The 115,078-nt window shown below is 37.4% G+C and overlaps 5 protein-coding genes, 1 long non-coding RNA gene and 3 other non-coding genes across 26 annotated transcripts; 5 read left to right on the forward strand and 4 right to left on the reverse strand.

Annotated features, from left to right (window-relative positions):
* Window positions 1–11,989: 11,989 nt before the first annotated feature.
* On the forward strand, window positions 11,990–12,061 carry TRNAQ-UUG. Its single transcript has one exon. It is a non-coding gene; the product is annotated as a tRNA-Gln (tRNA).
* Window positions 12,062–14,967: 2,906 nt separating this feature from the next.
* LOC110920966 (LEAF RUST 10 DISEASE-RESISTANCE LOCUS RECEPTOR-LIKE PROTEIN KINASE-like 1.5) lies at window positions 14,968–17,166 on the reverse strand. Its single transcript, XM_022165217.2, has one exon. It carries the CDS (start codon window positions 17,059–17,061, stop codon window positions 15,211–15,213), a length of 1,851 nt encoding a protein of 616 aa, XP_022020909.1. The 5' UTR covers window positions 17,062–17,166; the 3' UTR covers window positions 14,968–15,210.
* A 10,633-nt stretch (window positions 17,167–27,799) lies between these two features.
* On the forward strand, window positions 27,800–30,033 carry LOC110926227 (dnaJ homolog subfamily B member 4). Its single transcript, XM_022169981.2, has 2 exons — window positions 27,800–28,486; window positions 29,346–30,033. Exons 1-2 carry the CDS (start codon window positions 27,945–27,947, stop codon window positions 29,803–29,805), a joined length of 1,002 nt encoding a protein of 333 aa, XP_022025673.1. The 5' UTR covers window positions 27,800–27,944; the 3' UTR covers window positions 29,806–30,033.
* Window positions 30,034–32,053: 2,020 nt separating this feature from the next.
* LOC110926226 lies at window positions 32,054–36,731 on the reverse strand. The gene is made up of 4 exons (XM_022169980.2): window positions 35,827–36,731; window positions 35,577–35,740; window positions 33,595–33,669; window positions 32,054–32,581 (listed from the first exon to the last, which is right to left on the reverse strand). The coding sequence occupies exons 1-4, from the start codon at window positions 36,599–36,601 to the stop codon at window positions 32,213–32,215; spliced, it is 1,383 nt and encodes a 460-aa protein (XP_022025672.1). The 5' UTR covers window positions 36,602–36,731; the 3' UTR covers window positions 32,054–32,212.
* Window positions 36,732–46,302: 9,571 nt separating this feature from the next.
* Window positions 46,303–46,375, forward strand: TRNAA-AGC. The gene has a single exon. It is a non-coding gene; the product is annotated as a tRNA-Ala (tRNA).
* A 1,613-nt stretch (window positions 46,376–47,988) lies between these two features.
* On the forward strand, window positions 47,989–48,061 carry TRNAA-AGC. Its single transcript has one exon. It is a non-coding gene; the product is annotated as a tRNA-Ala (tRNA).
* Window positions 48,062–49,038: 977 nt separating this feature from the next.
* LOC110921544 (aldehyde oxidase GLOX) lies at window positions 49,039–50,967 on the reverse strand. Its single transcript, XM_022165882.2, has one exon. It carries the CDS (start codon window positions 50,900–50,902, stop codon window positions 49,130–49,132), a length of 1,773 nt encoding a protein of 590 aa, XP_022021574.1. The 5' UTR covers window positions 50,903–50,967; the 3' UTR covers window positions 49,039–49,129.
* An 11,335-nt stretch (window positions 50,968–62,302) lies between these two features.
* On the reverse strand, window positions 62,303–65,853 carry LOC110922592. Of its 18 annotated transcripts, XR_004885537.1 has the most exons (6): window positions 65,566–65,853; window positions 65,141–65,317; window positions 64,682–64,816; window positions 63,843–64,068; window positions 62,860–62,971; window positions 62,303–62,772 (listed from the first exon to the last, which is right to left on the reverse strand). It is a non-coding gene; the product is annotated as an uncharacterized LOC110922592 (long non-coding RNA). The 18 variants fall into 18 exon arrangements; XR_004885534.1 differs by lacking the exon at window positions 64,682–64,816 and having other exon boundaries at window positions 62,305–62,772; window positions 65,566–65,852; XR_004885528.1 differs by having other exon boundaries at window positions 62,307–62,772; window positions 62,860–62,965; window positions 64,682–65,317.
* A 1,674-nt stretch (window positions 65,854–67,527) lies between these two features.
* Window positions 67,528–75,615, forward strand: LOC110926005 (probable serine/threonine-protein kinase PIX7). The gene is made up of 6 exons (XM_022169783.2): window positions 67,528–68,604; window positions 70,490–70,824; window positions 71,604–71,739; window positions 73,730–73,866; window positions 74,165–74,288; window positions 74,992–75,615. Exons 1-6 carry the CDS (start codon window positions 68,406–68,408, stop codon window positions 75,495–75,497), a joined length of 1,437 nt encoding a protein of 478 aa, XP_022025475.1. The 5' UTR covers window positions 67,528–68,405; the 3' UTR covers window positions 75,498–75,615.
* Window positions 75,616–115,078: the final 39,463 nt, after the last annotated feature.

Raw genomic sequence — 115,078 nt, forward strand, 5'->3', positions numbered from 1 at the left:
TTCAAGAATGAGATGATGCCAACCACAGCACCTCTTGTCGCCTTGGACTTCGAGAGGTTCTTGACCAGAACGTGGAATACGAATTATCTTCTCGCTACATAAGATTTCTGCCTGGTGTTGGGATAACCAATCCATCCCAATCACGACGTCGAAACTACCCAAAACTATGGGAATGAGATCAATAGAGAAGGCTTGGCCAGCTAGGATAAGATTACAACCCTGAACTACGTGCGTGGCTTCTAGACTTTTACCGTTAGCTAACTCTACTACATGTTTGGTGGGTAAAAGTGTTGGTGCACGTTTTAGCAGTTGACACATTTTCACAGACATATAGCTTGTATCCGCACCCGAATCAAACAAAACAGTAACGTAAATATTGTCGAGGAGAAACTTACCCATGACAACGTTGGGATCGTTCACTGCGTCTCCTCTTCCCAAAACGAAAGCTCGACCTCTTGCCTCGTTGCCATTATTGTTCCCGCCGTTGTTATGCCCATTGCCCTGGTTGTTGTTGTTGTTGCGGTTCTGGTTCAACTGAGGGCAGTCGCGTTTGAAATGACCTTCAGCCCCACACTGGAAACATCCCCGGTTTCCACGCTGTGGCTGCTGCTGCTGCTGGTGGTTCTGTGGAGCTGGTTGTTGAGGCTGCTGATTCTGATTCGCAGGCCGTGGACTCCTACAGTCTTTGGCCTCGTGACCCATCTTAAGACACCTTTGACAACGACCCTTGTTACACGGGCCATTGTGATGTCTGTGGCAATTGTAACACTTAGGTTGACTTCCCTGATATCTCCTCTGCCTGTGACCACCAGAGGATTGCTGACTGGGACTCTGATAGTGGTCAGTCTTCTGCTGCTGAGCTTGTGGCTGAACAGTTGCTGAACCTTTACTAGAATCTCCATCCCATTTTCTTTTGCTTTCGCTAGTAGTAGCAGGAGTAGCTGAAGGAGCGACTGTAGCAGTAGCGTTGACACGCTTAGGCAGTTTATTCTGGTCCACTGCCTGGTCGGTGATGCGATGAGCGAGACGCTGGATTTCCTGAATGTTGTCGAGATTAGCCGACGTGACATGACTCTGGATTTCTGGCGCCAATCCCTTGAGATACATCTCAATGCGCTTGTATGGAGGGTCCACCATAGTTGGACACAGAACGGCCAGCTCATTCGACCGTTTAGTATACGCTTCGATCTCTGATCCAACCATTTTCAAATTATACAGCTCGTCTTCCAACTTGTGAATATCTTCACGTGTACAATACTCACGCTTGATGAGTTCCTTAAAATCGTTCCAGGGTGTGGCGTTAGCAGCTGCCAACCCCAGAATTTGCACCTGCGCGTTCCACCAGGTTAGCGCGATTCCTTCCAAGGTGCCAGTGGCAAATTTGACCTTGCGAGCCTCAGGGCACTCGCACATTTCGAATACTGACTCTAGCTTTTCAAACCAATGGAGGAGTCCCACTGCCCCCTCGGTGCCGCTGAAAGAATTTGGACGACAGTCCATGAAGTTCTTGAAAGTGCAGACAGGCTGCTGCGCGTGTTGACCTATTGTGTACGAATAGGACGAAGTTAAATACGAGAGTTAATGTAGGATCTAAAGATCCTAGTGTGTGCCTATACTGCAGGATATACTACCTGCTTGAGCTGCTGCAACTGCCGCAGCAACTTGAGCTTGAACGAGAGCCTCTAGCTGGGCTTGAGTCATGTTGATTCGTCCAGACATGATCTTCAATGTAACAAGTAGCTTAAGTAAGAATGGTTCGCGAATAGGGCGATGACAGAAAAGAGTAAGCACGTAGGGATTCTCATGCTATAGTATCATGTGTATCTAAACGTAATGCGAGCAAAATTTTAAGCAGTTCTAGCAAACAGGCAATAAACATAAACCTTATTACCTAGGATGTCGAGTCTTGCACGTGGAGCGAAGCGTCGTTGTGGATCGTTGAGAGCACTGTTCTGGTTATAGTCTAGTTTTAATAAAAACGTTTTCCCATATTAAAACCAAGTTCTCTATAACCAATGGCTCTGATACCAATCTGTCACACCCCCAAAATCCACCTGCGGAGTACCACCGCTTGGGAGCGTGACTGACCAGGATCAAGCCATCAATCATATCAAACATAGCATTTAATAATAAAGTAATTAATGTAGTTCATCAAGACACGATTGATGTTTCAAAACCAAACATTATTTATGTAGCGGAAGCATAGTAATGTAATCTCAAAACAGTTATAAGTTCAGACATCGTTCATGATCCAAATCCCACAACGACCTGCTCCTCCCTGTGCAAGCTCCATAAAGTACCTAAGGTCCTGCAAGGCATGCAGCAAAATAATCAACAAACTAGTTGAGCGAGTTCACAGAAAGTAAGTTCATAACATAGTGCACAAGTATAACTAGTGGGGGCTTCCCATACTAGTGTGTACTAAAGGTGGGGGCTTCCCAAACCTTGTGTTTATATTACCGGTGGGGGCTTCCCACGTTTATCCTTACTAATGAGGGCTTCTCATTAGTGGTACTTACTAGACTAACTTCCAACCATGTGTTCTTCTTTACCGAGAACAGGAATACGTACTGGGTCACGTAGGCTTTACGTGACGTGCCCTTCCCCGAGGACAGTGGTACGCGTGGGGGCTACGTAGGCTTTACGTAGCGTGTCCTTCCGACCCGGAAGACAGTAGAAGGTATTGGGTTACGTAGGCTTTACGTAACGTGTCCTCCCGACCCGGGAGACAAATGGCAAATACGGGGTTACGTAGGCTTTACGTAACGTGTCCTGACTATCCTGAGGACGATGGTCTATAGTCTAGTGAATGCGTAAGTACGAGTAACTCTTTCAATATCAACATTTCCAACCCAATTCCCAACCCGGGAATCCCATGCCTTGGCTGTGTGAACTCACCTTGGTTTGCTCGGCAGATACACAAAGAATATAGTTAAGCTAGTAATTGGTCAACCACGCCCTATCATGGTTATTATACAAGTCAGGTTCGTATAAAGCACGTAGGTTACTAACACGTATTGATCATGGCAACTTACACGTATCCAATAGCAGCCCAAAACAACAGTTAAACAAATGGCCAAGTGCCCGGCCCAAAACAGTTGGGCCTGAAATAGTAAAAGTCCAACAACAGTATGGTCCGTCTCGAGTCGCAACGAGGAGATCCCGAGTCGCAACGGGACTCGTAACGGTGATGTTCTCGAGTCGCAATCGGAGCTGGTCTCGAGTTGTTAAGGTCCGGTTACGAGTCGTAACGGGACTCGCAACCTTTGGTTTCGACTTGTCATGTGCTGGTTACGAGTCGCAACGAGACTCGCAACCTCGGTTTCGACAAATGCTGTCTGTGGTCTCGAGTCGAGACAATGGGTTTCCGACTCGCAATCTAGGTCGCAATCAAGTATGTAACAGTTTCCTTAAATCATGCATTGACTACCCGTGATTTTAGCTAACACTTTGGTCAGTTTTGGTAAACAGATCAAATTAGTTTTAATTCCAAAATCAACTACATTCAAACAGTTCATGTCATATTCAAGAACACATCTTAATATTCATTCGGATTTCCTAAATACCAACATATGCATTCAGCCGATTTTATATATATATTCGTTTGGTTTAAATCAGGCAAATCCAATTAACATAAAACACAGCCGGTTAACAACATCATACCCGATTAGACTATATCATACATTCAAGAATCATATAAACGTATCCGATTAAACAATACAAAATAGCCGATCATCATACATTCATATATCCGATTCATAAACAATAATCATGTAATAATAAAAATCCCTAGATCATGCGAATCCGGTTACTAACAAAACATATATACACGTAATCAAGAGCTTGATACTAACCGAGACGAGAGAGAGTTTTCGATGCCTTTGGTTCCGAGTCGAGGAGGTGTGTGTGTGTGTGTTTTTGGTTGCAATGTTGTAAAACTAGAACCCTAAGGTGTGTGTGTCTATAAATACGTAGAGGGGATGTGGGCCGAAACCCCACATGGGTCTCGAGTCGGATGTATTTGGGTGTGGGCCGAATGGTTTATGTAGTCAAGTAGACTTGGTAAGATCGGGTCATGTAACATATAACCAAACATTTACAATATCACACAAGGAACATATAACATGTTATTCAAATAGTATTCACACAAACGCTTAACGTTACACAAAGTCGGTCTAAAGTTCGAGTTGTCACAGATTGCATGCATTGGTGTTGGGATAACTGCCCGACTGCATGGCGAGGCCAACACACACGTGGTGACCAAAAAGGCCCCACTATTATTCTTCAGGCGGTTGCTTCACAGGACCTTTGGGTTTGGTCGGCTTACTTTGGCGTGGTCGGGTCATGCAATGATATCAATGTTTTTGAACAATCGCCGTTGTTAGAGGAGTGGATTTCTGGCAAAGCTCCAAAAGCGTCGTTTTACGCAAATGGAAACTACTACCCTCATGGATATTATTTGAGCGACGGAATTTATCGTAGGTATTCGATTTTCGTGAAGACGTTTAGTGATCCTATTGATGAAAAAAGAGCTTACTTTAAAAAGCTTCAAGAGTCTTCACGAAAAGACATTGAGAGATGCTTTGGGGTTCTTAAACAACGCTGGCAATACTTGAGAAATCCTTGTCGTGCATGGAGCAAGCAAAAAATGAGAGATGCTATGTACGCTTGTATAATCATGCACAACATGATTTTGGAAGACGAAGGAAAGGCGATATGCCAGAATTATGTGCCAGAAGCCGTTCAACAGGAGCATCCACAGGCGTCAATGGAAGAAAGAGTGAATAATGCGCGAGAGTTGCGTTACGAACCGTACCATTCCCAGTTAATGGTTGATCTGGTACACCACGCATGGTCGGTTCGGTACGTACCGCCTGAGGGAGAGGAAGAAACGGAGGACGAGGAAGACGAAGTTGGCGAGGGTGAAGAAAGCGAAGACGAAAACTAGTTTTTTTTTTCAATTTAATCGGATGTTTTTTTTATTTCTAGTATTGTTTTTTTTTATTTTCTGTTTTTTTTTTCAGTTTTTTTTTTTATTTTTTTTTTAAGTAATGTAATTTTTATTTTTAAATTAATGAAGTTTTTTTATGTTTTAAATTAAAAAAAATAATTGTGAAATGATTGAATGGGGGTTATTGGCATAATGCCCCACTACGCCACTTTTGCTATAATGCCCCCTTGCTGACTAGGACGCCACGTGTCGTATAATGCCCCATGGTGGGGGCATTATAACCCTCTACCACTACACATGGTCTAAGGTCAATGTATTTAACAGATTCATATTTCCAAAAACAAGTCAGATATCAGGTCATGATATTATTTAGGGAAATCTTGTCACTGGTTTGACATATTATTTACCCCGTCTTATCCGGTTCACGCCGGAGAGGTAATCTCAATATATCCGGACAAGCTGGAGAGTCTGCTACTCTATACCCAGTTTTGTCGGAGAAAATTTTCTATTTCCCATAAATAGTATCTTTTCAAGATTTTAAAAGTGCCTCTTTTATTAGGGCTTTGATCCAAAATCAAGGAAATTCATATTTCCGTAACATATCTTATTCTAGACCCAGTAATATCAACAAGCAAGAATAAATAGCAATTAAGTGCTATTGCCTGCTAATCGTCATTCTTATGGCATACCAATATTTATCACATTATACTTATATAAGTAATTTATCTTGAAGCTTATATTACGGCAAAATTCTTAAGTTCAAGTCTAAATATTATCCTGAGTGCTACCAGATAATATTAAGTTCCTAATTCTTCCGTTTAAACTTAGGTATTATTACAATACTTAATTGCTTAAATAAGTGGCTTAGTTTATACTAAGGCATCTTTTCTTAGGTTCAAGTCTACATGCTATCATGTATGCTACCAGTAAATAGTAATTTCCTAACTCTTTTATTTAAGCTTAAGTATTTTATTACAACACCTATTGGCTTAAATCAGCGGCTCTGATACCACCTTCTGTCACAACCCCCGACCCTACCCTGGACGGAATCGGGTGCCGTGAGCAGCCCAGTGGTACCGGTGGTTTATTTTTGAAAAACATTGCAGCGGAAATTTCATCAGGACCGTGAGTTAGGAAAAATATAAGAGTTTAAAAACACCGGATTTTATTTATCAAATAGATGGGATAAAACCCATGTTTTACAATGGTAGCTTTAATATAAATAAATTTGATTTTATAAAACAATATTTCTTAATTTGATTCAATTAATAAAATAAGCCACTTCTTGAAGCCTTTCAGTACCGTATCCATCTGATGTGCGTGAAGTGTGTTATAATTTTGATGAGTATTTAAGCCCCTTTTTACACTTTTAGCCAAGTTTTAAATTTATAAAACACGATATTCACTAACACTAAACACACATATGGGCAAGTGCACCCATCGTGGACGTAGTATAGTGTTGGTAAGATACCGAGGTCGTCCAAGGACACAAGAGCTTTTAATACCGGTTTATCCTCAACGTCTAATCAAATCAAAAAGTGAGAAAAATGTTTTAAACTAAGAAAAATAAAAACTAACTAAATGCTGAAAAATAAAAATAAAATAAAAACAGATAGACAAGATGAATCACTTGGATCCGACACGTGTATTAGTATAACCTTTGATTATTTTCGCACTTTTGCACTTGTTTAAGAGATTATCTTAGTTATTGTAGTAGGCCCCTCTTTTGAAGGCGACGTTACCCTCAACCCAGTAGTTTGAGTCAGCAAGGATACAATCCTAAAGGGTCGGATTATTGAAAGATAATGAATTAAGTTATTAATGCAAATTGTGGTAGGCCCCGCTTTTGGCGGTGACGTTACCCTCGGCTAAGTAGTCTAAGTCAGCAGGGATACAGTCCTAAATAGCCGGGTTATAGTATTAATAGTAGTTAACTTATGAGGGGGTCAAAGAGTTTGGATCCCCGCCATCCAATACCTATGGGCATTGAAGGAGATCCTACTAAATTTGACCCAGGTCCCAAGCAGGACCTCTAAACGCTGAACAAGGGCAAGACCCTTACCAAACCGTTCCCTTAACCCCCGACCAGGTAGCCAACATACCTCCATATAGACCGTGGAGATATGAATGGTGAAAATCTTTTATTTTATATAGACAGTAAAATAACGCCAAGACACCACGGACAAACGATAAGGAAAGATCACCTTCAACATAAGTAACTAGTTATTAAAGTCATTAATACAAAACCAAATAAAAAGTGCAAAAGATTAAAAATAAAAAGTATTATACTAAACACTTGTCTTCACCAAGTGATGTAAGAGACTTAGGCAAACATGGCTTTGATTGTCAAGAACTCTTACTATCAATCTTGGATCCCGAGACGACTCACACACTCTACGATGGACAATGGATGATGGTGGTGGATGATGGTATTATGGTGGTGGTGGGTGGTGGATGAAGTATGAGAGAGGTGGTGTGCCAAGGGATGAGAGAGAATGAAACCAAGCTCCTCTATTTATAGGCTGAACAGAAGCTGGACACGGCCCCGTGTCCGCTGGACACGGCCCCGTGCCCGTCTGACATTCTCTCTCTTCATTAATTGTAATTCGCAATTACAATTAATGCGCCTGCTGTACTTTCACCACGCCCCCGTGCCCGCTGGACACGGCCCCGTGGTGGGCAATGGAAGCTTCTACTGGTTTGTCTTTTCTGCTGCTTCCTGGGCACGCCCCCGTGTTCGCTGGACACGGGGCGTGTTCAGACTCTGTTTCTTCTCCTTTGCCTTGGGAGGTGCCGTTGAGGGTCCGGGCAGTCTACTTTTGTTCCTTTTCTTGTATTTATGGTAGAATTAGTTGTCTTTTTGCTTCTTTTGTGATTTTGAGCTCATTTCATCCTGAAAATACAAAAGGAAGACAAAAACACTCTTTTTCCAACATTAGTACTTAAAAAGGGTTAGTTTTATGCCTTAATTGATGTGATTTATATGTTGCATTTTACACACATCACCATCTCTTACTCCAATCTACTGTAATTACCTGAAACGCGTTTTAAAAAGGTTTTGTCAGCGGGAAATACTGAGTGAATCATTCATTTTTGTTTAAAACAATATTTAGTTATAATTTACAGTATTAAGTGTGATTACAATGTTTCAGATATCAAACCAACTACCCACGGTATTTTGTCACTCGACCCATTGGCCCTCTCATTGTCCAATGGTGTCTGTGACTATGGTCATATCACCCCTTGGCTGCTCCAATGGTGAAGATTATCAAGTAATGTATACAAAACCCCACATACCGGCTGTAACTTGGTGACTACAAAGACTTAATCCCTGTAATTATAACCTTAAAAATAATTTGGAGTTTTGTAAAACAGTTGATAAAAAGAGAATGATTCGCATTATAAGCATGCAATATTGATTTAACAAGCTTCCTGAGTTAATTCTTCTGAGAATTAGCATCGACTTTGATTGTAAGTGTATGGGGTAAAGTTTAGTCTACTGGTAAGACTGATAACCTAATTTAAGCGATAATGTACACGAAACTAGGTAATTAACTAATACAACATTTAGATAAACTCACGAGATTAATACCCTCACAACGAATGAAAAAGTGCAATACTTAAACATCCAGCGAATTCACAACGAATGACAGAGTATAGTCCGAGTTGGGCAGCACTCAAACATTCAAGTCGAAATCACGACGAATGACAAGTTATAACCCTAATGTGGGCAGCACTTAAACATCTGTTGGATAGTTTCAATCGGTCGGATATTGAATCGTAGCAGCGATCGAGTTAATACCCTGTATCGTAGCAGAATTCGTGATTGTGGGTGTTTTGTAGTAAAACGGCTATAACTCGACGTACGAATTGAATTCTAACGTCGTTCCAACGCAGAATTTCAAGTCCCACAGTCTACTATTTATAGCTGGAAAATGGTCTCCCCCGCGTGTCGCGACAGGGAGACCTGTCTCCTTCGCGTGGCGCGACGGAACACCTTTCACCATAGGGTTGCCACGTTCATGGATAGGCTAGCTGAGTCGACAGAATTGATAAATTCGAATTAGACAGCAAGATATGTGGATAATCGTCGAGTAAGGAATACCCCCTGAGTTTTAGGGGCCCTGATCCTGATTCTGATTTATGAAAATTTTAGGAGTTGTGCAGTATCACTTGGGTTTCTCACTTAGGGTTTCCTTAATAGATAATTAACATACTAAGTATAAATTTTAGTGAGAGTTGTTACAACGCATGAGGTACATACTGCGTTTTAATATGATATCGCCGCAATGCGCGAGGTACATACTGCGTTTTGATACTATACTGATACCACCACAACACGCGAGGTACATACTACGTTTTAATATTGTACTGATACCGTCGCAACGCGCGTGGTAAAATACTAAAGTTATCTTAAACTAAAGTCCCTAAACTTCAATAGAGTTACTTCAATATCTCTTTTGACAACTACACTGCGTGTAAGTAGTACCGCCGCTACGTGCGGGGTACAATACTAGTTAATATAAAATCACAAACTAATAGCAGTTTGATGGATAAAGTATACCAACTTGTGTCAAGTTTGATACATTTTCTTGCATCCACTAAGTTTTAATTATGCCAATATTTGTAAGCATCTAATCTAATCTAATCTAATCTAACTATATAATAAAAGAAACCATGTTTGTGACACTTGTCATCATATCAGGCCATGTACTCACATGATAATTATAATTTAGTTTAATATCTTCTAATTGATTATAGATAATCTCCTACGAAATATTATTTACTTTAATCTCTTCTACCTAATTATAGATAATTATTATTTATATCTATACAAATAATAATTAAAATAAAAAATATTAATGGTAGCAATTATTACTAATACATAGTAATACAAGTAACACTGCTAATAGAGATATTAATAAAAAAACAATATTTTTGTCATATGTATATTAATAGTTATAATTAAGAAAAAATACAATATTTACTTATAACAACATTTAAATATAAATACAATTCAGAAAGGATTGGCGGCGCAGCTTGTTGTCCGTCTACCTTCTGTTTTGATGTAACTTAACAAGTTTTCCCGAAAGTTAGAAAGTATTTGAAGGAAAAAAAATAAAAAATTAATCATCAAATTAAAGAAACACTAATAATATATATTCGATTATAAATATAAATATACTTTAGCCTCAAAATATTTCTCCTGAACCATTAAATTTTACGAGCTTATAAGTGATGACAATGTACCTGCCATTTACATGTGCTCAATCTTTTTAGAAATTTTAAAAGCTAAACATTAATTACTATATGTGTTTTATTATATATTTACTTTTAGTCATTTAGATTTTAAAATCTTGATCAGACTATCAAAGAATTTCATAACTAATACAATTAAACTTCCTAAAAGAATGATGATAAACGTGGATTAAGTTATTCCATTTATATCTTAAATCAAACAGATCATATGTTTATTTAAAAATAAAATTCGGATAAAGAGGAGTTTGATAAATCAAATTGGGATAGATAGGAAAATACATGGTTTTAAAGATATAATTTTTTTATTATTTAATATATAAAACTAGGATTCTGACCCGTCGCAATGCGGCGGGGATTCTTTAGTTATAACTAAGTCGATCTAGGACCCGTACGTTATGTTAAACCTGTCAAACGGGGAAAAATACACGATGTAAAAACGTTCACCCACACACGCACGTTGCGTCGTGTTAACTCGCAAAATTTAGAACGAAACGTAAAAACGTTAAACCAAAGACGCACGTTACGATGTGTTAAGTCACAAAATTCAGAACCAAGCATAAAGCGAAAATTTTGCGGAAAATGAAAACTACTATAAAGGACTAAAGTTGAAAGTAAAAAAAGTTATGAGGATAGATTGCAAAAGATAAAAAAGTTTTGGGTTAAAAGTAAAAAAAAAAAAACAAATAGTTTTGGGTTAAAAATAATTTATGAACTACCTTTGGGTGGAATGTAAAAAAAAAATCAATTTTTTTTGGAAAACCCCCAAAGCCAAGGTTACAACAACCTTATGCATAACTATTTTTTCTTTGAAAACCCCCAAAGCACACCCCGCGTTGCGGCAGGGTGTAAAACGGTGTCAAATAGTACTAATGCCACACAACCGTCATCGACCACCAACACTGACTTGACCCAGGATATGCGTGCTGCGACGAACCTGTCAACATGAAAAAATAGAGGTAAAAACGTTCAACCACACATGCACGTTGCGCCGTGTTAACTTGCAAAATTTGAAACAAAACATAAAAAAGTTGAACCACAGTCGTACGTTGCGTCGTATTAACTCGAAAAATTTAGAACTATACGTAAAACGAAAATTTGCGAAAGATGAAAACTAAAAGCGACAAAAGTTGTGAAATTATAAATTGCAAATAATGAAGGTTTTGTGTTAAAGTTAAAAAACAAATTGTGTAGGGTTAAATGTGCAAAAGGCAAAAATCTTTGGACTAAAAGTAAAAAATCAAGTTTTTTTTTTTTTTTTTGAAAAACTCATAAAGCACAATGTACAAGTTCTATTGCATGTTTTTGTTGCTTCTTTATAGTAGTTTTAATTACATTTATTCAACTCCTACAATACATATGGTTTATATATGTATAACTTTTTAATATATAAAATTACATTTATTCAACCCGTGTAATACACGAGGTTATAACATAATTTTATATAATATTATTTGTTTTGTTACATGCGGCATGACATTTCATTTTAGTTGTTTAATGTTTAATATACATGTCAGCACATATGGCATGCTCCGTGTGTCTATGACTAAATTTTTTATAATACGAAAACTTAAAAAAACGATTGTTTCTATGTGTAGAAAAAATTAAATACCTTCGATAACAAACCTTAAATAAAGTATTAATACTAATTCTTTTGTATGCAATTTGGTGATTTACCTTTATAAAGCTTATTTTTAAAGTATAAACAATTGCTATATATACCTACTTAACATCATTTTGAGAGCATATTAAAGTCTATACTACAGTTACCAGAACACAAGTGGTTCTATGGTGTAGTGGTTAGCACTCTGGACTTTGAATCCAGCGACCTGGGTTCGACTCCCGGTAGGACCTTTTTTTCTTCTTTTTTATTTGTAAGTTTCTGTATAAAGATTACAAGTTAGATACCAGATTTAAAATCTAAAAAATAGTAAACAAAAGTTAGGAACGTTATTATGACCAAGCTCATTGAACATGACCCCAAGCAGCGTATCGGTCTTAGGTTTGTTCTAACGCATGCGAAAGAGGAACATGTTGAATCAAGGGCGGTCCGTTAGGCTTATCAACTTAGGCTAAGGACTAGAGCCACAAAAAACAAGGGCCTCTATTTTTCTTTCTTATCATATATTAGACTTGTTTTTAGCACGTTCAAACACCGTTTCTAGGCCCTGGATTTAGGATTTTAGTCAGGAGTCCACACTCTCTGTGCACGCATCATTCTAGAATCCAAAAGCAGCGCTGCAACACACTAACCGTCATTACTTGCGCTGTCTTTTGAGTAACCAATGTGAAATTGATCGCGGATTGTGCGAACTTACGGCCAACGTTAGGAAAAATCACTGTTATGGTTAATCAATTTCTCAAATCTCAATCTCAATAGGGCCCTGACTTTGTTACACATCACGATCTTAGAATATATATCAAATTATAAAAATGCAACTAATGATTGTTTAAGACCTGTTATAGGCACATTTGTATATATCAACCGCTTACAATGCAAACAAATGTAACTTTTGATTAAAGTATCATGACCAACCTGTTGAAAAGCCTCGTAAGGCTAACACATTTGGTATTTTCGAACAACAATTGAGTGCAAATTCCCTCATCTGAAACTAGTTTCTTAATGTTTATACTCTCCAAATTTGGGATTCTTAAAAAAAAAAAACTAATGGACATTAGCTAAATTCACATACAAGTCCTATGTGGGATATGACACGGTGGAACACGAGGAAAATAGACGAGACTAAGGGGACGTATAGATCCCATAGTAAAGTCAGGGCCGACCCGTTAGACTTTCCACCTTAGGCACTGACCTAGGGCTTTCAACTTTTAGTAAGTTTTATATATTGTGTATTTATTAGACCCGAAAAAAACAAAACTAAACCAATTATTTTGTTAAAGGAGCATAGATAAAAATTGTTTAGGAAGAAAGCCTTCACGCCCGGGTAAAGCAGGAGGGTTTTGTTAGTAAATATGTTGAAAATGATAATTTTGAAAAAGGGTCACCACTTCGTAGTTCACTTAGGGTCTCCAAAAACATTGGAACGACTCTGCAGTAAACTCAAGAGAAGAAAAGGATGATTTAACATGCTTAGGGTATAAGGAGTGGTTAAACACTTTAAAGTGGCAAACCAAAAAACCGACCAATGAGAGCGCGCCATGTCAATTAGGCAAAAGTGTTTAAAGTTTGGTGAAAAATGTTGGCAATGGTTTAAACATTTGGTGTAGTGGTAAACTTTTTAAATAAAAAAAAGGAAAAAAATGTGATTGGTTGAGATTGGAATGGACCCCACCCCACACCCCTCTCTCTCTCCTCTTCTTCCCTTTGCCGCAGCGGTGTTCCATCACCGATTTACCCCCCATTTCATCAAACACCCACGCGGCAAACAAGTTGGCAATGGTTTGCCGTGCTCTTGCCGATCGGTGATGGCCTTTTGCCGCCCACCACTCCGCATCCCCTTATGTTTTAAGAAAATGCAGGTCTAATCAAGGTAGAATTATTGGTTGCAAATTCATCAAAAAGAGAAAGTAAGTGATGCTGTGATGGTATGTTAAGGCAACCCATGTGGGTTTAGGCTACAACCATTGGTGACCAAAACCTTGGTTGGTTGGTCAAAAAGTAAAAAATAAAATAAAAAAATCATATAAAATTCACGACCAAGTTGGTGTGGCAACTTTGGTTGATGATTTTTTTATTATTTTAAAAATGCCACATGTTGGCTATTGAGTGGTTCTTTTATAATTATGTTTTTCATTTTTGTTTTATAAACAATTAATTCTAGCTAAAACATGATTTTCTTTAATAACTTTTTAATATTTAATTATTAAAAAATCTAAAAACACAGTGTTGTTTAACTTTTTTTGTGAACATATCGATATAAATTTTATCAAAAACTGAGTTCCACATGTACTGATCTTACTGGTTCGTTAGATTTTTTTCAATAATTTTATTAACTATGTTTGATGAATGTATGTGTTTTTTAATTAAAAGATTTCTTATATTGTTGTTATTTATTTTGCTTTTAAAACAAATCGGTTTCAAATGAAAATATTAATTGTAATTATTTTTAACACATTTATGGATAATTAATAAGCATAAAAATATATATTTAATAAAAAAATGTTATAAAGGTTGGGTTGTGAATGTGAGTAGAAGGTTGAGGTAGGTTGGGTTGTGTAGGTGGAAGAGAGAGAAATTAGTTTTTTATTATAAGGTTGGGTTGGAGAAGGTTGTGGATGGAGATAGCCTTATATATGTTGGGCATTTGGGCCAAGTATTGGTCCAATAAGTTCTTATCAAGTGATACCCAAGCTAAGCTTTATGTTATATCTGTCTAGTATCCGGACCAATTATTGGTCTTTTCATAGGGTGGATAGGCATGGGCTTATATGTCTGTATATGGGTTTAGAGGTGGACATAAAAACCAACCCGACCCGACATGCATAAGGGTTGAACATGGTTAAACCCAATTTGAACCTCTCAAAACCCGGTTTCAACCCGATCAAAACTAATCTTTTCCCCTAAAAAAACTGGTTCTAACCCGACCCGGCTTAGCTAGATATGGTTCTAACTTTTGTCAACCCAACCCAACCCGGTTTCAACCCTAACCAGTTTGGGTCCAGAACCCGATTTGTGCGCCTCTATCTAGTTCAAGTATTGTTCCAAAAGCTTCATCAAGTTCTAATCTTTGTGCATCTATAGAATGATCTAAATTACTAAAACTAGAACTAGACACATTGTTAATATAAAGTCTAAATTAGAAAGGAGAAAGCAAATTTTGTCACAACTATATAAACTCCAAACACACGTGTGAACCATCATTCATACATCATACATCCAAAACTTGTACTATAAAAAAGAAGTAAACAATAAAAAAAATAGTTAGGCTCTAAGTAGTGGGCTAACGCACCCTTTCAAATGGAGGGTTTTCATTGGCGTCCTTTTAAACCCGTTACGGTTGGCGTTAAACGACTACACTCAGCCTAACTATAACAAAAATAAATTACATAACCGGCCCGCCATCCGGAACAACACTATTCGAATTCGCTGCCCTAATCATCCCCACCGCCGAACCACCACCACCACCACCGCCACGTGTACGTCCCTTAATCCTCCTCAACTCCGCCACCACTTCTTTCGCATCGGGCCGATCATCCCTATCGGCTGCCACACACCGAAACGAAAGCTCCGCCACCGCCGCGACAGCACCACCATCCACCGTAGCTAACCTCGGATCAATCACCTCCGCCAACAACCCCATCTGAATCTTCCCCACCGCCATATCCGCCAACGTCATCTCCCTCTTATCTCTATTCACATCAACCGCTTTCATCCCGGTAACCAATTCCAATAATACCACTCCAAAACTATAAATATCACTCTTTTCGGTCAACCGGAACGACCGGTAATAATCCGGATCCAAGTACCCAGGAGTCCCTTGCGGACCGGTCCACACACAACCCGGATCCAACAACCTTGATAACCCGAAATCCCCAACTTTAACACGCATATCCTTGTCCGCAAATATGTTGTTCGACGTAATGTCTCTATGAACAATCGGCGGAACGACCGAAAAATGAAGGTACTCGATCGCAACAGCGATCTGTAACGCGATATCCAGCCGCACGTGCCAGGGTAAACACGTTTTCCTGTGCACGTGCAGATGATCCGAAAGCGTTCCATTAGGCACATACTCGTACACAAGTAACAACCCTCTCGGGTCACTACAATACCCATGAAGTTTAACCAAATTCGGGTGGTTTAACGACGACAATATCAAGATCTCATTACAAAAAGACTTCATTGAGACCGAATTCGAAGTGGGATTTTGTTTGTGTAAGAATTTAATAGCGAAAACCCTGTTTTGTTGTTCAAAATGACCCACGAAAACCGACCCGAACCCGCCGTCACCGATTTTGTGAACCGGGTCGAAGTTGTTGGTTGCTTGTTGAAGCTCTTCGAAAGTGTAAACCGGTGGTAACAAGCTGGCAGACCGGTGCCTGTGGAGGTAGACAACCGCTGGATCTTGAACCGGTGATAGCTTTTTTGTTCTTGAAATATATGTAAATAAAATAATTAGTAACATACATAAGACCAATGTAGCTAAAGACATCATAGCTATACGTATGTTACGTTTTGTGTGAACCGGTTTTTGGGTTTTGAAGTTCGTTGTTTGAAGGCATAAAAACGGTTTGTTGGGGTGGGTAGAGTTGTATCCACAGGTTCCGTTTAAGGATTTGCAAGATTTGCAGGTGGTGAAGTAAGAATCTTGTTGTTGATATTCGACTTGGATTCCGAATCTTAGGAAGCTGTCGAGGAAACCTAGGATGTCTGGTTGACAGCCTTCATGGGTGAGTTGTGGAGGAGGATGAGATCCACAAGAGTTGATGAGGTGAAGGGGTGTTTTGGTAATTTTACAAAGGTATGGGCAGTGGGTGCAGTTAGGTAAGGTGGTGGTGGTGGGTGGGTTGCAAGGGGTGATGTAAGAGAGGCGAGAGCAGAATGAGTCGGTGGGTTTGAATGGTGAGTGTGAGAGGTTTATGGGTTGGGTTGGGATGGTGGTGGTGGTGGTGGTGCATTTAGTGGTGGTGGGGGTGGGGGTGGGGTGGGGGAAGAGGGAGAGGGTGGGGGTGGTGGGGTCGTAGGTGAGGAGAGAGAAGTGGTGGTTGTTGATGGTGATGGTGGCGGAGAGTGGTGGTGGGTGGCATGTGATTTGGAAGGATGGGTGGCCGGAGCCAGGGGTGGTTGAGAAAGGGTATGGTGGTGTAGTGGTGGTGAATGGTGGGCATAGGTGAGATGTTACGGTGGTTAGAAGGAAGATGAGTGGTGGAATAAGGCGGAATAGTGGTGGCATTATTTGTGGTCAGAGTGTGGAGATCTGAAGAATCTTTTGGGTTTGAAACTTGGTCAGAGTGTGGAGTTCATGTTTTACTAACCTAGGGGAGGGGGGTGGGGGGTGGGGGGGGGGGGGTGGTTCACGTGAAGAAGAGGAAAAGAATGAGGACAAAGAGCCACAAAAGGTGGGCAGTGAGGACTGTGCAAAACTGGAAAAAAGAAAAAGAGGGAGCATTCATATAGTGATCCAAAATATACACAAAATCTTTTGATTTTAACATGATCTTATTTAATAATATGAAAATGAGAGTTGTAAAAATAAATAAAAGATAGTATATTTAGTATATATTTAGTTGCATGTTTGTGTTAATTTCAGACTAGTTTGATTTGTATAGTATATAATTATGTAAAGTTAATTTCATGTTTTAAGTATTATTGAAAATGTATTGATTAGGGGTGAGCAAATTAACCACCATAACCGACATAACCGAACCACTAATAACCGATAACCAATATAACCAATGGTTATGGTTATGAAACTTTGTATAACCGCTCAATCGGTTATGGTTATGGTTATGAAGCTTTGGTTAACCGATATAACCGAAACCGAACCGAACTTGTGATGTTAACTTTACATAATGGATTTGTGTTTTACAAAACCATATAGAGGGTTTTTAGTAAGATAAAAGTATGTTAGTAACAAAATGATCTTGATGTAGATGTCATTTATTTTGATAAAGAACTAAGGTGTTATGGCCATAATTGTTTTTGTCTGAGAATTACCTTACTAAAAAGAACCCTAAATCAGTAGTTTAACCAAAAAGTTTAGTCTCCATTATCTTATAAAATAGGCTCAAGCTAAGTTCAAATCGTGCACAACCCTATTTATTTCAAACCTTGCATGGTTACTTAACCGAAATTAACCAAAACCGAACCATAACCGACTTCATAACCGATTAACCGTAACCGAAGTTTGGTTATGGTTATGGTTACAGAAACTCCATAACCGAACTAGTGGTTATGGTTATGGTTAATAGTAAAAACCGAACCAAACCGACCCATGAACACCCCTAGTATTGATAGCGTAGTTGAAAGAATCTTTAGGCGCTAGTCGGCAGTAGGGTACCAACTAGCGATTAATCGGGATTAGTCGTGATTAATCGGATTGATATTTTAATATGTGATTTTAAGTTTTATATATACATATATATACACATTTTTATATGTAATTTTTTAAGTAGACGTGTTTTAAACACTCATCTACTCATTTTTGTAAGTATACATGATTAATTGTCGGAATTTACAGGTTTTGGCTGGAATCTAATCGGAATCTCGGTGGAATAGCCTATTTCCGGCCGAGTAAAGCTGGTTTCGGCCAACTAGGACCGATTTCCGACCGACTAGAACCGGTTTTCCGGCAGACTAGGGCCAGCTAGGACCGATTAGGGCCGACTAGTGATTAGTTCACCAATTACCTAAAAATTAATCAGTGGCCGGCCGACTAGCGATTAATCGCTTACTAGTCGCCAATTAATCCCGATTTTTCCAACACTGATTGATAAATAGAAACATACTCGATTTTGACGTGTAAATCCTCTGTAAAGTATCTATTCTTTTAATCATGAGAACCGATTATCGATACACACCTTTCCTGGCTCTCCCCGTGCTCGACTCCGACCACCCTTAGTATTTTTTTTTTCAAGTATATACTTCTTGTGTGTTAACATTTGTCCTTTTTCCATTTAACTATTTAAGTTATATAAAAAAATGAGTTAGGTGCTTACTTCTGTATATTTAAAATCATTTTTTATTGTACATGATTATAAAGTTGGTATGTGATTAATTCATGTAATCTCGTGTATTTTATTGTACATAATTATAAAGGTTGGTATGTGATTATTAATTCATGTAATCTCATGTATTTATAGATAAAATATTGCCTGCTATGATCAATCCTATATAATCTATAAATACATAAAAGAAAACTTTTGTCTTGTGATTTTCTTGTATATGATTTTAAGTGTATTAATTATTTCAAGAGGCTAAGACGTAAACAGAAGTCAATTCAACTATACTTGGCTCTATTCAGAAAAGGTGCCGATTTAATTTAATAATACTTAAAGCAATTATAAATTTGATTTTCTCTATTTTTAATGCATATTGAAGTATTTTAAGTTGGTTGTAATGAGAAAATAAGTGGTCCATGTCACACTGATAATTAATTATTTTGTTTGTTTTTATATAGATTGATGCATTATTGCTTGATATGAGTGGCCCATTTACGTTGATTTTCAATTAAAAGTAATATCTTTTTAAAAACTTAATTAAGCCTTCAAAACATATCTTTTATGTTTCACTATCAATATTTTTATTACATATAAAAATAAACTATTAATAGAATTAAATATGCTATTGTATATGGAAAAAAATATATGGTTTTGAGTTAAATTAAATATTTATCGTATTTTTCTGTTTGTTTTTATTTTTGTGAGAATTCGATTAATCATGTGTTGTACATCTCATATATCTACTTTTATTCACGTATTATTATAAATGTATTGAGATACATAAACATGACTCGATTTTTATAGTTTATATTTATACTCAAAGTTTTTGTCATACTATCGATTTTTTTTCTACCATAGAACCCACTATAGATAGCCCATGGCTTTATAGCCTAGTGGCATCTTGGGGTGGGATAAAGCTTTTGGACCAATAGGTCTTGGGTTCGATTCCCACAAGGGGGGGGGGGGGGGGGGTTCTCATATTTATTGGGGTTTCTCCTGAATTGGTGTATAGGCATTATGCCTAGTGGAGATGGATATGATCGGGTGGTTCCGCTGGTGGCACGATGAGACTCCAGTGGTCCGTCAGTGATCCAAATTTGCCGTTCAAAAAAAAAAAAAAAAGAACCCACTATAGATAAACTGATGTACCCAACAATACTACGTTAACCGACGTGATCATGTAAGCCAACTTGCATTTGACAAATACCTTCAATCAAATGGATTAAAGACAATAAAACATATATGGGGTTGAGTTGAATTCAAACACATAACAAACCCCAAACCTAGCCTTGAACAGAAATTATGACTTGAAAGTTGAAATCTTCAAAAGCTTATGGGTCCTATTAACAACCAAATATCAAGAACAGTAAATAGACAAACAATATCTCCTTGGGATAATGTAACTATGTTAGGGAGGCAAATTTGCTTATATTTTCACATGCAAGTCTTGTTTATACAACTCCTGAAGGTGGCTCACCTCGTGCAACTTTGTGTTGGTGGTGCGGTGGGTGATTGGTAGGGGTGAGCAATAACCAAACCGTTAATCAAAACCGAAACGAAAACAGACGAAACGAACCGAAATTAACTGAATTAACCGAAAGTCAGTTGTCGGTTATTTTTTGTACCATCGGTTAATTGAACCGAACCGAACAATTTATATTTTCATATATCTATAGCTTTTATACCTACATTTCATGTTTTATACTTTCATTTCATTTATTATACCTCCATTGCATTTATTTATACATCTATTTCATGTATTTATACCTCCATTTCATTTATTTATTTATTTATAACTCCATTCATTTATCTATACATCTATTTCATGCATTTATACCTCCATTACATGTATTTCTAAGAAAAAATTTAGCCCTTGTTTGATTTGGTTATTAACCGAACCGAAAACCGAAAAATTAACCAAATTAACCGAACTGATTAACTGATGACTTCTGTTACAATTAATGCTAATAACTGAACCGAACCGAACCGTGCACACCCCTAGATTGGAGTGGGTTGTCGAGAGAGATGGATGGATAAAGACTAGCGTAACCTTCCTCTTTTTTATTAACTTACATAGGCAATAATCTAGTTCTATGTAGCACAAGTCAAGCGGTTCTCGTAGTTCTTACTCAAAATGGTTTCTTAGGAGCTAGGATAATATATCCTCTCTTTTCTTCTTTTTGTGCACGCAAACTAGATATCCATCGCGAAAAAGATTTTGTGAATCAATACTGACTTGAACATTGAGATAACGAAAACACAACCCAACTTGATTGACCACACAGCCTTGACAATTTATGTGAACAATTGACAGATTAAGAAGGATGATTAGAACTTTGATATTTAGTTTTTATTATAGGATGTTGACACTAATTTAACTTATATATATCTTTTAATATGAATAAGAAAGGTCAAGTCTACTATGCAATGGATTATTGTGCATTGGGCCCACATAAATAAAGGCCCGCCAAATTAAATTGAACAATGTGGGCCCAAATGTGAACTGAAATTCAAAACCTAAAAAATGATGGAACATGGAGCATGTGGTAAAAGTAAAAGCCTTTTAGCAGCCTCATTATTTGAGATTAGATGGATGATTAAAAACATTATTAAACAAAATTAAAGTTGGTATTTATCTCGTAACTATATTATTATCTTTATTAATAATGATATGATGATGATAAATATACTTAGTATTTTATAGAGTTATAAAAGATGAATAGTAGGATAACTTTTTATTTAGAATATAAAGTGACATGTTTCAACTTTAAAGTAAAACACTCAAGTTTATGAATGAATAGTATGAATAGTTGTAACATTTATGTTATCATGTGACTTCCATTAACAACTAAAAACAACTTTAAATTATAGCACGATATAAATATTGAGGAGGTTTTATTTAAACTTTTGGGATATTAGATTTAAATAGCCCTAATTTTCACCAATTAGCCGATAACACTATTAACTTTCAATTTGTACCACAACACTTTCAACCTTCTGTTTATATTCTTCTGGCACTCCCTAACTAATTGAACCCTAACTCAGTTAGTTGATGCGAGATGTCACGTCACTAAAAAATGTCACGTCAGCTGCCACATCAGCTGCCACGTCATAAAAAAATGCCATACCAGCGACCACATCAACAAAAACTAAGTGGGTTAGGTTTTAGTTAGTTAGGGAGTGTTAGAGGAAAATAAGTTGAAAGTTGAGAGTGTTATGATACAAGTCGAAAGTTAGAAGTGTTGTGATTTACGATCAAGTTTGGAGCTAGATTGCTTGTAAAGCAACGCCCAACCAACCCTTCCACTTTTTTATTTTAATATCTGTGTGTTTTTCTATCAGTTGTTCACTTAATTCCGGTTAAGTTGTAGACCATTGACATCATTGTTTAGTTGTTTTGTTACCAGTTACCGAACACCCTACATACACTTGCAAGATTTGGTGGATAGTAACTATACTCTTTTTTTTTAAGTTTCAATGTCACCTTTTGTGCGATAAAATAAAATAACCCTTTAACCCAGTAATTCTATTATTCTCTTACAACCTTTGTTCGTTAATTTTTTATAAAATCTAAATACGCGATTGTGTTTTTTTTCCTCGACGTTCCGATATAAGTTTTATTGAAAAAGAAGTTGTATTCGAAATAGAGGATTGGTGACGAACCAAGCCGATACTAACCGAATAACATTGATATCAATATCAGTATTCGCTTTTATGGTTTTCGATCAATATCAAACAAACTTTATATTTTATGATGCAGATCAGGGGCGGAGCTAGTGTATTAGAAGGGGTAGCACGGGCTACCCCTCAACCCATCTCCGTATTGTTTTCGTAGTGTATAAAAAAGAAAAAAATTCGGTTTTATACAAATGATACCCCTGGTCCTCAAAAAAAGTAAATTGGGATGCCCCTGAATTTTTTGGCTAGCTCCGCCACTTATGCAGATTTTAACATCTTTGCCGTAACACTTGAGTTTGACCCACTATCAAAAAGTCAACAGAGACGGTTAGATTAAAGTTATAATGAGCAGGGCCGTTTGCCGTTTGCTCTGTGGCCCAAATAGAAAGAATCGGGTGGAAACGACGTCGTATAAAACAGTTAGCCAGCGACGCCAAAATCAGATTCTGTATCGGGTAAGAAAGGTCCACTGATTACTCCCCTGCACGTTCTCTCACCCACCAAATTCTAACCTAACACTACTGTCACCTAAATTGCCTCACCCACACCTATCTTAAGCTTCACTTTTCTTTTCTTTGTATAATATACAATAATAAGTAAGTTGGTGACGTTCATAGTCGAAAAAAATGGGATACATGCACTAATCAGCTTTTCTCCCGGTTGCTGAGTGTCATGTATCTTATGTCTAAGGTTTGATGCAAAGCTACTATCGAGTCGGTGTCTTACTGGAAGTAGTCACTTTATTCCTATGAGGTAGAGGTAAGGCTGTCTGAATCTTACCCTTCTCAAACCCTACCTTAACTTTGTTATTGGTGGGATTTACTGATGAGGATGATGAAGATGAATAGTAACTATGCTGGTTTCTTTCGATTTATTTGGTGAACAACAAAACGATGGAGTTAAGTGTATGATCTTAGGTGTAACTAAGAGTAAGCTTTAATAGTTGTTTTTAAGTTTGTTTTCTTTTAGTAAGTTTTGATTTTGTAGTTATTAATTTTTTTTGTAACTGGATCACTCACCAGATCCTTTGAGTTACCGCACGAAATGATCGGGACGACATTATAAGACTAAAGGGTATGGAGAGGATGGGCTTGGAGGGGATGAGCCGACACGTAGGCGCCACGTAGGAGTGGCTTGGAGGGGATGGACCTAGGGGGTGGGGGATGAACCCCTTTATGCATATATATGTGTGTATGTATAGGTATATGTGAGAGGCAAGAGAAGAAAGTGGTCCGGCTACCCCGGCTGTGGGTGGCCGGTTGTGCCGAGCCGAGCCCCAGGGGGGCGGTGTGGGGGTCCGACGCCGGGCCTAGCCGGGCGTCAGCCGGCCCCCATACCTTCCGGTCTAAATATGTAGTGTAAAAGTAGTAAATAAATCATTAAATGAGATTATAAAATAAATTAAACTAGAATTGAGACCCGCCGCAATGCGGCGGGGATTCTTTAGTCATGACTAAGTCGATCTAGGACCCGCACGTTATGTTAAACCTGTTAAACGGGAAAAAATAGATGATGTAAAAATGTTCACCCACACACGCACGTTGCGTCATGTTAACTCGCAAAATTTAGAACGAAACGTAAAAAAGTTAAACCAAAGACGCACCTTGCGATGTGTTAAGTCACAAAATTTAGAACCAATCATAAAGTGAAAAATTTGCGGAAAATGAAAACTATAAAGGACCAAAGTTTGAAAGTAAAAAAAAATTGTGAGAATAGATTGCAAAAGATAAAAAATTTTGGGTTAAAAGTAAAAAAACAAATAGTTTTGGGTTAAAAGTAATTTATAAAATAATTTTGGGTGAAAAGTAAAAAAAAATCAATTTTTTTGGAAACCCCCAGAGCCAAGGTTACGACAACCATATGCATAACCATTTTTTCTTTGGAAAACCCCCAAAGCACACGCCGCGTTGCGGCGGGGCGTAAAACGGTGTCAAATAGTACTAATGTCACACAACCGTTACCGACCACCAACACTGACTCCACTTGGGATCTGCGTGTTGCGACGAACCTGTCAAACATGAAAAAATAGAGGTAAAAACGTTGAACCACACATGTACGTTGCGTCGTATTAACTTACAAAATTTGAAACAAAACATAAAATAGTTGAACCACACTTGTGCGTTGCGTCGTATTAACTCGAAAAATTAAGAACTATACGTAAACCGAAAATTTGCCAAAGATGAAAAGTATAAGTGATAAAAGTTGTGAAGTTAAATTGCAAATAATGAAAATTTTTGGGTTAAAGTAAAAAAACAAATTATGTAGGGTTAAAATTGCAATTGGTAAAAACCTTTGGGTTAAAAGTAATGAAAAGTTTTGGTTAAAGTTAAAAAAACAAATTATGTAGGGTTAAAATTACAAAAGGTAAAAACCTTTGGGTTAAAATTAAAAAATCAAGTTTTTTTTTTTTTTGAAAAACTCTTAAAGCAAAAGTTACAAGTTGTTATGCACAAAAAGTTTGGTTATTTATATATGGAATAAACAAAACATAAAAAAGTTGAACCACACTTGTGCGTTGCGTCGTATTAACTCGAAAAATTAAGAACTATACGTAAACCGAAAATTTGCCAAAGATGAAAAGTATAAGTGATAAAAGTTGTGAAGTTAAATTGCAAATAATGAAAATTTTTGGGTTAAAGTAAAAAAACAAATTGTGTAGGGTTAAAATTGCAATTGGTAAAAACCTTTGGGTTAAAAGTAATGAAAAGTTTGGGTTAAAGTTAAAAAAACAAATTATGTAGGGTTAAAATTACAAAAGGTAAAAACCTTTGGGTTAAAATTAAAAAATCAAGGTTTTTTTTTTTGAAAAACTCTTAAAGCAAAAGTTACAAGTTGTTATGCACAAAAAGTTTGGTTATTTATATATGGAATAATAGATTTGACATATATAGTACAATCCGATTAGCTAGTTTTAGTTTTTTTTTATTGGGAGGGGGGGGGGGGGGCATAACAAGTCCGCACGGTTGCAAAAAAAATAGTTTACTAATATTGTTTTACATTATTATTGTTTAATTTTCGTTTAAGTTAACTAAAATAAATAGTTAATAAAAATTCATATAATGGTCATAATCTTAATCCCCAATAAAATGGATGAGAGTCGAAAGTAATTGGTAATCACATTAATGATGCTTAAGAATTTTGGATTAGTATGATCCTTTATTAAAAAATTACCAGTTTTAAGGTACTATTCAAAATTACTTTATAATTGATAAAGAAAATGTTGATATGATTACAATGCTTATAACTAGGTTTTATCATCTTTAATTAAGGTACCATTCAAAATTACTTTATAATTGATAAAGAAAATGTTGATATGATTACAATGCTTATAACTATGTTTTATCATCTTTAAAATGTATATCAAATCATACGTAAGAGCACCCCCAATACTAAACCTTCACTAACTGTCAACTTAGCTACCACATCAGATTTTAAACTTTATTTAAAAAAACCCCACTTCTCCCACAACAATATAAAATTTGTTTTTAAGCTAAAATTTATTACAAAAACCATCTTACTAATATAGTTTTACATTAATACCGTTTAATTTTAGTTAATTTAACAGTAATAAGATCTCATATAAGCATTACTATCTTCATTCCTAAGAATATCAATGAGAGTCGAAAGTAACTGGTAATAAGATTAACGATGCTTAAGAATTTTGGAATAGCATGATCCCTGTGTAAAAAATGCCTATTTTAAGGTAATGTTCAAAATTACTTTATAATTGATAAAGAAAATGTTGATATGATTACAATGTTTAAAGCTATGATATATCAATACTTTAAAGGCAAACTAAATCATAAGTAAGAGCACCCACAATGCTAAACTCTCACAACCGTCACCTAGGTGTCATATTATATTACAGACCTTGGTAAAAACACTCACTTCGCCCAAACACTATAAAATTTGTTTTCATTAGTCATTTTTATTATTTTATAGTTTTTTTATAACTAGATTGATCACGTGATTTGTTCATCTTACTACACGAAGTAAGTTTAAGAACATCATAATCTCATAAATAATTATACAACTATTTTAAATGAAAAATATGAAACTAGTTTCTCTTTTTACATCACAATTTGAAGTATAGAATAAACAAAATATAGAGTCTAAAGTTGCAAATAAATCTTTAAATGAGGTTATAAAATGAATTAAATAAATTTGACATTTACGATCCAATCTGATTCACTGGTTTAGTTGGGCGATGCCATAAAAAATTCGGGTGGTAAGACAAAAACTATCTACTGATATTGTTTTACATTAATACTATTTCATTTTAGTTAAAGTTAACTAAAATTAATAAAAATTCATATAAACGTCATTATCTACGTTCCCAAGAAAAATCGACGAGAGTCGAAAGTAAGTGGTAATCACATTAATGATGCTTAATAATTTGAATTAGCATGATCCATGTTTTAAAAAGGCTTATTTTAAGGTACCATTCAAGATTACTTTATAACGGATAAAGAAAATGATGATATGATTAAAACGCTTAAAACTAGGTTTTATCATAACTAAAAGGTATACTAAATCACACGTAACAATCAAATGTAAACAAGTAACATGAGAATTTTCAGATGTATACCCTATCAACCGAGCTACCTCGACTATTCATTAAGTCAATAAGAAATTATGTTATAAATTTATTTAAGCTTGTTTTTCTTTTCTTAATAGTATTTTCTTGATTGATATTCATATAATAATTTACGCTCATTAACTTTTTTAAAATCTAAATACGTAGTTGTTAATCAGTCCATTAATCACTAGTCGAAAGTAAGTGTGATTAGCATTTCGACAAAAAAACCTGTATATTTCGATCAAAACCTGTAAACTAGCCAGTTTCCAATAAAACCATGTGAATTCCAATAATTAATCTTGTATTCCAATAATTAATCTTGTATACTTAAAAATATGAGTTGAAGAAGAATTAAAACATGTCTACTTAAAATATTAACCTATAAAAATGTGTATGTGTATACATAAAATTGAAAATTACATATTTTTCAAAAAAATATAAAATCCTATCCAATTAACCTTGAGCAGTCGTTAGTCTCCACATCACCAACCGGTTAACGACTAGCGAGATTTTCAATCTTGCATGAAACATAAAAATATCTATCTCATCAATAATAAAAAATAACTTTTTCACAAAAACAAAATACAAAATCATAACCCACATAAAAAATATCCCAAATGTTGGAACCGTGCACGTTACCCTAACATACCCCCCCTCACAATCAGAAAAAGGCGTTAAATATTTAACGACCGGCCGACACGCCGTGAAATCTCCGTCAAATCGTTGCCACCTATACATACAAATCCACATATCTATATCACCACCGTTCATCACACACACACTCTCTTCATCCCTTTCACAAACAACCTTCAACCACCAAAAATCAACAAAATTCCACAAAAAAATTCTACAAAATCAATGGGCGTCGATTACTACAACATCCTGAAAGTGAATCGAACTGTAACCGATGAAGATCTGAAGAAATCATACAAAAAACTCGCGATGAAATGGCATCCAGACAAGAACATCGCATCATCAACCGATGATAAAGTCGCTGAATCGAAGTTTAAACAGATCTCCGAAGCGTATTACGTTCTATCGGATCCGAAAAAGCGTCAGATCTATGATATGTACGGTGAAGAAGGTTTGAAATCTGGAGTTTATGATGAATCGATGTTGTCACCGACGGTTTCTAGTGGTACGAATAAGAGTAGATCTGGTGCGAGGTTTAGGTTTGATCCGAGAGATGCAGATGAGATATTTGCGGAGTTTTTTTACGGATCGGAAGGTAGGGTTTCGGATGGAGTTTTGAAGAGTGAGAAGAAGAAGATGAGTGAGAAGACGAAGAGTGAGAGGAAGGCGGAGACGGTGGAGAATAAGTTGAGTTGTAGTTTGGAGGAGTTGTATAGAGGATCCAAGAGGAAAATGCAGATTTCGAGGATTGTGCTTGATGATAACGGGTATGTTTGTTTCCTTTGTTGTTTTGGTTCGTGTTTTCGTACTGGTTTTCGATTTAGGGCTTGTTGATGAACAATTGAATCCGGTTTTGGCTTAATTTCATTGGAAATTCACTAATTATGCTCAATTTTGACCTAATTTTAGCATATGAGTTCATGAATTCACTAATTGGCTTTTGTTAATGAACGTTTGCTTTAACTTGAGCATGATTTTGCTAATTGACTTTTGTTGATAAACAATTGCCTCCAATTTTACCCTAATTTGATGATGATTTTGCTAATTGACTTTTGTTGATGAACAATTGATGTCAGTTTTGCCTTAATTTGAGCAGGATTTTAGTAATTCGGTTTTGTTGATGAACAATTGCCTCCAATTTTGCCCTAGTTTGGGTGTGAATTCGCTAATTGACTTTTGTTGATGAACATTGATCGTCAATTATCTCCAGTTTTGCTCTAAGTTGAACATGAATTGACTAATTGACTTTTGTTGATGAACAGTTACCTCCAATTTTGCCATAATTTGAGCTTTAATTTATTGATTGACTTTCATTGATGAACAATTTTCTCCAATTTTGCCATAATTTGAGCTTAAATTTATTAATTGACTTTCATTGATGAATAATTTTCTCCAATTTTCCCTAATTTGAGCGTAAATTTACTAATTAACTTTCACCGATGAACAATTAACTCCAGTTTCGCCCTAATTCGATCATGAATTTACCGACTGACTTTATTTTTCCTTAGGATCGTACCGCATAATCAGGATTAGAACTGAAACTGTTTTGAATTCAGTTTGATTCTTGAATCTTAATCAGTTATTTAATTCATAATTGAATTGATAACATACGATTTCCAATTGCAGAAAACCCGGGACTCTGGAAGAAATCCTAACAATACACATCAAACCAGGCTGGAAAAAAGGAACGAAAATCACATTCCCCGAGAAAGGAAACCAAGAACCCGGAGCAGCCGCAGGCGACCTAATATTCGTAATCGACGAAAAGCCACACGACACATTCAAACGGGACGGTAACGATTTAGTTTTCACAAAAAGAATCACTCTCTTAGAAGCTCTGACCGGAAAAACAATCAAGGTGACGACATTAGACGGTAGAAATCTCGTGATTCCGATCACCGACATCATCAAACCGGGCCACGAAGAAGTGATTCAAAACGAAGGGATGCCGATTTCGAAAGAACCCGGGAAGAAAGGTAACTTGAGGATCAAGATTGATATTAAGTTTCCGTCGAGATTAACGGGTGAACAGAAATTGGATCTTAAACGGGTTTTGGGTGCCGGAAGAGTTGTTGTCGAAGACTAGTTTGGTAATAAGGCGAGTTTTTCTAATCGTTAACTATGCGAGTGTGTACATACATGGGTAACTTTGTTGGTGGTGTTATTAATTATGAGATATGGAATTGTGGATAGTAGAAATACTTTTGAAATAAGTATATAACTAGTTAAGTGTTGAGTTAACTCGTATATATATATATATATTGTTTTTAATTGTGGTACACAAGGCGGTTATGTAATCATATAATTTACTCTCTCGCGTTCTCTTTTGTTGTGTTTCGTCGGCGTTATGTATAAATGCATATATTTTCTTGCAGTTTTTGCGTAAAACTGGTTTTGTATTGAACGTGACTCGTAATTTATTACTTCTGCAGATGTTTAACTAGTTTTTTATTCTGTTAATATGGGTTCAACTGGATTCATGAGGGGTCAGGGAGGGATAACGCTCGAATGTTCGACCTGATGGGTCATAGATTCGTGAGGGGTCAGGGAGGGATAATGCGCCAATGTATGACCTGATGGGTCAAAAATTCGGACCTGGCCTGATGGGTGATAGATCCAAATCATTGTATTAGCATGGAACTACTACTAAGGGCTTTGGCCTCAAAGAACAGTCTCCAGAGCTACGGCTCGGACCACTACTAAGGGCTTCATCGAACATTCAAACGGTTCTACAAATCTACAATCTACAATCTTCTTCTACATCGAAATCGTCTGCCCCCAATAACCCAGTCATCTCTGAAATCGCATCTAAAAGAAATCGCTAGCCACAACCGTCTTCTACAATCATTGTTTGGTGCTCACAATCATCATATAGATCAACTTGTATGGGCTCACATAAGATCAGATGTCTAATTTAGTTCTTATGCAATTAGTTTCTTGACTGTTCTCCAATCGGTTGTTTATGTGCAGAAGATTCTTCTGCAATCGTTCTTCTTGGCATTCGCATATTTGATTTTGTTGTTCGGGTAACAAGCGTTCTTCAATCTCAATTGTGGAGTGCACCAACGGAACGGCCACCAAATGTTTGATTAAAGTTCCAAGGAGATTTATGGAATAGAATTCATAAATTTTCGATGAAAACTGAATGTTGATGTGTGAATATTGGTTGGATTGAGGAGTGGGTGACAACAGGCATGAAGATGAATGCAGATCATGCACTTTTTCGACCCGAAACCAGTTCTGACCTGAATCCGTTTTTGACCCGACCCACCCGTTTTGCCAGGTGTAATGAGCTTAGGCTGCATAGAACTGTCTCCGGAGCTGTCTGCAAGCGAGTATACATTACAACGGAGTCATGACTCCGATGTAACATTTACTTTGACATGAAAATGGAACACGTTGGAAACGTAGGATATGGAGCGTGCTTTGACATCAACTACTACACTTGCGTTCCTGATTCCTCAAATCTTATTACATGACTCACCAAAATTAAAAGGTTATACTGTAACCGCCGAGCTAGATCACTAGTGTCAACCTTTGGCTCGAGTCATGTTGGTTTCGCAACTTTAGTTGTAAACAGAAATCCCCTCAATGTGGCAAAGCACTTGCTACAAGAACATTATTACTGGTTGCAAAGCATACTGTGCTATGCAAGCCTCCTTCGTATTCGGTCGAAATTCTAGGGGTGACAACTCTTAAGACAGTGGAAATACCTGGCTATTTGTTTTTGCAAACATCCTTTTAGTAAACATGTCATGTGCGCGTTAACCTTTCTAATCTTTTTTACAAACTGATGCGTTTGTGTTGCACCACATCTAAACATATTGATCGTTTTGTACTAAATCTAAACACATTGATCGTGTATAAACTTGAACAACGAAAATAACATACATGTTGCATCTTCCACACGTCGACATATTCATAACCTGGTTTGTACCATCTCGCAACACAAAACTCACAACAGGTCAACTCTTTCGCTCTAAACAGATAAAGGCTATACGAGTCATGTTCAAGTTTTAGTGCATCAAAATTAGAGTTTAATATGAACATATATCTTGTTTGTCAATGGGTTCATCAAGTTTAACCCGCCAACTGACATACGTCACCTTAATTTAAATAGTACTAGTAATTTATCGATGTCAATCAAAACTTAACAGCAAAATAATGAACCGTCGTCCGTCTGTTAAATGTGGTTTTGTTTAAAGTGCCAAAAGTTGCAATTTTCATCAGTCAAAGCACCAATCCAGTTCGTCGATTCAACAAACCGGCCAGCTTAAATGAAAACGGCTCAAAAAATTCGTAACCATACCAGATATGTTTGGTTACGAGAACACTAATGAAAACCAAAAACTAATTATAATCGGAAAACAGAAAACGAGTCCCACATTGATTCCATGTTTTCATGTAAAACGATAGATAAAATTTTCACCGAATACCGAACAAGATTGAGCAACCAAAATCCATATAAGCAAAACCTAAACACTCACCAATGGTTAAGATTCTGCAACTTCAACTCCAGAAGCGTGGTGGTTGTAGCCATTGCCGCCACCACCATTACCCCTGCCGCCTCTTCCCCTACCGCCATAATAGTTCCTTTGGTTACTTGGGTAGTAATTTCCTGGTTGCTCATAGTATTGGTTACGTCCATTCTGGTACAATCCACCTCTGCCGCCACTTCGACCACCACGCCCACCTCCATAACCTCTTCCGCCACTTCTACCACCGTTGCGGCCACCGCCTCTTTGGTTGTGATAGGATCTTCGAGGTGCATACTGTTCCTTGTACTCTGTACCAGCTGCATTTTCTTCGCCTTGTTCCACGTGAACTTGAGTTTCTATGGAGTTTTCGGCTTCTGGTTCATGCTGCAAAATACATTATACCAACATCAACATAAATACAGCTAAACAAAAAAAAGCAACACCAAAAATAGTAGTACTGCCGGTAAAACTAATAGTTAATGCGGTAAAAAATCGAATATCGGTCAAAGACTGATATTTAAGATATCGGTTATCGTGGTGGGATATCGGTAATTTTTAATATCTTGCTGAATTTATATATAATAATAATAATAATAATTTAACCCTAACAATTCAGTATACTTTCCTACCATTACCAAATTAACATTTTTGCAACTTACATAACACTACAATTGCAGCAAGTAGAAACTGAGACTTAAAACACTTACAATTAAGACTTAAAACACTAATAGTAGCAATAAAAAGAAAGGCGAATGGTACCGATATTGGTGATATCGATCAAATATCAGTCAATATCGCCAATAATATTGGTACCGATATTCTGACCGATATTTTGCACCGGTATCTCACCAGGGGACCGATAACCGATATATCACTGATTTATCGGTGATATATCGCGATATTACCTACATAGGGTAAAAGTAGTGAACACACATTGTTATGATGTCTACTCATAACCTTGGTTTTAAAATGCGCGCATAATGCGTGATGCGCCCGATGCACTAATGAGAGCGCATCGCAACAGATGATGCGATGCGTTTACGTGATGCGAGAATATTGCGCGCATTTCGCATAACGCGCTCTGATGCACGCAACATTGTTTCTTATGTTTTTTTCCAGATTTTATGAACTGTGTTCGGTTTTTTCCATAATTAACATCTTAGTATGCTTGATTTGAACCAAAAAACACAACTCTTATCTTCTAGTTACGTCAGTTGTTTTACTTTTAAGTATGTTTTTATAAGTTTTTATGTATAAATAATTTTTAACTATTTTTTTATAAAGAACGCATACATACGCATCACGCATCAGATTTTTGGACTAAACGCATCGGAGCGCATCACACAATTTAAAACCAAGCTCATAACTAAAGAACATAAATGGGAAGAGAGAAACACCTCAGGAGAAACTTCAACTGGAATAGACTGGTTTTCTTGAGTCTCGTTTCTTTGAAAATCAGTGGAGTTATCTTCCTGCAGAACAATTAGGGATTAGAATGTAACAATTATTTACTTAAATTACTAAAAGCAAAACCAGCATAAACTTTAAATCCTAACTATCTGGAGTTATCTATATTTAATTTGCAACTTCAATGTTATAAACATGTTGTCTAATATCAAGCAGGCTCTCTTGCTATAAAAAAATTACAAAGAGCTTTTTATCTCATACTTTCTACACAAGACCATAACTTTAAACTTCTTTCGTGTAACCAGAACCGAAACGTCAACTTACAAGTTACAAATGACATTACTAGATTTATTTTCCACAAAGTATATATCACGCAAACCCGGATCAATACATACATATACATATACATAGGTGAAAGTATATGTGTGTCATAAACAAAAATGTAAACCAGAAGTCCATCTCATTATGTTGTATCATCTTGAAAAAAAAATCTAAAAACGTAGCATTAGACGAAAACATAGCCACTAAAGGAATGTAGACTAAATTTATCTAGAATTAGTAAGACACCGACTAAAACATAGTGCGTGTCAATAACTTGAATTCTTAGAAGCCATTAAAGACCATGAAATTTCTAGCAACGACTTACAACCTTAGTGCATAAAAGAAGATGAACAGCTTGACAAATAAAATAAAAAATCATATGGAAATTTTAAAACTAGCAAAATTTTTCAGAAGCATAAAAGGTCATTAATATCTGAGCAAAGTAAATAAAAAGTCATCAATGACACCATATAATTTTTTATTAACGACATTGCACACTTGGTTTTAAAAAGCGAGAGGCGCACAAAAACGACGAGGTCTAAAACCGAGGCGCGGAGCGCAAAAGCGGTGGGCTTTTCGTACCCAAGGCGCAAAGTGATTATATAACTTTTTATATATATCCCATAGGTTTTTAGCATCCCTTATTCATAATATAGCTATAAATAAGGTTTATTTATGATTTTACCTATAAGTACCAGCCAAAAAACCTATTGTACAGCAGTTTGATGCTTAAAAACAGTATAAAAACACCCATGTACATGAGGTGCGCGCCTCAGGCCTGGAAAACAATCAAAATTTGCGCTTTTTTGGGGCTTCTTGTATAAAGCGCGCCTCGGGCTACCTAAGGCGCCAAGGCTTGCGCCTAGGCGCGCCTCAGGCGCGCTTTTTAAAACCCAGATTGCACACGACAACCAAATGGGTGTTTGAGATCGCTTATTTTCAGCCTATACTTACGTTTAATAGATTTGAAATTAAGCACCTTCAACAATGCTTACAAAAATAGATAAGCTTTTTTCTTTGTTCAGGTACTAAAAGAGTGGCTTTTAAAAAACTCATAAATCCAAAGGGTCGAAAACATAGCAACCCCAAACACCAACTACAAGAAACTCAAGCACATTCACGACATTAACAAAAAGCAAAACACAGTTAACCCACATGGCAACAATGCAACTACACCGTAGTTGTCAATAGCGATTACAGCGGCCATAGCAACAGATAGCAAAAATAGCGACACCTTAACCTTTTTTTATATAGATAGCAATTAAATATAGCTATAAAACAGCTAGATTTTAGGTTTTTGTAAAATAGACATGTAAAATAGCATATATACCAGGGTATTTTGAGTGATATACATATTGAATTTATAAATATCTTTTTCTAGTGTATTGCTATTTATAAAATAGTGGTCACTATTTGTCGCTATTCGCTATGTAGCATATAAGTCCCTTGTCGCTATTCGTTATTAACAACTACGAACTACACCTAACTACATGGTACTTGTGCTATTGAGGTTATATCATAGTGACGTTGACCGTGTAGTGTCACCAAATAAGTCTAAGTAAACCTTACATAGTTACATAGACAAAATACACAAAAATCAACCACAATTCTATATATCAATCAAACTAACAAGAAAAAACCAAGATTTTACCATTTGTTCATGTGGAGCATCTGTGCTTTCCACCTGCACAGGGACCTGGAAAGCATAATTTCCAGCAGCTTCAGCAGCAACAACTGCAGGCGCTTTCATCTCCGGCGTTATTTTAAAATAATCCGATCCAATAATCTTCGTCAACTTCTCTCTTAACGAAGCATCTGCAAAATCAAAACAACCCGTAAGCCCAAAACCATACACAAAACCACAACAATTACTTAAACAGTTAAACCACAAATCATCATACAAGTAACCGTCGAATTCGAATCAATCCGCTCTTCCGACTTAGCAACCCAAAGCTTCGCATGCTCAACACATCTCTGCAACGCATTCTGATGCGAAAAACTCGAATCAACCGGTCTCGAAACCAACAAACTACACATCTTCGATATCAAATCCAAATCACTCTCCCCTAACATCACAGCATTATCATCATCCGTCACATAATCATAAGTCAAACAACAGTTCCTCTCGTGAGTCTTCGTCAACATAATCGAATTAAAATCACTTTGACTTTTCACATCAAACATACTCCCAAAGTAAATCAACTTCAACAAATCCTCAATCGCCTCAGCTGGCGTCACCACAACGTCATCCTCAGTACCTAGGGTTTCAGTTACAGTTTCAGCATCGGTTACAGTTACAGTTTCAGTTTCACCGCCGTTACCTAGGGTTTCAGTTATGGTTTCCGTTACACCTCCGTTACCGGAACTAACGTCCGTCGTGTTGTTAACAGACGCTCCGGATTGAAACCGCTTGACGGCGAGAGTGATCTCTTCATCGACGGCGATGGACAACGGCTGCCGGAACTTCTCGAGCTCGTCAACGGCGGCAACGATCGACGGTTTGGATTTGAGTAACTCTTCTTGTTCTTTGTTTTTGATGGCGGATTTACCTTGATTGATGGAGTCTTCGAGCTGAGAAATACGGTTGAGTTTTTTCTTCAGGTTGCGGATGCGTTTGTTGATTAGAGTGAGGACTGGTCCGTCGGTAACGTCGGATGAAGCGGTGGCTGACGCCATGACGTGAGAGTGTGGGGATGAATGCTCCGCCGTGGACGGCGGTGTGAGGGTTTAGATTAGGGTTTGGAGAGGGAGATGAAGGGGTGGAATTGGGTCGGTGTGGGTGGGACTTTAAAGAGTTGGGGATGGGTTTATGTTTTATGGAAAAAAAGAAATAAAAATATTATTATTACATATATAAATAAGCAAACTTTTTATGCATAGGCACTTGTAACATGTGTTTTAAGAGTTTTCCAAAAAAAAAAAAACTTGAATTTTTAATCTTAACCTAAAGGTTTTTATCTTTACAATTTCAAACCTACATAATTTTTTTTTTTAACTTTAACCCAAACTTTTCATTACTTTTAACCCAAAGATTTCTACCTTTTGCAATTTTAACTCTACATAATTTGTTTTTTTAACTTTAACCCAAAAATTTTCATTATTTGCAATTTAACTTCACAACTTTTATCACTTATACTTTTCCATATTTTGCAAATTTTCAGTTTATGTATAGTTCCTAATTTTTTGAGTTAATACGACGCAATGTACAAGTGTGGTTCAACTTTATTATGTTTTGTTTCAATTTTGCAAGTTAATATGACGCAACATACATGTGTGACTCAACGTTTTTACCTCTATTTTTTCATGTTTGACAGGTTCGTCGCAACATGCATACCCTAGCTCGAGTCAGTGTTGGTGGTCGATAACAGTTGTGTGACATTAGTATTATTTGACACCGTTTTACGCCCCGCCGCAATGCGGCGTGTGCTTTGGGGGTTTTCCAAAGAAAAAATCGTTATGCATATGGTTGTCGTAACCTTGGCTTTGGGGGTTTCCAAAAAAAATTGATTTTTTTTACTTTTTAACCAAAAGTATTTCATAAATTACTTTTAACCTAAAACTATTTGTTTTTTTACTTTTAACCCAAAATTTTTTATCTTTTGCAATCTATCCTCACAACTTTTTTTTTACTTTCAACTTTGTTCCTTTACAGTTTTCATTTTCCGCAAATTTTTCGCTTTATGCTTGGTTCTAAATTTTGTGACTTAACGCATCGCAACATGTGTCTTTGGTTTAACTTTTTTTCCGTTTCGTTCTAAATTTGCGAGTTAACATAACGCAACGTGCGTGTGTGGGTGAACGTTTTTACATCGTCTATTTTTCCCCGTTTGACAGGTTTAACATAAAAGGCGGGTCGTAGATCGACTTACTCATAACTAAAGAATTCCCGCCGCATTGCGACGGGTCTCAATTCTAGTTATATTTATTTTTGAGTTAAATGTCATTTTAGTCCCTGTGGTTTGGGCCATTTTGTCAGTTTAGTCCAAAGGTTTCATTTTTAACATGTGGGTCCAAAAAGGTTTCACAGTTGTCATTTTAGTCCACTGGGTTAACTTCATCCATTTTTTATGTTAACGAGAAGGCCAATTCAGTCATTTTATACGGTTGAATTGCCCTTTTAGTTAACAGAATTACATACAAAATGACCGAATTGGCCTTCTCGTTAACAGAAAAATGGATGAAGTTAACCAAATGGACTAAAATGGCAACCGTGAAAACTTTTTGGACCCACAGGTTAAAAATGAAACCTTTGGACTAAACTGGCAAAATGGCCCAAACCACAAGGACTAAAATGGCATTTAACTCTTTATTTTTTGTTGGTGTATGAATCGAACTGACATTAACCGAATAACCGTGTAGATTTTACTAGTTTTTAGTTTTTCTTATGGGTATATTATGAGGGGCGTGTTTAATTTACAATTAATTTTGAACATTCGGTATAAACATTTGTATCTACTATTGAACATTCCGAGTATAATTAGTTTTTGGTTTTCATTAGTGTTCTCGTAACCAAACATATCTGGTATGGTTACAAATTTTTTGAGCCGTTTTCATTTAAGCTGGCCGGTTTGTTGAATTAACGAACTGGATTGGTGCTTTGACTGATGAAAATTGCAACTTTTGGCACTTTAAACAAAACCACATTGAACAGACGGTTCATGATTTTGCTGTTAAGCTTTGATTAACATCGGTAAATTACCAGTACTATTTAAATTAAGGTGACGTATGTCAGGTTGGCGGGTTACAAATGTTTATATGTTTTTGGCTTCATGTTTGTTGGGATAAACGTCCACTAATGAGCCTGTGTGATCCTCCCGATTTATTTATATGTTTTTGGCTTATAAATGGTGTAGCAGGTGGTGATGTTGGAAAATGTTTGTAGGTGGAAAACGAAAATGTTGTTGATTTGTACATGTTTTTAAGTTAGACAATGTATATGTGGTATCGATTTTAACATGAATATATTCATTTTATAAGGTTATATGTAGTGGTGGTGTTAATTAAAAAGTATTGTTGACTGTAATGTTATTGTCACGTAAGGAGTGAGGCTCTCATAACTATAGTATCAAGAGTGTGTAATGATTTAACGAAGACTAATTAAACAAAGGTGTTTGATATGGCAACATGTAATTGGCGAATAGAGAAACAATATTACTCTCTCTTTATTAAGATACCGAATCAATACTACCAAAATCTAGTAAAACCGTCTGATATGGGCTTGGCGTGGGTGTGGTCACCGGGGCCTACATGGATTTCATTTTCTTTCTTTTTTTTTAAGTTTTTTTTGAAGGTTTAAAGGTGGTTAATGAAGGTTTGAGATAAATAAATAGATTTGGTTTTTATTTGTTTTTTTTTTTAATTTTTATATATATTTAGTTATTTTATTATATTAGTTTATATAAAAAATAAGAAATAAATAAATAGATAATGATTAAAAAAGAGTGGATGGGTAATATGGAGTAGAAGGGGCGTGAAACTATAGTGTGGATGAAAGCGAAAGAAAGTGAGTGAAAGTAGGAAAGTGATGTGTTAATAAGTGGCATGCACTTTAGCGTCGTATCACATAGGAGAATTCCACTAGTTATTAACTGTTATAAACCGATATGAAACAAACAGATTACAGATATACCGTTCGATTGGGCCATTAACTATTATTTTTTTAACACAAATTTTGATCACTGACAGACTACTGGAGTATCATCATGACACCAACGGAACCAACTGATCATATCCATCTCCACTAGACAATAATGCATATACACCAATTCACGAGGAAATCCAATAAATCTGAGACAAACTTTTTGTAAGAATCAAACACAGAACATAATGATTACTAAATCTTATGTCACCCCTAAAATATTAGTAGGCTATAATAGCATGACCTAAGCCATTAAATGTTACAAAGCAATATAAAACCAAACAGATTACGAAACCATGGGCCAACCCAAGCCTGAAAAACCAAAGGCAAAAGTATTACAGACTAAAGAAAAAGTGTATCTATTCCTCTTTATGGTTATCTTCCACAGAAAACATCAAAAAGTAGTTTGAAAAATGGTCTTCTTCTTTCTCATCTCAAATTCAACCATCAAAATAATCTATTTTGATTTATAGGAGTCGCCCTTTGTTATGAGTAGAAATATTGAATAACCTAACCAATTTAAAAATTAGTTAGACCACCCGTAATGATGTAACGTCCAGATTTCCTAATCCGAAAAGCAATATTATCGTACTATTATTTAACAAAATTCAAGCATGACCCGTTCGTATTATGAACAATTCCCTGTATGACCAACTTGTAAGAACTTAAATGCGACACAACGGAAAATAAGCCTTAAAATTTCTTTATGGTCTTATAACAATACACACATTCAAAAAGAATTTTACAAAATTCACTTCCATTTACAACTTAATGCGTTACAAAATTAAGACTACGTAACCGTTCTTTCCGTACAATCCTTGCTCTTGACTTGATCTACGCCCGCTTGGTTATATTTATATTAGCCACAGAGAGATCCGTGCAATTCCTGTGGAAACCATAAACAACTTAACTGTTAGTCACTGGCAACACCATAAAGCATAATTCTATATAGTTAAAATCAGTTCATAATTCACTAAGAACTTGGGTTCGCTCAATCATCTTCTCATAGTCTCTAGTTCCAAGTTCGACTTCAATCTTCATGAACTCTACGTTCTCATTCCTGCATTACCTTCAAATCTCAAGCACATTATTAGTATTCATCGATACATATACATTCTGAAGACCTTAAGCATAAGCATTCATAGTAATTACATATCTACACACATATATTCTTATACATGCATCTACAAGCCCTTACCTTCCATCTTATGGTCTTGCGCTCATACTATCGCTCAAACTCATATCCTTTCATTCAATCCGTGCCTTTACGTATTAACATAAATTCTTACTCATTCTGGACGCGTTTAAATATAGTTTTCCTCTACTACACATGGGTAGATTCGTACTTACACTATCCGGAGAACCGTGACAATCAATTAAAAGCAAAACCGACTTTAATACTAATTTTGAGGCCATGAAAATCGTTCAAAAATAAGTTCTGTAATAAAAACAAACAACATCAAACTAAATGCCAGAAACGAAAGCTCTCGCGGGGCGCGACAGCTTTGGTTCACTTCTTCGCGGGGCGCGACAGTTCCATTGTAAGCTACGGTGACTACCGTAGCTTACGGTAGCCCTCAAAACACTTACATCAGCTAGGGACTGCCTTACGACAGAAAAGAAAGTCCAACACCCACCGTAACTTACGGTGGGCACCGTAACTTACGGTGGGCACCGTAAGTTACGGTGGCGCCCAGAACAGCATCCCAAATTAAGCCAAAAACTCTCGTAACTGATTCGTTTTGCATCTGTACCACTAGAAACTTATTCCTAAATGTTCGTAAAGTTATTCCTTACATAACTAACTAAAAGTTCCTTCCCCGGGCCCTTAATCTAGCCGAATTTCCTTGACAATTCATTACTTAAGTATCATTATTCGATCCATTCATGACTTTATCAAGCAACTCATATGTTTACACTTAAAACTCATATGATAATAATGCTATAAAACCTTTACACTAACCGGGTACATGAAATACCATCGTTATTACTTGTACAAACGTTCCGTGATAAAGCACACCCTCACATTGACCCATTAACCTAAGTCCCCATTCTCGGTTGGCGCTCTTATGTGCAATTTTACCCATTACCCGGTTACACATTGTAGCCATTACTTAGACATTAATCTGTCATATCATTACAACTTTATATTGTCCCATTCGGTCTACTTAGCTAAAATTACTGATTTCATACAACCAAAACCATATGAAACTTCAACATCATCATGCTTAATTAACTAACGCTACTTTACTTAAACAAAATAAGAAGTGATTACGGAAAGCACTTACTTCGAGTGCCCGTTCGTACATGCTTCCTCATCCCTTTCCGTTTGCCTTCCATGCTTTCCCCTCTAAACATGATCCTAAACTTTCATACCATCAAGGTTACTACTTCATTAGTATAAACGCGCATTCTAACATTCTTCATTTTCACATTCGTAACCTATTTTAACTTTACTCGTCAATTTCCAACAACACAAAGTATGAACTAGAATCGTATATTTTCATTCCATACTCACATAGTAAAACACATATACAACAACAAGATCATATATGCACACAACACAAACAATTCCTTCCGTACTAGTCAACTCATAATTCACTATTAACAACATCATTCAAAATTAACTATTTTAACCCTATCCTTGAACCCGACGTCATCCTTACTAGTGATCCACAAACTTGTTCTCTTAAGCATTTCATCGAACACTTGGCGGGTTTCGCATTTAAAGAATATTGTACAAGCATATAAAACATGACATTCTACTAATTGAACTTACTTATTTTCAATAATCATTTAAGTTTACATGATTCTTTTATTCTACATCAATTTACTTATCATTCATGTATTATAATCAAGATCATATATTAAAACTTCGCATACCTAATCCTACTTGATCATTCTACTCATGCTAACTTCTTACCCAATGGGCTTTTGCTGTATTTCAATCAAAATGCTAAAATCAAACATGATTCCTGTCTTATCTTGCATTCATAACTTCAAATCACACACATGTTTGCATAATTTCATGATTAGATGAAAAACCCTTTTCCTAAAATTCACCAAATCATAGAATTCGACTTACCACTTTACTGAACAAGGTTAGATGTTTGCAAATTGGGGTTCATGCATCCGATTTTCCTTAAAACTCCTACTGAATTTGATGAACTTGGTGAAACTAGGGTTTCACCTTGCCCTCTCTGATCGATCATATACACCACACGCACACTATGTGTGTGTTTTTAATTTTTCATTCTTCTAATGTTTTAAGTTTTGTCACTTTATGCGTTTGGCCCCTCAAGAATAATATGTATATTATTATGACTAAGACTATCCTTACTTATTCATAACTAACTTAAATTAAAATTCTCATGGAATTTGGGGTGTTACAAGTGACTGCTCAGAGGGGCGTTTTTTGTGCTCAATATCGCCCAATCACGCTGACCAACCACTGCATATGGGCGTATTTGGCCTTTTTTTTTGTTTTGGCGTGTTTTAAATCACGCTGTTGGGGCAATTTTTTGGCCAATCACATTTGACCTTCCTTTTTTTTGGCCAATAGCTTTTTTGGTTGGTTTTTTATTTATATTTAATTCTCTACACCCTTTTAACATAATGCCCACATCCCCACTGCACCCATTTTAGAAAAAAAACGCTGAATAATGCCCCTTGCTGACTGTACTGTCATATGGCGGAACACGCCCAAGGGTGGGGGCATTATTCACCCTTACCACCACGCATGGTCTTATTAGGGTATGATTATTTAGTAACCAATATTATGATCATAAATGACCTACCCAACATGGCATTGTAGTCAATCCTTAGATCATGTGTAGTGGGGAAGTGACATAATGCCTCTCCTTTGGGCATGAAGTAACATGTGGCATATGAGACATTATGGGGGTGAAGTTAAAAAGGGGTGTAGTGGAGATTTGTGAAGATGTAGGGAAATCTGATTTTTTATTTTATTTTTTAAGTTAAAAAAGGGTTCAAAATAGACGTGGGAGGATCTAATTGACCATTCAAATTCATTTTAGGCGTGTTTGAGGAAACGCCACTAAAAAAGGCAAAAAAAACACCCCAGGGGCGGTGTGGTGGGCTTTATGGGGCGTTTTTGGGGCATCCCACGCTCAATTCCACCCCCACTACAGGTGGTCTTATATGTTTTATTTTTTACAATATATTATATTGTATGCGAGGAAAGTTTTGTTATATTTTATTTTATAAATAACATTTTTTAAAATATATTATAATGTATGCGAGGAGCGTTTTGTTATATTTTATTTTATAAAGGGTTATTAGATTTTATCACCCTCAAATATTGGTTATTGGCCGCTGTCACCCTCAACTATCAATTTGACGCCCGTCACCCCCAACTTAACACTTAGTGTGTTCTGTCACCACGTCGTTAACTAATCACTAACTTTTGATCCTGTTATTACACTTTTTTGGGTGTCAAAGGGATCTTGGGAAGGTTTTAGGGATCTTAGAACACCACCAAAAGTATAATAACAGGATCAAAAGTTAGTGATCTGGTGACAGAACACACCAAGTGTTAAGTTGGGGGTGGCGGACGTCAAAGTGATAGTTGGGGGTGGCAACGGCAAATGGCCAATAGTTAAGGGTGATAAAATCCAATAACCCTTTTATAAATAGCAAATTGGTTATTTAATATCTTTTATTTTAACTAGTTTTTTTGACGTAGCACATTGCGGCGAAATGAATCAAATGATAATGTAAAACAAACGTGATTTGAAAATAAAGCATGTTGTTTAGAAAGCCAAACCATTTGAATGGTTTAGCTTATCATTGTGTTGTTTTATAATACCAAATAAATATTTTATTTTTAGTACAACTTCGTTTTTAACAAAACATATAATAGAGTGTCGAGTGAAAAAAGTCAAGCACAACTACGTACTTAAGTTTTTAGAAAAAAAAATATAAACGTAAATTATTAAAGAAGTATCAAATTATTTGATAAATAAATATATGTTCTCAAATAAGAAAAAAAAAAAGAATTATTAAAAATATGGTAAAGGAAATATATGGTTTTAAAAAAGAAAAAAAAATAAAAATATGTTATTAAAAGTAAATATAATAATAAACTATTATAATCTATTAAATAAAAAAATAATAAAAAAACTATATATTATTTTAAAAATAAAGTTATCATTCATCATTCTTCGTTAACTATATATATAATAGGATTGTTTGGTAGTTATTTAACTCCATGGTTGGCCCCGGGGGTGGGCGGGGAGGACCACCGGACATGACCCGATATTTCAAAGGGCACTTTATTTTATGAAAAAACCCGATATGTATATGTAAAATATATCTTTTTAATAGGGTATAGCCATACAAAAACCAATATAGGCCCACTCACAAAACTGTTCTTATGGTTTAGATTAGTTATTAGCTCATTGACATTAGGTTTAAACCTTTAGTGAGCCCAATACCCAACTTCGTTAAGGCGTAAGAGCACATTTTTTCGAGCTCGAACAGGGTACACCAATTTTTAGGGCCGGCCCTGTTTAACTCGGCTTGTTACCGAATTAGCTTGGATCTACCCACGTCCAAAACTGATGATTAACCAATTTAGAATTAATGTTTAGACTTTGATTATTTGAATGTATAAAGATTTGTGAATATGACCCAAATTTTTTATCTCGCACTAGGTAAAAAAAAATTTCTTTGATTCTCGGAGACTGCGTAACTTTGCCCAGCATTGACGTTTGATACCTCAATACAACTTCAGTTGACTTCATATAAGCATTAAACATTAAAATCTCAATAGTCACTAATGATTAATTGATTATCAATGACATTAATTGTTAATCGAACCGTTATCACCAAAACCAAATGATTATGAAAATCTGAAAGGTAAAACATCGGTTACAGGCATCTACTTCATTGATGCATCGCACACATTGTTGTATGATGTATGATGTATTCCGGAGGTGTACGCGTTTAGTGTTATAGATTTGGTCGAGCTTCACGAGTATTACGGCGGGTCAGACATTAAGAAAATGTTGCTGCATGGTTTAGTCATCATAGCCTGTTGGCGATTATGGAGGGCCAAGAACGAGACGATTTTTTCAAGTAAAGATGCTAAGGTGGGTGATATTCTTGCGGATGTTAAGTCTTTTGGTTTTCTGTGGTACAAGCATAGGTTTAAACAAGGAACAATGGAGTGGGATAGGTGGTGCCGATTTGATGTAATGTAGTTGTTTTGTTTGTTGGTTTTCGACTTGCTATTTCCGTCTTGGTAATAGCTAGTCGTTTTTTCAGTTGAATGAAAGTTGATTTCAAAAAAAAAAAAAAAAAAAGAGGCTCCTTATTGTAAGAAGTGTAAGAAGACTTTATAGAGTGACAAGTGTCCAATAACCTAAAACCTAAAAAAAAAACTAAACCCCCACCCCACCACCACCCAAAAACCTAACCCCCCTCGCGCAAAAAAAAAAAAAAAAGCGTCGGGGGGGGGGGTGGGGTGGGGTTCAGGTTTTTGGGTGGAGGTGCGTGTTTAGTTTTTCTTTTTTTTTTTTTTTTTTTAGTGGGTTTTTTTAAGAGCACTTGTACACTTCTTATTTTAAGAAGCCTTTGTATTTGATCATAATCCCATACTTGGACTGCTGCCTTGTATACGTGACATGTTTGTTGAATTTTATCCTTGCGGATGTGTAATAATCCTATTAAAAATGAATTCAGTTTAGTAAATGAATGTATGAAAACAGTCAACATTGGGGATGTAGCTCAGATGGTAGAGCGCTCGCTTAGCATGCGAGAGGTACGGGGATCGATACCCCGCATCTCCACTTTTTTTTTTTTTATAACTTCTGGTATTGCACTATAAAATGTTCACTTAAATTCTAATCAATGATAACTAATAACTTCTATGGACAAGATGCATACTAGCTTGCAGATTCATATGCGCTTCTTTACTCAAGCGAGCTTGCGCAACCCGAAAGTTTGTATGAGCCACCTATGTCAATTCAAATTGGCTCGAACAAAATTTCATCGGGCTTTTATTCTAAGTTTGAGATTTAGAAATTGTAATGTTACTATATCCTATTAACAAATAAAATCCAATCACGCCTTACATGCTCGTAAATGTAGTAAAATCGAGTGTTTAGTAAAAAGACTCCAAGCTTAAGTCGGTTGGTTATATTTTTTTTAGAAACATTGGTATTGCTTTACGTCTTTCTCTCATTTTCGCTTTTAGATTTGATTTTCTTAAGAATATTTGCAACATCCAAGTGTGAAGGAAGGGTTAAGTACTAGCTATGACACCTATTAAACATATGTACCCGCGGCAACGTGCGGACACTCCAACTATATATATATATAATTCTGTATGTTTATTAAAAAAATATCTTAAAGAGCGTGGATTTATGAACCAAAAACCTTTTTGGGCCTTTTCAGAATTTTGGATTTATGATTTTGTGGCCCATCTTGCCAATGTTTAGAAATTAATGTTTAGACTTTTATTATTTGAATGTATGAAGATTTGCGCAATTGAAATTCCTGGGGAGTTATACATTTGTGTATTGATAAGACCATTCACTATTTCTTGAAGCTCGATCTCTCCCCCGGATGAACCATATAGCTTTTTCTTTATTATTTATCGTAATTCCGGATAGAATTGTTGGCTTTCTCAATAGCTTTCTTGAGTTGCTGTTGCCGAAGCTGAGCTTGAAGAGCGGAGTTCGGCAAGAATACACTTGACAGGTGGGCATGGAAGCTATCTGCTATGCTATTAGAGGATTTATACCGGGCCCAAATTTTTTATCTCGCACAAGCCCAAATTTTTTTCTTTAATTTTCGGAGACGGCGTAACTTTGCCCAACATTGAAGTTTGATACCTCAATACAACTTCAGTTGACTTCATATAAGCATTAAACATTAAGATCTCAATAGTCACTAATGATTAATTGATTATCAATGACAAGCTCATGTTGCAATAGACATTTTGTCATGCCGTTTGAATTTCTTTAGCTTTTACACGTTTTCTTAGAAGAGCTCATCTTTTTAATATGTGACATAGGCCGACTCGAACTAGACCAAAAAATCTAAAATTGAGTGATAGACGTCTTAGAACTGAAAATATCCTTACACAAATGGTAAAGTTTCTAGGTCCACCGATGCTAATTGGGAAATATATTTCAAAAAATCAATTTAATCGAACCGTTATCCCCAAAACCAAATGATTATGAAAATCTAAAAGCTAAAACATCGGTTACAGGCATCTACTTCATTGCTGTGTGATGTAAATTCAACACATACTTGGACTGCCTTATCAAAGTAACATCTTACGAAAAGTGTATACATGACATGTTTGTTGATTTTTATCCTTGCGGATGTGTAATAAATAATCCTATTAAAAGGAGAATTCACTTTAGTAAATGAATTTATGGAAACAGTAACCATTGGGGATGTAGCTCAGATGGTAGAGCGCTCGCTTAGCATGCGAGAGGTACGGGGATCGATACCCCGCATCTCCACAATTTTTTTTACTTCTGGTATTGCACTATAAAATGTTCACTTAAATTCTAACCAATGATAACTAATAACTTCTATGGACAAGATGCATACTAGCTTCCAGGTTCATATGGGCTTCTTTACTCAAGCGAGTTTGCGCAACCTGAAAGTTTGTATGAGCCATCTATAGGTCAATTCAAATTGGCTCGAACAAAATTTCATCGGGCTTTTATTCTAAGTTTGAGATTTAGAAATTGTAATGTAGTAAAATCCAATCACACCTTACATGCTCGTAAATGTAGTAAAAACCAGTGTTTTTTTATCAACTCAGATTCAAGATGTTCCGTTTTTACCAATGGAACATAAACATTAGTATGAAAAAGTGCGTGTGGCAAACTAAAAATGTTTTAGGGGTTGTCGTTCGATCAATTTACCTATAAGGAAGTTTACAATAGTTATTTGTGTGATCCGTTACTTTGGAACATGGGCAGAGCAGAGGGGGGGGGGGGGTCAAAAGGGTTTATGGACCCTCCGGTCACTAGAATTTGTTGCGTTTTTAAATATAAAATTCGAGATTTTTGAACAAAAACATGAGCTAGACCTACGATGACCCCCAACTAAAAGGCTCTGGTTACGTCACTGCTTTGAAATGACATTTAAACACTAATTAAAAAAAACTTAAAAGTGTTTGGGACACAAGTGTTTTGAGTTTAACCTCATTTAGACATTTACCAAAACTAAACTTCTTTGAGTATGATACCAAGATGAAAGGAGTTAAAAATTTAGTGACAAATTACAAAAACATGTGAGGTAAATTAAATCTATTACAATCTTTGTATATAAAGCATATATAACCATTTTTGCAAAAAAAATATCTAACATCACATAGATGCTTTATCACTTTTACTAAAAGTAATTCACAAATACATTAACATTCCTGCAGTTATGAACAATTTTATTCTTCATAAAACGTGCATATTGACAATAAAATACACTCACAAAAATCTAATTCCAAAACTAATTCTCTATTTCAACAAATCCACTTACAAAACCAAAGAATTATGAACTCAAAACAAAGAGTAACAACAACATCAATGCAACCGGACCCAAACCGCATGACCAGGGATCCCATCGTGCACGACAAACAACATATAATACCCGGGGGGTGCAACATTAGGCGATAAGGGCGCGCGCACCGTCACCCTATACTCAAACAACGACACTTGCTCCACAACATCGACATACAAAACCAACACCCGTTGGTTCATCGCAAACGAATGAGTAGTAAACGATGGCGCAACAAGCGTTACCATTACCCGTCGATCCACACCACTCAAACTCATGGTAACCGCGATCGCGAAATACTGACCGTAGGATATACTCTCATCAACATCGTATTCAACGGTTGAGATTACCGGTCTATAATAAGCATACCTTTCATCCATATAAGGAGGGGAAAAAGACTCCAAGCTTAAGTCAGTTGGGTAGTTAACTCCACTAAACTCATATGCCACGTGTGGATTGCTCCCACCCACTAAGATCCTGCCATCTGGCAGTAATGTAGCGGATGAGTGGTACATCCTAGGTCTTCTCGTGGGGTTGAGCACAGTGAATAACCTCTTCCTCGGTTCATACAAAACCGGATGCAAAGCCGGTTCAACCGCATTCTCCCAACCGGCGGTTCCTCGACCGGCTCCATTAATAATCAAAACGTCACCGTTTGGTAACAATATCATATCCGGCATTACTCTTCTCAAAGGCATTTTTTCCATTACCCAGTACGGATGAGCGTCTGTGACGCTCATCCGTCCACACGTCCTTGACGCCGCCATGTAGACCCCACGCTCCGCCATCGGGAACGACCCGCCTTGGGCCCCGCCACATATCATCACCTCCACCGCCCCCGACCCCGACCCGGGTTCGGAAATCGGTAGCCCGTTTTCGTGAATTGTGATCGGGAGCAAAACCGACGACCCGGTTGACGGGTACGACCGTTTTTCGCCCGGGAGCGGCGGGAACTCACGGACGACCCGACCCGAGACGTAATCGAGTAAAATCGAACGTTGGTTCGCGAAAACGAAGAGGTTTCCGTCGGGTAAAACGTGTAAAAACGGGTATAAATTGTTCTCCTCTAGATAATCATTTGTTTCCCACAAGAAAGTGAGATTAAAGAAGCTTAACGAACCCGAACCGATCGGGTTTCGCGGGAAAAACTCGTAGTTATACGCTCTCCGGCCACCGACAATAATAATATTCCCGTCGGGGAGAATGTGGTTGGAAGAATACCATCTTTGAACGGTTAAATTCCGTTTTAATTCAACCCAATCGCAAGAATCATCGTTGCAAGGGGTGAACAAGCGGATTTTGTGGTCGCCGGAGAAGTAACCGCCGGTTTGGACAAGGGTTCCGGTGGGGTTGACGGCGCCGGAGGAGCACCAGACGTTGGTTTGGACGTAAAGTGGGCGGAAAGAGTTGGAAGCGACGTCGTATAGGATGGAGTGAGCGGTGCAATCGGGGCGAAGGAATTCGTCGCGAATACCGCAGTATTCGCCGAAAGGGAGACTGAGGTTCGAGGGGCCGAAATCGGTCCGGTCGAAGATGACAACTTTGTTGTTGTGGAGGAGTTGCATGTGCATGGCGGAGATGCCTATACTGCGTTGGAGAAGAGCCCATGTTCCTAAGGGTTTTCTTGGTTCAAGATTTGTAGGTTTTGGTGGCCATTGGGGGTAGGTTTGTGGTGGTGGTACGGTGGTTTGTGGTGGTGGTGGTGGTGGTGAAGGGTTGTCGGAGATGATAAGTGGGAGGAGAGATAAGGTGGCAAGAAGGAAGAAGAAGAAAGATTGGTTGTTGAAGTTTACCGCCATAATATTTGTAAAATAGGGATATGATTCTTGATTTTATTGTGAGTTGTGAGTGTGACACTTTAATTGTGATCTTATAATCTTTCATGGGGATATTTAGGGTTTGTTAATATTGTGTGTGTGACTGTGTTCAAGTGTTAGTGTTTATATATATATAGGTTATTTATTTTTAGAGTAAATTGATAAAAAGAATTCCCATGTAAGACTTGCAATTCTTTTGGGCATCACCAAATTGTTTTATATTAAGCTCTGCTTCCACTTGCAGTGTGTGCATATAACGTATTTATGTGTGGGCGCTTGAGGCGGCAAAAGTGAAATTGTAAAATTGCACTAATTTTAATGTTATTTTACTGATTTAGTGAAAATAACGTTAAAAGCAACGGGCGGTTAATTATGCATCATGTGGTGACGTTGATAGCTCGAAGACGAATGGGTACATGCAGTAATCGGCGTTTGTCCCGATTGCTGAGTGTTATGTGCCTTATGTCCAAGGCTTGATGCAAAGCTACCATCGAGCCGAGGTCTCATTGGAAACAGTCTCTTTATTCCTACGATGTAAACGTAAGGTTGTCTACATCTTACCCTCTTCAGACCCAATCTTAGTTTTACTATTGGTGGATTTACTGAGTATGATGATGATGATGATGATGATGATGAGATGATTATAAATTATTTTTGATATTTTAGTAGTGTTAGAGCATAGGTTCTTATAATTATGGAACATATACATCCTGAGGTGTTGCCTGTATCAGTTATCCTCAGCGAATATGTAACACCCGTCTCATTAATTTAAGATTTTAGACTAAAACATGCATTTTCAAATCAAAATGCATAATTCAAAGACTTATTTATAAAAACCAAGATTTCACGGTTACGAAATTCTAATTTAGTCAACTAACTAGTTTTAAAAACATTCAACATTTAGTTAGTGTTTACAAACAAATATCGTCTAATACAAGATTTATTTAATACAAGATTTATTTAGCGCGGAAGCTTCAAAACTTTGTGTTCGGTTCTTGAATTCTTGCTTGATCAGCATCCGAAATTAGACGAACATCACCTAAGGTCAAAACCACATCAATTGTTAGTTTTGATAGCATTCAAACGTATGTAAACAAGTTCCAATGTCAAACAACGAAAACAAAATAAAATTTAAGCATTTTGGGTCTGTCGCGTCCCGCGACAGATCCCTTATCAGCTTTCGCGGGCCGCGAGCAAGCTCCGCGTGTCGCGACAGGTTCAGGGTCTCCCTCCGCGTGCCGCGGGGGAGACGGTTTTCCAGCGGGTGTAGGCTTTTGACCTGCATAATGCCCAGCTCCTAAATTTCTAAAAAGTCTAACTTTGAAGGTCCATAACTTTTTACCTGAATGTCCGTTTTACGCGATTCTTTTTCCTACGAATTTGTCATTTAATTCTCCATCCCGTGGAGTTAAAATTTAACATTCGAACTAATAAAATTCTAAATGTTTAAGCATTCGGCTTATTATTCAATTTCAACATTCCGATCCGTTTGTATTCAAAATCACCAACTTGTTTCTTAAACAACTAATATACATTCGTCAATGTATTTAACTCAAGGCCTCTAGCTCGGTTCAGACTTTCTTATGAAATACATATGCACAAAAACCATTTTGACACATTTAGGAAATATTAAACATTTTAGTCTAAAACTCGTTCTTTTCCTTTCACACTTTATAATTCCACATTCCAGATATCTACCTATATCTCCTAATCATAATGCAAGTTTCCAAACAACTCATATGGGTCGTTTGCCTAATTTACCTTTCAAGGGCTTTTTGATCAATTTTAGTCCCTCGTTTTACAACGAATGACTTCCACTAATTAATTGACGAAAATACCACTTTTGACTATAAATCTAATTATGTGTACCTGGCTCGGGTCATAGCATTGACCCGTTTACATATCTCTTGCTTTAAATTTTCTAATTAAAGTACGCAACATATGTTACTTCATGTAATCACAAAACTCAACAAGTAGTCGTCAATTATTATTGTCAAATGGTAATAACACGCCATTTGACCCGTTTAGTCGACATGACCATTTATCTACGTATGATGGTATATTAATACCATCATGCCCCTTGAACCAATTTCGGTTCGCACCGTGAGTTTTTTTTTTACTACTTAAAAGACATTTTCTTAGATTGTCCGACCCGTTATAACTTTTACCAAATGGTGTCTTTATTTTGATCAGTATTATTTTAACCATTAATTTGACCCATTTAGTTGTCGAGTGAATTCCATCACCTCATTGACATACCAACTCAACCATTTTCGCTATATCAACCTTAAACATATTTTAACTAAGCTTGTCTACATAAATGTATGGAACGACAAATCGCGTACCTTTAAAGCGTTCCCTTCAAGCGCGTGTCCACTCCGGTTTGTCCGCTTAAAGACTCGATTTCTTTGTCTATAGAGTTCAATAAACGATTTGTTTAGAACTCCATTCATGACATATAACACATATTTCACTATGTTATTCGAATATGCGTTTTTATTCGAAACTTAGCATTTTAGCTTTCTCTTAGGCGTTTTAACAAACACCTTATGGGCATCGTTTTACAAAATTATTATCAAGTTTCAAGACTAGTTATTTAACCACTTTTAACATCTTCCTTAAGTTCATATGTCTAATTTTATTCATTAACATTTTAAGCTTGCTTCATGGAGCTCAAATAACACTAGTTTGACAATTTTAATTCTAGTGTTCATCCTATTTCTACAAGACCCATTTAACCCATGAGTGGATGATCATGAATCTCATAATTTGAACCTCAATTCAACAAGATATTGACTAGGGTTTACTCCTAGTCATGATTTCATTCCTAATTTCATTCGAACATCAATCATGCAGACCAAATTTTCGACTTCAATTATTTATCAAGAATTCAAGATGAAATCAAACAATGAAATTAAGCATGCCTTATGGTCCCTTTACTGAGGTGATCACAAATTTAGTTAAAGCCCCAATTTTCTAGCTCTATTTCCCTTTGATTTTGTTGAATTTGTGGGTTTTAGGGTTTTGAAGGAACCCTTCTTGTGCTCCTGATGATGTACGACCAAACACACACTCAAGTGTGTGTTTTGGTGTTTATTTATTTTAATTAAAAACAATCTTTCATCTTTGCCCTCTTTTGGTCCCTCTAGTTTCAAAGGTTATTTAAAAGGCTTACTAGTTCATGCTTATATATTGTCTTAAAACAAATAACTAACTAGGTTGATTATTCCTAGTTAACTTAGTGGGTTCCGGGAGTTATAACTCGTTTATTTTAAGTCCCGTTAACTCGGGCTCTTATAACTTTGTTTTCTCAAAACATTTGTTCTCCCTTTTTTTTAATTAATATTAGAATTACTTGTTTAAGTCCTAATATTCACCGGGTTAAATTTTACCACTAACGGTATTTTACCTGTTCATCACTATTAGCGAGGTTTGATTACCAAACCCGTTTTTTTTTTTTTGGGTGTTACAGGATAGTGCATGGACTTAGAGGATCAAGGATCCTTATTATTACTTGTGATTTCTAACAATTGTTCTCGATGTTTTCTATTATTCATGTGAAGGTTATTGACGAAGTGGATTGAGTCTTAGCTGGAATCTCAGGAATAATTCGTTCAAGATGCTACACGTGCTAAATCCACAGATGGTCATGGGGCTTGAAATTTGACAACTCGAGTTTCCAAGATTCCATCTTCGCACTATCGCACGTTAATTGTTTAGATTGTTTGCTTATACGACTTGTTTGTTTCACAACCGTACGTATTATAATATGTTAAATCGTGTTGTGGTTGGTATGTTATAAATGGTGGGTGTAAAGTATGTTATATATATGTGTGTATGGTGTGCATTATAGGTGGTATACATTGTTATGTGTATCCTGTATTGATAATATATGTTTTATATAGTTAATAATGTTGCCCTCACCCTCCCACATGAAAACACCCCATGACCGAAAACACCTCAGGTGTTTTCGTCCACAAGAGGCCAGCGAAAAGCATATGGGCTTCGGCCCAGTAGTTGTTGATTTTGGAGTTTTTGTTATTTAATCTTCACGCAAAACCTAATTAGCAAAAAAAAAAAAAAAAAAAACCTAATCACATCTCCTCTCTCTCCCTCGTTTTCTTTGTACCCGACGGCAACCTTGCGACTTCGAGACCCTCAAAGAACGATCAAGTTATCTCTTTGTTCATCGTGGTTAGTGTTAATCTTTATCCGATTATATGATTTAAAATACTTTGACCATTGTTTGGCTGCGTTTTGTTGATGATCATCACGTGTCGTCTGTGATGCATGTTTATTGATAGTATTCTTACAAGATCCGAACATGTTAGTATGTGTAGTCATGATTACTGTGATTTGGATGGTTTGATGATTGTGTTAATTAATAAAAGGCAAATCATATGAGTTCTAGGGAATCGATTTATGTCAGTAGCTTGGTCGGTTCATTATATTTGAAGGTGTGTGGCATGATTACAATTGTCAACCTCAAATCTAAAAGTGGCGGCTTTGTGAATGTAATCTAGAGATGCACATATTTCAATTACAATGACAGTAGCATGCCATGTGCAATAAATGAGAATATGATACTTAGGTTGTGATGTAGCAATAGCTATTGGTCCAATAGAAATGTAGTAGGTTGGGGTTGGTCAAATAGCAACATGAAAACAATATATATATTTGTCGGCCATGTTAGTGGTATTAATTTTGAACATTATCATAATCTTGGTCCAATAGAAATGTAGTATGTGCATGTGTTGATATGATTTTATTTATTGGCTAGTGGGGATTTCGAGTATTAGGGTTCTGAGTGTTAACTGTTAATGAATGATGATGTTTGGTGTTGTTATACATGCTTGGTAATTTGGGCCGATACATATTAATGAGTTACTGAATAGTTAGATGGGAGTATAGTTGATGTTGGGCCGGTTGTGATGATGGGCCGCACTCGATCATTAAACACGCACACACATATATTTTAGCAGGCATATGATTTCACAATTGATGAATTAGGAGGCATGAGAATTAGATTTGGGCTACGGGGTGGATTTAATGGAATTAAAGCTATTAATTGGGCCGAAATCATGAACTGGTGATATGTGATTGGATTTTTGGCTACTTGTATGATATGATGAATTGTTACCATGTGAACTAGTATTGTGAATAAACTGTGATGAGGATACTTGCATGTCATACGTGACAATAAGTGTTGCATGGCTAATATCGAGCATTACATGTGCATAAATACGTGAATACATGGAACTAACTATCTCTGTTAACCCGGTAGGATTTGATTGATTACTTGTGAGCACTTAACTTAGCATACCGAGCAAACCAAGGTGAGTTCACACTCTTACCAAGGCATGGGATTCCCGGGGATTGGGAATGGGTTGAATGATGGGACTGAACAATTACTCGTACTTACACGGCTACTAGACTATCTACCATCGTCCTCGGGTTAAGCAGGACACTTACGTAAAACCTACGTAAACAAGTACTTACCACTGTCCTCAGGTTTCGAGGGACACTTACGTAAAACCTACGTAAACTCACACATGCTACTGTCTTCCGGGTTAGGAAGGACACTTATGTAAAACCTACGTAAACCCCACGCGTACCACTGTCCTCGGGTAAAGAAGGGCACTTACGTAAAACCTACATAAATCTTGTACGTACTACTGTTCTCGGGTTAAGAAGAACACATATAGTTACAAATAGTCTAGTGTATATACAAATATGGGAAGCCCCCACTAATAGAACATACTATCGGCCTAGTAGAGCCACATGTGACGAAAAGAACTTACTATTACGAACTTACTTACGGTGAACTCGCTTAACTAGTTGTTGACTCTCTGTTACATGCCTTGCAGGTCGTTAGGTATACATGGAGCTTGCACTGGGAGGCGCGGTCGTTGTGGACAAGGATCGTGAATGCTTTGATTAAACATTGACATTTCATACTTTACTTATGTTGGGCTTTTACTCATATGCTTCCGCTAAACGTTAAATTTATACTTATGTTTTGAACACCTTTCATATGGATTGGTTTGGTTAAATTACATTTACTTTTACTATTTACGTTGTTCTATATGATTGGTGGCTTGATCCTGGTCAGTCACGCTCCCAAGCGGTGATACTTCACGGGTGGATTTTGGGGGTGTGACAGTGGTCTTCCAAGATTTTCGGACTTAGTTGTTAGGCTTATTCAAAATGGGTTGATTAAGTGTTAGGTTACACAATTACACACACACTCTCGCATACACAATGAACCAGAACTCTCACAACACTCATAGCTTTCAGTTGTAAAATACTAAATCAATATCCGAAGTGGTAATCTCTTTTCAATTGTGCAATATAGTTGATAGTGATAGTTTTCACTATTCGAGGTTTTTATGTCGGCGATCTACTAGTGATCAAGGGTTTTTCCCCGTACAAATCTCTGTGTTTGATTACCTTATTCGTTTAATACTCATTTTATCATTGTTCATCAATCAAGCATTCTATCACACTTTACAGATTTGGTTAAATTATCTTTGATCAGATTTTTTTATCAAAACAATTTGGCGCCCACCGTGGGGCAAGTGGTGCCACCACAAGAGCACATACAGTGAGACGAAAAATCCGGATGGGTTCGAGAATCGAACTGACAACCCCGCACAAAGCATAACTCAAATCCTTCATTACCTTAAATCATTAAAAGTGACACAAATGAAAATTGAACTTAAGTCTCTATTGGAAAATCTAAGTCTTCCTATCACTGCGCCTTCCTATCACTGCGCCACACAGGGGCGGGCCCAAGCCCAGCCCAAGGTGGGCGGGCGCACCCCCGGGGAAAAAAAATTTAGTGCTTAGTTCCGTCGAAAATCCCGTCTGCACCCCTTGGAATTTTTCGACCGCACCCTTGAAACTTTTCGTCCGCACCCCTTAGGTAAAAAGTGTTATCAATTTATATTTTAAATTTTTTTAGTAAATTCTTATTTAAAAAAAAATACTACCTAAATTATATAACTTTTAATACCTAACTAACTAAACCCAAATACCCATACCTTTACCCACTTGTAAATCCTAACTAGCTAGCCCGCTAAGTGTTAGTCCATTAACCAAACCCAACAATATTTCAAACTATAATAAAATAATTAAAGCACAAAACCTTTAGAAATTCTCTCTCTCTCTCTCTCTCTCTCTCTCTTGCGTCCCTGCACTGCCAACGAACATCACCCAGCGACAACAGTCCAGCAGCCGACGACCATTGTAATCAGTCACCATACCACCGTCGTTTGATACCAAATCTAACCGGAATCCGAACACGGGTAAGTTTCTTTGTTATTTTGATGATTTTGGTTGATATTATAGGAGAAAAAAGGGTAATAAAGTTGTTAAATAGGTTTGAAATTTTGTGTGTTTTAACGTTGTTTATGGTTGTTTAGATGATTTTTAGGGTGATTATGTTGTTTATATATCTTTAGGGTGATTACAACTTACGTTATGATTTCTAAGGCTTGAATAGTTGAAAATTAAAATTAAAATTGAAACATTATGTTATTGAAATATTATGTTATGGAGCGATGAACTTATGTTATATAGAGAAAGAATTGCTTAAGAAATTAGTTTTAGGTGATGTTTTGGATAGCCCGGGGGTGCGCCCGCCCACCTTGGGCTGGGCTTGGGTCCGCCCCTGAATGAAAACCCGTAGGGCGTCGACGTTTTAATTATGTTTGTAACAAGCTTTGACATGTTTTTGATGATTATATAAATTTAGTTTGATGTTCGTTTGTTTTACATAACCCGACCCGATTCGAACCGATTTTTTTACTTATATACCTAGGGGCCTAAAATTTTTAAAAATGTTCCGCACACCCATGAAAAAATTCCTGGGTCCGCCACTGGCGCCACAAGTGGTGGATTGTGTTTATATTAGTTTGAGAAATATAAAGGAGTATTTTAATACTACACCATAGTCAGTATCATTAAATCACATGAGAATTGAAGGAGTACTAAAAATACGTTTGTTTTAACATTCTTGCAGGTTGATCGAGGATCAATCTCTTGATTTAATGGACCCCCAAATAAATTAATTGATATTGAATTGATTGCCCTCAATACGTTTGGACTAAACTTTTAAATAAATGGGAATAAATGGGACTTGACATTGATTGGAAGTTGGCCCACAATGACAACAAAGCCCATTTAGAGAAATAGAAGAGGGATACCAAACAACACAACTTATTACACATTTGGGCCTACTTGTTGTTCTCGAACATCCTTAACCATACACCCATGCTTTTTTTTCTTTTCTTTTTTTTTTTTTCTTGGAAGTGTATTTTTATATAGATATTTCCATCCTTAGGGTTTGGTATTGTTTTTCTTGTCATCTTTCCAACGAAAGTACCATTTTATGGTCACAAGTTCCCCCATAGGCCCATACCAAGCATCTCCACCATTCCAAACCCACAAGGCCACAAATAATAGAATGTCGATTGTCTTATAGTGTATCTATCTTTACTTAGGGTATACGGAGTGGAGAACGGCAAACTTCGGTAAACCAATTTACCGATGCGGTAAACCACCACCAGCGCCAAGTTTGCCGATTTTGCCATGTTTGTTCGGTGGTGGGTTGCTGATGCGGGGAGGGAGGGTAGGAGAGAGAGAGGGGGTATGTGGGGTGGGGTTCATGTCATCTCAACTAATCACACATTTTTCCTTTTTTTTAATAGTTTATCAATTCATGAAGTGTCTAACCATTGCCAACACTTTTGAGCAAAGTTTACCACTTTGACATGACACGCTCTCATTGGTTGATTTTGAAGTTTACCACTTTCAAGTGTCTAACCACTCCGTATACCCTTAGACCAAAGGGTATGGGGTACGTCCCCGGTCCGTCGGCCACGAACCGGGTCGTCCCACACCGGCCCCGGATGCTCCGTCGCGTCTCAAGTGGCTCCTCTACGACGTTGGAGACGAGCCAAATGTGGTGGGCCCCTCTGACTTCTCTCTCTCTCCCTCTTTATTATATATTATATTATATTGATTTTTATTGTGGGGTTAGGTAGTCTTCCACACCCTTGGGTGAAGGGGATGGTCCTCCACCCTTGATGGGTGGCGCCTACGTAACAAGTGGTCTCTTTAAAGACTAACCTCACCATACCCTATGGTCTTAGATAATAATTATTAATTTAGATTGTAGAGTGTGTAGCTAATCCCCACCAACAATACCATCTTTTTTTTAAAAAAAAGCATGAGTGTGTGTCTTGCCAATGACGTAGGACAGACTTCCACACAGTGTTTACACATGTTAAAGAAATATTATTGTATGAAGTAACGATAATGTTTTAGAATATGTCTAATCTATGCTTTTGCCACAAATACTAACTCTATATTTTTACATATTTATGGGTTTACATAAATATAATATGATTCTCATATTTAAAGGTTTATCCGTTTAATCTATTTATATTATATTCTATTTTTTACAATATGTTTTATGTTATAAGTTAATTTGGATGTGTTTTTTATACCATAATTATAACTTAAAAGGTAAAATTAACATAAGATTTTATAATTTTAATGTTATTGTATTATATACATTTGTAATTTTTAGTAAATGTTAATTTTAATATATTAATTTGCATAAACAATATAAAAAATATTTTTTTTGTGGGTTGAACGGGTGATGTTCGGGTCAACCTACGAATATTCAAGTATGACACAATTTTCAGGTTTGGGTCGGGTTCGTCTAAAATTTCCGGGTTCGGGTTCGGTTGAACCCTTAAACACGACCCGTTTAGCACATAGGTATGCGCGAAAGAGTGAGATACGTAGTTAGACAAATTATATTTATTATTTAACTATATAAAGTATATATAAATGCTATTATATGTATATGATTAATATTTTTTATTAGGTTGTAATTTAGGGGTGTCAATCGTGTCGGGTTGACTGGTTGCGGGTTGGCAGATTGGTGGGTTGAAATGTTCAACCCGAACCCGACTCATATTATTATTCGGGTAAAAGATTTCAACCCTAACCCGGCCAATATAAGTTCGGGTCAACTCGAACCCAACCCGTTTAACCCATATTTTGAAATGAGTCATATAAGTTGATGATATATAAATGAGTTATTAGGTTTTAAACGGGTTATCGATAACAAGTTTAATGATGAGTATGAGTGTGACAAATAAATAATATAATGTATCAAAATTAACATTATTATAACTAACCATCTAAAATAGAAACGGAAAAACAAAAAAAATATAAAAGATTTTTTTTCTAAATAGTTAAACGGGTTAATGAGTCAACCCGTTTTTTATACGGGTCAACCTGAACCCGACCCCGTTTTTTTAAACGGGTTGGGGTTAGTCGACCTAAACCTGTTTTTTTCGTGTCAGGTTCAGGTCGGGTTGACAGATCGTGTTAAAAATTACCGCCCCTAGGCTGCATGCCAATCAATCTTGATGTACGAAGTTTAAGCTAGACTTGTTTATCAAATAAGTTTCATGTTACCTTAATTTTGACTCAAGTTTGCTTGCGGTCAAAACTATAACAAGTTAATTTAACGTAACTCAATAATCGCTTTACTCTTTTACATACGTTAATTCAAGATCATACAACATGATTTCTTTTAACCCGAATAATAATATACATCCTCAAGTTAACCTTTTGGGTAAATTATTGTTTGAGTCTCTGTGTTTTAATGGTTTTAACTAGTTGAGTCCAAAAGCAAAAAGTTTAACGACCTGAGTCCCTATAAGCATTTTCATTAACCATTTGAGTCATTCTAAGTCCAAATTTTAACCTTTTGAGTCTAATTTTTTGGACTCAAATCGTTATAAAATGAACAAAAATGGACTCAAAACGTTATAAAATAAATGGATAGGGACTCAGAACGTTAAACATTTTGATTTTGGACTCAAGTGATTAAAACCACTAAAACACAAAGACTCAAAAAGTAATTCACTCTAACCTTTTTACATAATTAAATATATATCCTCAAGATAACCTTCTACATAATTAAATAATATCAAGAGGACTCGATATTTTTAATATTTAACGGTATTATTTTTGTAAAACATGTCTTATCATCTAAAATATATACTAATTATATTATAAAGCTCCCATCGTATTTTATCTCAAGAGATACAATATATTTATTTATTAATGAAAATGAAATTCATACGATATATATTCTGTTCAATTATATTATAATTATAATATAATATAAAGAGACGAGTTTTTTTTTATGTGATTGAATCAACTCTAAATCAGATATTGTATCCTAACAATGATCAAGTATGAGTCATCATTTATTTAATACTTCCTTATTTAATATTCAATAATTGTTTATTATTTTTCCTTAAGGTAGGTTGTAACATATTCGTTTCTTGATTGTTTAATTGGTTTTTTTAATCAAACTAGATGGAACCCCGCCGCGTTGCGGCCGGGGGCATACAAATTAAGGCGTAACGTATATAAACGATAGACGAAAGTCCATCCGTGTTGCGGCGGGAAAGTTAAATAACACTAAACATTAAGCATGTAAAACCTATGACAATACAAATGCCATTAACCTTTTACATACTTTTATAAATCTTGTTCGGATCATCCCTTGATAATAATCCTCTCTTGAACTGAACATGTTCATCCATCTACATTTGCACCCACCAATGGTCGTCTAGCTTCAAACTGCACAAAACTTCGTTACAATAAGTACACATTATTTTGGCTTTATATTCTTTCAACCCGTTTACTGAAGTCCCTATGAATTAAGTATAGACGTTTTCTCGGCCAACTGCTTTTAAGTCTCTTAACTTTTCTTCCATACGGGCAAAACCCTTGTACTTTGATTTGTCTGATTCAAACTTAGACAATTCAAAAATTTAGGTGATTAAACTTTAATAAAAACCCATTTTCTAAAACTTTAATCAAAACATATAAACTAAGTGTACCTGTGTTATTGTAAGAGCTAATCGCTTCCTTGGTGATATGGAATCAAGCGGTGATCTTCTTACCAATGAATCAGCAGCTTGAGATTTGGGATTTGGCATTTGCGCACTGCAACTACCAAAGAAGGCAAAAAAGCCGGATTATTTCAAGAAAGAAGAACATTAAAACTTCCATCAAAATACAAATAACATAAAACTTGTTGTTTTTCCATTCCAATTCAGTGTTTCCTTTCCTTTTTACACAAGTTTGAAGTGTGTTACTGATATATCGTAGTCCTAAATATGCAGTCAAAATTTCACAAATAGGATATTCAAATATTGAATATTTAATATTTAAACCGCTGTTGGTCTAGATCTTGTTTTCAACATGTGATGTGAATTCTAGGGATGTGTGTATATTGAGGTCAAACAAATTTTGCAATCAAAATTGAGGTCAAACAAATTTAGCAATCAAAATTATTGTCCCACTAAGCCCTAGACATCATACATAAAAATTCCCATAAGGCTTCCATTAGTCAAGGCCACTTAATGGGATGCTTAACTCCCTAAGCATTGGCATCATTCACTGCTTTGATTAGCAAGAAGTTGTTTGATCAAGCATTTAAAAACTACAATTAGAATATTGGATTAAGCCTCTTTTCTCAACTTATGCTCTTCAAGCGATTTCCTACAACTTGGAGGTAATCTTTCTATTCCTTAACTGGTGGAACAATGAAATTAGTCATTCAGAAAAAATATGATTTCTAATAAAGGATCGTCAATGGCTTCTTCACATGGCAAAAATATAATTTGTAATTTATACATAAAATGGGTAACACACCTAAGCATTACACGTCACATTCTCAACATACATACATTTATCAGATGATCTATACATACATACGATAAAGAGGATGAAGGAAAAAAAATTGCTACATACGGTTCCCATGGGTTTCAATGAACATACATAGTTTATACCCGGAAGCGAACCGGAACCGGGAACTCACCAAATCAGGGAACCGGGAACCTTACACTAAATCATCAAACGGGCCGGTCATATCTCTTGGTGGTCCGGATCCATAGTTCTGCCGGTTGGGTCCTTGAAATGCTCACCCCCAGCCAAAAGCAAATAAGGGTTTTGAAGAAACAATTTACCTGGTTAGCCAATCAGGATTTCTCCATTTATGTTTGGTTCAAGTGATTAGCCCATGCAACCTGAACTTGAGATTGCCACTTTTGATTAGAACAAAACGAATTTTGATTAGAATAACAAAACAATGGGAAATAAGTTTAAAAAGAGATTTCTATAAAGCATATGTAATTGTCCTAAACTACATCTGATTCCATCAAAGTCGTTTTCTGGTTAATAAAATTATTAAAAATCATCGATTTGTTCAGCTAGTATGCAACTACTCATCAGATCAAACATATTACTTCCAAAATCGTAAAAAAAATCAACTTTCTTACACAGACAAAACGTCGAACACCCTATCTACAGTTTCTAATTATCTTTCTCTACACCTAGGTATCCAAATTCACAGCATAAGTAAATTAAACGGAAGAAAAAACAAATAAAAAGGTAAGAAATCAACAACATATTTTGCATTTTATGATTTGTAAATTTAAATAACAAAAGGGTAATAATAGATTTCTTGTCTGAGAAGTTATGTATAATAGAGCAATACAGGCTAGGCTACCGATGACAGTAGTCTCGTAACCGCCGTTTTATATACCATCACCCTCCCTATTCAAAACCATCTTCAAGTCAATCTTAAAAGGCGAACTTCATCAACTACTGGAAACCGGAAACCAAAGCCAAGAGCAGAGATCAAAGAAGGAAACGTACTGCAGTTTTTCTCCAGCCCAATCGTAACCAACGGCCCTCGCCGGAGTGGGTGGCATCACCGCCGCGTACGGTGGCTAACCACCACCAGAAGGTTTAGTCTCCCTTTCTCCCTATCTACCATGAACTTCAGTGACTCTGTGGTATGCATTTTTTTAATCAACTTATCACATCTATTTACACTTGCAAACTGAAGGTTGATCACTCCATTTATCAATTTAATTACTGCAAGTACAGGTGGTTAGATGGGCGGTTGGGTAGCGAGTTAAACCGGATAAGACGAACCAGGTTTAGCCACTAACACCTTAATTATCAAGTTTTAAACTTCCTATAGATAATTAAACCATTAGTTAAGATCAAAAAAACAATATTATTGCAACGATAATCTAAGTCTTTCAACAAATATATCTAGGAGTACCATTACAAAGGTGTATGATTCTTGCAAGTTATGGGGGTTAAGACCTGAGATTCTGTAGCAATTTTTAGACCTTGAGAAGGAGCCCATTTTGTTGAGCCAATATCAACTTCTTACACTCCATCAGAAGTTTCCCTTGCACTTGCGATAAACTTTCAAGCGTGAGGTGCTTGGCTTTCAGTTCTCCCCAAAGTGTGAGTGATAAAACCTGTTATGAGAATACACTAAAATAAACAACATTAAGCTATTTCACTCATCACAAACAATAGTAAATACCTAATCTAAGTACTACTCAGATGAACTTTATCAAATCAAATGGTTGTCAGCAACAAACAAAATCATTCAAAAGCAAATTCAACTTCCAGATCTCGTTCTCTACTTTTCCAGATTTAAGCAAAATTTCAACATAAATAAGCACACTATACAGAAAAATGTTGAATTAATCAAACAACAGTACGAAATATGTACAAACCTTGACGGATTACTCGATTGCAATGACGAATTGTACCGGCGACGGTGCACACCGGTCAACGGTTGAAGAGTAGAGTGCGAACTCGGTGAAATCGTGGAGCAAACTCAGACGATTTTCGATTTGGGAAGGCTAAGAAACAACTGTTGAGTGTTGACAGAGAGAATAGAAAGGGTGTTGGGGAGGAAGAAGAGTTGATGCGGTTTTTTTTGGGAAGAAGAAGGATGATGCAATGTTCGTGTTTGGCACGTGAGTGAAGCAGAGCAAATTTTTTTTTGGAAAACACGTAAAGCAAAGAGTACAACCTGTCTAAGCCAAAACATGTTGCTTATTTATAGTATTTAATATTTAATTCTCAAAAATAATTGAAAATGGAGCATGAACATGACCCGACCGGCATTAGCATGCATGCTCTTAAAGTCTTAATGACCATGGCTTATTTTCTATTTGGAAAAATAAAATACTAACACAACTAACATACACTTTCTAAAGTAACAACTAACAATTATATAATCGTTTAATTCTTATAGACTTACTAGCTTTTCTTGTTTGAAATCAAAGTTTTCAGTCACACACATAAATAGGGATGAGAAATTGCATAGCAATACTCTACTATATCGGTATATCGGTATTGACAGAACATACACTGTACGGTATTCAATTTTGAATTTAGTTTACTTTCGTTATTAGTATGATATTGGTCCGAAACTTTTAACGGTATCGTACCATCTCAGTTCTGAACAAACATATAAGGTTCAATATTTGGTTTTAACTTTAGCTAAAACTAGGTATGGTACAATTTCCATATGGTACCAGTACCGATCTCATCCTTACACATGATATCATTTGAGGACTTTTTCCAAGCATTTGGTGAGTTAAGGATAAAAGCTGATGTAATACTAACATAACATTTGGGAAAACCAGGAAGATTACCCTCGGGAATCGAACGCTTATTAGGTTGTTTGAACTAGAACAACAGAAACACCATTTTCTATTCTGTAATCTACCTAAAAATCACATTTTTCAAAATTTATCTTTCATTTTATAAAACATTTCATAACTCATCCACCATTTTTATCTTACTCACAAACACTTATTTATTATATTTTTCTTTTTTTATACACTCACAATGTTATGGTGACGGATGACTAGTTACTTTTCATATATAAAAAGAATGTTATGATGACGGATGACTAGTTACTTTTCATATATAAAAAGTTACTGTAGCGATTTTTTTTTTTCAAATTATAAAAACAAGGTATAGATATAGTGGTTCAGATGTAGAGTAAAAAAACAATTTTTAGACATTTAATTTAGATTTTCAAGATACGAGGAGGTACGATTAAGCTATCGTAAATGCTCTAAAAGAAAACTTATAGGACCATAATAACAATGAGACCAAACAATTTTTTATTTTCATAGGGGGTTGTACCCAATGCTTACGGAGGTTTAAAAAAATTGATATTGCATTTTTAATCCAAAACTATTTGATTTTTTTACTTTTAACCCAAAAGTTTTCATCTTTTGCAATTTAATCTCACAACTTTTTACTTTCAACTTTGATTCCCTATACTTTTAATATTTCGTATTTTTTTTGTTTTACGTTTCGTTCTAAATTATGCGAGTTAACACGATACAATGTGTGTGTGGTTCAAAGCTTTTACGCTTCGTTCAAAATTTTGTGAGTTAACACGACGCAACGTGCATGTGTGGGTTAACGTTTTTAAGCCGTTTATTTTTTCCTGTTTAACAGGTTTGTCGCAACACATAGATCCTAAATCGACTTAGTTATTATTTTTTTGTTCACGTTTCAATCTAATTTTTCATATTAACACGTCGCAACTTCAATGTTGATTGGTAGTACCATTTCGCATAGGAACCGCGGTGAGATTACAATTTTTTTTTTTTTTTTGTCATGGTGAGTTTGAACAAGTCAGTCCTTTTTTAAGATTTCAAATCTTTTTGGAGTACTAGACATACCAAGGTGGTGCCTGGTGGTGGGTGCTTTTGTACCCAACATTATATCTCTCATACAGCTTGCACCCCCTCTCTCTCTCTCTCTCTCTCTCATTGCCAAATTTAATATGTGATCTCAATCTCCTTTTTGTTTTTCTACAACCCTATTTTATTTTATTTTTTATAAAGTTGTCATCTTGTTAGAAAATTCCGAATTACCCCTTTTCAATCAACATTTAAAAACTTATTTCTATTGATTTTTGAGGGAATTTTCTTGTGTATGCAAGTCAAAAAGCTCTCATCTTTCTTGCTTTTCTGATGTGAGTGCATGCTACCATCATTTTCCATCTTCAATCTCAACTGGGTTTTGTTCTCTGCATCTAATTTCTCAATCTTTAACAATAAATTCACTCAAAAATTGAAAAAAGTTTGAATCTTTTCTTGTGGGTAAGCTTCAAATTTCAATTGATGATAAGGGGTTGCTTTGAAAGATGTTTTTAATCTCAATTGGGTTTTGTTTCTTGCATCTAGTTTCTCAATCTTTAACAATAAATTCACTCAAAAATTGAAAAAAGTTTGAGTCTTTTCTTGTGGGTAAGCTTCAAATTTCAATTGATGATTAGGGGTTGCTTTGAAAGATGTTTTTAATCTCAATTGGGTTTTGTTCTTTGCATCTAATTTCTCAATCTTTAACAATAAATTCACTCAAAAATTGAAAAAGTTTGAATCTTTTCTTGTGGGTAAGCTTCAAATTTCACTTGATGATAAGGGGTTGCTTTGAAAGATGTTTTTAATCTCAATTGGGTTTTGTTTCTTGCATCTTGAACAATAAAATCACTAAAAAATTGAGAAAATTTGGATCTTTTTTGGTGGGTTTGTTTTGAAAAATGAAATCTGGTGATCAAGAAGGTGTAAAGGTGGAATCTTTACATGTTATGAACTCAAAGATCAAGATCAAGAACAAGAAAAAGAAGAAAAGTGATCATGAGTTTGGTGGGTGTTGGAATAAATGGGGATTTATTGGTAGCTGTGTTTCCTCAAGATCCAAAGTTGATAGCTCCACCAGTGGCATCAGTAGTCAATATGGTAAAATCTTGACTCTGTTTTTTAACCATATTCATCATGGTTTTTTTTTTTTTTTGAAAGGTGACTTTCTATGTACAGGACCTATTGGTCACCGGGTTCATGTCGATGACATTCATCATGTTTGTTACTGTTTGTTTTTTTTTTTTATAATTTTTGTAAATTGTTTTATATAATCTTATTATTTAGGGCACGGGTTGGCGGTTTGACCTGTTTAAGATCCAACGAGTTTGGTTGATTGTATGCTTATGACAGTTTAACAGTTTGAAACTTGAAATCAGCGGTGTAACTAGAACCGGTTTTGTTATTTATGTATACGTATTATAGTCGTTAACGAGGTTTATCAAAACGAAACATTAAACTGGCATCGGTCTGCCCGTTCGGTTTGTGTTCCTCAAAATCGTAGTTAGCGGTTCAACCCAAATTTTTTTATTAAAACTGACCAAACCCGACCATGTACATCCTAAATGACTTATTTAATCTCGTCTTTACTTTTTTATTTATTTGTTTATTTATATTTATTTTTATATTGGGATATAAAAGAGTGCATGATTTGGACCTTTTTTTGCTAGCTAATTAATTAATTTATTTATTATGGGTTTATTTATATGTTATGAAATGGGATTTGATTTGTGCTCAAATGATTTGAGTTTGACAAATTTACTCCCCCACAACTCATGTGCTATTTTGTCTTGTAGTAAGAGGGTAATTTTGACAATTTTCCCATCTTTTTTTTGTTTTTTTTTTCACAAGTCTGTCTTTTTATGAAGTACTTTGAATCATATACTCAACTCCAACAAAACTTTGCAGAAGATGGTGTTTGGATGCTTTATTTATTTACTTATTAATTATTAATTATTAATATTATGAGTTAAATGCCGTTTTAGTCCATGTGGTTTGGGCTATTTTGCCAGTTTAGTCCAAATGTTTTATTTTTCGTCTGTGGGTCCAAAAAGGTTTCACCGTCGCCATTTTAGTCCACTGGGTTAACTTCATCCATTTTTTCTGTTAGCGAGAAGGGCAATTCGGTCATTTTAATATGTAATTCTGTTAACTAGAAGGGCAATTCGGCCATATAAAATGACCGAATTTCCCTTCTCGTTAACAGAATAAATGGATGAAGTTAACCCAGTGGACTAAAATGGCAACAGTGAAACCTTTTTGGACCCACAGGCGAAAAATAAAACATTTGGATTAAACTGGCAAAATGGCCCAAACCACAGGGACTAAAATGACATTTAACTCTATGACTAACATTATTGTAAAACTTTCAATAATGATGAGTAGTGGTCGTTAAAACCAACTGAACCGTCTAAGTTGAAGCAAGTCGGTCGGTTCACCTGGTTTGAGATTAACGCGATTCAGTTCACAGTTTATATTTGGTGGTTAGGTAGTTTAGCGTTCGACCAACGTTTAAACTTGGAACCAGTCGTTTAACCTTTTTTATTTATTTACTTTTTTCACTTTCGGAATTTGCCAAACACCCCCTAAATTCTAAATCTTTCAACTTTAACTTACAAACTTATTGAGTAAATTACGTTTTTGGCCCCTTTGGTTTTATCACTTTTACTATATTAGCCCAAAATAAGAATTTTTAATATATCTGCCCCCATGGTCTCTATAACTAACCATTTTAGCCCCTAAGTCTAGAGATCATGGGGGCCAAAATGGTTAATTATAGAGACCATGAGGGCCAAAATGGTTAGACTTAGGGGCCAAAATGGTTAGTTATAGAGACTATGGGGGCAGATATGTTAAAAATTCTTATTTTGGGCTAATATAGTAAAAGTGATATAACCACAGGGGCCAAAAACGTAATTTACTCCAAACTTATTTTATGCTGCAAGATTACATGTTCAATCTAAACCAATATCTTTTGTAATTGCAGAAGCTAAATCAGCCACTAACACTAGCAAAGATCAACCCGAAATCCCGGCCACCCCGACAACGACAAGCAACTGTGATAACAACAATTTGTCATCACCAAAACCCGAAGAAGAGCTCAAAGTTGCTTCTCGTCTTCGTAAATTTGCATTTAATGATCTTAAACTGGCAACAAGAAACTTTCGACCCGAAAGTCTTCTTGGTGAAGGTGGTTTTGGGTGCGTTTTTAAAGGATGGATTGAAGAGAATGGAACTGCACCGGTTAAACCGGGCACTGGGCTTACTGTTGCTGTCAAAACACTGAACCATGATGGGGTTCAGGGCCATAAAGAGTGGCTGGTTCGTTCATTTAAAAATTAAATAAATGAGTAAAATGTCATTTTCGTTCGTTAAGTTCGGTTAGTTTTGTGACTTTTGTCCAAAGGTTTGTTTTTTCGGCATTTGGATCCAAAAAGTTTGAAATCTTGCCATTTTCATCTGGCTCGTTAACTCCATCCATTTTTTTTCCGCTAAGTCAGGGGATTTCCGTCTTTTTCTGTTAACTTAAAAGGGCCATTCTGTCTTTTTCAGGGGTATTCGGTCTTTTTACATAAGAGTAAACTTCCGTTTTGCTCCTTGTGGTTTGGTCACTTAAAAACGGTTTTGCCCCAAACCTTTAAAAATAGCCATTTTACTCCCTGATGTTTTGGTTTTGTTGCCAGTTTGCTCCCTGTGGGGAGCAAAATGGAAAAGCAAACAATTTGGATGGAGTTAGAGGCGGGGAGCAAACTGGCATAAAAACCGAAACATCAGGGAGTAAAATGGCTATTTTTAAAGGTTTGGAGCAAAACAGAAGTTTACTCTTTACATAAAGTGAAAAAGACCAAATCGTCTTTTAAGTTAACAAAAAAGACGAAAATACCCCTGACTTAACGTAGAAAAATGGATGGAGTTAACAAGCCGGATGAAAATGACAAGATTTCAAACCTTTTGGATCTAGATGCGGAAAAAACAAACCTTTGGACGAAAGTCGCAAAACTGGCCAAACCTCAGGGACGAAAATGACATTTTACTCTAAATAAAGTTTTGGTTTCTTGTTTAATGGCTTTGAATATTGAAAAGAATGTTGATTTTGGCAGGCAGAAGTGAGTTTTTTGGGTGATCTTGTGAACCCGAATTTGGTTAAACTGATCGGTTATTGCATCGAAGATGATCAACGGTTGCTAGTGTACGAGTTCTTGCCTAGAGGGAGCTTGGAGAATCACTTATTCAGAAGTATGTTCACTTCTTTATCTTTTGATCATTCGTTTTACTTCAAAAAGGGTGTTTGGATGTGCGTTTGAACGTGATTATACGAATCAACTAGTCGATGAGTGTTCGACAAATCTTATTATCTAAGGATGAGTAAATTACGTTTTTGGCCCCTGTGGTTATATCACTTTTACCATATTAGCCTAAAATAAGAATTTTTAACATATCTGCCCCTATGGTTTCTATAACTAACCATTTTGGCCCCTAAGTCTAGAGATCATGGGGGCTAAAATGGTTAGTTATCGAGACCATGGGGGCTAAAATAGTTAGACTTAAGGGCCAAAATGGTTAGTTATAGAGACCATGGGGGCAGATATGTTAAAAATTCTTATTTTGGGCTAAAATAGTAAAAGTGATATAACCACAGGGGGCTAAAAACGTAATTTACTCTCTAAGGAATAAATAGATAAAATGACCAAAAAGTAAAAGAAGAGATTTTTTTAATGGAATTAAGAAATAGGGGTGTTCATGATCTTGTTCGGCCCGTTTGTTGGAAATTCTGGGTCGATTCACTAACTACGCTTTCGGGAAACAACAAACCAAACCGGCTGGGTTGGGTGAGTCGACTGGACGACCGGTTTTAGCAGTTTAAATTAATTTGTTTCTCTTTTTATTTCATAATCATTAGTTTCTATTACAAATTTTTAAAATGATACAATATGGCTCATGAATAAATACATATGTTTGACTGTTAACTTTATATTCTAAATATAAAAAAGAGTAAAGTACACGGATGGTCCCTGTGGTTTACCAAAATTTTCGATTTTGTCCCTAACTTTCCAAAAGTACATGGATGGTCCATGTGGTTTGACTTTGTAACGCATTTAGTCCCCAACCAACAAATCTAATGGTTTTTGGAATGTTCAAGTTAGGGACTAAATGCGTTACAAAGTGCAAACCACAGGGACCATCCATGTACATTTAGAAAAAGCTGGGGACTAAATACGTTACAAAGTGATGACCGCAAGGACCATTTGTGTAATTTTGGATTTGGTCCCTAACTTTCCAAAAGTACATGGATGGTCCATGTGGTTTGACTTTGTCCCGCATTTAACTCCCCAACCAACAAATCTAACGGTTTTTGGAATGTTCAAGTTAGGGACTAAATGCGTTACAAAGTGCAAATCACAGGGACCATCCATGTACATTTAGAAAAAGCTGGGGACTAAATGCGTCACAAAGTGGAGAGCACAAGGACCATTTGTGTACTTTTGAAAAGCTAGGGATTAAATCCAAAATTTTGGTAAACCACAGGGGACCATCCGTGTACTTTACTCTATAAATAATAAAGTGTAAAAGGTCGAATCAGTTTGCACGGCCGGTTGCAAGTTCCAAACTGGTACTGGACTGTTCAACATACAAACTATCAAAACCGAACCATATGAATCTCAAACCGGTTAAACCGACCGACTTGCTTCAGTTTGGGCGATTCAGTCGGTTTCAACGGCTTATAAATTCCCCTAGTAAAAAGTGTTTAAAATCAGATAAAAATTTATGAGTTAATTGCGTGGATAGTCCCTGTGGTTTTACGTTTTTTCATGTTTAGTCCCTGTGGTTTTACGTTTTTTCATGTTTAGTCCTCAACTTTTGGAAATAGCTGTTGTGCTCCCTGTGGTTTGTTGTTTTGTTACTCGGATAGTCCCTGGCCCTAACAGACGTTTGTTTTAAACGTTAAGTCCCCTAACGTGGTTTTACGTTTTTGGTACTCGTAATGACGAAAATACCCTCACGTGAGGGACACGTGAGGGGACTTAACGTTTAAAACAAATGTCTGTTAGGCCAGGGACTATCCGAGTAACAAAACAACAAACCACAGGGATCACAGTTGCTATTTCCAAAAGTTGGGGACTAAGCGTGAAAAAACATAAAACCACAGGGACTATCCGGGCAATTAACTCAAAATTTATTTAAAACCAGCTGGTTCATTTTTTATGGGGAAAATATATTGTTGCAGGATCATTGCCTCTTCCTTGGTCCATCAGGATGAAGATAGCTCTCGGTGCCGCTAAGGGACTTGCTTTTCTTCATGAAGAAGCAAAACGGCCCGTCATTTATCGTGATTTTAAAACCTCCAATATTTTGCTAGATGCAGTATGTAATGCTGATACTTTTAAGAGTTAATTACTGTTTTCGTCCCTGTGGTTTGTCAAAAATCATTATTTCAGTCCATTAGTTTAAAAATTGCGAGTTCAGACCCTGTGGTTTCAATTTCGTAACAATTTCAGTCCCTGTGGTTTCACTTTCGTAACCATTTCAGTCCCTGTGGTCTGTTAAGTACATGGACTGAAATGGTTACGAGGTGGACTGAAATAGTTACGAAAGTGAAACCACAGGGACTGAAATCGTAATTTTTAAACTAATGGACTGAAATCGTAATTTGTTTTGTCAGGAATACAACGCCAAGCTTTCTGATTTTGGTCTTGCTAGAGATGGCCCGGAAGGTGATAAAACTCACATATCTACACGGGTCATGGGAACTTACGGTTATGCAGCTCCGGAATATGTGATGACAGGTAAATTTTTGGTACGGGTCAAGTTTGGGTTGAAAAATGTCATTTTCGTCCCTGAGGTTTGGCCGGTTTTGCGACTTTCGTCCAAAGGGTTGTTTTGTCGCATTTGGATCCAAAAGGTTTGAAATCTTGTCATTTTCATCCGGCTCGTTAACTCTATCCGTTTTTCTTCTTAAGTCAGACGTATTTCCGTCTTTTTTGTTAACTTAAAGAGAAATTCGGTCTATTTCACTTTATGTAAAAAGACCGAATAGCCCTGAAATAGACCGAATCGCCTTAAGTAAACAAAAGAGACGGAAATACCCCTGACTTAACGTAGAAAAATGAATTGGTCTATTTCACTTTATGTGAAAAGACCGAATAGCCCTGAAATAGACCGGATCGCCTTCAAGGAAACAAAAAAGACGGAAATACCCCTGACTTAACGTAGAAAAATGAATGGAATTAACGAGCTGGATGAAAATGGCAAGATTTTAAACCTTATGGATCCAGATGCGGAAAAACAAACCTTTGGACGAAAGTCGCAAAACTGGCCAAACCTCAGGGACAAAAATGGCATTTTACTCTACTTTTAATTTTTTTTTTAACTTTATTAAGTTGACCACTTGACCCGTTAGAGAAAAAAGATAACCCGAATCACCCTGTGAAAGTATATGGGTCGAAATGCCAAGTTGTCTACTAATCGTAACGCTGTATTTCTTTTTAGGACACCTGAGTACAAAAAGTGACGTTTATAGCTTCGGTGTTGTTTTACTTGAAATGTTGACCGGCCGGAGGTCAATGGACAAAAAGCGTCCGAATGGGGAACACAACCTCGTAGAATGGGCCCGTCCACAACTAGGAGAAAAGAGACGGTTTTATAGGTTGATAGACCCTCGATTAGAAGGCAATTTCTCAATAAAAGGAGCCCAAAAGGCTGCACAACTCGCGGCCCGTTGTCTTAGCCGTGACCCGAAAGCCCGGCCTTTAATGAGTGAAGTTGTTGAATGCCTTGAACCTTTGCCAGCCCTTAGAGACATGGCGGGCTCATCTTATTATTTACAAACTGTTCAACCTGAACGGGCCGGGTCCAGCCCGGACCCGACCCGATCGGTTGTTGGGTCGTTTCAAAGAAACGGCCAGCAACATCCACGAACCCTCTCGATACCTAACGCTTCGCCACGTCATCACCAGTTTGTGCAGATTTCTCCAAAACCGAAAGGAAAGCAATAACAAAGGGCGGTTTGGTCCTTGACCCTAAATATATGTATCGTTACGTGTTTCTAATTTATGATATGAACACGGGTTATGTTAATATAGTATGTTAAGTTAACCATATTTGTCTTTTTCATTTCTAAAATGTAACATGCTCACACGGGCTTTGGCCCGATAATCCTCGGGCTTCTTTAAACAGCTCATGCTACAATGTGTTCAATCGGGTCGGGTCAAAATCCATTTGGGTTGAGACTTGAGAGCAAGAGCTAGACCTGATGTGCCATGGTTGTTAACCGAGCTTTGACTGTAGTCAACGGGTCGAGAGAGTGCCTGGTCTTGATAGTCAACGAGTTCTTGTTGCTAGAGAAACCATGGGTCAACTTTGGGCCAAATGCGGTTTTGGTTAGTGGGCTATCCATGTGGTGGTATTAAGCGGATCAAATGAGTTCGAGTCAAAATAGGTAATTTCTGTGTGCGGGTCAATCGGGTAAGGATGATTAGTGGTCATAGTTTTCCCTAATTATATTTTGCATTTTGTTAATAGTTAATGTATTAAGAATGATTACAAAAAAATATTGTTAATTTTTTTTTTTAAATAAACCGTTTAAAAAAAGTGTTTGTCGGTCAACCCATCACCTTCTGACCCATCTATTAAAGTTTCCTATTAAAGTTATGACTCTCATCTATGAATTGAGATTTAGAGATTTATTTTTAAGTAGTTTTTGAGTTTTGATTATCGTATTGAAAACCTTTGAGGTTTCTTTGAACCTTTTGGTTCGTTATAGCTGTTGATTTTTAATAATATGTTCTTGAGTAAATTACTTTTTGAGTTCGTATGTTATAGTAGTTTTAACCACTTGAGTCCAAAATCAAAAATTTTAACGTCCTGAGTCCCTAATCACTCATTTTATAACGTTTCGAGTCCAATTTTTAACGCTTGTACTTTTGATTTTGGACTCAAGTGGTTAAAACTATTAAAACACGGGGACTCAAAATGTTACAAAATGAGTGGTTAGAGACTCAGGGCGTTAAACTTTTTTTTATTTTAAACTCAAGTGGTTAAAACCACTAAAATGCAGGGACTCAAAAAGTAATTTACTCTATGTTCTTGAGCCATTTGAATGTTTACGTTCTGCATCACTAATGCTCAAACTGTATGAACATCAGTGGTGAACCCAGGAATTAAACGAAGGGATCAACTCATCAACCAAATTTTCAAGGGGTGCGGTACTGCGGTCGGGATTTTTGCCTATAAAAGACACTATTTTTTTTGGGGGGGGGGGGGGGGGGGGGGAGGGGGGGGGGGGGTTGACCGACCCAACTCCCAAGCCATAACTTGGGCTTGGGTCCGCCCTTGATGAATATTGCTCGTATTGCCCATTAACCATCTTGTCATCTCTAGTATTTATGCTTGTGAATTATCCAAAAAAGAAAAGAAAATCCCTCATGGCGCCATGCTAAGAATTACTAAAAATGATTACAAAGTTGTTATATTACACTAGTGATACTATTTCTTTAAATAAAACGATTTAGGATGTTTTAAGCTAAGTTAGGAGACTTCCACCCGTTTTCAAAACTCTTAGCGAAGTGTTTATGAGTCAACTAATTAGGACCATTTTGATCCATACAAAACCGACCCATTTCAACCTGGTTAGCTTGAGGCTATACGGTATGGGGGTCGGCCCCGGCCCGTCGCGGGTCGGCGACGGTCCAAACACCGTGCCGCCCCCTACCGTCCCCGTCTTCTCCGTCCGAAAATGGACGTTGGCGACGACGCAAAAAGTGTGGGCCCCCCTATTAAAATATGACCGTTAATAAAAAAAAAAATAAATTTCTATATTTTGAATAAAGCCAAACGGCTATAATTTTAAATTATATAAATTAAACATCCATTTTCACTATCAAACACCAAATTAACCTCCACAATTCACCATTTTCTCCTATAATTTTTACACTCTCTTCCACTACACTCTCAACCTTCTTCCACATAATTTTCATGGATCCGTTCAACAACCCAGATACTCCCAACACTCCTTCGAACAACCCGAATACTCCCACCAATCCGACCCAACCAAATGTTTTTTCGGTTCCGGGATATTATCCAACGCTAGAACCGAACCAATTCTCCCAATTTTCATCGAACGCGTTTGCGTCATTCCAACAATCGCCCAACCAATTCACTCAAATCTCCCAAAATCAAGCTCTTCAACAAATGATGATGCGGGGTGCTTGGAACTTTCCACCCGTTCAACCTCAACCGATCCCCACACCCCCCGTTCAACCCCAACCGATCCCCACACCCCCCGTTCAATCCGAACCCGAAGATGATGTGGAGATTGTGCCCGAAACCCAACCGCCTAAAGGGAAAGGAAAACGAAACAAAGGGAAACAAGTAGCGGGTGATCAAGCGTCGAAACCGAAGGCGATTAAATGGACCCCAATCGAAGAAGAAGCCTTAGCCAAGGCTTTCATTGGCACTTCCGACAACCCGGTAAAAGGTTCGTATTTTTTTAAAGTTTACATCTTTTTAAAGTTTACATCTTTATAAAGCATCAAATTATTTAACTTTATGTTTATTTTTATTAAGTCTTTTTTTTTTAAGTTTATGTTTTTTTTAATATTTATGTAATGTGTGTTTAATATTAATGAAAATATTTTATTAGTATATTTGTCAAATGTTAAAAAAATAAAATAATAAAAAAAATAAAAAAAAACATAAAAAGTGTTGAAGGACTATGACTAGGATCATCCTACCATGCCTTCTAGTTTTGGAGGATGGACCATCTTAGTGAGGACTATGATGTGTCGCCTACGTGGCGGATCATCCTCCAAGGATGGTCCATCACCATACCATGTAGTCTGACTTGTTGCCCAATACCCAACCGTATTGCTATCTTTAAGTCATGGATGCAATGAGGTTAGAAGTGCAGAAACTGAGGCATGCGTTAATGTCGGTCAAAGTGCAACTGTGTTGTTCCCGACATGTTAAATGAGTCATGTTTACGTGTTGGTGGGTGGAAGCTAGGGCTGACATAACAGGTCAACCCGATCTGTTAAGACACGAACACTATAAGACACGAACCCGAAACACGTAAACACAAAGGCGACACGAAATCTTATCGTGTCAGATTTTCGAAACACGAACCTGTTAATAAACAAGTTACACGAAACAATTTGTTAAGACACGAAAAAATTACCAATGTATCATACAACCTGTTTAAGACACGAACACGACTTGTTAAGACACGAACACTACCGAATTGGGGAAGTTGTGAACCGAATTAGGAATGGTGGTGTTTGTGGGAGAGATTTAAAAATTATGGTTTGGATTGTTGAAAAAGAAACGCGTGTGTTTGTATATAATTCATCCCAGGTCCCATAACTGATGATCTCATGTCCACACCCACATATAATATTTTTTTTTATTTTTAATTATTAACATGTACTTAACGGGGTTTAACCTGTTTAGACACGAAACCTGTTAAGGTCTTATCGTGTCGACCTATTTTAGACACGAAACATGTTAAGGTCAAACCCGAAACATGATAACTTCGTGTAGGTTCGTGTCGTCTTATGGTGTTCGTGTCAGAATTGTCAGCCCTAGTGAAACCTAGAAATTTGACATAAACCAGAAAATCATCTCAACACGTGAACCTGAAGTCCATGGTTGTAAAACAAGGTTTCCAAGGCCGAGTACTCCCCGAGTAGTCGCTACAAGGTAGGCTGCCGAGGCGACTTTCTTTGACTCCGCCTAATTACTCGGAATCGGTTAAACGCGGTCAACCTCGGTCAAAATCGTATTTAGTTGGTCAACTAGGGCCAAGTTTGACTTAAAAAATAATAAAACATAATTTCTATGCCTATTATATTGAAGAATGAATATCATTTTCATGTATTTTGTTTTAGATATTATTAAATTATGTTATTTGACATATATTTAATTTCCAAAAACTAATTTTATTTATAATTTAACATGTCTGAGTACTCCCCGAGTACTCTCCGCCTAGGCCTAGTACTCTCAATTCCCCGATCGACCGACTAGGGAGCGCCTAGCGACTTTTGCAAATTGCAATGAACACAACACGAATTTTGCAAGTAGACACAAAAATACTCCGTTTAATACGAAATCTTAGTTTTTACATATACTCTTAAACTACAAATTTACAATAAATAATATAATATACAAGACTATATTAACACGAGTCAACTCGCGAACCCATAATATCGATTCGAACTAAGCCTCTCTAGCTAAATGTGTTAACAAATTTGACGAGAACCTGATTATATTAAACCCGGCCGTGGTAGAATTTCAACTGACTGTTGCTAGCTAAAGTATAGTAATTCAACTTGTAAATAAACTTCCTTAGATTTGGACAAAATCCTTAAAATTAACGAACATGTTGCCAGATTTCAGATCAGGAACAACAAAGTTTTAAGTCTGTCTTCAGTCCATGTGCAGCTGATTGTTGTTGCTACATAAGGGGGTCCGGGGCACCAGCGGGGAGGCATTTCGGTGACCCTATTCCCCGAGCGGGAACACCGCCGCCATCCCTGCGGTGGCCCAATTCGGTGAGTGGCAGCGGGGAGAAGTCACCGATGAAGGAGAGGGGGAGATGGTGGGCCAGCCTGATTTTCAACCAATCAAAACCCTTTTTTTTTTTTTTTGAATAAAAAAATAAGAGGAGTTAAGAGGGGAGTGGCGCCATCAAATTAAGGGTGTGAAGGGAGTTTAAAAGGGGAGTTGACGTGACACACGAGAATTGGTTATGTGTAAGAGAGGGGACTCCCCTGTTAGGGGAGTGCCCCTCTCACCCTAACAGCACAAAAGATTTCATGTCAGCATCTATTTATTTGTTGTTAAAAGATTTTCTTTGTGGAATGTCGTGTCAACATAGTTGGGTTTTTTTTTTTTTTTTTTTTTTTTTTTTTTTTTTTTATCTTGTATAACTTGCTGTGTTTCCTATAATATCAATAAAAATGTTTTGGAATATAATCTTTTATACATTTTACTAGTTTAAATATATGTGTGCTACACGAGTTAACAGTGTGAAATATATAATTTATAAGTTTGTAAATAAGTTTTTAAAATGAAAGAAATGTTATATTAAATCTGCAAAATATTTAATTACAATTAAATAATGTCTCTAAAAATTTACTTGTACACTACATCTATATGTGGTTGGGTAATGATGGTGACAAACCCACTAAGGGGGTTCGATCTTGAGCGACACCTCGGTTTTTATTCGGCTGTTACTTCAGCGAGACAACTCGTGTGGAGGTAGTACGGTTTCTGGGGGAACGTCGTAACCAAATCTGACCAACCCAATGCGAGTCCGGTTAAGACAATGTAAGTCTAGGCAGATCTTGACTAGAGCCACCGTTTAAACAATGTGACATTAGGTCACTAAAAAAGAAATTCACCGTTAAAAGATCTATTGTTTTATTTGTAAGTTTTTCCTTGTACACTGCATCCTTGTTAACCGTTTGTGCTAAGGATGTATTAACACCATGTAATTACAATATGAAAATTGGTGGATTAGTAATACAAATGAAATCTGTAACATATGATAACAAAATTAAATATTGTGAGATATAATTAAAACAAATATTGAGAAGCGTAAACAAAAAATCGAAAGTGATTTTCAAGGTAAAGAAAGAAGGTATGATTTTCAAGGTTGATATCAATAAAGCATATGACTCTTTGAATTGGAACTTTCTAGACTCGGTCTTGGAGCAAATGAATTTTCCGGCTCGGTGGAGGGGTTGGGTTATGGCCACTCTTGTATCGGTGAAAGCTTCGGTATTGGTAAATGGCTCTCCGACTAGGGAATTCGAATGCACTCGGGGTTTGCGGCAAGGAGACCCGTTGTCTCCCTTCTTGTTTGTGATTGCAATGGAAGCACTAACGGGGATAATAAAGAAGGCCGCAACGGAAGGTGTTTTTAGAGGTTTAAAATGCACAAATGCGGGTCCAACCTTAACACACCTCATTTATGCCGATGATGTGGTGTTTGTCGGGGATTGGTCTTGTGAAAATGCCGTTAACCTTCGTAGAATTTTGAGGTGTTTCTACTTGGCTTCGGGGTTGAAGGTTAACCTATCTAAGTGCACTATATTTGGAGTGGGGGTTAGTGATGCAGCCGTGCAACATATGGCGGAAGTCCTTAGTTGTAAAAAGGGATCCTTCCCTTTTAAACACTTGGGTTTGGTTGTGGGTGCGAACATGAATATCGCTAGAAATTGGAAGCCGGTTATAGATATTTTCAAAACCCGTTTGTCCCTTTGGAAGGCAAAGACTCTCTCGTATGGTGGAAGAATTACCCTTCTTAAGTCGGTTCTAAATTCTCTCCTGACATATTTTTTCTCCTTATACAAAGCCCCATCATTAGTATTGGATCTTTTAGAGAGACTTAGAAGAACATTCTTTTGGGGTGGATCGGATGAAGTATCTAAAATGAGTTGGATGGCGTGGGAAAATGTCGTCGCTCCTATGGAATATGGTGGTTTAGGATTTGGCTCACTTCGTGACGCAAACTTGGCAATGTTATCAAAATGGTGGTGGAGGTTCAAGACGGACAAAGATAGTCTATGGAGAAGAGTTGTGTGGTCCATTCACCATAATTCAAGATCCTGATCTTCATTCCCAGCGAAGGTATCAATCGCGGGTCCTTGGAAACAAATTATTGGAATTCGGGAGCATTTGGAACGAACAGGTATCATGATTAATGATTTGATTTGGTGTAAGGTGGGTCTCGGGTCTTCGGCAGCTTTCTGGTTAGATTTTAGGGTTGGAGTACAGCCACTGTACATCGCTTTTACGCTGCTTTTTGCTCTTGAAATTGATAAAAACTGTGGCATTTTGGACCGTGTGTCATGGGGGGAAGATGGGCTCATTTTTAATTGGGCTTGGAGTAGGCCAGATCTGAACACAGATGAGCAGGCTGAGTTGCAAAATATCTCAGCTCTCCTTTTCAGTTTCAATGTTTCTGGAAGTCCGGATAAGTGGATCTGGAAGCTTCATCCTTCGGGTTCTTTCTCAGTGGCGAGTATTAAGGCTGTGGCAGCGGCGTTCGGTAGATCTGTTTCGAATGATGTGTTCTTTTAGAATAGTTTCGTCCCGAAAAAGGTCGGAATCGTTTCATGGCGGGCAAATCTGGAAAGACTTCCTACTCGAGCTGCCCTTGCAGCAAGGAATATAGTTTCAGGTGTTACGAACTGTCCTTTCTGCGGTGAGTACGAATAAACAAGTGATCATATTTTCGTTTCTTGTCATTTCGCCCAAGTGGTTTGGCTTGCGATTTGGCAATGGTGCAAGATTCCGCCTATGCTAGCATTCAGTTTCAAAGACATACTGCATACGCATGTTTCGGTGGGCGGATCCAAAAAGAGGAAGAAGGTTTTAAACGCTATTTTCCAGGTTGTCGTTTGGAGTCTTTGGCGGATGCGAAACGAGGTAATTTTTGGAAATGCATATCCGAATATCTCTAAGGTTTTAGAAGAGTCAAAATCAATGAGCTTCCAATGGATAAAGAAGAGGTCGAGATCGCTTGGTTGGACTTGGAATGATTGGTGTAGTTTTTGCATTATAATGTAGTATTTGGATTGTGGTTTTTTGGTGTATTGATGTAACTGGCTTGTATATTTGATGTCTAGCTCCTTGCTAGTTGATGAAATAAAATTTTGTTGGCCGTTCAAAAAAAAATCAAAAGTGAAACATGTAAACAGTAAAGAAATTGTAGAATTGGTTTGATTTGTCTTGGAATTTGTTAGACATAATTTGATGGTGTCGATGACATAAAAAAATTATCAATTCTTTCATAACTAAATAACTAAATGGGTAAAATACACTTTTCGTCCTTTATGTTTGTACTGGATTACAATGAATAATCTTTAACTTCAATAACTACAGTCACTACTGTCCTTTATTTGAAAAACTTATTACACTCTAGGTTCTTTAGCACAAATTATGTTAAAATTTTCAGTTGAGCATGACATGTGCTCTGCACATGAGGGTATTTTAGTTATTTTACCATATCATTTTATTTAAAAGTATATACAAAAAAAAAAAAACAAAATCAAACTAAAAAACAAAAAGTACAAAAAAAACATATATAAAATCACAACACAAACTCTCTGTCTCTCTTCTCTTTCCTCTCTCTCTACCTTTTCTCCCCCACCAGACAACCACCAGTACCATCCGACAACCACCACCCCAGCCTCCAGCAACCATGAGCACCCTGGTTCCATGATAATATTCTGGATACAGTCTTGGCTATCGTGCTCTCCTGCCAATACCAACGTCGTCTCCGGCCGGCAACTATAACCACCACTGCTACCATCACCATAAGCCATCTCCGCCGTCATCACCATAAGCCATCCGCCGTTACCATCTAAACTTAAGTTGTTTAGGTACTGTTTTATGAAGAAATCAAGTGATTTGTGGTAACTTTGGGGAAGAAAATTGGGGGTTCGGGGTGTTTTTTCTCAAAGATTGGAAAATAAAAACATCTCTGAAAATTGGGGGTTTGTTACATATCGAGACGTTGGCATCTTCGCTGGGGGGTGGTTGTTGGAGTTGGTGGTTGTCAAATATGGTGGTTATTGCCGGTGATGGTGGTTATTGGCGTTGATGGTTGTGTTGGTTGTTACGAATTTTAAGGTGGGGTTATGGTTTCTCGAGAGAGAAGAGACTTGGCATCGGCGGCACTGTGAGGTGGAGCTGCCGGCGTGGCTCCGCCACAAGGGTAGTGGTGGTTGGCCATTTTCTAGAGAGAGAGAAGAAAGGGAAAGAGGATAAGGTCTGGGTCATGTGTGACTGTGAAAATGAAAGAAAAAAAAAGATTTTTTTTATATATAGAACGAAAATTACTAACATACCTCATGTGCAAGGCACATGCAGTATTTAACTGAAAATTTTAACAAGGTTATGGCTAAAGGACATAGGGCGTAACAAGTTTTTCAAATAAAGGACCGTGCCTGTAATTATTGAAGTTAAAGGCTATCCATTGTAATCCGGGACAAACATAAAGGACGAAAGTGAAATTTACCCTAAGTAAATTGATGTAGGCTTGGATATGGAAATTAGACCGTGGGGTGTGGGCGCAAGGAGGAGAACAGGGTGGTGAGGTGGCACCCTTTCCCGTCAGGGAACACCGCCCCTCTCGAGTTGTCTTCTGTGTGCACGGGGGTTTCTCCCCGATTAAAAAATGTTAAGTTTTGTGAGTATTTTAATAGTTTTTGTTATCATTCTATTTCTGTTTCTTATTATAGGTATGTAAGATAGGGGTGTAAACAAGCCCATAGGCTCGAGAGCTACTTGTTATCGGCTTGGTTAAAAGCTCGAACAAGTCGAGCCTTAACGAGCTCGAGCTCAAAGTCGAGCCTGAAATAGAAACAAAATTTTAGTTTTTTTATATATAATATATAAATATAATGATGATAACGTTGATGAGTCGTACTCAAGCCGAGCTTTGGCTGATTTAAATGATATTGAAGCGAGCTTGATTCAAGCTTTTAGCTCGTTTGAGGTTTTTCTCAAAATAGCTCGAGCCGAGTTTTGGGTTTTATTCCTGAGCCGGGTTCAAGCTCAAATAAGTAGGCTCGAACCAAGCCGAGCTTTATAAAAACATGACGAACCGAGCTCAAGCCTAGTCGGGATCGAACTCGGCCCGACTCGTTTACACCCCTAATGGAAGATGAAGAAGGAGGTGAAGTGTTATTTTTTAACTTTTAAACCCTCAACTTTGCTTTAGTTTTAAATAATACCCCTCAAATTTGGTTTTGTTTAAACAATACCTATAGAATTTGGTTTTAATTTTAAAAAGACCCCTCAAATTTGTTTTACCTTAAAATGTAGTTATATATGTTAATGTTTATAATTTAATTTAAATTAAAAATATGTTTTAGTTATTTTTTATTTTAACAAATTAATGGAGTAAAAAAATGTTATTTATAAATAAAATATGTTAAACAAAAAAATATATAAAAAACGAAAGGGGAAGGGGAAGGGGCCGGGGGGGGGGGGGGGGGCACACCCGACTCTTGGGGAAAATTGATGAGGTGGAAGTGAAGGTGATGTGGTGGCAAACTAAGGATGGCAAAAATACCCAAGTTCGACGGATATACCCGAAACCCGATACAAATGGGACGGGTATACCCGATATCCGACGGGTATTGGGTCGGGTATGTTATTAGTTTTAAAAATTTTCGCGGGTATGGGTCGGGTATGGGATTAGGTGATACCCGACCCGATTACCCGAAAGCACATACCCGTTTACCCGAACTATATACCCGATCATATACCCGAAGTTTTTAATTTATATTTTTATTTTCCATTAAACCTTATCTATCAGTGATTTATTTTAGTATGTTCATAATATCAAAAAATAAATTTTCCTTTAACACATGTATTTGATAATAGTATTTATATTTTGTATGTTATGAAGTATATACATATAAGTGTATAAATATTATAAAGTTATTTTTAGTTTACGATAAAACTTATATGTGTAATGTATATTTTTAATTTATAATAGTTGTTGCATAAATAAAATTATATAATAATTATAATAGTAAAAAAAATTATTTGGAAATCCCAATCTATATCTTTTAACAAACTAATGGGTATACCCGATACCCGCGGGTATATCCGATACCCGACGGGTATTGGGTAGGGTGTGGGACACGATTTTACAACCGGGTATGGGTATGTGATTACCAATATCCGACCCGAACCCGACCCATTGCCATCCCTAGGTGCCTATGTGAACTTAAAACTTAAAAGAACCACACCCCATAGTCTTATTAACGTATGAAAATTTTAATAAATTACCTATATATTAAAATTACAATTGAATGAATAGTAATTTCACTAAGAGATTAGCAAATGATATTGGGTACCAGTACTGATATCATATTTATCAAACCGGGTGTATTTTCGGTACCGGTTCGACACCGGTATTCACTGGTTTTTACCCTCAAATACCGGTGCCGTACCAGTACCGACCGGTACCGAACCATAATGTACCAGGTATATTCGGTACCGGTACCCACTTTTGGGATTTCGGTAACAGTATTTTCGGTACCGGTAGGTACCGAGCTCATCAAATCTTGTAGGCTGTAGCAATGTAGAAATGCAAGTAATTACACAGTTTAGTTTACTTTTCATACACACAGTAAGTAAACTGTATTTCGTTTTCGTTTGAATGAGATTTTATATACACAACAACTTATTTCGCTTTCTTTATTGTCTTTTTCTGTAATGAATGAATTGTGGCATGTAAAAATAACTTGGATATATTTATATTATTGATGAGCAAATCGTATCAAATCCTGTAATCAAACCGGTATCGTATCGGTACCAAATTTACTATACCAAATCATTTTTGATACCAATTTGGTACCCACCTTTTGGCTTTTTCAGAATCGTTACTTTCGGTTCGACACCGGTCTAGCACCATACCTGTATTTATTGATTTTTACCTTCAAATACCATACCGTATTGTACCGAGCATTTTCGGTGCCGGTACCTAATTTCGATGATTTTCCGTATCGGTACTTTCAGTGCCGTTACCGGTACCGAGCTCATCCATATTTTAACGTATTAGCACCGTAATAACTGAACTGAAAACAACCGAATTTCCAACGTGTAGGATGTGTGGGTCTTATTATTATATATTAGATTATTTAAAATCGTTTTTTAGGACGGAGTGATTATCCTTGCCATGTCATTTTTATTTATGATTTGATATTCGGTATCTGCTTACCGTGACACGTGTTTTGCAGTCATTGGGTCCTGCCGCAACGCGCGGTTCGGAAAATCAACGTTAATATTAATTATGTAAACTTTTTTTGTATATTAACAGATGGACAAAATTATTTTGTTTAATTTTAATGCATAAATATGTACATGTAAAGACAGATAGTGCTAGTACTTTTGTATATAGATATCATTACACATGTGATCCAACAATCAACGTTATTATTCATGGTTTTTTTCTTAGGCAAAAGTGCTTTCGCTATGCTTCATCATTAGTAGCCTAGAAATGTTGCGTGCGATGTATGGTGGGTTTTTCAAAATTTACATCCATTGAAAGTTTTGCCTGCTTTTGGTTAATATTCATTTATGCCATTTATGATGGTTGTGTTATGCCACAAGAGAGAAAGGGTATAAAATAAAGAGTTAAATGCTTGGTTGGTCTTTGTGGTTTTCAAAAATTTCACACTTGGTCCTAGTGGTTTACTAATTACACTCGTGGTCCCAAAATTTGTCAAAAATGCACTCGGTTGGTCCCCAGCCCTAACATCAGTTAAATTTCTCAGTTAAGTTCATGTTAAATAACCAAAATACCCTCTGCTTATTAACTCTCTTTATAAACCCACCATCACCATCATCATCTTCATCACCATCATCTTCTCACCCTGTCACCTCCGCCCCTCTTTCTCCCTCTCATCTCTCTACCAGATCTCTGATTCGGAATTGTAGGTCTCCGATCTGGACTCTCCATCTCCCGCCGCGACTCCGACGCCAGTTTCTGCAGCAGCCGTCCGTCCTCCGCTCACTCCACCGGCGCCAATCACCACCGCAACGCCGCCGTCGCCATCACCGACCGCTCCTACCAACTCCACGCCGTTTCCACCATTAACTCCTTCCTCTCCACAACCAACTGCCAGGTCACACTCAAACTCAAACCCTTACCATCGAACAGTAACAATATTGAAACCCTAAAACACGTTCTCAAGTGCCTCGATTATCCAGTTGGGCAGAAGTTAGAGGATGATTTGTATGCGGTTTTGAATTGCTTGAATTGTCCTATTAACAAATCTGCGTTTAAAGCACCTGGAACGCCTCACTCGTTTCCTAGTGTGTTAGCTGTCATTAATTGGCTTGTACAGATTGCAGTGTTTAACGACTACCTTGGGAATTCGCCTCAGTCGCACTCGATTTGTGGAGATAGTGTGTTTGTTTATCATAAGGATTGTTATTTGAGATACATACAGGGAGATGATGATGCTGTAGAAAAGCTAGTTTTAGGTTTTTAATTGTTGAAGGGTAATATAGTCATTTCACACACAGTTAACTGAGAAATTTAACTGATGTTAGGGCTGGGGACCAACCGAGTGCATTTTTGACAAGTTTTGGGACCACGAGTGTAATTACTAAACCACTAGGACCAAGTGTGAAATTTTTGAAAACCACAGGGACCAACCAAGCATTTAACTCTAAAATAAAATGTAACACCCCAAAAATATAAACCCTTATATTATAAAGTTCAAAGAATTAATAAACAAGAAATTACCAATTAAGAACTTAACCTAGTTAAATTTTAGTCTTGAAATAACTCATACTATGGTTAAAACACTTGAAGTTAGAGAAAATGGTAGTCAAGGGACTAAACTTGTCAAAAAATCGAAAGTTTACTACTAATTGTGACAAAACCAAACCAAACACACCAAAATTGGTGTGTCTGGTCGATCAAGGAGAAGAGGGGCGAACAGGAGCTCTCCAAACCCTAATTTCACAACTAAAATCTGCAAATTGAAGCCTCAATCTCGTTCCAAATCAAGTTCTAAACACGAATTAGCAAACCCCTTGTTGTAAGGATCAAAGAGGTATGTAAAATCTTGGCATTTTGATCCATCACAATTCTAGGTTAACTTTGAAAAACTGAAATTTAGCCTAGATATGTAATGCATGGATGAATCTTGAAGTAATTTGATGTCTAGGATTAAACCCTATGTGATTTCTTGTCAAAACTTTGCATCATGTTTGTAAGGTTTGGGGATTTACATGTGGGGAACAAATGGACTTGAGGGAAACTTGGTGAATACTAGAGATTTGACTCTTGTTCTAACAAAATCTGAATTTGTGAAATGATTCAGAAATATAGATGTCAAGATGTATGTAAAAACTTGTTAAATAAAGTGAAATTAGATGTTAAATTTCATGCCACGAACTTTGTAACGATTGTAGGAAAATCTGACCCGCTAGGTGTTTGTTGAAATGCCTAAGTGAGGACTTAAATGTTAAAATTTGGATAAAAACGCAGATTTGATAATGGTCCATAATGATGTAATTATGGTCATGAAAAGAGTTCTAAACATGTTGTGAAAACTGAATTTTTCTAGGCAAAGAGTCCGGTTCATCTAGCGGACAAGCCGAGGGGAATTCACGAGGAAAAGGCGCGCTCTAAAGGTACGAAATTTATTGTTTCGTTACATTATACCTTATTGTTAGTTTTATGTAGTCAATTTTGAAACACGACAACCAAGATTTACCGTTACGTCACGAATATGACTAGTGTCTTAAACAAGTAAATGGGTCAAAACAAGTGAAAATGCATGAAATCTTACATATCCGTAATGGTGTGTAAGTTTAACACCCAAACGGGTCAAACAAGTTTTGGTAATAAGCACGAAGCATGACACTATTATATAATGCGAGAATTATATGATGAGTATACCGTGTAACGAACACCATACCCAAATTAAGAAACCTTGTTCTTAATATAGGAGCTAAGGTGCAGATCCGATGCATGAAAATAGTATAAACAATTAAATAATAAGTCTTGTAATCTAGTGTGTAAGTCGATTTCGTAAGCATGCCCGCTTAAGAATAGTTGAGTAATGTTATAAACAAAACACAAGTATGAAGTACTAGCCCAGCCGCTCAGCAATTTATGCGAATTTGTGCTGTTTCGACTCATAACGAATCAGCAAGAAAACTGCATTTTAAACAAGGGAGTGATGTGCAGGGTCTACCGTAAATTACGGTAGTACCGTAATTTACGGTGGCCTGCAATTCTTTACGGTGAATTCCTACTGAGTTACGGTAGGCCCCAAATGTCTAGAAGCCACCGTAATTTACGGTGACACCGTAAATTACGGTGGAGCCCTGTTTGACAAAATTTGTTTTGATCATTTTCTCGAACCAGTGTTCGGACCTGATTCGAATACGTAAATTTCCAAAAGTGATAGTACTAATGCTTCTTTAAAATGTTAGTTCTCAGGTACCCAAGTAAAGGATGAAGATCAAGCAATCGATTCGAACCGAACACCTAACGTTACGCTTCCGCACTTGATCCATGTTTTGTTATATTGTAAACACTAGTAGTTTAATTTGGAACATTGTTAGTAGGTTATACAAGTAAATGTTTTGTTAATGACCCTCGAATATTGAAAGTTTTTGTAAAGACTACTTTTAGTATATTATATAAAGCTTATTTGCTGTTAAGAACGAGTATTTTAAACTGAGTGTTACAAGTTGGTAATCAGAGCTTAAGGTTGCCAATAAGTGTTCGGTTCGAGCTTGATCAACATCCGGTAAGAGTAATTGCTTAAGTAAAATTTAAGGAGTATAGAAATAATTCACGAACAAATATGCATGGAAAAGAGTGTGTAAACACACTCAAACACAACAAAAGCATGAAACAAGAATAATAGAATCAAGAGTGTGTAAGCACACTCAAACACAAGAAAGGCATGAAACAAGAATGATTGAGTCAAGTTACAAACTTGATCAAATCAAAACAAGTAAAGCATGTATTATAAATGAAATGTTTAACAATGTATGTAAACATTTCAGTATCAAAGATGGCAAGCGGAGGTGATGGTGATGCGGTGCCAAGAGTCACCGAACAAATGAGAATAGTGATTGCCGAAGAGGTTGGAAAGGCGATCGAAAACAGTTTGTCGAACTTCATTGATAAAATCCAAAATACGGTTTTATCAGTGGTAGAAGAGAGAATTAAGAAGCTAGAAGATAATTCAAATCTAGCGAAGGAAAAATCTGGGGAACGAAAACCTTGTTCATACAAGGAATTCATAGCTTGTAAACCACCTATATAATGTGGGGAGGTTGATCCAATCGTGTGTCAGCGATGTATAGGCGATATCGAGGGAGTATTCGAGAGAACCCACTGTGATGAGAATGACTACGTAGCTTATGGCACGGGTCAGTTAAGAGGTCAAGCGAAAGACTGGTGGGATAATAAAAAGAAGGAGATTGGAAGCGAAGCGGCCAAGGCCATGACATGGGAGGAGTTTAAGACACCGTTTCTTAAACACCACAACCCCAAAGCGGTCATAAACAAGATCAAGGAAGAGTTCATGCAACTCAGACACAAGGGTGAATCCATAGACAAGATCACGGGGATGTTTATGGACAAAATGAAGTTCTGTGATGATTTGATAACGAACGAAGAGCAGAAGGTTTATTACTACCATAACATGCTAAGCGCATAATATAGGGAGTTCATAACCCCTTCAAAGTATGAGACCCTTACCGAGATTGTCAATGCCGCTCGGGAAAGGGAGATTGAGCTGAAAAAGAGTATAGAGCGGGGTGAACGAAGGGCACAAGACATAAACCCAAGCCCTACCAAGAAAGCAAGAACGAATGAAACGACGAAGAAATCAGATGCAAAGGGCGGTACATCAAATTGCAAAATCTGCGGCAAGAATCATAAGGGTGAATGTCGCTTCAAAGATAAGCCTTGTCCCATATGTCGAAAAACGGGACATATGGCTATATCATGCCCGGAAAAAGTGACCGTTTGTTACAACTGTTAACGCACGGGTCACAAAAGATCGGAGTGCCCAGAACTAGCAGGAAAGAAAGAAGGGCAAGACTCGAGAGGTGAAGCCCCAAAAGCCAAAGCAAGATCTTTCCAATTGACCGCTGCTGAAGCAAAGGTCGAACCTGACGTGGTCTCAGGTATATTCACTGTAAATTCAATTCCTGCACGCGTGTTATTTGATACTGGTGCGAATAAATCCTTTGTTTCATATGGGTTTATTCGGCACCCTTCATTTGTTCTAACAAAGTTACCTATGCCTTTAGAAGTAGAGATAGGTAATAACAAAAGCTTTATTGTTTGCGATGTATGTGAAAACTGTACGATAAACATTAATGACGAGGAATATGCAATAGACTTGATCCCGATGTCGATGGGAGAATTTCAAGTGGTAGTGGGAATGGATTGGCTATCCCGTTACCACGCAAAAGTGGTTTGTTTCCGAAAGGAAATAAAACTAACGTCTCCTAGCGGAAAGCAAGTTACGATATATGGAGAAAAGGGAGGTAACCCGGTGTTATGCACAATGCTAGAAGCTCGCAAACTCATGAAACATGGATGCAAGGCCTTTATGGTATATGCGAGCGAAACGGAAAAGGAACTCCTCAAAATTGGGGATGTACCAGTCGTGCGAGATTATGAAGACATGTCTCCGGAAGAACTACCGGGGATACCGCCAGAACGGGAGGTAGAGTTCGGAATCGAGTTGATTCCGGGCGCGAAACCTGTGGCCAAGGCGCCATACCGACTTGCACCGTCGGAGTTACAAGAATTGATGTCTCAAATTCAGGAATTCCTTGACAAGGGATTTATCCGACCGAGTGTGTCTCCGTGGGGCGCACCAGTCTTATTCGTGAAAAAGAAAGATGGCAGTATGCGCATGTGTATCGATTACCGGGAGTTAAACAAACTCACGGTGAAGAATCGATACCCACTTCCAAGGATTGATGATTTATTTGACCAACTACAAGGAGCAAGTTGGTTCTCCAAAATCGATCTCCGATCTGGTTATCATCAATTGAAAGTCAAGGAGGAGGACGTACCAAAGACGGCTTTTCGTACGAGGTACGGGCATTATGAATTCCTTGTAATGCCCTTCGGATTGACCAATGCACCCGCGGCTTTCATGGACCTCATGAACCGGGTTTGCAAACCCATGCTAGATAACTCGGTAATTATATTTATCGATGACATTCTGGTATATTCAAAGAGTGAAGCCGAGCACGTGTGTCATTTGCGGGAAATATTAGACACACTCAGACGAGAGAAGCTGTATGCAAAATTCACGAAGTGTGCTTTCTGGTTAGGGGAAGTACAGTTTCTTGGGCATCTCATTAGTGCTGATGGAGTACTAGTAGATCCGTCAAAGATAGAAGCTGTGTCGAAATGGAGCCCTCCAAGAAATCCCTCGTAAATCCGAAGCTTTTTAGGGCTTGCGGGATATTATCGGAGATTCATACAGGATTTCTCCAAAATTGCCTTACCCTTGATCAAATTAACTCGTAAGGAGGAAAAGTTCGTGTGGGGCATTAAGCAAGAGGAAGCTTTCCAAACACTCAAGGAAAAGTTGACCCACGCTCCGGTACTGACCTTACCGGAAGGGACTGAAGACATGGTGGTTTACTCGGACGCTTCTCAATTGGGGCTCGGGTGTGTATTAATGCAACGAGGCAAGGTCATCGCCTATGCCTCGAGGCAATTGAAGATTCATGAAAATAAATATCCGGTTCACGACTTAGAATTAGCGGCGGTGGTTTTTGCCTTAAAGATATGGAGACATTACTTGTACGGAGTAAAGTTTACCATCTTTACCGACCATAAAAGTTTGAAATATTTCTTCGACCAGAAGGAATTAAACATGCGGCAAAGACGGTGGTTGGAAACCGTCAAGGACTTTGATTGCGAAATACATTACCACCCCGGTAAGGCCAATGTAGTGGCCGATGTGCTGAGCCGCAAAACAGATTATACCCCGATACGGGTACGATCAATGCAACTGGTTGTGACTTCAAGTTTACTAGAACGAATTCGAGAAGCACAGAATGAAGCTGTAAAGGCGGAAAACTGGAAAAAGGAAAGAATTATCGGCCAAGTGAAGGACCTTGAGGTGGGCAATCACGACCTAAAGACTCGTTTTAATAGAATCTGGGTTCCTAACACATGTGGGGTTAAGAAGCTTCTACTTGATGAAGCTCATAAATCCCGTTATTCCATTCACCCGGGAGCGACCAAAATGTATCATGACTTGAAGCAAAACTATTGGTGGCCCGGAATGAAGCGAGACACTGTGAAATACGTGGAAAAATGCTTGACATGCCTACAAGTCAAGGCGGAACACCAAAAGCCGTATGGTAAACTCCAACCGTTAGAAATTCCGGTTTGGAAATGGGAGCAAATTACGATGGACCTATTGACCAAACTGCCTAAAACAAGTCGTGGTTTTGATGCTATTTGGGTAGTCGTGGATAGGTTAACTAAAAGCGCTCACTTTATTCCCATTCGTGAGACTTATACATCTGAGAAAATGTCGGAGGTTTACACCAATGAAATCATAGCAAGGCATGGGGTACCGATATCCATTGTGTCAGACAGAGATACTCGGTTTACTTCGAAATTCTGGCGTGAATTCCAAGAACAGATGGGAACTAAATTGTTCCTTAGCACTGCTTACCATCCACAAACGGATGGGCAGAGCGAAAGGACAATACAAACGTTGGGAGATATGCTGCGGGCTTGCATTATTGACTTTGGATGTAGTTGGGATGTCCATTTACCCTTGGTCGAACTTGCATATAACAATAGCTATCACGCGAGTATTAAAATGGCTCCGTATGAGCTATTATATGGCAGAAAATGTCGGACCCCAGTATGTTGGGGAGAAGTGGGTCCTCGGGGGATAGCACCTGCCGATATAATCCGAACTACAAACGCGAAAATCAACATAGTTCGGGCACACCTGAAAGCGGCTCAAGACCGACAAAAGGCATATGCGGATAAAAGGAATAGGCCAATTGAATTTCAGGTTGGCGATATGGTCATGCTAAAAGTCTCCCCATGGAAGGGTATTATTAGATTCAGAAAAAGAGGAAAGTTAAGCCCAAGATTCATTGGGCCATTTAGAATCATTGAACGGGTTGGTAAAGTGGCTTATCAACTTGAATTACCCGAAGAGTTGAGTGGAATTCATAGCACATTCCACGTATCACATCTTCGAAAGTGTTTGGCCGACGAAACTGCTCATATCCACTACGACGATATCGAAGTGGATAACAGCCTCAACTATGCAGTAAAACCAATTGCGATTTTAGATCGTAAGGAGAAAAGTTTGAGGAACAAAATGATAACCCAAGTCAAGGTCAAATGGGAGCACAGAAAAGGGTCAGACACTACTTGGGAATCCGAAGAGGAGATGCGGCGTCTCTACCCTACATTATTTGGTACGTAATTCGGTTTCGGGGACGAAACCCTTTTAAGGGGGGTGGACTTGTAACACCCCAAAAATATAAACCCTTGTATTATAAAGTTCAAAGAATTAATAAACAAGAAATTACCAATTAAGAACTTAACTATCACACCCCGACCACGTGGAACATACAAAACGTGGCGGAAACGTCGGGGAGTGTTGTAACAGAATCAATTGTTTCAAATCCATGGCAATTGAAGTTTCATTTTATTAATCACACATGAATGTTTACATTGTTTAAACAAGAATCAAAGTGTACATAACATAAATTAACTAGTTCTTGTCTCGTTTTAAGTTACTAAGGCACAGGTCCGCCTAAGTATGTCTTGATAAGTCCTATGCATCATCTCCTGAAAACACATGTGAAAATAGGTACGTCAGCATAAAAATGCCTGTGAGATACATTGGTTTTGTGAAAACGGAATTCATGACTTGAGTTTGAGAAAATGTTTAGTCATGAACCTCGTATTTTGCTTTGTCTTGTAAATCATTTGAAAAACGGTAAGATCAAATGATATGTATAAATAAGAGAACAATGCATGGTTAACTGAATAACCATGTAAAAAAAGAGTTTGTATAAGATTTGTTGTTTGTAAATCAATGTCTTGTGAAAAGCGTGTTATTTGTATAAAATGTTCTATGTTTCAAATTGAAATGATTCAAATAACGCTACGATATGTAATACCATACAAACACTTATATATAGGAAGTACCAGCGGCGTATCCACCATGCTTGTATCATATTACACATGCCTCGTTACTTAAATCACTTACTCAAACCAAACCATCAAGATGAAATGTTTAACAACGGTAGAAATGTTCATGTATAGTCAAATGTCTATTGTCAAATGTAATCCATGTCAACGGATACAACTGGTTTACACGGTTCAATGGTTACAGATGGTTCATGAAATCAAAGGGGTAAGACGGTTCACATAGTCAAATGGTTACAACGGTTCAAAATGTAGTGTAATGTGTTCATATGCTGGATGAGCATATGCAACAGAAATGCAACGTGAAACAATGTACTACGTAAGCACACAATGGGCGTACGTAGCATGAAATGTATTGTAGAGTACAACGGTTCAAAATGTAGTATACTGTGTTCATATGCTGGATGAGCATATGCAACAGATATGCAATGTGAAACAATGTACTACGTATGCACACAATGGGCGTACGTAGCATGAAATGTATTGTAGAGTACAACGGTTCAAAATGTAGAATAATGTGTTCATATGCTGGATGAGCATATGCAACAGATATGCAATGTGAAACAATGTACTACGTATGCACACAATGGGCGTACGTAGAATGACATGTGATGTAAAGCAATGTACTAAGTACGCACACAATGGGCATACATAGCATAAACACAATGAAATCATGTACTATATATGTATTGTCGAACATAGCAGTATATGATGTGAAAACCGGAAAGCATGAAAGTAGCAAGTAGGCACATGTGTTTCACCCCAAAACAGTTTGGAAAACAGTAAAAGAGGGGTTCAATGTACTCACCTGAGATTGCTTTGAATTCCTTGTATAATAACCAGATAATGCTAGAGGTCACGGGATATCAAACGGCACCTAATAGGTAGCTATATTAATATACCGGACCAAAATCGGAGGGTCGGATAGTATGCGGGTTCGTAAACCAAACGAGTATGGAGACTCGTGTAATATGGTTTAACAAAGCCTACATACTAAAATGAAACCTAACCTAAGTGCTTACGCCCCATCATGACCCGTTTAGGTAGCTTAGGCTACCCTAACGCGTCGTTCGCGTAGAACGCGTCTGGAACGCCTAACATCGTGACCACAAGGTATAACCTCGAAGGTTATAGCTATGGTCACCTAATGTGTTTGGTCGGATCCTAAAGATCGACCAAATGGGTCGGGTTCGAAAGTATAAGCGATGGTTTAGATCGCTTACCTTACGACCCTGTATAAGCACTAAACTAAAAGTGACGAGCTAAGCATGTTAGAACATGCTTAACTAAGTTTAGAAAACAGGTTTGACATCAAAACAAACGGCTTTGATGCTCACGAGTAGTTTGGTTACAAAATATGCAAGAATGCACATTTTGGCCGAAACTACGACCCGTCACTGAGCCTAGTTAACGTGGTGATCAGTAGGTATAGTCACTACGGACTATAACCATCGTGATCACGCTCACGTTATGAAGTTCCATGAACTTCGCATCGACCATAAGCTGGTCAATGCAGAAAGTCAACAAAATGTTGACTTTCGGACTCGAAAAGCGATAAAAGAGCGAAAGAAGACTTACGGAAGGTCCCCGAGTGCTAATCTAGATCAAATAGCTCAGGTATGGAACAATGGTTCCAACTTAGAGCCTTAAGATCAGATTTTGTGGGTTTTTGGAACAAAGGGGGGGGGTATTTATAGGAAAAGTGGAACCGTTAGGATCGTTTATCGAATATCGTGCCGCGATCTCGAGCGTACACTTGTCAAATTCTTGTGGTAAGTCAGAACTTGGCCCTTGGCTCCTGATTGGGTGAAAGGGCATTGCCCCTTGATCGAACGAAAGGCCAAACTGCATTAAATGCAAAGATTTTTCTGTCTGACAGTCTCACGCGCCCCGCGTAAGGATTTGGTAAATCCTTACGCGCCCCGCCTAAGGTTCCCAGATCAGAATTTACAATTTTGGTCCCTGCACTTCAGAAACACGTATTTTGGCCCATTTTTGGCACGTTTAAGCCCCGTTAACCTCATTTCAAGGCTCTAAGATGAAGTTAAAGTGTAGGGGACATGAAATATGCTCAAAAATATTCCGGATGTCGGTTCGTTTGGCCGTACGATTGCGATGTTCGCTTAATTACGACGGAATGCGCATAAGCGCGAAAGACGATCCAAATGACGCGACGAATGGATTTTTCTCATGCCCAACACTAAGGCATAATATAAGGATGCTTACATAAATTTTTGGATGTCCGGGTGTATTCAGAACGTAAGTTATGCGCGAAAGTGCAAACTTGTGCGCTTTTTGACACTTTTAGTCCCTGAATGATCCAAAAGTTTGTTTTAGCATACCAAACACCTCAAAGCCTATTTCTAAGCTATGTAGAGGATATTTAGGGTATGTTTAACTTATGAACATGTTCCGGAATGTTCGTTACAGTTCAAATTGGCATACTTTCGCAGTTTGTCAAGTTTAGTCCCTGTAAGCGAATTAACTTGTTTTTGCTATACCCAAGCCTTCAAAACTTATTTCTAAGTTATGTAAAGGTTATTTAAGGTATGTTGAGTATATGTTGATGTTCCGGAGTATTTGTCGCATTAAACTGAGTACGTTTACGCACCAGTTTGCGTATAATGCTCGAGAAAGCAATGTAGAGTTTGAAATTGAACAATAATGGATATGTGCAAAACATACACATATTTATACAAGATCCCAAGTATGAAATACAATATTTCATCGGCTTGGTATTTGTTTGATGGTCGCGGTGACACAGGTGTCACAGTCTCCCCTACTTTAGGAAATTTCGTCCCGAAATTTATTCGTAGGAGTCTATTTGTGAATTTGCCAAATAACCACCAATGATATGTAAGGCAATATCTTGTCATTTCCTTAACGGTCATTCTTCCGAAACGAAAATGAACAGACGGGTCATTTTCAATGGTTGCTTCATCAGAATTGGAAATGAAGGATTACACAACGGATATTCATTTCCTCAATGGATAATCTTCAGAAACGAAAATGAACAAACGGGGTCATCTTCAACGGTTGCTTCCTCAGAGTTGGAAATGAAGTATTACACAACGGATATTCATTTCCTCAACGGGTAATCTTCAGAAACGAAAATGAACTAACGGAGTCATCTTCAACGGTTGCTTCCTCAGAGCTGGAAATGAAGGATTACACAACGGATATTCATTTCCTCAACGGATAATCTTCAGAAACGAAAATGAACAAACGGGGTCATCTTCAACGGTTGCTTCCTCAGAGTTGGAAATGAAGTATTACACAACGGATATTCATTTCCTCAACGGATAATTTTCAGAAACGAAAATGAACTAACGGAGTCATCTTCAACGGTTGCTTCCTCAGAGTTGGAAATGAAGGATTACACAACGGATATTCATTTCCTCAACGGATAAATCTTCAGAAACGAAAATGAACAAACGGGGTCATCTTCAACGGGTATTCTTCAGATTTGGAAATGAAGGATAAACGGATATTCATTTCCTCAACGGATAAATCTTCAGAACGAAAATGAACAAACGGAGTCATTTTCCTCGACGGGTATTCTTCAGATTTGGAAATGAAGGATAAACGGATATTCATTTCCTCAACGGATATTCTTCAGAAGTGAAAAATGAATAGCTAGTTCATTTTTCCTCAACGGATGCTTCATCAGAATTGGAAATGAATAGGGTTAACTCTAGACACATGACAGAACTTGCTGTGATTTCTGTGCACTAAATTCCATAATTATGTATGCATCCATAATTACGTAATCCCTTGCACAGTCCGCACAGTTTGTTTTGTAATGTTTTGGGGAAGGATATCAAACTTGTGACGAGGGTGACTAGACTTCCATCGGTTCCTTTTAATTAGATCGACAGGGGATCCTCTTGGTTAGGCCACCAAGGAGTCCTTTCAGCTATATCATCACATGATATCCCTAACCAGATTTTTGGATGAATCTGTTTAGCTAGACCACTCAAGGGGTCTAATTATGAAGTAGTACTTTATAATCCGAGGGACTTAACTATAACATAGAAGTCCATTGAGGATTTTAAGTAATACCTTTGGGCATCCTACTATGAATCTCTTGTACACGGATATGTAAGATTCTACGAAGATTTGGATAACATAATTTGGATCACACAACAATACATAAGGAAACACATAAGCACATAGTCACATAATTGTTTAATTTGATAATAATTTGTTATTAACTTGTTATCGATTGAATACGGATATGGGAACCTGTCGACGGATCTCAATGTTCACTGGAATCTATCTGAGAAGATAGAAAGATCTCCCAAAATTCGATTTTTGATTACAAGGAATCACCATATTCGAATGAAGGTATACAACAATTAAAGACTTACGGGAAATTCCTAGGTACCCTATTAAGGATTTATAGTGGTACCTTGGGTATTCGTCTTGTGTTGTAACCTGCGCCTTGTACTTCGTTTCCTTAGAATAAACGGGTATTTAGGAATTCCGTGGAAGACGCAAGCGATTATAGAATGGGAGAATTTTGGGGGTAGTTTGTTCTCCAAGGAATACGGTTTCTCGATTGTCGGTATTGTAAGGGATATGTCGTTTATGCATGCAACCACAGCAATACATTGTAATGTAAATAAAAGATTTATTTATAAACAATGATAACAACTGTTTCTTGGACTTTGACAACAAAAGAAAATAATACATAAGACGTGATTATTTCCAAACGATGTTGTCTTCTAGTCAGTCGGATGCTCATCCCTGTGCTGGATTTGCATTAGCAAGCTTTGGGCAATTTCTTCGGAAATGACCCATCTCGCCACAGTTGAAACAAGGGCCTGGTAGAAAACGACCTTGAGCAGGATTGTTGCCAGCTTGGTTTGGCGCAGCTGCAGCTGGGCAGACTCTTGCTGTGTGGCCTATAAGTCCACAAGTTTGGCATTTGCGGCATTGTACATTGGCGTGATGATGGAGGCCACATTGGTTGCACAAAGGTGCAGTTCCATTGTATGGTTTTCTAGCAGGGGGTTGAGCTGGTTGGTTGGGGACGGCTTGACCATTGAGAGCGACCATGGCGAAGTTCTGAGAAGCCTTTCGCTTCTTTGACTTCTTAGGAGATTCAGTCTGTTCATCCATGGTCTTTGATTCCTCGATTGGCTTCTTGTCACCCTTTCGAAAAAGTTTATGCTTTCTGATCTGCGATTCAGTCAAGGTTGCACATAGCTCAATGGCCTGACGGAGTGTGGTAGGGTTGCTACCAGTGACAATGTCTTGTACCGAGTCAGGCAGGCCGTCGATGTACCTTTCGATAGCCTTGTCGAGTGGGGCGACCATAGTCGGGCAAAGTGGACTCAACTCCTCAAACCTATCAGTATATGCCCTGTGTTCGCCACTATCTTGTTTCAAATCATCAAACTCCTTCTCCAACGCCCGTTGTTCATGACGAGGACAAAACTCTCTCATCATAAGAGCTCTCAGTTCAGCCCATGTTTGTGCTAGAGCAACATCTGCACCACGATCTCTCATTACCCCGTTCCACCATGTAAGAGCCCTCTTCTGAAACACACTCGAAGAAAACTCGACCTTGCGATTTTCCGGACACTGCACGTGGCGAAAGGTATTCTCGATGCTCTCGAACCATTGAAGAAGCCCAGTTGCTCCCTCAGAACCACTAAACTTGAGTGGTTTAGCCGAGTTAAAGCTCTTGAAATTGCATGTACCATTGTTGTTGTTGTTGGCTTGGTTCCATTGAGCAAAGAGATTTGGGAATTGAGCAGCCATCTGCTGCGCAATAATTTCTGCCAGCTCGGCAGTTGCTATCTGGTGTTCGCGTCGAGGAGGCATTCTAAAAGAGGAAAACATGAAAGGAAACAAATAAAATGGTATTGGGTAAGAATAGGATGTTACAATCACTGACCATAATCACGGTTGATGGTCACTTGTTTGAATCATGAAGCAAACAAACAACACCAAGGCTGAATCAAAGCAAATAGATCCTCATAGTGTATCGCGAAGACATGCTCGCCTATAAGTGGACACTCACCCCAAGAGTTCCCAGGTAAGAGTGACTGGTCCGATTATGTGGATTTGTACGAACACTCTAACCTTAGACAAAAAACCCAGGGTACAGGCATTCACTCTTTCCAGTTCGCACGTGTTCACACTAGTTAGGACCCAAAACTTTGACGGGAGTTTTGAAAATTCAAAGGGGTTCAAAACCTTATAACAGAGGGTTCAAAACCTAGTAATCAATCATCCTAGAACAGATGATTGGTTTTCAAAGCGGTTTTGAAATTTATGTTCTTGTTGTGGTCGTCGCCTAAGGATAGGTGACGGTATTGTTTTGTGACTAAACGCAAGTAAACTCGCGTTAGGTTCCTAGGAAGGTTATAGACTAGGTCAAAGCATTACTAATAACCTAATTCCCTATAACCATTGGCTCTGATACCAACTTTTCTATCACACCCCGACCACGTGGAACATACAAAACGTGGCGGAAACGTCGGGGAGTGTTGTAACAGAATCAATTGTTTCAAATCCATGGCAATTGAAGTTTCATTTTATTAATCACACATGAATGTTTACATTGTTTAAACAAGAATCAAAGTGTACATAACATAAATTAACTAGTTCTTGTCTCGTTTTAAGTTACTAAGGCACAGGTCCGCCTAAGTATGTCTTGATAAGTCCTATGCATCATCTCCTGAAAACACATGTGAAAATAGGTACGTCAGCATAAAAATGCCTGTGAGATACATTGGTTTTGTGAAAACGGAATTCATGACTTGAGTTTGAGAAAATGTTAGTCATGAACCTCGTATTTTGCTTTGTCTTGTAAATCATTTGAAAAACGGTAAGATCAAATGATATGTATAAATAAGAGAACAATGCATGGTTAACTGAATAACCATGTAAAAAAAGAGTTTGTATAAGATTTGTTGTTTGTAAATCAATGTCTTGTGAAAAGCGTGTTATTTGTATAAAATGTTCTATGTTTCAAATTGAAATGATTCAAATAACGCTACGATATGTAATACCATACAAACACTTATATATAGGAAGTACCAGCGGCGTATCCACCATGCTTGTATCATATTACACATGCCTCGTTACTTAAATCACTTACTCAAACCAAACCATCAAGATGAAATGTTTAACAACGGTAGAAATGTTCATGTATAGTCAAATGTCTATTGTCAAATGTAATCCATGTCAACGGATACAACTGGTTTACACGGTTCAATGGTTACAGATGGTTCATGAAATCAAAGGGGTAAGACGGTTCACATAGTCAAATGGTTACAACGGTTCAAAATGTAGTGTAATGTGTTCATATGCTGGATGAGCATATGCAACAGAAATGCAACGTGAAACAATGTACTACGTAAGCACACAATGGGCGTACGTAGCATGAAATGTATTGTAGAGTACAACGGTTCAAAATGTAGTATACTGTGTTCATATGCTGGATGAGCATATGCAACAGATATGCAATGTGAAACAATGTACTACGTATGCACACAATGGGCGTACGTAGCATGAAATGTATTGTAGAGTACAACGGTTCAAAATGTAGAATAATGTGTTCATATGCTGGATGAGCATATGCAACAGATATGCAATGTGAAACAATGTACTACGTATGCACACAATGGGCGTACGTAGAATGACATGTGATGTAAAGCAATGTACTAAGTACGCACACAATGGGCATACATAGCATAAACACAATGAAATCATGTACTATATATGTATTGTCGAACATAGCAGTATATGATGTGAAAACCGGAAAGCATGAAAGTAGCAAGTAGGCACATGTGTTTCACCCCAAAACAGTTTGGAAAACAGTAAAAGAGGGGTTCAATGTACTCACCTGAGATTGCTTTGAATTCCTTGTATAATAACCAGATAATGCTAGAGGTCACGGGATATCAAACGGCACCTAATAGGTAGCTATATTAATATACCGGACCAAAATCGGAGGGTCGGATAGTATGCGGGTTCGTAAACCAAACGAGTATGGAGACTCGTGTAATATGGTTTAACAAAGCCTACATACTAAAATGAAACCTAACCTAAGTGCTTACGCCCCATCATGACCCGTTTAGGTTGTCACACCCCGACCACGTAGAACATACAAAACGTGGCGGAAACGTCGGGGAGTGTTGTAACAGAATCAATTGTTTCAAATCCATGGCAAATGAAGTTTCGTTTTATAAATCAAACATGAAAGTTTACATTGTCTAAACAAGAATCAAAGCGTACATAACATAAATTAACTAGTTCTTGTCTCGTTTTAAGTCACTAAGGCACAGGTCCGCCTAAGTATGTCTCGACAAGTCCTATGCATCATCTCCTGAAAACACATGTGAAAATAGGTACGTCAGCATAAAAATGCCTGTGAGATACATTGGTTTTGTGAAAACGGAATTCATGACTTATGTTTGAGAAAATGTTTAGTCATGAACCTCGTATTTTGCTTTGTCTTGTAAATCATTTGAAAAACGGTAACATCAAATGATGTGTATAAATAAGAGAACACTGTATGGTTAAACGGATAACCATGTAAAATGAGTTTGTATAAGATAAGTCGTTTGTAAAACAATGTCTCGTGAAAAGTGTGTTATTTGTATAAAATGTCATATGTCTCAAATTGAAATGATTCAAATAACGCTACGATATGTAATACCATACAAACACTTATATATAGGAAGTACCAGCGGCGTATCCACCATGCTTGTATCATATTACACACGCCTCGTTACTTAATCACTTACTCAAACCAAACCATCAAGATGAAATGTTTACCAACGGTAGAAATGTTTATGTATAGTCAAATGTCTATTGTCAACTGTAAATCATGTCAACGGATACAACTGGTACACACGGTTCAAAGGTTACGAACGGTTCATATAATCAAAGGGTTAAGATGGTTCACATAGTCAAACGGTTACAACGGCTCAAAATGTAGTATAATGTGTTCATATGCTGGATGAGCATATGCAACAGAAATGCAATGTGGAACAATGTACTACGTATGCACACAATGGGCGTACGTAGCATGAAATGTATTGTAGAGTACAACGGCTCAAAGTGTAGTATGATGTGTTCATATGCTGGATGAGCATATGCAACAGAAATGCAATGTGAAACAATGTACTACGTATGCACACAATGGGCGTACGTAGCATGAAATGTATTGTAGAGTACAACGGTTCAAAATGTAGTGTAATGTGTTCATATGCTGGATGAGCATATGCAACAGTAATGCAATGTGCAACAATGTACTAAGTATGCACACAATGGGCATACATAGCATGTGATGTAAAATGATGTACTAAGTACGCACACAATGGGCATACATAGCATGAAAATGTAATGTAAAGTGTTGTGCTAAGTATGTACACGATGGACATACATAGCATAAACACAATGAAATCATGTACTATATATGTACTATTGAACATAGCAAGTATATTATGTGAAAACAGGAAAGCATGAAAGTAACAGATAGGCACATGTGTTTCACCCCAAAACAGTTTAGAAAACAGTAAAAGAGGGGTTCAATGTACTCACCTGAGATTGCTTTGAGTTCTTGTAGAATAACCAGATAATGCTAAAGATCACGGGATATCAACGACACCTAATAGGTAGCTTATGTTAATATATCGGACCAAGTCGGAAGGATCGGACAGTACGCGGGTTCGAAAACCAAACGAGTATGGAGACTCGTGTAATATGGTTTAACAAAGCCTACATACTAAAATGAAACTTAACCTAGGTGCTTACGGTCCATCACGACCCGTTTAGGTAGCTTATGCCACCTTACGCGTCGTTCGCGTAGAACGCGTTCGGAACGCCTAACATCGTGACCACAAGGTATAACCTCGGAAGGTTATAGCTATGGTCACCTAATGTGTTTGGTCAGGTCCTAACGACCGACCAAATGGGTCGGGTTCGAAAGCATAAGCGATGGTTTAGATCGCTTACCTTACGACCCTATATAAGCACTAAACTAAAAGTGACGAGCTAAGCATGTTAGAACATGCTTAACTAAGTTTGAAAACAGGTTTGACATCAAAACAAACGGCTTTGATGCCCACGAGTAGTTTGGTTACAAAACATGCAAGAATGCACATTTTGGCCGAAACTACGACTCGTCACTGAGCCTAGATAACGTGGTGATCAGTAGGTATGGTCACTATGGACCATAACCATTGTGATCACGCTCACGTTATGAAGTTCCATGAACTTCGCATCGACCATAGGCTGGTCAATGCAGAAAGTCAACAAAACGTTGACTTTCGGACTCGAAAAGCGAATAAAAGAGCGAAAGAAGACTTACGGAGGGTCCCCGAGTGCTAATCAAGATCCAATAGCTCAGGTATGAAGCAAAAGCATCAACTTAGAGCATTTAGATCTGATTTGTGGGTTTTTACACAAAAGGGGGGGGTATTTATAGGAAAAGTGGAACCGTTAGGATCGTTTTATCGAATATCGTGCTTTGATCTCGTGCGTACATGTGTCTAGTGGATAAGTTCAGTGAACTTGGCCTTTGGCCCTTCATTGGGTGAAGAGGCATTGCCCTTTGATCGAACGAAAGGCCAGATTCTGCATTTATTGCAAAATCTTTCTGTCAGACATGTTCACGCGCCCCGCGTAAGGATTTGGCAAATCCTTACGCGCCCCGCCTAAGGTTCCCAGACCAGAATTTTCAATTTTGGTCCCTGCACTTCAGAAACACGTATTTTGGCCCATTTTTGGCACGTTTAAGCCCCGTTAACCTCATTTCAAGGCTCTAAGATGAAGTTAAAGTGTAGGGGACTTGAAATATGCTCAAAAATATTCCGGATGTCGGTTCGTTTGGCCGTACGATCGCGATGTTCGCTTAATTACGACGGAATGCGCATAAGCGTAAAAGACGATCCAAATGACGCGACGAATGGATTTTTCTCATGCCAAACACTAAGGCATAATATAAGGATGCTTACATAAATTTTTGGATGTCCGGATGTATTCAGAACGTAAGTTATGCGCGAAAGTGCAAACTTGTGCACTTTTTGACACTTTTAGTCCCTGAATGATCCAAAAGTTTGTTTTAGCATACCAAACACCTCAAAGCCTATTTCTAAGCTATGTAGAGGATATTTAGGGTATGTTTAACTTATGAACATGTTCCGGAATGTTCGTTACAGTTCAAATTGGCATACTTTCGCAGTTTGTCAAGTTTAGTCCCTGTAAGCGAATTAACTTGTTTTTGCTATACCCAAGCCTTCAAAACTTATTTCTAAGTTATGTAAAGGTTATTTAAGGTATGTTGAGTATATGTTGATGTTCCGGAGTATTTGTCGCATTAAACTGAGTACGTTTACGCACCAGTTTGCGTATAATGCTCTAGAAAGCAATGTAGAGTTTGAAATTGAACAATAATTGATATGTGCAAAACATACACATATTTATACAAGATCCCAAGTATGAAATACAATATTTCATCGGCTTGGTATTTGTTTGATGGTCGCGGTGACACAGGTGTCACATAGGTAGCTTAGGCTACCCTAACGCGTCGTTCGCGTAGAACGCGTCTGGAACGCCTAACATCGTGACCACAAGGTATAACCTCGAAGGTTATAGCTATGGTCACCTAATGTGTTTGGTCGGATCCTAAAGATCGACCAAATGGGTCGGGTTCGAAAGTATAAGCGATGGTTTAGATCGCTTACCTTACGATCCTGTATAAGCACTAAACTAAAAGTGACGAGCTAAGCATGTTAGAACATGCTTAACTAAGTTTAGAAAACAGGTTTGACATCAAAACAAACGGCTTTGATGCTCACGAGTAGTTTGGTTACAAAATATGCAAGAATGCACATTTTGGCCGAAACTACGACCCGTCACTGAGCCTAGTTAACGTGGTGATCAGTAGGTATAGTCACTACGGACTATAACCATCGTGATCACGCTCACGTTATGAAGTTCCATGAACTTCGCATCGACCATAAGCTGGTCAATGCAGAAAGTCAACAAAATGTTGACTTTCGGACTCGAAAAGCGATAAAAGAGCGAAAGAAGACTTACGGAAGGTCCCCGAGTGCTAATCTAGATCAAATAGCTCAGGTATGGAACAATGGTTCCAACTTAGAGCCTTAAGATCAGATTTTGTGGGTTTTTGGAACAAAGGGGGGGGGGTATTTATAGGAAAAGTGGAACCGTTAGGATCGTTTATCGAATATCGTGCCGCGATCTCGAGCGTACACTTGTCAAATTCTTGTGGTAAGTCAGAACTTGGCCCTTGGCTCCTGATTGGGTGAAAGGGCATTGCCCCTTGATCGAACGAAAGGCCAAACTGCATTAAATGCAAAGATTTTTCTGTCTGACAGTCTCACGCGCCCCGCGTAAGGATTTGGTAAATCCTTACGCGCCCCGCCTAAGGTTCCCAGATCAGAATTTACAATTTTGGTCCCTGCACTTCAGAAACACGTATTTTGGCCCATTTTTGGCACGTTTAAGCCCCGTTAACCTCATTTCAAGGCTCTAAGATGAAGTTAAAGTGTAGGGGACATGAAATATGCTCAAAAATATTCCGGATGTCGGTTCGTTTGGCCGTACGATTGCGATGTTCGCTTAATTACGACGGAATGCGCATAAGCGCGAAAGACGATCCAAATGACGCGACGAATGGATTTTTCTCATGCCCAACACTAAGGCATAATATAAGGATGCTTACATAAATTTTTGGATGTCCGGGTGTATTCAGAACGTAAGTTATGCGCGAAAGTGCAAACTTGTGCGCTTTTTGACACTTTTAGTCCCTGAATGATCCAAAAGTTTGTTTTAGCATACCAAACACCTCAAAGCCTATTTCTAAGCTATGTAGAGGATATTTAGGGTATGTTTAACTTATGAACATGTTCCGGAATGTTCGTTACAGTTCAAATTGGCATACTTTCGCAGTTTGTCAAGTTTAGTCCCTGTAAGCGAATTAACTTGTTTTTGCTATACCCAAGCCTTCAAAACTTATTTCTAAGTTATGTAAAGGTTATTTAAGGTATGTTGAGTATATGTTGATGTTCCGGAGTATTTGTCGCATTAAACTGAGTACGTTTACGCACCAGTTTGCGTATAATGCTCTAGAAAGCAATGTAGAGTTTGAAATTGAACAATAATGGATATGTGCAAAACATACACATATTTATACAAGATCCCAAGTATGAAATACAATATTTCATCGGCTTGGTATTTGTTTGATGGTCGCGGTGACACAGGTGTCACATTAACCTAGTTAAATTTTAGTCTTGAAATAACTCATACTATGGTTAAAACACTTGAAGTTAGAGAAAATGGTAGTCAAGGGACTAAACTTGTCAAAAAATCGAAAGTTTACTACTAATTGTGACAAAACCAAACCAAACACACCAAAATTGGTGTGTCTGGTCGATCAAGGAGAAGAGGGGCGAACAGGAGCTCTCCAAACCCTAATTTCACAACTAAAATCTGCAAATTGAAGCCTCAATCTCGTTCCAAATCAAGTTCTAAACACGAATTAGCAAACCCCTTGTTGTAAGGATCAAAGAGGTATGTAAAATCTTGGCATTTTGATCCATCACAATTCTAGGTTAACTTTGAAAAACTGAAATTTAGCCTAGATATGTAATGCATGGATGAATCTTGAAGTAATTTGATGTCTAGGATTAAACCCTATGTGATTTCTTGTCAAAACTTTGCATCATGTTTGTAAGGTTTGGGGATTTACATGTGGGGAACAAATGGACTTGAGGGAAACTTGGTGAATACTAGAGATTTGACTCTTGTTCTAACAAAATCTGAATTTGTGAAATGATTCAGAAATATAGATGTCAAGATGTATGTAAAAACTTGTTAAATAAAGTGAAATTAGATGTTAAATTTCATGCCACGAACTTGGTAACGATTGTAGGAAAATCTGACCCGCTAGGTGTTTGTTGAAATGCCTAAGTGAGGACTTAAATGTTAAAATTTGGATAAAAACGCAGATTTGATAATGGTCCATAATGATGTAATTATGGTCATGAAAAGAGTTCTAAACATGTTGTGAAAACTGAATTTTTCTAGGCAAAGAGTCCGGTTCATCTAGCGGACAAGCCGAGGGGAATTCACGAGGAAAAGGCGCGCTCTAAAGGTACGAAATTTATTGTTTCGTTACATTATACCTTATTGTTAGTTTTATGTAGTCAATTTTGAAACACGACAACCAAGATTTACCGTTACGTCACGAATATGACTAGTGTCTTAAACAAGTAAATGGGTCAAAACAAGTGAAAATGCATGAAATCTTACATATCCGTAATGGTGTGTAAGTTTAACACCCAAACGGGTCAAACAAGTTTTGGTAATAAGCACGAAGCATGACACTATTATATAATGCGAGAATTATATGATGAGTATACCGTGTAACGAACACCATACCCAAATTAAGAAACCTTGTTCTTAATATAGGAGCTAAGGTGCAGATCCGATGCATGAAAATAGTATAAACAATTAAATAATAAGTCTTGTAATCTAGTGTGTAAGTCGATTTCGTAAGCATGCCCGCTTAAGAATAGTTGAGTAATGTTATAAACAAAACACAAGTATGAAGTACTAGCCCAGCCGCTCAGCAATTTATACAAGTAAATGTTTTGTTAATGACCCTCGAATATTGAAAGTTTTTGTAAAGACTACTTTTAGTATATTATATAAAGCTTATTTGCTGTTAAGAACGAGTATTTTAAACTGAGTGTTACATAAAACACCACCACATATGCTTTTAGATGGGATTTTCTTTTTGAAATGCTAATTTCATTAGAAACTAACAAACCCGAAAAAGCCGGGCGGCCAAAACAAACAGGCAAAAGACAATTACATAATTACAAATTACAAATGTACACCAATTTTCCCAAGTCAAGGTTTTAACTCCGATCTACTTTTTTTTTTGAACGACCAACAGAATCAATCCCGAGCACTCTCGGTGCACCTACTGGACCAAACGGAGTACTCCGAGAGTAACCCGAGTCCACCACCAATTTCGGGGAAAACCCGGTAACCCACCCGCCCGTAGGCACGACGGTGAAATTACTGGTAAAACCTGTTTGGCTTAAGGATCGAACCCAGGTTTCTCTGGGTCTCCTATCATTGCTCACCAATGCCTCACTCTGCACCAAGTGGGAGTTGAACTTGCATCTCTCAAGAAAAATGCAAGTGTTCCACCACTTGATCTAGATATCATTGGCAACTTCGATCTACTTCTAACCCATAAAAACCCTACCGTCTTTATCTCACTAATGATGTTCTCGACCTAAGCTGGTCTGTTTGCGAACCTCAACTCGTTTCTAGCTCTTCAAATGCTCCAACAACAAATGATTATAATGCCATGAAGATCGTTTTTTCCAGGTTGTTAAAACCCGAATGGTAAACCTTAAGTTAATACCAAAGAAAAAGCTTAGAAAGACTCGAAATCGATCCATGATGTGATGGGTCGTTGACCTATAGTTGAAGTAATTGAAGCACTTGTACCAATGTAAAATCAGTTAGACCGTGGGGTATGGTGGGGCGGGGGTTTGGGGCATGGGTTGACACGTGGCTTGGGGGGGCTTCGCTGGACTGACCCACATTGAAGACGGTATGGTGGGGCCGGGGTTTGGGGCGTGGCCAGCCCAAACCGCTGGGCTATTTGAATATTTTTTTAAAACAACAAATTTAATTTTTTTAATATTTTTAAATAAAGAAAATTACATAAAAAATTCCTAACGCTTATATTTTTTCTTTATATCTTCTCTCATCTCCAAGATTAGTTCCAACTCTTCACCCTCTAGGTGATCAATGGGCTGGGATAGGAATTTCAAATCATCTCATTTTTGTTTAAGGGCATCTCTAGCTTATTTTCTCTTTCGAATTTCGGCCCTTTGTTGTTGGAATACGTTGAATGTATCTAATTTGCATGCAATGTCATCCAACTGATCGATGTATATTCCCCTACGCGAGCCCGAACTCCCAACTGAAGGCGATGCCGTACCCGATCGTGATTTTTGAGCGCGCCTTTTTGCGGCATCTCTTCCATACTCAGGCCGATTTGGCGAATCATCCAAAAGGTCCTCAAACTCTTGATCTCGTGCATCAGATTGGGCTTGGGACGAGGCCCTTGACCTTTTGGAAGACGTGTTAGTTTCGCTACCACTGGGGATATTCACCCACTTTGGATGGAACTTACAAATCTCCCAACAATGCATGAAACGGAAGTCGCTCCCCACATTTGATTTGAATGCAACCAATGCATTTGTCACAATGTCGGCTTCGGTTTCACCACTTTTTGGGTTTTGCTTTGCTTTATTTAAAAAACCACTATATTTTGTAAGTTGGCTGCTTATCTCGCTCCACTTCGAGGATAAGCTATCGTTTTCACGATAATCCTCCCTTCCCATTTCTTGATGGAATGTTTTACTAATCGCTTCCCACAAATGGCTTCGATGTTGAGAATTTCCTATTTTATTAAAAACAAAATTTAATATATTACAAAGTTATGTAAAAAATAACCATAAATATTAAAATAATGGCTACAAAATATTTAAAAACACCTAAAGTTGGATGTGGAGATTGTTGAAGCCAAGCACTCGCCAATGCAAGTTCTTCATTAACGACCCATCTTTGTTGTTTTTGTTTGGCGGTTTCAAGTGCTTTCCCCATGCGGAAGGACCATCGTTGGGTGGTTGAGTTTCGGGGACGGTTTCGTTTTGGGAAAGGTTCATGGAGGTTGGTGAAAGGTTGATGGGCGTCTGTGAAAGGTTCATCGGGCTAGGTATTGAATCGTCGGTGTGTGGGAAGTTAGTAAACAAACGATTCCCGATATACGATGCATAACTCGCCATATCGGGCATAGGGGAATGCATTAAAAATGGACGAGGCATTGGCCGATTGGGTAGTGGGCTAGGATTATTTTCTTGGAATGCAAACGGGTTGTTCGGGTCATAACCACGATTATGAGGATGCATTTTCGGTTTTGTAGAATGAGAATAGAGATGAGTATAGAAGATGTGGAGTGTATTGTGGTTGAATGTGGTAAAAAGGGAAGAAAAATGTGAGTTTTATAGTGAAAAAAAAATATTTTTTAACATAGCCGTTGGCCAACGGCTAGCTCAACGGCTAGTTTGGTTTGGCCATTGAGAGCCCGCCATGCCACCTTGCTAGACCCGCCCACGCCCGGCTTAAAACTCCCGTCCCTTGGGCCACGCCCCAACCCAAGCCCACCCGGGGTGGTGGCTTGGACGTTTTCAGCCAACCCAAGCCCCATACCCCATAGTCTTATAAAAACAAATATTAGATTTTAATAATCCCAATTATACGTCGTCGGCAACGGTACCAACTTAAAAAATAATAATTGTTAGTCCCAACTATTAGCATATTGGTCTCCAATTGACCCTGACTAACAGATCCCTAATGTCTTTAGTTTTCGGTCGCCGGAAAAATGTTTTTCGCCGGAAAACTCAACCTTTTCGTCTCAAACCACTTTGAAACCTTATTACGAACCTTTAGGAACCTTTTTCTAGTAAACACCCCAATTATTGAGATCGTCGAAAAACTCTTTTTTTTTTGGCCGGAAAACTTCTTTTACCCGGAAAACTCGAAATTCCAATCCCATAAATCTATTATAAACTTTTATTTAACAAAAAAACTTTGTTGGAAAATTGATTTTTGATTATGAAATTATCTAGTTCTGGATTATCTTTTGAGTTGAATTTGTATTTTTATGGAATTATAGGGTTGATCAATCACCCGGTTGAATCGCCTGATATAACTAGTTGAACTGTTTATAAGCCCAACCCAATACGGTATAAAAATCAACTTAAACATTTGGTTAAAACGTTTTATTTTGAATAAAACATGATTTTTATACAGAATCGAAGAGTAATTGAAATTTACTCAAAACGACAAGACGTGTGAGAAAGCAAATAATAACATGTTAAGGTGGAAGAGGCATCCAAGGATACTACCCTTGCCCGACCAATCAACGAGCGCCACATCAAATTCTTTACAAAGTACCCTTGCAGTACAAAACACCGACGACGCCTTATCCTTCCTTACACTACAAAGTACCTTTAAACCATTGACCCACTATTTTACCTCACCAACCAATCACACACGCACACCGTTGAAGAGATGGACCCCAACCTCAAACCCTTTCTCAACAAACTCGCACGACTTGATGTATCCGTGAAACTAACCCGCACAACTGACCCTGACGGCAACAGTAGGAACAAACACCCCCCCCCCCCCACACACACAAAAAAAAAAAATATTAATTACTTTTTATACTTATCATAACTCTATAAAATCATCAAAAAGATATTTTAGGCTAAATGCGATTTTATTACATGTGCTTTGGGCCGTTTTGGCAGTTTAGTCCAAAGGCTTGAAACGTTGCCATTTTAGTCCAAATAGTTTCAAACATTGCCATTTTAGTCCATTGAGTTAACTCCATCCCTTTATTCTGTTAACTAGAAGGGCATTTCGCTCATTTTATATGTAATTCTGTTAACTAGAAGGGCATTTCGGTCATTTTATATGTAATTCTGTTAACTAGAAGGACAATTCGACTATATAAAATGATCGAATTACCCTTCTAGCTAACAAGAAAAATAGGCGGAGTTAACCCAGCGGATTAAAATGACAACCCTTAAAACTGTTTAGACTAAAATGACCACGATTCAAACATTTGGATTAAACTGACAAATTGGCTCAAACCCAAACCCAAGTACTAAAAAGTCATTTAACTTTTTTTTGAACGGCCAACGAATCCTCCAAACGGGTTACTGGCGAAATTCACCACATCGGGATACATTCGCCTCCGACCGG

This window comes from Helianthus annuus, chromosome 17 (assembly GCF_002127325.2).
Source record: "Helianthus annuus cultivar XRQ/B chromosome 17, HanXRQr2.0-SUNRISE, whole genome shotgun sequence".
NCBI classification, from domain to species: domain Eukaryota; kingdom Viridiplantae; phylum Streptophyta; class Magnoliopsida; order Asterales; family Asteraceae; genus Helianthus; species Helianthus annuus.

Coding starts and splice junctions, on each gene's coding strand:
- LOC110920966 (XM_022165217.2), bottom strand. CDS start 17,061: ATGCCACCACTATTCCGCCTTATTCCACCACTCATCTTCCTTCTAACC.
- LOC110926227 (XM_022169981.2), top strand. CDS start 27,945: ATGGGCGTCGATTACTACAACATCCTGAAAGTGAATCGAACTGTAACC. Junction 28,487..29,345: donor ATTGTGCTTGATGATAACGG/GTATGTTTGTTT, acceptor TTCCAATTGCAG/AAAACCCGGGACTCTGGAAG.
- LOC110926226 (XM_022169980.2), bottom strand. CDS start 36,601: ATGGCGTCAGCCACCGCTTCATCCGACGTTACCGACGGACCAGTCCTC. Junction 35,741..35,826: donor TTCGAATTCGACGGTTACTT/GTATGATGATTT, acceptor TTGATTTTGCAG/ATGCTTCGTTAAGAGAGAAG. Junction 33,670..35,576: donor ATGCTCCACATGAACAAATG/GTAAAATCTTGG, acceptor ATTGTTCTGCAG/GAAGATAACTCCACTGATTT.
- LOC110921544 (XM_022165882.2), bottom strand. CDS start 50,902: ATGGCGGTAAACTTCAACAACCAATCTTTCTTCTTCTTCCTTCTTGCC.
- LOC110926005 (XM_022169783.2), top strand. CDS start 68,406: ATGAAATCTGGTGATCAAGAAGGTGTAAAGGTGGAATCTTTACATGTT. Junction 70,825..71,603: donor AGGGCCATAAAGAGTGGCTG/GTTCGTTCATTT, acceptor TGATTTTGGCAG/GCAGAAGTGAGTTTTTTGGG. Junction 74,289..74,991: donor TCCGGAATATGTGATGACAG/GTAAATTTTTGG, acceptor ATTTCTTTTTAG/GACACCTGAGTACAAAAAGT.